The 122405-nt window shown below is 47.2% G+C and overlaps 1 protein-coding gene across 3 annotated transcripts; it reads right to left on the minus strand.

The window, feature by feature from the left end:
- Window positions 1–3768: 3768 nt before the first annotated feature.
- Window positions 3769–95041, minus strand: mlh1 (mutL homolog 1, colon cancer, nonpolyposis type 2 (E. coli)). Of its 3 annotated transcripts, XM_085993811.1 has the most exons (19): window positions 94738–95039; window positions 88098–88188; window positions 78285–78383; window positions 67005–67078; window positions 65462–65534; window positions 62464–62555; window positions 61147–61189; window positions 57438–57526; window positions 53249–53361; window positions 40673–40766; window positions 40425–40578; window positions 30966–31327; window positions 15127–15275; window positions 14597–14705; window positions 12646–12709; window positions 12399–12563; window positions 8470–8562; window positions 6657–6779; window positions 3769–4293 (listed from the first exon to the last, which is right to left on the minus strand). In XM_085993811.1, exons 1-19 carry the CDS (start codon window positions 94848–94850, stop codon window positions 4129–4131), a joined length of 2265 nt encoding a protein of 754 aa, XP_085849937.1. In that variant the 5' UTR covers window positions 94851–95039; the 3' UTR covers window positions 3769–4128. The 3 variants fall into 3 exon arrangements, with proteins under 3 accessions (XP_085849937.1, XP_085849938.1, XP_085849939.1); XM_085993812.1 differs by lacking the exon at window positions 61147–61189 and having other exon boundaries at window positions 65476–65534; window positions 94738–95041; XM_085993813.1 differs by lacking the exons at window positions 61147–61189; window positions 88098–88188; window positions 94738–95039 and having other exon boundaries at window positions 78285–78308.
- Between the last annotated feature and the right edge of the window lie 27364 nt (window positions 95042–122405).

Below are 122405 nucleotides of genomic sequence, written 5' to 3' on the forward strand. Positions count from 1 at the left end.
TGATGGTTTTTAAAAAATTTATTTGACGTTTTAGTGATGTTTTGGGGCTTATAGTATTTATAGGTTTGACAGCTCTTCCTGTCAATTTTATGAATGGGCATTTCCCTGCTACCATTGGCTCTCCATGGCCCACGTGATCCCAGGGGACGCATCGAACTAACTGCGCCCCCTGGGATACGCAAGCACTGCGCGCCGGCAGCTGGAGGAGGCCCAGGATCGGAATCCCACGCGGGCCCACAGCTCAACGGCCGGCGCGCTAGGTAAGTGCAGGTCAGGGGCTTGCACCCGCGGGAAGCCCCCGACCCGAATTTCTGGGCCATTATGTTGGATATCCTGGGTAGGCATTCCTCCTGCCAGCACAGTTGCTAGTGTTATTTTCCTGTCAGTCTACATTTGATCTCTTTTGCTGCCTTTGCTATTAGTGCGAAAGCAGCATTAACAAATAACTATAATGGGTGTTGTCTGGCTGGGAATGACATTGAAGCAGAACAATGCAGTATTCTGTTCAGGTGGCTAAAGTACTGAGATTGTGGAGCTGCAAACTTGTCTCACTTGTCATTGATAAATGTTTAAGATAATGGATTATTCTACTGATTCACTGGAAACTAGTTTTATTCATGTTACCATGTGCTTGTTTGAAATTACTTTGTAAAAGGATGGCATCAACCTCTTGGAACAGATTCCAGCGGTTATAACAATTGCAAATGCTGATCGAGGTATCGTGTCTGTACATCTTTGCCAACTAGAGCACAGCTTCTCACTTGAGGGCATTAAAAGTCAACCACGTGTTTAAAATGTTAAGATTTGATATGGTAGATATGGAAAAACTATTTCCTTTGGTGGGAGAATCAAGAACATGGGACATGATCTTAAAATTAGAGCCAGGTCACTCAGGAGCAACATCAGGAACTTTTACACACACGGTGGTTGAAAAAAAATTGGAATTCTCTCCGCCGCCCCCAGGAAGTTGTGGATGTGGGGACAATTGGAGCTTTCAAAGACGGAGATAGATTTTTATTCAGTAAGGGTATCAAGGGAGATGGAGTAAAGGTGGGCTAATGGAGTTGAGGTGTAGATCAGCCATGATCTGACTGAACGGCGAGAGGCTAAATGGCCGACTCCTGTTCCTAATGTTCCCTAGAGTGTGGGACAGGAGTCACATGTAGGTATAGCAGGTGCATGGTCATCAGTGAACCAGTTGGCATTTTACAAGAACCCACCAACTTTGATGGTAATTTTTTATTTGGTGCCCGTCCACATATTGTCAGGTTTATTGCTATGCTGGGATTTTAACTTGTGACCTCTGCGTTACTAGTTCACTATCCAGCTACTAAGCTACAGAACCCAAATATATTTAAACTTCATACAAAATTCCAGGTGATCCCCACTGCCTGTGAGAAACTGCCACAGCAAGGGGAAATGGTACCTGCAGTTTCAGCACTGGTAGCAGTTGTTCTGAATTAAGGGCAAGTTGCAGGTGGAGCACTTCTCATTCTTTGTTGAACAGGGGGAGTCTGACAATGCTGGCAACTTGTTATTGATTTGAGAGTCAGGTGGAGCACAAAGCTAAGGAAAGTACATGCCTTCTGCAGGGCTGTTGGGTCCTGAAAAGGACTTGTCTTTCTATAGTGCCTTTCATGACCTCAAGATGTCCCAACAGCGAGGTCGGGAGGACCACAATGCAGCCTATGAAACCCAGGCAGAGAGGACCTGCGGGAAGGAGGGAGGAGGACAGTAGGAGTATGTTTGTGTGTGTGTGTGTGTGCTAGGCCGATGTAGCAGAGCCTGGTCTCCAATCGTCTTGGATCCCCTTGCCATTGGACCAAGACCTTGCTCTGTCAAGCCCGTGTGGTAGCTGGTGTGCAACGGCCACCCCACGTTAAAAGAATTCGCGCACAGGCATCTTCCACCCTTTAAAATTAAGTTCGGGACCTGGAACGTCAGGACCCTCATGGACAACCCCAACAGTGACAGACCGGAACGCCGTACTGCTATCGTTGCCCGGGAGCTCAGACGTTTCGACATTGACACCGCCGCCCTAAGCGAGACCCGGCAGGCAGGGGAAGGCCAGCTCAAGGAGCAAGGTGGTGGCTACACCACCTTCTGGAAAGGCAAACCTGAAGAAGAACGCTGCCTCCATGGGGTAGGCTTTGCCATAAAAAAATGAACTAGTTGGGCGTCTCAGAGACTCTCCTAGCGGTATAAACGAGCGCCTCATGACTCTTCGACTCACCCTAGCCCGGAACCAGTGCGCTATGGTCATCAGTGCGTACGCCCCAACACTGGAAATCACAGCCCAGAACCAGTGTGCTACGGTCATCAGTGCGTACGCCCCTACACTGGAAATCACAGACCGGAACCAGTGTGCTACGGTCATCAGTGCGTACGTCCCAACACTGGAAATCACAGACCGGAACCAGTGCGCTACGGTCATCAGTGCGTACGCCCCAACACTGGAAGCCACAGACCGGAACCAGTGCGCTACGGTCATCAGTGCGTACGCCCCAACACTGGAAGCCACAGACCGGAACCAGTGTGCTACGGTCATCAGTGCGTACGCCCCAACACTGGAAATCACAGACCGGAACCAGTGTGCTACGGTCATCAGTGCGTACGCCCCAACACTGGAAGCCACAGACCGGAACCAGTGTGCTACGGTCATCAGTGCGTACGCCCCAACACTGGAAGCCACAGACCGGAACCAGTGTGCTACGGTCATCAGTGCGTACGCCCCAACACTGGAAGCCACAGACGAGACCAAAGAGGAATTCTACTCCAGCCTCGAACAATAAGAGATGTCCCCAAGTGCTTCACACCCATCATTGTTGTAATGTAGGAAACGTGGCACCTAATTTGCACACAGCAAGCTCCCACAAAAGCAATGTGATAATGACCAGATAATCTGTTTTAGTGATGTTGTTGGATAAGTATTTGCCAGGAGATTGGGGTAACTCCTCTGCTCTTCTAAGTGCCGTGGCAGCTTTTCCATCCACCCGAGAGCAGATGGGGCCCTCGGTTTAACGTCTCATCTGAAAGAAGAGGACAGTACCAAATTTACTGTGCAAATTTTGACCTCTGATCATTGTCACTGTACAACATCCTTCATGTTGTATACCTGTCTTTTGTCTTGTCAGTACAGTGCTGACACAATGGGCCCAGGCAAGGAACACTTTGCACAAGCAGACTTAAGATTTATGAGCTATGTTGTATAGCATGTACAGTACACCATAATGCAATGAATGAAGTATTATCCCACAACCACACTCTCCAACAAAACAAGGTTCTTTGGCAATGGAGTCAAGCTGCAAGTGAATTGAAAACTGTGTGAAATAGTTAGTGCCGGCCTATGATGTGCAATTCATCCCTCACCTCGGCTCCAAGTTTTAAGAAAAAAGTGTTTTAAGAGCAAACCTGCGGTCCATAAGCAAAAGGCCTTTGGCTGAAACTTGCTGCCCGGAGGTGGCTACATTGGGAATTTGTGCATGGAGGACAGCATGCCTGAACTGTGGCCCAATTTTCCACCCATTGATTTAAACACAAGTACAAACTGCTAAAATGATCCCGGCAGCACTTTTGAATTCCTGGTGTTTTTTGGCACAGAAGTAACTCCCCGACAATACAGGCCAGGTTGGCGAAGGTTCAGACTCGAAGGGAAAATAATTGTACAAAACTAGGTGATTACAGCAGAACTTTAAATGATGTAAAATGGTGCAATTGTAGTAGGTCTTCCATGCTGCTAAGCTAAAGTTCTGAAGAAATACAGTCTCGTTCAAATTAACCAACTTTATGTACAACAGGGAAATGATTAGGATCTTCACAATACAAAGAGAACACATTCTCTGTACAAACGATTTAAAGGAAGATTTGCAAGGTGCTGCTGCCAATGTGGAGCTTTATTCGATGCGAGTCCTATCTCAGCTTGGCTCTTCTGTCGGAGTAAGGTTCCACCCTCGCAGCTGCTGCCCTTTTATGCGACGGCATTTTATACGTTTAACAATCAGTTCCCTGTGTTTCTTCCTTAAAATAAGAAAGTCATTTTTTGATATGAGGAATATTGCTTGTAGAACTGAGCTAACTAAATGTTGTCTGCGCAACACAGGCAGTTCGTAGTCCCATTTCAAGAATCAATTAACATCTCTCAAAGACTTTGTACAGATCAGGTAGGTTGGCAAGCTGCAGGATGGATCCATCCTCTGCAAAGTGCTTTGGAGGAAGGAGCAAAGTCCTGAAAGCTTTGGAAATCACATGTTCCACAGTCCACTTCCATGACTTGTCACTGCCAAGCTCCTCGCTCTGGGGGAGAAAAGAGACACCGTTTCACTAAAAGTAATCGTCAGTTTTAATGGATTAACATTAATACATCTCTGAACTTTAGAAACCTTTTACTGCTCTCCCTCCTTCCCAAAAAACGAACTTCTTGGGCTCCAGTCACCACCTGGTCCCTCACCCAAGTGGTCACTAACCATAACAATCAGTCAACAGGCTATTCTCCAAGGTGTGGGAGGGGGAATTACAGCCAAGCCCAATAGTGTCGTAACCTGAGTCAACACCCACCTCCAGCAGGGTGTCACTGGATAGTGAGCAGGAACTCTGGCTGATTTTCCCCTTCAGTAACCTCCTGCCCTAGCTAAATTAGTACCGCCTGGGTCTGGTTGGTCTCTGGGACTCAGATACTGGATAAAAGAGAAGCTCCGCTTGATTTATTAGCAAACCTGCTCAGTCTTACTCAAATAATGTATTCTGATTTAAAATAGTAAACTATTTTCAGCTTTAAATTTAATAGGATTGCAACCATGTCAGTCTTGTTCATTACTCTGAAAGTTTGCCCGATTTGAGAACAGCTGTATTTATTGTTATAACACTGAATTTTGTTCCTTTTATTTCTAACCATTAATGTCCCTCCTGAAGTAGTGCAGGAATCGACAATGTCAAAGAACAGCCAGAGCACTTCTGTTCTTTCAAGCCCATCCTCGTGATAGCAACTGAAGTCACTGATCAGAATGCTGCACTCTAGGATGGATGATAATCATTCAGACGGTAAAAATGTAATTAGCAGCAGTGAGAAGAAAGCCAACGGTTCTCATCAGATGTAACTTGTGAACCACTTTTCTCACCACACTTTACTGCAAATACACCTCGGCTCTCTGCTTTCTGTCAATTGTTCCCCACAATACACCCCTATTTTGAAGTACGTCTATCGAGAGAAACCCCCTTATTTCTCATGACTCTTTCATTTGAGTTACTTGTTTCAGTATTATTGCAAAGTTTAGAGATTGGAGAACATTAATACAGAAATGAGCGAGATCACTCCACCAAATATGGGTAATAATTGGCTATATTTACCAAGGAATTTTAGAAAAGTATGGAATTTATTTTGCTACCCTGGCTTGTTAGATATAATTTTTTTTACATTCAAAGTTAGAGAGAAGCTCAAAGTAACTCAAATCTGCCTAGGAATATAAAGCCTATACCGAGCTCTCCGTTTGACCCGAGACAATCTATTTGAGATTTTATATACATCTAAAAAAGTGAGTTTGACTGTCTCGTCACTTTTCTGTGATTAATCTGCCAGTCATAGATTACAATGTCGTCCTGTAGAACTAAAATACAATGCATATATTTGGTTTACAAAGCAATCTCAAACCTAAACCTGAGACTTAGTAATTAGGAATGCTGATACAGTGATGGATTTACCACTAATGCTGATACAGTGATGGATTTACCACTGCTTTTTAATAAACCTTAGGCTCTGGCCTTATTCCAGAGCCAGCTCCCCCCCCCCCCCCCGGGTTGGTACTGATCCTGGGGTTACGTGTACAGGTTGTCGGCCATCACACTTACACAGCCTCTGCAGCACGATGTCATCTGATCCAAAACTACCTCGGACGCAGCAGAAGCAAGAGGCAACAGAAAGAAAGCACCAGGCGGTGGGGTGTCCCTGGCCTCTGATCACTTTTGGACCCACTCCAGGGCTTCAGGTTGCTCCAAGCCCTACTCTAGGGCTTGGTGTGCTCCACAGAGTGGTTTACTTACCCATCCTTCGAGATAAGAGACTCCGTGTCAGCTGTGGCTCAGCGCGCAACACTCTCGTCTCTGAGTCAGAAGGTTGTGGGTTCAAGTCCCACTCCAGAGACTTGAGCACATAAAGCTAGGCTGACACTCCAGTGCAGTGCTGAGGGAGTGCTGCACGGTCGGAGGTGCCGTCTTTCGGATGGGACGTTAAACCGAGGCCCTGTCTGCTCTCTCAGGTGGACGTAAAAGATCCCACGGCACTTCGAAGAAGAGCAGGGGAGTTATCCCTGGTGTCCGGAGCCATTATTTATCCCTCAACCAACACCACTAAAACAGATTATCTGGTCATTATCACATTGCTGTTTGTGGGAGCTTGCTGTGCGCAAAATTGGCTGCCGTGTTTCCCACATTACAACAATGACTACACTTCAAAAAGTACTTCATTGGCTGTAAAGCTCTTTGAGACGTCTGGTGGTCGTGAAAGGCGCTATGGAAATGCAAGTCTTTACTCCCCTCAGTCCTGACATAAGACATTAAGTCAACGGACACTTGAGTTACAGTCAGTACTGAGGGGAGTAGAGCCTCCTGTTAAGAAGGATTTGACCTTACTTTAGAACAATAAATCCAGTTGATCGCACTTGTACCTGCTGACCCGGATTCGGTGACACCTGGGATTCCTCCAGTGTATACTCTTTTCTGATGGAGTAAAACATACCACATTCCTTGCTCAGTTTTTCAAAACACTCCTTCTCCTCATCCCAGTTCACCTGCACAATAAGAAGAAAAGATTACAGCTGTGCCCTCTGATGTAAAAAAAACTACTGAGTACTTGGTGTGAGTATAAAACAAGGCTTTAATCAACTGTTTCACAACCATGAGATTCTAGTTACATCACTAGTTCCTGGTTACAGAAACATCCTGAGCAAGCTGGGCCCACGCCCGAGTTTTTATACTCCTTGGACGGCGCCACCAGCTGGCCGCCCAGTGTTACTTCATGAGTCATGATAAGATTCATGACCCCCTCATAAAAAGGCACTGGGCACAAATGGAAAGTATAAGTGGATTAGACCAAACAATAACTACACACATATCATGCATTGCTATCTGGTGTTGTATACAACAATTCAGCACAACTATTAACTGTAACAAGTAGTTACTGGTTAATGTTGAATGTAAAGGTTACATATTATTCACTATCGCTACACGTGACACAGCGAGATTTGGCCGACCGGGGAGTGGGCCGACTTGTCAGGAACGGGACCGAACCGAGGGAAGCTGATACACCAGTCGGAAGGCCAAGATGGGAACTGCACAGACTTGCGGACTGAACCTGGAGACAGTCCTCCAAAGCCACATTGGCCGACCTCAAATGAATTGTGTGGGGTGGGGGGAGGGGCATGCCTTTCCACTAGTTCCGCCACTAATTGCTACAGACTATTTTCCAGATCCATTTTTTAAAAAGAGGCTTAATTTACATGGACTGCCGTGAAATCAACCAGAGCCAATGGGCCAGTTATTTATCTTGGCCTCTAGCAAGCTTTAGTTTCATATTGCCAGTCCTGTGTCATCAAACTTTCAACATCAATAAAGTGGGAACATCTTGGCTCTGGAGATGGTGCAGAGGAGGGAAAATAAATTGATATCCGGGACCTGCAAAGCGGGCCTTAAGGAAACTGGGAATGTTCGCATCGGAGAAAAGCAAACTGAGGGACGATCCAGATGTACAGATAAACTGAATTCTGAAACTATCTGGCATGATCAAGGGATATGGGAAGAAGGCGGGGACAGGGTACTGAATTTGGATGATCAGCCATGATCTCATTGAATGGCGGAGCAGGCTCGAGGGGCCGAATGGCCTACTCCTGCTCCTATCTTCTGTGTTTCTATGATCACAGATTCTAACCAGGATGAACGAACTCAAGGTCTCAAGGGGGACTGTTTAAATTTAAGTGACTGACATACAGGGTGGTGAATGTGTGCAGTGGTTTGCCGAGGAACAGAGCAGAGATGGAGACTGTTGGAAAATTCAAGGGAGCTGGATAATTCTTTTAATGAAAGTAACACTCGAGAGATTAGAACGGTACATTTTCCAAGTCCTCCACTGAAGCGAGGGACCGAGCTCCCTGCCTGTGATTTGCCAATTGGTTCTCGGAGGACCTGGTGTGGCCAAGGACTCAGAGTCATAGAGTTATACAGCACAGAAAGAGGCCCTTCGGCCCATCGTGTCCGCGCCGGCCATCAAGCCCTATCTATTCCAATCCCATTTTCCAGCACTTGGTCCGTAGCCTTGTATGCTATGGCGTTTCAAGTGTTCATCTATAGACATGGACTGCAGCGGTTCAACTCAAAGTCTACTCCTTGGTATTGCATGCTTTGAACCTCAGAGCCGGGTACATAGGCTGAAATGGTCTTTAGCAGTTCTACATTCTTATTTTCCAGATACAGCAGGGTACCCACCTCAGTCGCCAGACGCAGGATGAACATTGGCAGCCCCTCCAGAGCGGGAACGTAGTTTTCCAAGAGCAGAGGTAATCCAGTTAGGTTTCCCTCCTATGAATGACCACAGTAAATACAGGGTACGGTAACATCATGGTTGTGTTACTGGACTAGTAATCCAGAGGCCTGGACTAATAATCCCAGGCAGTTGGGGAATTTAAATTCAGTTAATTAAATAAATCTGGAATAACAAAGCTAGTGTCAGTAATGGTGACCATGAAACTACCGGATTGTTGTAAAAACCCATCTGGTTCACTAATGTCCTTTAGGGAAGGAAATCTGCCGCCCTTACCTGGTCTGGCCTATATGTGACTCCAGACCCACAGCAACGTGGTTGACTCTTAACCGCCCTCCGAAATGGCCGAGCAAGCCACTCAGTTGGAACAAACTGCTACATAGAAGTATATAAAGAATAAAACAGGACAGACCACCCCCCCGCCATCAACCTAGGCACTGGACACGATGTCACACCCAGCCCAGTCGACCCTGCGAAGTCCTCCTCACCAACATCTGGGGACTTGTGTCAAAATTGGGAGAGCTGTCCCACAGACTAGTCAAGCAACAGCCTGACACAGTCAGAGTCACAGAATAATACCTTTCAGCCAATGTCCCGGACTCCTCCCTCACCATCCCTGGGTATGTCCTGTCCCACCGGCAGGACAGACCCACCAGGGTGGTGGTACAGTGGTATACAGTCAGGAGGGAGTGGCCCTGGGAGTCCCCAACATTAACTCTGGACCCCATGAAGACGTGGCATCAGGTCAAGCATGGGCAAGGAACCTCCTGCTGATTACCACCTACCGCCCTCCCTCAGCTGATGAATCAGTACTCCGCTATGTTGAACATGGAAGAAGCACTGAGAGTAGCAAGGGCACAGAACGTACTCTGGGTGGGGGACTTCAATGTCCATCACCAAGAGTGGCTCGGTAGCACCACTACTGACCGAGCTGGCCGAGTCCTGAAGGACATAGCTGCCAGTCTGGGCCTGCGGCAGGTGGTGAGAGAACCAACACGAGGGAAAAACCTACTTGACCTCGTCCTCACCAATCTACCTGTCACAGATGCATCTGTCGATGACAGCATTGGTAGCAGTGACCACCGCACAGTCATTGTGGAGACGAAGTCCCGTCTTTACACTGAGGACACCCTTCATCGTGTTGTGTGGCACTACCACCGTGCTAAATGGGATAGATTCAGAACAGATCTGGCAACTCAAAACTGGGCATCCATGAGGTGCTGTGAGCCATCAGCAGCAGCAGAATTGTATTCCATCACAATCTGTAACCTCAGAGCCTGGCATATCCCTCACTCTACCATTACCATCAAGCCAGGGGACCAACCTTGGTTCAATAAGGAGTGTAGAAGAGCATGCCAGGAGCAGCACCAGGCGTACCTAAAAATGAGGTGCCAACCTGGGGAAGCTGCAACACAGGACTACATGCATGTTAAAAAGTGGAAGCAGCATGCTATAGACAGAACTTAGCGATCCCACAATCAACGGATCAGATCAAAGCTCTGCAGTCCTGCCACATCCAATCGTGAATGGTGGTGGACCATTAAACAACTAACGGGAGGAGGAAGCTCCATGAACATCCCCATCCTCAATGGTGGTGGAGCCCAGCACGTGAGTGCAAATGACAAGGCTGAAGCGTTTGCAACCATCTTCAGCCAGAAGTGCCGAGTGAATGATCCATATCGGCCTCCTCCTGAGGGCCCCACTATCACAGAAGCCAGACTTCACCCAACTCGATTCATTCCACGTGATATCAAGAAATGGCTGAGCGCACTGGATAGAACAAAGGCTATGGGCCCTGACAACATCCCGGCTGTCGTGCTGAAGACTTGTGCTCTAGAACTAGCCATGCCTCTAGCCAAGCTGTTCCAGTACAGCTACAACACTGGCATCTATCCGACACTGTGGAAAATTTCCAGGTGTGTCTTGTCCACAAAAAGCAGGACTAATCCAATCCGGCCAATTACCGCCCCATCAGTCTACTCTCAATCATCAGCAAAGTGATGGAAAGTGTCATCGACAGTGCTATCAAGCGGCATTTACTCACCAATAACCTGCTCACTGACGCCCAGTTTGGGTTCTGCCAGGACCACCCAGCTCTAGACCTCATTACAGCCTTGGTCCAAACATGGACAAAAGAGCTGATTTCCAGAGGTGAGGTGAGAGTGACTGCCCTTGACATCAAGGCAGCTTTTGACTGAGTGTGGCATCAAGGAGCCCCAGTAAAACTGAAGTCAATGAGAATCGGGGGGGAAAACTCTCCACTGGCTGGAGTCAGACCTAGCACAAAGGAAGATGGTTGTGGTGGTTGGTGGTCAATCATCACAGGCCCAGGACATCACTGCAGGAGTTCCTCAGGGCAGTGTCCTAGGCCCAATCATCTTCAGCTGCTTCATCAATGACCTTCCCTCCAACATAAGGTCAGAAGTGAGGATGTTCACTGAGCAAAGAAAGTTGAGCGGGCGATTTGAGAGAGGTGTCCAAGATTATGACGGGTTTGGATTGGCTAGACGGGGAAAGGCTGTTCCCACTAATTGATGGTACAAGGACTAGGGGGACACAGATTTAAGATATTGGGCAAGATACAGGGGGATGTGAGGAAAAATCTTTTTACACAGCGAGTGGTGAGGACCTGGAACTTGAGGGAAATAAACTTGCAGGGCTATGGGGATAGAGCGGGGGAATGGGACTGACTGGATTGCTCTACAGAGAGCCAGCACGGACTCAATGGGCCGAATGGCTTCCTTCTGTGCCATTATGACTCTATGACTGCACAGTGTTCAGTTCCATTTGCAACTCCTCAGGTAATGAAGCAGTCCATGCCCGAATGCAACAAGACCTGGATGACATTCAGGTTTGGGCTGATAAGTGGCAGGTAACATTCGCACCACAGAAGTGCCAGGCAATGACTATCTCCATCAAGCGAGAGTCTAGCCACCTCCCCATGACATTCAACGGCATGACCATCGCCGAATCCCCCACCATCAACATCCTGGGGGGTTACCATTGACCAGAAACTTAACTGGACCAGCCACATAAATACTGTGGCTACAAGAGCAGGCCAGAGGCTGGGTATTCTGCGGCGAGTGTCTCACCTCCTGACTCCCCAAAGCCTTTCCACCATCTACAAGGCACAAGTCAGGAGTGTGATGGAATACTCTCCACTTGCCTGGATGAGTGCAGCTCCAACAACACTCAAGAAGCTCGACACCATTCAGGACAAAGCAGCCCGTTTGATTGACACCCCATCCACCGCCTTAAACATTCACTCCCTCCACCACCGGCGCACCGTGGCTGCAGTGTGTACCATCTACAAGATGCACTGCAGCAACTCGCCAAGGCTTCTTCGACAGCACCTCCCAAACCCGCGACCTCTTCCACCTAGAAGGACAAGGGCAGCAGGCGCAAGGGAACACCACCACCTCCAAGTTCCCCTCCAAGTCACACCCCATCCTGACTTGGAAATATATCGGCCGATCCTTCATCGTCGCTGGGTCAAAATCCTGGAACTCCCTCCCTAACAGCACTGTGGGAGTACCTTCACCACACGGACTGCAGCGGTTCAAGGCGGCGGCTCACCACCACCTTCTCAAGGGGCAACTAGGGATGGGCAATAAATGCTGGCATTGCCAGCGATGCCCAGATCCCATAAGCGAATAACAAAAATGATTGAGAATGGGTTTGTGTTAAGGCAGCATATAGCACGTCACATGGAAAATAAGTGAGATTTGCTGCTGCCAGGTGGCCAGTTATATAACTGCAACGACTGGCTCTTTACTGCAGTTTTTCTGTATCCATCTTCAGTGTGAAATGGGCAAACTGTTGTGAACTGCTTGAGACTCCAACGTATTTTAGTCACCTTAACTTGTGTACTAACCTCATCAATCCCCAGGGAAAAATAATCTTGCAGCATTTCAGATTTTGTCTTCAAAAAATCTACAATATACTCCGCCAATCCCTCTTTGGGACCATCATCTTCCGTCCAGCCGCTTTCTGCACTATCCAATGCCAGCATAGCCAGTTCATACAAGGGGGCAGGGTTCTGAACACAAGGAAAAGAACATACTCAGCGTCTTGTGCTAGCGACCAACTTACCAAGACAAAGAGTAACGTCACACACTTACCGACAGCCTCAACACTCCAAAATTGCCAAAGTCACAGATCAAGATCTGGTGAAACAATTCTTGACTGAAAGAAAAGCACAAATTGTGGTCAGAAAACTGTGCACACGCAAGATGGCGTTTCAGAAAAGCGGCACTGCGAGAGATCAGTCGGTTCAAACACAATTAATACCGATATCAGCCATCTTAAATTTTGTGACCGACTCCCTTTTTTCAAAAAAATTGCAATTAAAATTTATCAGTAAATTTTCAGAAATCCTGCTCCCATCGCAGATTGAGAAGGTTCAGAGGTCAGCCCTCCCTATTTCCCGATCATTATAATTAATTGTAATGACTGAAAAATTATAGTTATATCAATGACATGAACATCGGGAGCCCTGTGCTCGAATCTCCGCTCTGTGCAGCCTTTGACTGAGACTCCATGGCTGGAGCAAAAATTTCCCCGACTGTATAAACTGCTGAAAATCACTCTTTGTGGAATCCCAGAGCATAACTTTCTCGGTCTTTCCTTCCTCCCACAAAACCCAAGCTTGGCGTCATCTAATCACAACCTCCTGATTTATCTCGTCTCCCCTTTTACTAAAACTGAGATGAGGAGAAACTTCTTCACTCAGAGGGTGGTAGGTTTGTGGAATTTGCTGCCCCAGAAAGCTGTGGAAGCTACATCATTAAATAAATTTAAAACAGAAATAGATAGTTTCCTAGAAGTAAAGGGAATAAAGGGTTACGGGGAGCGGGCAGGAAATTGGACATGAGTCTGGGTTCGGAATGGTCATGGCCCTGTGGGTAGTGGAGCGGGCCCAGGGGCCGTGTAGCCTTGTTCTGCTCCTACTGTGTTCTAATTCTGTTAGATTTCAGGAGATGGTTTTATTCCTGTTCCTGGCTGGGGTGGAGATCGCCTTTACAGAAGGTAAGTACTGTAGAAAATATAGGGACAGAGTGATCTCCTGGAAGAATTTCGATCGCCTAGATGGGTCGGAGAGGAATTTCCCAGATTTTTTTCTCCCAAATTGGCCATTGGGTCTTTATCTGGTTTTTCGCCTCTCCCGGGAGATCACACGGGTTCGGGTGGATGCAGAGTGATAGAAGATTTGAGGTTAGGATCAGATCAGCCATGATCTTATTGAATGGTGGAGCAGGCTCGAGGGGCCGATTGGCCTACTCCTGCTCCTATTTCTTATGTTCTTATGTTCTTATGTTCTATTTGGCCTTGGTGGTGCGATGCCTCGAATATGGGCCATTGGCCCTTCAGCTACAGTCACAATAATAAAAAGACATTTTCCCCGGAGGTGGTTCTTATCCCAGAGAATCGTGGACCTCTGGAACAGGCTGCCGTCTCGTGCAGTGAACGCCGACTCGCTGAATTCCTTCAAGCGAGAGCTGGACCTGTTTCTGGCTGGGGCGGAGATCACCTCGTACAGAAGGGTAGGTACTGCAGGGAATTTAGGGCCAGAGTGATCTCCTGGACTAGTTTGATCGCCTAAAGGGGTCAGAGAGGAATGTCCCAGATTCCCAAGCCTCCCCACCACCCCCCTCCCCAAATTGACCTCTGTTTTTAACCTGGTTTGTGTGGACTGGGGAGTGTGTATATATTGTGACGCACGAGCCATCACAGTTGTGTGGGACGGGTTGGATGGACCAGTGGGTCTTTTCCTGTCTGTCATTGTTTGTATATTACATTCAAATCGACAGTTGCCAAATCTACAAAATGATGCAATTTTGCATATTGTGAAGTTCTTTGTAAGCGTACATGCTTGTTCAATTTGTTCTCCTGTCCACACGAATACCAAATAATCTCCAGGACATTTCCAGCAATAAAATGTCCTCGTTTTACTGTAACCTCTTTTTTGCACAGTTCGACTTGAGAAATGGATTGTCATTACTGATGTACAAAGCCAACAGACGCTCATTCACTCAATAGAGATCGTGCTGTTTAAGAGCACGAAGGCGTTACCTGAGCTTCGTGGTGTTGATCAGGTAAAGTTTAGTCTGGTACTGCACCAGTGCCCACTGAGGGTTCACACAACCTATGAACGAATGATTCTGCAACATATCTTGTAGGCCTTAGAAACAAATAAAATGAAGAGACTCAGAATGTGTGTCCTGACCACAATGAAGTAATCTTACTGCATCAACATGAACAAGAGCAAAACCGACGGAGTTTCACATATATTTGGAGTTTTGTAGATGCTTTGGCCCAATTTTGCATATTCCCCCACCCACAGGGGAGTCGAGGGTTATGGGGAGCGGGCAGGGAAGTAGAGTTGAGGCCAAGATCGGATCAGCCATGATCTTATTGAATGGCGGAGCAGGCTCGAGGGGCCGAATGACTGACTCCTGCTCCTACGTCTTATGTTCTGATGTTCACACAACACTGAATAATGAGCACCCGGCTAATGTGTCTGTAAGCGACTCACATCAACTCCGTTTCTCCCCTACCCCTTCTCCTCCGGCCGCGACTCGTCCAATAGCCGGTGTCTGTACCTGCGTGGCTTTCGCTGCTGATGTCTTCCCGCAGGGCAAGTATACTGCTTAGGTTAATAATTCGTCTCTTTGGGAGATGGGCAGCTGTCATGTCACGGCTGGTGTGCACCTCCTTTACCTCACCTGGTGAATCCACTCTTGACCGTTTTCTAACAGTAAACAAAATGATACAAATGTCAAGTTGCATTATGTTAGATTGATACACACAGGAGTACATCGGATATACAGCACAGAAACAGGCCATTCGGCCCAACCAGTCCATGCCGGTATTTATGCTCCACTCGAGCCTCCTCCCGTCTTTCCTCATCTAACTATCAGCGTAACCCTCTATTCCCTTCTCCCTCATATGCTTGTCCAGCCTCCCCTTAAATGCATCTACACTATTCGCTTCAACCACTCCCTGTGGCAGCGAGTTCCACATTCTCACCACTCTCTGGGTAAAGAAGTTTCTTCTGAATTCCCTATTGGATTTCTTGGTGACTATCTTCTATTGATGGCCTCTAGTTTTGCTCTTCCCCACAAGTGGAAACATTCTCTCTGTATCCACTCTATCAAAACCTTTCATAATTTTAAAAACCTCTATTAGGTCACCCCTCAGCCTTCTTTTTTCAAGCAAAAAGAGACCCAGCCTGTTCATCCTTTCCTGATATGTATACCCTCGCATTTCTGGTATCATCCTTGTAAATCTTCTCTGCACCCTCTCCAGTGCCTCTATATCTTTTTTATAATATGGTGACCAGAACTGTACGCAGTACTCCAAGTGTGGAGGTTCAGTACAACTTCAGCATAACTTCCCTACTTTTCAATTCTATCCCTCTAGAAATAAACCCGAGTGCTTGGTTTGCTTTTTTTATGGCCTTGTTTACCTGTGTCGCAACTTTTAGTGATTTGTGTATTTGTACTCCGAGATCCCTTTGTTCCTCTACCCCACCTAGACTCGCACCCTCCAAGTGATAAGTGACCTCCCTATTCTTCCTACCAAAGTGTAATACCTCACATTTATCTGTGTTGAATTTCATTTGCCAATTATATGCCCATTCTGTGAGTTTATTAATGTCCTCCTGTAATTTGTTGCAGTCCTCCTCAGTGTTGACTTTCCCCCCAATTTGGTGTCATCCGCAAATTTAGAAATTGTGTTTTTGATTCCAAAGTCTAAATCGTTAATGTAAATTGTGAACAACAGTGGTCCCAGCACTGATCCTTGTGGAACACCACTACCCACCTTCTGCCACTGTGAATAGTTACCCTTTACTCCTACTCTCTGCTTTCTGTCCTGAAGCCAGCCAGCAATCCATTCTGCTAAATAACAACAGAAAATGCTGGAAAAACTCAGCAGGTCAGGCAACATCCGTGGAGAGAAATTTGAGTTGACGTTTCGGGTTTGACCCTTCTTCAAAACTGGAGAGAAAAGGAACTAGATCGAAGGCAGGGCTGCGATCGGACAAAAGAATAAAAGAACCAAAAGAAGTAAAAGAGATTAGAAGCTAGACGAGATGGTAATAGGCTGGGATTAGGTGTAAAGTGTACTGGCAGGGCAAAAGATAGCTGCCAGGTGTGAGAGAGAAACAAAAGGAAAGGGGGGGGGAGGAAAGGAGTGGAAAAATATAAGTAAAAATGAAATAGGGGCCGAGGTTATGATCTGAAATTGTTGAACTCGATATTGAGACCGGAAGGCTGCAGAGTGCCTAATCGGAAGATGAGGTGCTGTTCCTCGAGTTTACGTTGAGCTTCCGTGGAACAATACAAGAGACCAAGGATGGTGAGGTCCGAGTGGGAATGGAGCGGTGAATTGAAATGACAGGCGACCGGAAGCTCGGGGTCACCCTTACGGACTGAACGGAGGTGTTCCGCAAAGCGGTCACCCAATCTGCGTTTGGTCTCCCCAATGTAGAGGAGACCGCATCGTGAGCAGCGAATACAGTATACTAGATTGCGAGAAGTACAAGTAAATCGCTGTTTCACCTGGAAGGGGTGTTTGGGGCCCTGGACAGTGGGGAGGTATAGGGGCAGGTGTTACATCTCCTCCGCTTGCGCGGGAAGGTGCCAGGCGAAGAGGAAGGGCTGTTTGGGGTGATAGAGGAGTGGACTAGGGTGTCTCGGAGGGAGCGGTCCCTGCGGAATGCTGAAAGGGGAGGGGAGGGGAAGATACGTTTGGTGGTGGGATCACTTTGGAGGTAGCGGAAATGCCAGAGGATGATCCGTTGAATGTGGAGGCTGGTGGGGTGAAAGGTGAGGACAAGGGGAACCCTATCGTGGTTCCGGGAGGGAGGGGCAGGGGTGAGGGCAGAGGTGCGGGAGATAGAACTGACACGGTCGAGGGCAGTGTCCACCACGGTAGAGGGGAATCCTCGGTTGCGGAAAAAGGAAGACATGTCTGAAGCACTGGTGTGGAAGGTGGCATCGTCGGAGCAGATACGGCGGAGGCGGAGAAACTGGGAGAATGGAATAGAGTCCTTACAGGAAGCGGGGTGGGAGGAAGTGTAGTCCAGGTAGCTGTGGGAGTCAGTGGGCTTGTAGTAAATATTGGTCGATAACCTATCCCCAGAGATGGAGACGGAGAAGTCGAGGAAGGGAAGGGAAGAGTCAGAGATGGACCATGTGAAGGTGAGGGCAGGGTGGAAATTGGAGGCAAAGTGAATGAAATTGTCAAGTTCGGGGCGAGAGCAGGAAACGGCACCGATACAGTCATCAATGTATCGGAAAAAGAGGTGAGGGAGGGGACCCGAGTAGGACTGGAACAAAGATTGTTCCACATAGCCCACGAAAAGGCAGGCATAGCTAGGACCCATGCGGGTACCCATGGCAACGCCTTTGATTTGGAGGAAATGAGTGGAGTTAAAGGAGAAGTTGTTCAATGTGAGAACAAGTTCAGCCAGGCGGAGGAGGGTCGTGGTGGATGGGGACTGGTCGGGCCTCTGTTCAAGGAAGAAGCGGAGTGCCCTCAGGCCATCCGGGTGGGGGATGGAGGTGTAGAGGGATTGTACGTCCATGGTGAAAAGGAAGCGGTTGGGGCCAGGAAGCTGGAAACTGTTAAAGTGGCGGAGGGCGTCCGAAGAGTCGCGGATGTAGGTGGGAAGAGACTGGACAAGGGGAGAAAAGATAGAGTCAAGATAGGAAGAGATAAGTTCCGTAGGGCAAGAACAGGCTGAAACGATGGGTCTACCAGGGCAGTCCTGTTTGTGGATCTTGGGAAGGAGGTAGAAGCGGGCTGTGCGGGGTTGGGGAACTGTGAGGTTGGTGGCCGCGGGGGGAAGATCTCCAGAGGAGATGAGGTCAGTGACAGTCTTGGAAACGGTGGTTTGATGTTCGGTAGTGGGGTCATGGTCCAGGTGGAGGTAGGAGGAGGTGTCGGAGAGTTGGCGTTCAGCTTCCGCTAGGTAGAGGTCAGTACGCCAAACAACAACAGCACCACCCTTGTCAGCGGGTTTAATGACAATGTCGGGGTTGGATCTGAGAGAATGGAGTGCTGCAAGTTCAGAGGGAGGTAGGTTGGAGTGAGTGAGTGAGTGAGGGGAGCAGAGAAATGGATTCTGCTACTTGTCCCCTGACTCCGCATTCTCTGACCTTGTTCATCAGTCTATTATGGGGAATTTTATCGAAGGCCTTTTGAAAATCTAGATAAATTACAGCTACTGCATCACCATTGTCTACTCTCTCTGTTACTGCTTCAAAAAATTCAGTGAGGTTGGTCAAGCAGGACTTTCCCTTTTGAAATCCATGCTGTCTATTCATTAATATATTTTTGGTTTCTAGATGTTCTAATTTGTAGACTGGGTGTAAAGATAAACCCAGCAACTACAGGCCAGTCAGTTTGACCTTGGTAGTGGGGAAACTTTTAGAAACAGTAATCAGGGACAAAATTAACAGTTACTTGGACAAGTGTGGATTAATTAAGGAAAGCCAGTACGGATTTGTTAAAGGCAAATCTTGTTTAACTAACTTGGCTGAGTGTTTTGATGAGGTAAAAGAGAGGGTTGATGAGGGCAATGCGGTTGATGTGGTGTACATGGATTTCCAAAAGGCGTTTGACAAAGTGCCACAAGTTCGGGGGAGAGCAGCAGCGGAGGAGGAGCCCGGCTTAAAAACTGGCGCGAAGGCAGAGGCCCGACCAGTTCGGGGGAGAGCAGCAGCGGAGGAGGAGCCCGGCTTAAAAACCGGCGCGAAGGCAGAGGCCCGACCAGTTCGGGGGAGAGCAGCAGCGGAGGAGGAGCCCGGCTTAAAAACCGGCGCAAAGGCAGAGGCCCGACCAGTTCGGGGGAGAGCAGCAGCGGAGGAGGAGCCCGGCTTAAAAACCGGCGCGAAGGCAGAGGCCCGACCAGTTCGGGGGAGAGCAGCAGCGGAGGAGGAGCCCGGCTTAAAAACCGGCGCGAAGGCAGAGGCCCGACCAGTTCGGGGGAGAGCAGCAGCGGAGGAGGAGGAGCCCGGCTTAAAAACCGGCGCGAAGGCAGAGGCCCGACCAGTTCGGGGGAGAGCAGCAGCGGAGGAGGAGCCCGGCTTAAAAATCGGCGCGAAGGCAGAGGCCCGACCAGTTCGGGGGAGAGCAGCAGCGGAGGAGGAGCCCGGCTTAAAAACCGGCGCGAAGGCAGAGGCCCGACCAGTTCGGGGGAGAGCAGCAGCGGAGGAGGAGCCCGGCTTAAAAACCGGCGCGAAGGCAGAGGCCCGACCAGTTCGGGGGAGAGCAGCAGCGGAGGAGGAGCCCGGCTTAAAAACCGGCGCGAAGGCAGAGGCCCGACCAGTTCGGGGGAGAGCAGCAGCGGAGGAGGAGCCCGGCTTAAAAACCGGCGCGAAGGCAGAGGCCCGACCAGTTCGGGGGAGAGCAGCAGCGGAGGAGGAGCCCGGCTTAAAAACCGGCGCGAAGGCAGAGGCCCGACCAGTTCGGGGGAGAGCAGCAGCGGAGGAGGAGCCCGGCTTAAAAACCGGCGCGAAGGCAGAGGCCCGACCAAATCAACAGCAGAGGAGAGAGGTAAAAAGTAATCAGAGTGTGACGTCACCAGGGAGCAGGTAAGTGATTGGTTGGTGAGTATTTCTCTCTTTTCAATACAAGCTTGACTTCTGTGGTGTTAAATTTCTAGGGTCTCTGGTGTAGTGGGGACAGTTGGTAAATAAAGCGCCCTAGAGTATACCTGTAACTGGGGTATTGAATAAATTTTTTAATTAATTAAAGGAGTAAGTCATGGCAGGAGAGTTCAGACCCGTGTTCTGCTCCACTTGCTCCATGTGGGAAGTCAGGGACGCTGCCAGTGTCCCTGACGACCATGTGTGCGGGAAATGCATCCAGCTGCAGCTACTTGTAGACCGCATTACGGCGCTCGAGCTGCGGGTGGATGAATTTTGGAGCATGCGCGATGCTGAGAGGCTCGTGGATAGCACGTTTAGCGAGTTGTTCACGCCTCAGGGTAGGGCTGCACAGGGGGTGACCATCAGGCGGAGCAACAAAGGCAGGCAGGTAGTGCAGGGAACCCCTGCGGACATCCCCCTTTCAAACAAGTATACCAAGTTGGATACTGTTGAGGGGAATGACTTACCAGGGGAAGGCAGCAGCAGCCAGCTTCCTGGCACCAGGGAAGCTTCTGCTGCTCAGGAAGGGAGGAAAAAGAGTGGGAGAGCAATAGTGGTAGGGGATTCTATCGTAAGGGGAACAGATAGGCATTTCTGTGGCCGCAAACGTGACTCCAGGATGGTTTGTTGCCTCCCTGGGGCCAGGGTCAGGGGTGTCACCGAGCGGCTGCAGGGCATTCTTAAGGGGGAGGGTGAGCAGGCAGAGGTCGTGGTCCACATTGGGACCAACGACATAGGAAGGAAGGGAGATGAGGTCCTGCATCAAGAATTTAGGGAGCTAGGTAACAGATTAAAGAGCAGGACCTCAAAGGTTGTAATCTCTGGATTACTCCCAGTGCCACGTGCTAGTAAGTATAGGAATGGGAGGATAGAGCAGATGAATGCGTGGCTAAGGAGTTGGTGTAGCGGGGAGGGTTTTACTTTCCTGGATCACTGGGCCTGCTTCTGGGAAAGGTGGGACTTGTACAAGTCGGACGGGTTGCACCTGAACCAGAGCGGGACAAATATCCTTGCGGGGAGGTTTGCTAGCACTGTTGGGGGGGGTTTAAACTAACTTGGCAGGGGGATGGGATACAGAGGGGAGCTGAAATAGGGGGGGATGTGCTGCCAATTATAGAGAAAAAAACAAGTCAGCTTGGTAGACAGGGCAAATATATAAGGGCAAGGCTGGATGGCATCTATTTTAATGCAAGGAGTCTTGCAAATAAGGTGGATGAACTGAAGGTGTTGATAAACACATGGGAGTATGATATTGTTGCTATCATGGAGACATGGTTGAGGGAGGGGCAAGACTGGCAGCTCAATATTCCGGGGTACAGAATCTTCAGGCGAGACAGAGGGGGAGGTATAAGAGGAGGGGGTGTCGCAATATTAATTAAGGAGTCAATTACTGCAGTAAGGAGGGATGATATATTAGCAGGGTCCTCTAATGAGGCCATATGGATGGAGCTTAAAAACAAAAAGGGGGCAAGCACTTTGCTGGGAGCGTACTATAGGCCTCCAAACAGTCAGGGGGAGATAGAGGAACAGATATGTAGGCAAATCTCAGAGAAATGTGCAAATAATAGGGTAATAATAATGGGGGATTTCAACTTCCCCAATATTAACTGGGATAGTCAGAGTGTGAAAGGCTCAGAGGGTGTAGAATTCTTAAAGTGCATCCAGGAGAGCTTTTTGAGCCAGCATGTAGAAAGTCCTACAAGAGAGGGGGCGGTACTGGACCTAATTCTAGGGAATGTGGCCGGCCAAGTGGAAAAAGTGCTAGTAGGTGAGCACTTTGGTGATAGTGACCATAATATGGTAAGATTTAAGGTGGTCATGGAAAAGGACAGGGATGGGCCGGAAATAAAGGTTCTAAATTGGGGGAAGGCCGATTTTAATAGGATAAGGCAGGATCTGGCCAAAATGGACTGGGATCAGCTACTTGTAGGAAAATCCGCATCGGAGCAATGGGAGGCTTTCAGAAGGGAGATTGAGATCATACAATGGCAACATGTTCCCGTAAAGGTCAAGAGTGGTTCCAAAAACCACAGGGAACCGTGGATGTCAGGGGATATACGAGAATGGATTAGGAAAAAAAGGAGGGCTTTTGGTAGATACAAAAGGCTAAAGACGGAGGAAGCCCTAGAGGAGTACAAAAAGTGCAGGGGGATACTTAAAAAAGAAATTAGGAGATCAAGGAGGGGCCATGAAATAACACTGGCGAGCAAAATAAAGGAAAATCCGAAGATGTTTTATAAGTATATTAAGGGTAAGAGGATAACTAGGGAAAAAATAGGGCCCATTAGGGACAAAAGTGGCAATCTGTGTGTGGAGCCGGAAGATGTAGGAGGGGTTCTAAATGAATTTTTTGCATCTGTTTTCACTATGGAGAAGGACGATGTAGACATAGAAATAGGGCGGGGGGACTGTGATATGCTCGAACATATTAACATCGAGAGGGAGGAGGTATTGGCGGTTTTAGCTGGCCTAAAAATGGATAAATCCCCAGGCCCGGATGAAATGTATCCCAGGCTGCTGTGTGAGGCAAAGGAGGAGATTGCGGGGGCTCGAACACATATATTCAGGACCTCTCTGGCCACAGGGGATGTGCCAGAGGACTGGAGAACCGCTAATGTAGTACCATTATTCAAGAAGGGTAGTAGGGAAAAACCGGGGAACTACAGGCCAGTGAGCCTAACATCAGTGGTAGGAAAATTATTGGAAAAAATCCTGAGGGACAAAATTTGTCTCCACTTGGAGAGGCAAGGATTAATCAGGGATAGTCAACATGGCTTTGTCAAGGGAAGATCATGTCTGACTAATTTGATTGAATTTTTTGAGGGGGTGACTAGGTGTGTGGATGAGGGTAACGCAGTGGATGTGGTATACATGGATTTCAGTAAGGCCTTCGATAAAGTGCCGCACAGGAGACTGGTCAAGAAGGTAAGAGCCCATGGAATCCAGGGTGCCTTGGCACATTGGATACAAAACTGGCTTAGTGGCAGAAGGCAGAGGGTGATGGTCGAAGGTTGTTTTTGTGACTGGAAGCCTGTGGCCAGTGGGGTACCACAGGGATCGGTGCTGGGTCCCTTGCTGTTTGTGGTCTACATTAATGACTTGGATATGAATGTAAAGGGTATGATCAGTAAGTTCGCGGATGATACAAAAATTGGTAGGGTGGTAAATAGCGAGGAGGGTAGCCTCAGTCTGCAGGACGATATAGATGGGTTGGTCAGATGGGCGGAACAGGGGCAAATGGAATTTAACCCGGAAAAGTGCGAGGTGATGCACTTTGGGGGGACTAACAAGGCAAAGGAATACACAATGAATGGAAAGACCCTAGGCAAGACGGAGGGTCAGAGGGATCTGGGTGTGCAAGTACACAGATCCCTGAAGGCGGCGGAACAGGTGGATAAGGTGGTAAAAAAGGCATATGGGATACTTGCCTTCATTAGCCGAGGCATTGAATATAAGAGCAAGGAGGTTATGATGGAGCTGTATAAAACACTGGTTAGGCCACAGCTGGAATACTGTGTGCAGTTCTGGTCGCCACACTACAGGAAGGATGTGATCACGTTAGAGAGGGTGCAGAGGAGGTTCACCAGGATGTTACCAGGGCTGGAGCGCTTCAGCTATGAAGAGAGACTGGGCAGATTGGGTTTGTTTTCCTTGGAGCAGAGGAGGCTGAGGGGGGACATGATTGAGGTGTACAAAATTATGAGGGGCATAGATAGGATGGATGCTGAGGAGCTTTTTCCCTTAGTAGAGGGGTCAATAACTAGGGGGCATAGATTCAAGGTAAAGGGCGGGAGGTTTAGAGGGGATTTGAGAAAGAACTTTTTCACCCAGAGGGTGGTTGGAGTCTGGAACTCACTGCCTGAAAGGGTTGTGGAGGCAGAAACCCTCACAACATTTAAGAAGCATTTGGATGTGCACTTGAAATGCCATAGCATACAAGGCTACGGGCCAAATGCTGGAATATGGGATTAGATTAGACAGGGCTTGATGGCCGGCGCGGACACGATGGGCCGAAGGGCCTCTAGCCGTGCTGTATTACTCTATGACTCTATAATAGGCTTGCCAGCTAAGTTGAAGCCCATGAAATAAAAGGGATAGTGGCAGCATGGATATGAAATTGGCTTAGTTACAGGAAACAGAGAGTAGTGGTGAACGGTTGTTTTTCGGACTGGAGGAAGGTATACAGTGGTGTTCCCCAGGGGTCGGTTCTAGGACCACTGCTTTTCTTGATATACATTAATGACTTGGATGTGGGTGTACAGGGCACAATTTCAAAATTTGCAGATGACACAAAACTTGAAAGTATAGTGAACAGTGAGGAGGAGAGTGATAGACTTCAGGAAGACACAGACAGGCTGGTGAAATGGGTGGACAGGTGGCAGATGAAATTTAACACAGAAAAGTGTGAAGTGATATATTTTGGTAGAAAGAATGAGGAGAGGAGATATAAACTAAAGGGTACAATCCTGAAGGGGGTGCACGAACAGAGAGACCGGGGGGGTATGTGTGCACAAATCGTTGAAGGTGGCAGGGCAGGTTGAGAAAGCGGTTAAAAAAGCTTACGGGATCCTGGGCTTCATGAAAAGGTAAAGAGTACAAAAGTGTGGAAATTACGATGAACCTGTCTAAAACACTGGTACTGTGTCCAATTCTGGGCACCACACTTTAGAAAGGATGTGAAGGCCTTAGAGGCGGTGCAGAAAAGATTTACGAGAATGATTCCAGGAATGAGGGACTTCAGTTACGTGGATAGACTGGAGAAGCTGGGGTTGTTCTCCTTGGAGCAGAGAAGCTTGAGAGGAGATTTGATCGAGGTGTTCAAAATCATGAGAGGTCTGGACAGAATAGATAGAGAGAAACTGTTCCCATTGGCGGAAGGGTCGAGAACCAGAGGACACAGATTTAAGGTGATTGGCAGAAGAACCAAAGGCGACATGAGGAAAAACTTTTTTACGCAGCGAGTGGTTAGGATCTGGAATGCACTGCCTGAAAGGGTGGTGGAGGCAGACTCAATCGTGGCTTTCAAAAGGGAGTTGGTAAGTATCTGAAGGAAAGAAATTTGCAGGGCTACGGGGAAAGGGCGGGGGAGTGGGACTCGCTGAGGTGCTCTTGCAGAGAGCTGGCACGGGAAGGTGTGGTGCCCAGAACTGCTCCCAGTGCTCCAGGTGTGGTCTAACCAGGGCTTTGTACAGCTGCAGCATAACTTCTACCCCCTTGTATTCTAGTCCTCGAGATCTCAAGGCCAGCATTCCATTAGCCTTGTTGATTACTTTCTGTACCTGTCCATGACATTTTAATGATCTATGTACCTGGACCCCCACCTCTCTTTGGACCTCCACTGTTTTTAGTTTTTCACCATTTAGAAAGTACACTGTTCTATTGTTTTTAGGTCCAAAGTGGATGACCTCACATTTGCCTACATTGAAATCCATTTGCCGCAGTTTTGCCCATTCACTTAATCTATCGATATCTCTTTATAATTTTATGCTTTCATCTAAACTGCTTACAATGCTGCCTATCTTTGTATCATAAGCAAATTTGAATATATGACTCTTTATGCCATCATCTAAGTTGTTAATAAATACGTTGAATAGTTGAGGCCCCAACATAGATCCCTGCGGGACACCGTTCCTGTATCGCCGTTCCTTCACTGTCGCTGGACCAAAATCCTGGAACTCCCTTCCTAACAGCATTGTGGGTGTACCTACACCATATGGACTGCAGCGGTTCAAGAAGGCGGCTCACCACCATCTTCTCAAGGGCAATTAGGGATGGGCACTAAATGCAGGCCTAGCCAGCGACGCCCACATCCCATCAACGAATAAAAAAAAAACTAGTCACATCCTGCCAATTAGAGCACCTGCCCATTATCCCTACTCTCTGTCTCCTGTCGCTCAGCCAATTTCCTAACCAGGTCAATAATTTGCTTTCAATTCCATTACTTCAGTCACCTCTTTAAAAAATTCAATCAGGTTCGTCAGGTATGACCTACCCTTTACAAATCTATGCTGGCTCTCTCTGATCAGCTGAAAGTTTTCAAGGTGTTCAGTCACCCTATCCTTAATTGTAGACTCTAGCAATTTCCCGACAACAGATGTTAGGCTAACTGGTCTATAATTCCCTGGTTTCCCTCTCTCGCCATTCTTAAAATGCGGAGTGACATGCACAATTTTCCAATCTAAAGGAACGGTTCCTGAATGGAGAGAACTTTGGAAGATTATAATTAGGGCATCTGCAATGAGCTCACCAACTTCCTTTAAAACCCTGGGATGGAAACCATCTGGTCCTGCGGATTTGTCACTCTTTAGTGCCATTACTGTTATTCTACTTACATTCATTTTATTGAGTCCCTGTCCCTGATTCAGTATTAGTTTCCTTGGGATTTCTGGCATGCTATCCTCTTCCTCTACTGTAAATACTGATGCAAAGTAATTATTCAACATGTCTGCCATTTTCTTATCATTGCTAATATCACCACTTTCAGTTTTCAAGGGGCCCACATTGCTCCTGATCACCCTCTTTTTCCTAATATAATTGTACATTATTTTTGTTGATTTTGATATCCCTTGCAAGTTTCTTTTCATACTCCCTTTTTGTAGATCTTATCAGTTTTGTTATCCTTTGCTGGACTTTGTATCTTTTCCATTCGCCAGGATCTGTGCTATTTGTTGCATTTTTGTATGCTTTTTCTTTTAGTTTTATGCTGTCCCTCACCTCTTTAGTTGGCCATGGCTGTTTTTTTTTTGGCAAGTGGAACTCTTGCCCCTCAAGGGTATAAACTGGTTCTGTACTGATCTTCTTTCATTTTACCCATTAACAGATTTGCCCAGTTTACTGTGGACAGTCTCTGCCTCATCCCGTTGAAGTCGGCCTGACCTAAATCTAGTAGCTGTTTCGCGTTTCTCCCTTTCAAACACTACGTTGAACTCGATCATGTTACGTTTGCGATTAGATAAATATTCACACTCAGTTAGGCTGTTAACTAAATCTGGCTCATTACTCATTACTAAATCTAATATGTCTTGCCCCCTTGTTGCCTCTAGGACATATTGTTGTAGAAAACTATCCCGGACACACTCAAGAAAGTCACTACCTTTCTGACATGTGCTAGTCTGCTTATCCCAATCGATATGAAAGTTAAAATCCCCCATTAAAATCACTCTGCCTTTGCTACATGCTTGTCTAATCTCTGCATTTATACAATCTGGCACTTCACATCTGCTACCAGGGGGCCTATACACAACTCTCACTACAGTCTTAAATCCTTTCCTATTTCTTAATTCTACCCATAAAGTCTCCGCTGCCTGCTTACCTCTCGTTATATCCTCTCTTATCATTGAAGTGATTTCATCCTTAATCATTAAGGCTACCCCACTCCCCCTCTTATCCTTTTCCCTATCTTTCCTGTAGACTTTATAACCCAGTATATTTAGTTCCCAGTCCTGACCATCTTGCAGCCATGTCTCAGTAATGGCCACCACGTCATACCGTCCAAGTTGCATTTGAACTTTGCCTCCCCCACCACCCCCCCGCTAACATTTTCAAACTAAATATTAAACAAAAGGCACTCTGCAGTGTGAAACTGTTAAGTCACTTGTGTACAGATGGCAAGATATTCTGAGACCCTACACCAATGGTGGGACCTCGCCTGCAGCAGGCGACTAATGGAAAAAATAATCACAAGCACCGCACCTGCTGAATGTGAGGCCCTTCCAGTGGTATAGGGCAGTGGAAAATTGTGTCCATAGGCTCAAACCACAACTTAGCCCCTCCAAGTCTGGCACCTTACGTACACTCTCCATAGTTCACTCTCAACCAGTCTCTATCTCCAAGGAATTTAACGCAAGAATGGTCAGAAATTCAGGGGCTTTCTGCCTCCACAGTTATCATTTAAGAACATAAGAAATAGGAGCAGGAGTAGGCCATTCGGCCCCTCGAGCCTGCTCCGCCATTCAATAAGATCATGGCTGATCTTCTACCTCATCTCCACTTTCCCGCCCGATCCCCATATTCCTTGATTCCCTTAATATCCAAAAACCTATCGATCTCTGTCTTGAATATACTCAAAGACTGAGCCTCCACAGCCCTCTGGGGTAGAGAATTCCAAAGATTCACCACCCTCTGAGTGAAGAAATTCCTCCTCATCTCAGTCCTAAATGGCCGACCCCTTATTCTGAGACTGTGACCCCTGGTTCTAGACTCCCCAACCAGGGGGAATATCCTCCCTGCATCTACCCTGTCAAGCCCGGTAAGAATTTTGACTGTTTCAATGAGATCATCTCTCATTCTTCTAAACTCGAGAGAATATAGGCCTAGTCTACTCAATCTATCCTCATAGGACAATCCCCCCATCCCAGAAATCAGTCTGGTGAACCTTTGTTGCACTCTCTGTACGGCAAGTATATCATAGAAACATAGAAGATAGGAGCAGGAGTAGGCCATTCGGCCCCTCGAGCCTGCTCCGCCATTCGATGAGATCATGGCTGATCATCCAAACTCAGTACCCTGTTCCTGCCTTCTCCCCATATCCCTTGATACATTTAGCTCTAAGAAATATATCTAACTCCTTCTTGAATATATTTAAAGACTTAGCCTCAACCGCCTTCTGTGGTAGAGAATTCCACAGGTTCACCACTCTCTAGGTGAAGAAATTCTTCCTCATCTCTGTCCTAAATGGCTTACCCCTTATCCTTAGACTATGACCCCTGGTTCTGGACTCTCCGACCATCGGGAACATTCTTCCTGCATCTAGTTTGTCCAGACCTGTCAGAATTTTATAAGTTTCGATGAGATCCCCTCTCATTCTTCTAAACTCCAGCGAGTATAAGCCCAATCGACCCAATCTCTCCTCATACGTCATTCCTGCCATCCCAGGGATCAGCCGTGTGAATCTTCGCTGAACTCCTTCCATGGCAAGAACATCCTTCCTCAGATAAGGCGACCAAAACTGCACACGTACTCAAGGTGTGGTCTCACCAAGGCCCTGTACAACTGCAGCAGGACATCCTTGCTCCTGTACTCAAACCCTTTCGCTATTAAGGCCAACATACCATTTGCCTTCTTCACCGCCTGCTGCACCTGCATGCTTACCTTCAGCAACTGGTGCACAAGGACACCCAGGTCTCGTTGCACTTCCCCTTCTCCCAATCTATTGCCATTTAGATAATAATCTGCCTTCCTGTTTTTGACACCAAAGTGGATAACCTCGCATTTATCCACGTTATATTGCATCTGCCATGCTTCTGCCCAATCACCCAACCTGTCCAAATCATCCTGGAGTTTCTCGGTATCCTCCTCGCAGCACACACGCCCACCCAGCTTTGTGTCGTCTGCAAACTTGGAGATATTACATCTAGTTCCCTTATCTAGATCATTAATGTATATTGTGAATAGCTGGGGTCCAAGGACCGATCCCTGCAGTACCCCACTAGTCACTGCCTGCCACTCGGAAAAAGACCCGTTAATTCCTACTCTCTGCTTTCTGTCCGCCAACCAGTTCTCTATCCAAGTCAATACCTTGCCCCCAATCCCATGTGCCTTAACTTTACACGCTAATCTCTTATGCGGGACCTTATCGAAAGCCTTTTGAAAGTCCAAATACACCACATCTACTGGTTCTCCCTTATCTATTTTCCCAGTTACATCCTCAAAAAATTCCAGTAGATTAGTCAAGCACGATTTACCTTTTGTAAATCCATGTTGACTTTGTCCGATCCTGTCGCTGTTTTTCAAGTGCTCAGCTATTACATCCTTTATAATGGACTCTAGCATTTTCCCCACTACCGATGTCAGGCTTACCGGTCTGTAATTCCCCGCTTTCTCTCTACCACCCTTTTTGAATAGTGGGGTAACATTAGCTATCCTCCAATCCATGGGTACAGTTCCAGATTCCAGCGAATTTTGGAAGATGATCAGCAATGCATCTACTATTTCTAGGGCCACCTCCTTAAGTACCCTAGGATGTAGATTATCAGGCCCTGGGGATTTATCGGCCTTCAATCCCGTCAATTTCCCTAACACCATTTTCCTACAAATACTGATTTCTTTCAGTTCCTCCCTCTCATCAGACCCTATGTTCTCCAACATCTCTGGGAGGTTATTTGTGTCCTCCTTTGTGAAGACAGAACCAAAATATGCATTTAATTGGTCTGCCATTTCTTTGTTCCCCATTATAATTTCCCCTGCTTCTGACTGCAAGGGACCTACACTTGATTTCACGAATCTTTTTCTCTTCACATATCTATAAAAGCTCTTACAGTCAGTTTTTATGTTCCCTGCAAGCTTACTTTCATATTCTATTTTCCCCTTCTTAATTAATCCCTTTGTCCTCCTTTGTTGAATCCTAAACTGCTCCCAGTCCTCAGGGTTACTGCTTTTTCTGGCCAATTTATATGCCCTCTCCTTGGATCTTATGCTATCCCTAATTTCCCTTGTTAGCCACGGTTGAGTCACCCTTTTTGTTTTATTCTTATCCCAAACTGGGATGAACAACTTCTGTAGTTCATCCATGCTGTCTTTGAATGTTTGCCATTGCCTATCCACCGTCAACCCTTTGAGTGACATTCCCCAATCAATCCTACCCAATTCGCGCCTCATACCATCGTAGTTTCCTTTATTTAAATTCAGGACCCGAGTCTCCGAGTCAACTACTTCACTCTCCATCCTAATGAAGAATTCGATCATATTATGATCGCTCTGACCCAAGGGGTCTCGTACAACAAGATTGCTAATTAATCCTCTCTCGTTACATAATACCCAGTCTAAGTCTAACTTTGTTTTACCTGGAAGGGGCACTGGATGAGTCATCGATACAAGGATCTGAGGGTTTCTCCACAGTCTCGGTCAAGCTCCCAACCTCAGTTGAACTCCCAGGCCCTTCCGCAGCTAGTAAGGCAAAGTCACTTAAGTCCTCCATCTCGGAATCCTGACACCCGGTCCCTCCAGCAGCAGAAGGATTGGCGGGCAGCCCCGCCTGTGGCCTGTTGAATGGCTGAAGGAAGGCGTCCATCTTCTGTTCCCTGGAGTCTGTCCGCACCATCTGGTGAGCAGATGGTCTGTCGCCCGAACCCTGGGCTGCAGAGGATGATGTTGCTGAAGATTTGATGAAGTCACTGGAGGACATGGCTGGGCCTGGCAGTAAAGTCTAAGAGGATTTAAGGATAAATTCCTGTTATATACTCGCATGTACAGAATTAGAAATACTTCCGCATCTACTTTATTGCTGGTGCCCAGTGAAAGTGACCACATAACACATTTAAATGAGCTTTTTCATATAAAACTCTCAAAATACAGAACAGAGCTCTCCGTGCTGGGTTATTATTTCGATTCACCACTTCTCAAACAACACAGAAATAATGCAGCCTATGATTTCTGATAACTTTATTTTTTAAAATCAGTATTAACATATTTATTTTAAACAGGTGAACCATGATCTGAAAATCTAGGCTCGCACTTTTAGTCAACATTTATATTAATTGTATTACTCAATCTGGAATGAGTCGAACTCACTATGCGCTAAGGATTTTAATATCTGTAACCCCTTTCACAAGGCAGGCCCACCTCAGGCCACAGACCTCACTGCCCTGACCCCAGCACCAGCTCAGTCAGTCTCTGACTTTACTGTCAGCTGTGGCTCAGTGGGCAGCACACTCGCCTCGGAGTCAGAAGGTTGTGGGTTCACAGTCCCACTCCAGGGACTTGAGCACATAAAGCTAGGCTGACACTCCAGTGCAGTGCTGAGGGAGTGCCGCACTGTCGGAGGTGCCGTCTTTCAGATGAGACATTAAACCGAGGCCCCGTCTGCTCTCTCAGGTGGACGTAAAAGATCCCTCGGCACTATTTCGAAGAACAGGGGAGTTCTCCCCGGTGTCCTGGCCAATATTTATCCCTCAACCAACATAACAAAAACAGCTTATCTGGTCATTATCACATTGCTGTTTGTGGGAGCTTGCTGTGCGCAAATTGGCTGCCACATTTCCCACATTACAACAGCGACTCCACTTCAAAAAGTACTTCATTGACTGTAAAGCGCTTTGAGACGTCCAGTGGTTGTGAAAGGTGCTATATCAATGCAAGTCTTTCTTTCTTCTCACTGGCCCCAATCTCTCCCTTGTTCCCTCCAAGCCCCAAATATGCACAGAATCTCTGCTCCCTCCCCTCTGGTTCCAGAAAGGCACTGGCCGGCTCGTTCGCACTCTCCTGGACTCAAACAAGCCCTCTCATTCCTCCTTGGTCCAATGTCCCAAACAGGACCACTCCACGCTCCACTACTCCTGACTCAAACTTCACCATTCCAATCAGCCTTTCCGCCCCAGTCTCCACTCTCTCCCAGCTCCAGTCTCCACTCTCTCCCAGCTCCAGTCTCCACACTCTCCCAGCTCCAGTCCTCCAACTCTCTCCCCGCTCCAGTCCTCCAATTCTCTCCCAGCTCCAGTCTCCACTCTCTCCCAGCTCCAGTCTCCACTCTCTCCCAGCTCCAGTCTCCACTCTCTCCCAGCTCCAGTCTCCACTCTCTCCCAGCTCCAGTCTCCACTCTCTCCCAGCTCCAGTCTCCACTCTCTCCCAGCCCCAGTCCTCCAATTCTCTCCCAGCTCCAGTCTCCACTCTCTCCTCTCAATTCAATTCAATTCAAATCGCTTTATTGGCATGATAAGGTACATCTTATGTTGCCAAAGCATCAAAATACATTTATGGTTGAACACATAAACGCAGATCTATTCATACAGTGTATAAACAGATATATCCCTGAGTGTACAAATATACATTCGTATAATTTATATAGACTTTTTTCTTAGGTTTACTGGTTGTCCCTCTGTTTATGGCAAGCTGTAACATAGTGTGCCGCTAGTGTTACACAGTTTATCTCTTCCCCTAGTAGGTATGGGAGTTTTTGGTCGTCATTCAAATTTCTGAATTCAGGGCATATTTGTGAGAATTTTTGGTAGAAATTCTCCCTGATGCCCTGATATTTTCCACAAGCTCCAGTCTCCACTCTCTCCCAGCTCCAGTCTCCACTCTCTCCCAGCTCGTCTCCACTCTCTCCCAGCTCCAGTCTCCACTCTCTCCCAGCTCCAGTCTCCACTCTCTCCCAGCTCCAGTCTCCACTCTCTCCCAGCTCGTCTCCACTCTCTCCCAGCTCCAGTCTCCACTCTCTCCCAGCTCCAGTCTCCACTCTCTCCCAGCTCCAGTCTCCACTCTCTCCCAGCTCGTCTCCACTCTCTCCCAGCTCCAGTCTCCACTCTCTCCCAGCTCCAGTCTCCACTCTCTCCCAGCTCGTCTCCACTCTCTCCCAGCTCCAGTCTCCACACTCTCCCAGCTCCAGTCTCCACTCTCTCCCAGCTCCAGTCTCCACTCTCTCCCAGCTCCAGTCTCTCCCAGCTCCAGTCTCCACTCTCTCCCAGCTCCAGTCTCCACTCTCTCCCAGCTCCAGTCTCCACTCTCTCCCAGCTCCAGTCTCCACTCTCTCTCCCAGCTCCAGTCTCCACTCTCTCCCAGCTCCAGTCTCCACTCTCTCCCAGCTCCAGTCTCCACTCTCTCCCAGCTCCAGTCTCCACTCTCTCCCAGCTCCAGTCTCCACTCTCTCCCAGCTCCAGTCCTCCAACTCCCTCCTGCAAATGTGAAACTAGGATAGGCTCCCTGTTCCCAGAAAGATACAAGGGCCGAGAAATTGTTTTATGAGAAATAGTTTGATGCAAACAAGAGAGATAGAGGGGACATGGAAAGTTTTTAATGAGGCAAAGAGAGGGAGAAAGAGTAGACTAGAAACAGAGAAACAGACAACAAAACAAATTAAATGTGGGCAGTGATGGAACAACAGGGAAACAAAATAGTCCATCAGCAATTATAGAAAACTCCAGGCCCTGAAGGTATGGATGATAGTGAGCTGGACCAGGTGATGTGGAGAGTGAGTTGGACCAGGTGATGTGGAGAGTGTGAGCTGGACCAGGTGATGTGGAGAGTGTGAGCTGGACCGGGTGATGTGGAGAGTGTGAGCTGGACCAGGTGATGTGGAGAGTGTGAGCTGGACCAGGTGATGTGGAGAGTGTGAGCTGGACCAGGTGATGTGGAGAGTGAGCTGGACCAGGTGATGTGGAGAGTGTGAGCTGGACCAGGTGATGTGGAGAGTGTGAGCTGGACCAGGTGATGTGGAGAGTGTGAGCTGGACCAGGTGATGTGGAGAGTGTGAGCTGGACCAGGTGATGTGGAGAGTGTGAGCTGGACCAGGGGATGTGGAGAGTGAGCTGGACCAGGTGATGTGGAGTGTGAGAGCTGGACCAGGTGATGTGGAGTGTGAGCTGGACCAGGTGATGTGGAGAGTGTGAGCTGGACCAGGTGATGTGGAGTGTGAGAGCTGGACCGGGTGATGTGGAGAGTGTGAGCTGGACCAGGTGATGTGGAGAGTGAGCTGGACCAGGTGATGTGGAGAGTGTGAGCTGGACCAGGTGATGTGGAGTGTGAGAGCTGGACCGGGTGATGTGGAGAGTGTGAGCTGGACCAGGTGATGTGGAGAGTGTGAGCTGGACCAGGTGATGTGGAGAGTGAGCTGGACCAGGTGATGTGGAGAGTGTGAGCTGGACCAGGTGATGTGGAGAGTGTGAGCTGGACCAGGTGATGTGGAGAGTGAGCTGGACCAGGTGATGTGGAGAGTGTGAGCTGGACCAGGTGATGTGGAGAGTGTGAGCTGGACCAGGTGATGTGGAGAGTGAGCTGGACCAGGTGATGTGGAGAGTGTGAGCTGGACCAGGTGATGTGGAGAGTGTGAGCTGGACCAGGTGATGTGGAGTGTGAGCTGGACCAGGTGATGTGGAGAGTGAGCTGGACCAGGTGATGTGGAGAGTGTGAGCTGGACCAGGTGATGTGGAGAGTGAGCTGGACCAGGTGATGTGGAGAGTGTGAGCTGGACCAGGTGATGTGGAGAGTGAGAGCTGGACCAGGTGATGTGGAGAGTGTGAGCTGGACCAGGTGATGTGGAGAGTGAGCTGGACCAGGTGATGTGGAGAGTGTGAGCTGGACCAGGTGATGTGGAGAGTGAGCTGGACCAGGTGATGTGGAGAGTGTGAGCTGGACCAGGTGATGTGGAGAGTGTGAGCTGGACCAGGTGATGTGGAGAGTGAGCTGGACCAGGTGATGTGGAGAGTGTGAGATGGACCAGGTGATGTGGAGAGTGAGCTGGACCAGGTGATGTGGAGAGTGTGAGCTGGACCAGGTGATGTGGAGAGTGTGAGCTGGACCAGGTGATGTGGAGTGTGAGAGCTGGACCAGGTGATGTGGAGAGTGTGAGCTGGACCAGGTGATGTGGAGAGTGTGAGATGGACCAGGTGATGTGGAGAGTGAGCTGGACCAGGTGATGTGGAGAGTGTCAGCTGGACCAGGTGATGTGGAGAGTGTGAGCTGGACCAGGTGATGTGGAGAGTGAGCTGGACCAGGTGATGTGGAGAGTGTGAGCTGGACCAGGTGATGTGGAGAGTGTGAGCTGGACCAGGTGATGTGGAGTGTGAGAGCTGGACCGGGTGATGTGGAGAGTGTGAGCTGGACCAGGTGATGTGGAGAGTGTGAGCTGGACCAGGTGATGTGGAGAGTGAGCTGGACCAGGTGATGTGGAGTGTGAGAGCTGGACCAGGTGATGTGGAGAGTGTGAGCTGGACCAGGTGATGTGGAGAGTGTCAGCTGGACCAGGTGATGTGGAGAGTGTGAGCTGGACCAGGTGATGTGGAGAGTGTGAGCTGGACCAGGTGATGTGGAGAGTGTGAGCTGGACCAGGTGATGTGGAGTGTGAGCTGGACCAGGTGATGTGGAGAGTGTGAGCTGGACCAGGTGATGTGGAGAGTGTGAGCTGGACCAGGTGATGTGGAGAGTGTGAGCTGGACCAGGTGATGTGGAGTGTGAGCTGGACCAGGTGATGTGGAGAGTGAGCTGGACCAGGTGATGTGGAGAGTGTGAGCTGGACCAGGTGATGTGGAGAGTGAGCTGGACCAGGTGATGTGGAGAGTGTGAGCTGGACCAGGTGATGTGGAGAGTGAGAGCTGGACCAGGTGATGTGGAGAGTGTGAGCTGGACCAGGTGATGTGGAGAGTGAGCTGGACCAGGTGATGTGGAGAGTGTGAGCTGGACCAGGTGATGTGGAGAGTGAGCTGGACCAGGTGATGTGGAGAGTGAGCTGGACCAGGTGATGTGGAGAGTGTGAGCTGGACCAGGTGGTGTGGAGAGTGAGAGCTGGACCAGGTGATGTGGAGAGTGTGAGCTGGACCAGGTGATGTGGAGTGTGAGAGCTGGACCAGGTGATGTGGAGAGTGAGATGGACCAGGGGATGTGGAGAGTGAGATGGACCAGGTGATGTGGAGACTGAGATGGACCAGGTGATGTGGAGACTGAGCTGGACCAGGTGATGCGGAGAGTGAGCTGCAATATTTTTCTTTTTAATTTGAAGGTGTACAGATCTAAGAACTGTGAGAGAAACACAGGCTCCAAATGAGGGAAACAGAAAATCCAGTTAATTCCATGTGTACGAGTTGCAAGCGAGTTGGATTTCCTTATGAGCTAATAATCTAGATATTTACTGTTCCACTGTGTATTGCTCCCCCTGTAATAAACTGAAGTGGCACGCTGTCATCAATGGGGATTACCAGTGCCTATTCCCTTCTACCAACTGGTAAGCATAGAACATAGAAAAATAGGAGCAGTAGGCCATTCGGCCCTTTGAGCCTGCCCCACCATTCAATATGATCATGGCTGATCCTCTATCTCAATACCATATTCCCGCTCTCTCCCCATACCCCTTGATGCCTTTTGTGTATAGAAATCTATCTACAGGAAACTCTTTGGTATCCGGCACCGACGGGACCGGCGTGTTGCCGGTTGATCAAAAATTCCGGATGACGGAGAGGGTTATCTACCGAGGCTATTTTTAAAAAAGAAAAAGGGAAAAAAATCAAGAAATGTGCAGTATACAGTAATTGGGTACTCCCCTACAGAATGTTGTGTTAAATGGATGGTGGAAGATGCTTGATTAAGTACAGTACTGCCAGTTGAGGGTAATGCAATGCAATGACTACCAGCAGCGTGGGAGACACACAGTACCCCTGTAAAATGGCGGATCGGAAGAGACTACCGGCAGCGCAGGAGAGTCAGACTCCTGTTATTGAGGTGTTCCGACTCCCGACAGCGCCAAGAAGTCGAGTAGTGGAAGTTTGGAGAACTACCCCCACTGACTAACTCGGCCACCGTGGGAGACTCGGACTCGGCAACATTGCCGGTTATTGAGGTGTTGTTTTCGGAGCGAGAATTTTGCCGGTTAATAGAGAATACCGGATATTTAGGTGCCGTTTAAACAAGAGTTTCCTGTATTTCCTTCTTAAATATATTGAGTGATTTGGCCTCCACAGCCTTCTGTGGTAGAGAATCCCACAGGTTCACTGCCCTCTGAGTGAAGAAATTTCTCCTCCTCTCAGTCCTAAATGTCCTACCCCGTATCCTGAGACTGTGACCCCCCAGACAGGGGAAACATCCTCCCTGCATCCAGTCTGTCGAGCCCTGTCAGAATTTTATACGTTTAAAAAGCAGTTAAAAAAAAAATTGGCTTTGGAGATTGACTTGTAAGGAGCTGCTGTAAACCGGGATTACACGTTGTGCCAGAATAACAGTTTTTAGAAAAGGAAGAAATTTGCATTCATCATTTCCCCACAGGTGCCTCAAAGTGCTTTGCAGCCAATGGCCCACGATCTGAGATGCAGGCACTGGGTTACAGTATATGGGTAAATGCAGCGGACACATTTCCCTTTGTGAATTTGGGCAAAGACAATGGATTAAAAGTAGCCCATCTGTAGCTGTTCTTCGAGGGGACGATTACTGTCAGTAAGGTCATTGCTGGAGCAGCCAATTTCTGGTGGGGACTGAATGTTCTTTCAATGTTTACCAAAATTGCAGCAGGATTCACAGTAATTAAAAGTAGATAAACAACTTATGGGGATGATTTCCTCTTGTTGCTCGAGGGTAAATTTCACTCACTCCTGGTGTCGAGCTCCTTCGCTTGGCAGCCAATCGTGCGCAGAGGCCAGAGCGCCCAAATTGTGGCCGTCCCAGTTTTCCGTTCATTAAAATCAATCATTGGAAAATCGACGTTGCCACAAATCAGGCACCTCTGCACCCAAACTCCTGAAACACGCGATGGGAAATGGAAAGATGCATCTTCCAGTAGGGAAAAAAGGGAGTGCATCGAAGGTTCCATAGCTGACTAGGAAGATTAGATTAAATTTGAATCCGAATGAAGCAGCATTTACCAATTGCAGGGGGCAGACAATAAAAATAAAATCATGGAATCATTGACTGGTTACAGCACAGAAGGAGGCCATTCGGCCCGTCGAGCCCGTGCCGGCTCTCTGCAACAGCACTTCAGCCAGTCCCACTCCCCCACCCTTTCCCAGTAGCCCTGATTTTATTTTTCCTTCAGGTACTTATCCAATTCCCTTTAGAAAGCCACGATTGAGTCCGCCTCCACCACCCTTTCAGGCAGTGAATTCCAGATCCTCACCACTCGCTGCGTAAACAAGTTTTTCCTCATGTCGCCTTTGGTTCTTCTGCCAATCACCTTAAATCTGTGTCCTCTGGTTCTCGACCCTTCCGCCAATGGGAACAGTTACTCTCTCTCTACTCTGTCCAGACCTTTCATGATTTTGAACACCTTGATCAAATCTCCTCTCAACTCTAAGGCGAACAACCCCAGCTTCTCCAGTCTATCGACGTAACTGAAGTCCCTCATCCCTGGAACCATTCTTGTAAATCTCTTCTGCACCCTCTCTAAGGCCTTCACATCCTTCCTAAAGTGCGGTGCCCAGAATTGGGCACAATACTCCAGTTGTGCCGAACCAGTGTTTTATAAAAGTGGTTCATAACTTCCTTGCTTTTGTACTCTATGCCTCTATTTATGAAGCCCAGGATCCCGTAAGCTTTTTTAACGCTTTCTCAACCAGCCCTGCCACCTTCAGCGATTTGTGCACATATACCCCCAGGTCTCTCTGTTCCCTTTAGGATTGTACCCTTTAGTTTATATTGCCTCTCCTCCTTCTTCCTACCAAAATGCCTCACTTCACACTTTTCTGCGTTAAATTTCATCTGCCGCGTGTCTGCCCATTCCACCAGCCTGTCTATGTCCTCTAGAAGTCTATCACTCTCCTCCTCACTGTTCACTATACTTTCAAGTTTTGTGTCAGCTGCAAATTTAGAAATTGTGCCCTGTACACCTACGTACAAGTCATTAATAAAAATCAAGAAAAGCAGTGCCCAGCAAATATAGAGATTAGAGGAAAACTACACAACTTGAGCACAGAAAGGCTACGAGGGAGTAGAAGAGAAAAATGAACAAAGAACACATAAAACAATAATTACTTGTATGAGGCGGGGATAGTGAGGGTAGGGTTAGAGCCACTGAGAGGCAAAGGAACAGCAGAAACGTGACTGTTCTTGAGGCACAGTCCATTCATTCATAGAAACATAGCCTGCTCCGCCATTCAATGAGATCATGGCTGATCATCCAAATTCAGTACCCTGTCCCTGCCTTCTCCCCATATCCCTTGATCCCTTTAGCCTTAAGAAATATATCCAACTCCTTCTTGAATATATTTAATGAATTGGCCTCAACTGCCTCCTGTGGTAGAGAATTCCACAGGTTCACCACTCTCTGGGTGAAGAAATTCCTCCTCATCTCTGTCCTAAATGGCTTACCCCTTATCTTTAGACTGTGACCCCTGGTTCTGGACTCCCCGACCATCGGGAACATCCTTCCTGCATCTAGTCTGTCCAGTCCTGTCAGAATTTTATAAGTTTCAATGAGATCCCCTCTCATTCTTCTAGACTCCAGCGAATATAAGCTCAATCGACCCAATCTCTCCTCATACGTCATTCCCGCCATCCCATTCTATTAAAAGGGAGTTAAATAGTTGCTTGACAAAGAGGAACATTACAGCGACACGGGGAGCGAGCGAGGAGAGCGAGACAAGGCCCAGGGGCTCACGTGAGGAAAAACAGCAGCGCAGACTGAATAGGCCAAACAGCCCATTTCTGTGCTGGAACATTCTACAAGTCGAACAGCACAAACAAACATGGGGAGATTTTGAATGATCAGTAGTTCTAATTAAATCATACACCTGTTCAGAGAGAACAATTTTATGATCTCGCTAGACATACAGATCTGAGAAAACCTGGCCGTGTTTTATTTGAAGCGCTGGTTGGAAGCAGCAAAAACTGACCTGAGTGAAATAGGTTCTGGAGGAGTTGGCGCCGAGCAGCTTGCTCTCGACATGTTGCTGCACGCTCTCGATGATACTGTCCTCGTGCAGAAAGTGTACTTCGTGTTTGGTGGGATGGACATTCACGTCTACATTCTGTGGCAATATTTCAAGGCTTAAAGAAAAAAAAAAGACCGGTCCTGAACACTGTGAAGAGAGCGAGAATAACTGGACAGAAAGTCCGTCTCGGTCTAGTCTAGCACACTTACCTCAGGTACAGGAAGGGGTGTGTATTTTTGGGAAGGTAGGCCGCGTAGACAGTTTCAATCGCTTTCCGTAAAGCACTCGATTCCACCAAGCGATCTTCAAAATAAAAAGAAAAAAATCAATGCCAAGTTAGCGAACAATTCCTTCAGGTACGTTTGAATATTTAAACTGTAGGGCAGAACTACATTCAATTGCAGTAGGGACATGCAGGATTCTCCACACCATCAAACTGCAGGTCGGTCTGGTGTTCAGGGACAGAAGTCAGCCTTGAACAGGCACCAATCACAGCAAGTGGCTCTCTCTTCTTGGAGATGGGTAGGAGAGAAAAGAAGTCTGGGTAAAACTGAAAGGCCAGTCTAAACTAGTTAGACATGAACTCTGTGATCACCATCCGCCGGATAGATAATTTTACTAAATTGTGCTCCAGACAGAGAGCCTGGAGTGGTTTCTAATGAATGGAATAAGGTGGGATTCATGCACCCAAATTCACGATATACGCTCCCAGCGAGTGAGGCTCTCTGCTTGAAGCACCAATTGGTAAAATAACACCTTCCATCTGAGATACACATAAAAACATAAGAATTAGGAGCAGGAGTAGGCTATATGGCCCCTCCAGCCTGCTCCGCCATTCAATGAGATCATGGCTGATCATCCAAATTCAGTATAATAACTGACCCTCCGAGACACCCTAGTCCACTCCTCTATCACCCCCAGCACCCCTTCCCCTGGCACCTTCCCGTGCAAGTGCAGGAGATGTAACACCTGCCCTTATACCTTCCCACTGTCCAGGGCCCCAAACACTCCTTCCAGGTGAAACAGTGATTTACTTGTACTTCTTGCAATCTAGTATACTGTATTCGCTGCTCACGATGTGGTCTCCTCTACATTGGGGAGACCAAACGCAGATTGGGTGACTGCTTTGCGGAACACCTCCGTTCAGTCCGTAAGGGGGACCCCGAGCTTCCGGTCGCCTGTCACTTTAATTCACCGCTCCACTCCCACTCGGACCTCACCGTCCTTGGCCTCTTGCATTGTTCCACGGAAGCTCAACGTAAACTCGAGGAACAGCACCTCATCTTCCGATTAGGCACTTTACAGCCTTCCGGACTCAATATCGAGTTCAACAATTTCAGATCATAACCTCGGCCCCCATTACATTTTTACTTATATTTTTTATCCACCCCTTTGTTTTGGTTTCTCCCCCCCCACATGGCAGCTGTCTCCCACATGGCAGCTGTCTCCCATTCTGCCAGCGCATTTCACACCTAATCTAGAGCCGTCTTTTGTCTCCACTAGTCCTATCACCATCTCGTCTGGTTTTGAATGCCTCTTAATGTCTCTTCTCTTTTGTTCTCTCCCAGCCCGGCCTTTTAATCTATTTCATTCCCTGTGCCTCTTTAGTCTTGACAAAGGGTTCACCCGAAACATTGACTCTTCTCTCCACGGATGTTGCCGGGCCTGCTGAGTTTTTCCAGCATTTTCTGTTGTTATTTCGGATTTCCAGCATCTGCAGTATTTTGCTATCATCCAAATTCAGTGCCCTGTCCCTGCTTTCTCTCCATATCTCTTGATCCCTTTAGCCTTAAGAAATATATCCAACTCCTTCTTGAATATATTTAATGAATTGGCCTCTACTGCCTTCTGTGGTAGAGAATTCCACAGGTTCACCACTCTCTGGGTGAAGAAATTCCTCCTCATCTCTGTCCTAAATGGCTTACCCCTTATCCTTAGACTGTGACCCCTGGTTCTGGACTCCCCGACCATCGGGAACATCCTTCCCATCTAGTCTGTCCAGTCCTGTTAGAATTTTATAAGTTTCGATGAGATCCCCTCTCATTCTTCTAAACTCCAGCGAATATAAGCCCAATCGACCCAATCTCTCCTCATACGTCATTCCTGCCATCCCAGGTATCAGTCTGGTGAATCTTCGCTGCACTCCCTCCATGGCAAGAACATCCTTCCTCAGATAAGACCATGGCTGATCATCAACCTCAACTCCACTTTCCCACCTGATCTCCATATCCCTCGATTCCCCGAGAGTCCAAAAATCTATCGATCTCAGCCTTGAATATACTCAACTATTCAGCATTCACAGCCCTCTGGGGTAAAAAATTGCAAAGATTCACAACCCTCTGAGTGAAGAAATTCCTCCTCATCTCAGTCTTAAATGGCGACCCCTTATCCTGAGACTGTGACCCCTAGTTCTAGACCCTCCAGCCAGGGGAAACAAGCGCTCGGCATCTACCCTGTCAATCCCTTCAGAATCTTGTATGTTTCAATGAGATCACCTCTCATTCTTCTAAACTGCAGAGAGTATCGGCCCATTCTACACAATCTCTCCTCATAGGACAGCCCTCTCATCCCAGGAATCAATCTAGTGAACCTTCGTTGCACCGCCTCCAAGGCAAGTATATCCTTCCTTAGATAAGGAGACCAAAACTGTGCCCAGTACTCCAGGTGTGGTCTCACCAAGGCCCTGTACAATTGGAGCAAGACTTCCTTACTCTTATACTCCAACCCCCTTGCATTAAAGGCCAACAGGCCATTTGCCTTCCTAATTGGTTGCTGTACCGCATAAGAGACTAGCGTGCAAAGTTAAAGCACCTGGGATTGGGGGTAAGGTATTGACTTGGATAGAGAACTGGTTGGCAGACAGGAAGCAAAGAGTTGGAATAAACGGGTCTTTTTCCGAGTGGCGGGCAGTGACTAGTGGGGTACCGCTGGGATCGGTCCTTGGACCCCAGCTATTCACAATATATATTAATGATCGAGACGAGGGAACTAGATGTAATATCTCCAAGTTTGCAGACGACACAAAGCTGGGTGGGCGTGTGTGCTGTGAGGAGGATGCAGAGAAACTCCAGTACGATTTGGACAGGTTGGGTGATTGGGCAGATGCAGTATAATGTGGATAAATGCGAGGTTATTCACTTTGGTGGCAAAAACAGGAAGGCAGATTATTATCTGAATGGCAATAGATTGAGAGAAGGGGAAGTGCAACAAGACCTGGGTGTCCTTGTGCACCAGTCGCTGAAAGTAAGCATGCAGGTGCAGCAGGCGGTTAAGAAGGCAAATGGTATGTTGGCCTTCATAGCGAGAGGATTCGAGTACAGGAGCAAGGATGTCTTGCTGCAGTTGTACAGGGCCTTGGTGAGACCACACCGTGAGTATTGTGTGCAGTTTTGGTCGTCTTATCAGAAGAAGGATAAGAACATAAGAAGTAGGAGCAGGAGTAGGCCATATGGCCCCTCGGGTCTGCTCCGCCATTCAACAGGATCATGGCTGATCCGAACCTAGACTCATGTCCACTTCCCTGCCCGCTCCCCGTAACCCCTAGTTCCTTTATCAGCTAGGAAACTGTCTATCTCCGTTTTAAATTTATTTAATGTCGCAGCTTCCACAGCTCTCTGAGGTAGCAAATTCCATAGATTTACTACCCTCTGAGTGACGAAGTTTCTCCTCAGCTCAGTTTTGAAACGACAGCCCCTTATTCTAAGATTATGCCCCCTAGTTCTAGTCTCACCCATCAGTGGAAACATCCTCCCCGCATCCACCCGATCAAGCCCCCTCACAATCTTATATGTTTCGATAAGATCGCCTCTCATTCTTCTGAATTCCAATGAGTAGGGGCCCAACCTACTCAACCTTTCCTCATACGTCAACCCCCTCATCTCCGGAATCAACCGAGTGAACCTTCTCTGAACCGCCTCGAGAGCAAGTATATCTTTTCTTAAATATGGAAACCAAAACTGTATGCAATATTCCAGGTGTGGCCTCACCAGTACCCTGTATAACTGAAGCAAGACTTCTCTGCTTTTATACTCCATCCCCTTTGCAATAAAAGCCAAGATTCCATTGGCCTTCCTGATCACCTGCTGTACCTGCATACTAACCTTCTGTGTTTTATGCACCAGGACCCCCAGATCCCTTTGTACTGTAGCACTTTGCAGTTTCTCTCCATTTAGATAATAACTTGCTCTTTGATTTTTTCTGCCAAAGTGCATAACCTCACACTTTCCAACATTATATTCCATCTGCCAAATTTCTGCCCACTCACTTAGCTTGTCTATGTCCTTTTGCAGGTTTTTTATGTCCTCCTCACTCACTGCTTTCCCTCCCATCTTTGTATCGTCGGCAAACTTGGATACGTTGCACTCGGTCCCCTCCTCCAAATCATTAATATAGATTGTAAAGAGTTGGGGTCCCAGCACTGACCCCTGCGGAACACCACTAGTCACTGATTGCCAACCTGAGAATGAACCATTTATCCCAACTCTCTGTTCTTGCCATGGAGGGAGTGCAGCTAAGATTCACCAGACTGATACCTGGGATGGCAGGAATGACGTATGAAGGGAGATTGGGTCGATTAGGCTTATATTCGCTAGAGTTTAGAAGAATGAGAGGGGATCTCATTGAAACTTATAAAATTCTAACAGGACTAGACAGACTAGATGCAGGAAGGCTGTTCCCGATGGCGGGGGAGTCCAGAACCAGGGGTCACAGTCTAAGGATAAGGGGTAAGCCATTTAGGACAGAGATGAGGAGGAATTTCTTCACCCAGAGAGTGGTGAACCTGTGGAATTCTCTACCACAGAAGGCAGTTGAGGCCAATTCATTAAATATATTCAAGAAGGAGTTAGATATATTTCTTAAGGCTAAAGGGATCAAGGGATATGGGGAGAAGGCAGGAACAGGGTACTGAGTTTGGATGATCAGCCATGATCTCATTAAATGGCGGAGCAGGCTCGAGGGGCCGAATGGCCTACTCCTCTCTTCTATGTTTCCATGTTTCTATGTACCTGCATGCTAACTCTCTGTGTTTCCTGTACGAGGACACCTAAATCTCTCTGAACATCAACATTTAATCGTTTCTCACCATTTAAAAAATATTGTTTTTCTGTTCTTCCTTCCAAAGTGAATAACCTCACATTTCCCACATTATAATCCATCTGCCACCTTATTGCCCACTCACTTAACCTATCCACATCCCTTTGCAGCCTCTTTGTCCTGCTCACAGATTACTGTCCCACCTAGCTTTGTATCGTCAGCAAACTTGGATACATTACACTCGGTCCCTTCATCTAAGTCATTAATATAGATTGTCAATAACTGAGGCCCAAGCACTGATCCTTGCGGCACCCCACTAGTTACAGCCTGCCAACCGGAAAATGACCTGTTTATCCCAACTCTCTGCTTTCTGTCTGTTAGCCAATCCTCTATCCTTGCTAATATATTACCCCCAACCCCATGAGCCCTTATCTTGCGTAGCAACTTTTTATGTGGCACCTTATCAAATGCCTTTTGGAATTCAAAATATACTACATCCACTGGTTCCCCTTTATCTACCCCTGCTAGTTACATCCTCAAAGAACTCTAATAAATTTGTTAAACACAATTTCCCTTTCATAAAGCCCGCTGACTCTGCCTATTTTCTAAGTGACCTGTTGCCACTTCCTTAATAATGGGATTCCAGCATTTTCCCAATGACTGATGTCAGGCTGACTGGCCCGTAGTTCCTCGCTTTCTCTCTCGCCATCTTTTCTTGAATAGCGGGGTTATACGTAGCTGAAGAGGGGCACGGAAGGGAAGTCCTAAAATATACGGGCCGAGAAATTGGGTTGGGGTGCCAAAGTGGCGCAAAAGTCGCCTAGCACAGGATTTAGCGCAGCGTTTGAGGCTTCAGCGATCGTCAGATATTCAGTTTCATTGCCCCTCGAGGGGCACGGGGCGAGGCTCGAGGTGCTCCGCGTCCCTCTTAGGGCGCTGAAACTGAATATTGCAGCACAACGTGCCGCAGCGCCACACGCTGCAGCATGGCACGCTGCGGTACTGCAGGCCTTCCTCCCACTGTTAAGGGGGAGGTACCTGCAACAGCGTGATCCCCGCTCGCGAGTGCCGGCAAACGAGCCCGGCACCAAGGAGAAGTGCCGGGCTCTTGGGAAACAGCTGTCAATGCCGCGGGGGGGGGGGGGGGGGTTAGGAGGCCGGGGACGGAGGTGCTGGCAGGCGGCCGCCAAAAAAGCGGCCGCCCCGCACCTTCACCTTAACTTGCGCCGCTGCCGGCACAGTAAGGCCCCGTGAACTGGGCATAGGTAGCGAACGCCGCAACTGCGCCGTTTGCTACCAAATATCGCGAACGGGACGCTGCGCACACCGATGACGTCATCGGTGGCGGCGCAGCGCAAAAGGCTAACGCCACCATTATCGCCCCAACTCAATATTGTGGGAGGCGCAGCCAGTGGCGCTACAGCCACTGCCTGCCTCTTTAGGCGCTAACAAGTGGCGCTACTCACCCATTTTCTCCCCCCCAGTGTTATAAATCTCATCATCAAGAAACTACTTATGAAATAATGCTGGACGGCCAGCTGGTGGCGCCATCCAAGGAGTATAAATACTCAGGCATCGGCCCCAACTTCCCAGGGACATTTTGTAAGACAAGGAACTAGTGAAGTACAACTAGACCTCCATGTTCTGAAACAAGTTGATTAAAGCCTTGCTTTATACTCAAACCAAGTGTGTAGTGAGTTTTATTACATCATACAGCTTAAAAACTGATCAGGTGAGTGAGGACCTGTGGACCCTGCTACTTCTAGAAATGTGTTCATACAATGTTCTCAGTGAATGTCTTGTCAATCCACAGGGAAACTGGAGGCAATAATTCGTAGGGAGGAGCCAGGGATAACGGAAAAAACATGGCTTAATAAAGAACTGGCCTGGCAGTTAAATATTGCAGGATATAACATATTTAGAAAGGATAGAATAGGGAAGGAAGGGCTGGAGTAGCTGTACTAATTAAGAGATAACATAATGGCAGTGGAAAAAAGGGACATAACTAACATTAAGATAGAAACAGAATCCATATGAAACAAACGATAAGAAAGGATCGATCATGTTCGTAGGGTTTTTCTACAGACCACCTAATAGTGGAAGGGAAGTGGGGGAAGAAATATGTAGGCAGATCTATGAAATGAGTAAAAGACATAGAATAATAATCATGGGAGATTTCAACCACCCCCAAATAAACTGGCAAGAGGTAGTGAAAGGGGGAAAGGGAATGGAGTTTTTACAGTGTGTTCAGGACTCCTTTCTTACCCAGTATGTAAGAAGCCCAACAAGAGAGGATCACTGGAAACACTTAGCAGGCCAGGCAGCATCCGTGGAGAGAGAAACAGAGTTAACGTTTCAGGTCTGGGACCCTGTTCTGATGAAGGGTCACAGACCTGAAACGTTAACTCTGTTTCTCTCTCCACGGATGCTGCCTGGCCTGCTGAGTGTTTCCAGCATTTTCTGTTGTTACTTCAGATTTCCAGCATCCGTAGTATTTTGCTGTTGTAAAAGAGGATCACTATTGGATCTAGTAATGGGAACTGATCCCGAATAGATCAGAGAAGTACGTGCAGGGGAACATGTGGCAACTGCAATTATAACGTATAAGATTTAAAACAATGTTTTACTTGTGTTTTTCTCAGTCAAAGACCAAAGAAATCGACTGGAAAAAAGCTCATTTGGAGGGGATGAGAATGGAACTAGAGAAGGTAAACTGGAAAAAAAAATTGATAAAACAGCAAAGGGTAATATTTAAAACGGTGATCAATAGCGTTCAGGAGAAATTTATTCCACTAAAAAAAACAAGAACAAACTAGCCCATAATGAGACACCGTGGATGAATAAAGAGATAAGGGTAAAATTGAAACTAAGAAAAAGGCATGCACTAAGTACACATGGTGTGGAGATGCCGGAGTTGGACTGCAATCTGCAATATTTGACCCCTTGTGACCCATCTCATTGTTCTTTGATGTAATGTTTTCCTGACTGACCTGTTTGGGCACCATTCACACCTTTGATTGCTGTGATTATCTCTCTGCCGAGGTGTGATAAATGGCAGTTGGAAAGGTTACCTGTAAACATCTGACATTATTCTCTGACTATATAAGCTGTGTTTTTATGCATTTCTCCACTTCATCTGATGAAGGAGCAGCGCTCCGAAAGCTTGTGATTTCAAATAAAGCTGTTGGACTATAACCTGGTGTTGTGTGACTTCTTACACTAAGTACACAGACAGTAAAGAGGCTGACAAAAGAGAATATGAAGAGGTTAGGAAATAAGTAAAAAAAAAAATAGGAAAGCAAACAGGAACTAGGAAATAAAATGAAACTGTAAAGTATTCTACAAACACACAAATAACAAAAGAATTTCCTGGAGTGCACCTTCCAGGCGGTGATCACCCCGCAGATACAGACAGTTCAGGAGGATAGTAAGTGCGTGGCCATCCGATGGGATAGGAAGAGGCAGGCAGATGGCAGGAATCCTCCCGGAGCGTGGCACTCTCAAACCGTTTTCAGCATTGAATACCAGTGAAGGTGCCGACACCTTGGGGGAGTGCAGTCTAGAACACATCCATGGCACTGTGGGGCAAATAACTGCACAGGGGGGACACAACAAAGTGTGGAATAACAGCGGTCATAGGGAATTCAATAATCAGGGGGAGAGACAGGCGTTTCTGGAACCACCAGTGAGTTCCACATGGTGCGTTGCCTCCCTGGTACCAGGGTAAAGGAAGGGGAACAGCCAGAGATCTGGTGGTCCATGTAGGAACCAATGACATATGAAGGAAAAGGGTTGCGGTCCTGCAGTAGAGTTTCAGGAGCTCGGAAGTTAAAAAAGGCAGGACCTCAAAAGGTAGTAATCCCAGTGCCACACGCAGGACAGGAAAGGAATAGTAGGATAAAACAGATTAACACGTGGCTGGAGACATGATGGAGGAGGGAGCGCTTCAGATTCATGGGGCATCGAGATCAGTTCTGGCGCAGGAGGGACCTGTTCAAGCTGGACGGGTTGCACCTCAACAGAGTCGGGACCAATGTCGTCACGGGATGGTTAACTAGTACTGTGGGGGAGGGTTTAAACTAATTTGGCAGAGGATGGGCACCAGGCCAAAACATTAGAGAGGACTGGGAGAGGCAAATAGCACTAGAATAAAGAATAGTTCAGAAATAGGAGGGATCAGACGAGGGGCAAATGCGAAGCAGCCTAAGATGGGTTTGGAGTACATGCACATAAATGCAAGGAGCGTGGTAAATAAGGTTGGTGAGCTGCAGGTGCAAGACGTCACATGGAACTATGATATAGTGACAGTAACAGAGACGTGGCTCAAAGAAGGGGAGGATTGGGAACTTAAAATATTCCTGGCTACAAGTTAATCAGGGAAGATAGGGAAGGAATAAAAGCCGGCGGGGGGGGGGGGTGCAAAATGGGTGGCAACGTTGATCAAAGAAACTATTGTAGTGCTGGCGAGGGATGATGTAGTTGAAGGGCCAAGGACAGAATCTATTTGGTTAGAATTAAGGAATAACAGAGGAGCTGTTACGCTGCTGGGTGTATACTATAGGCCACCAAATTGTGGGAAGGAGATAGAGGAGCAAATTTGCAGGCAAATTACAGAAAGATGCAAGAACTACAGAGTAGTGAGAATGTGGGACTTCAGTTATCCTAATATAGACTGGGATAGTAACAGTATAAAGGGCAGTGCTGGAACTAGTTCTGGGGAATTAAGTGGGGCAAGTGGAGCATGTTTCAGTGGGATAACATTTGGGGAGTAGAGATCATAATATCAGGTTTAGAATATTTATGGAAAAGGACAAGGTGCAATCAAACGTAAAAATATTTAACTGGAGGAGGGCTAACTTCAGTGAGTTGGAAAAGGATCTGGCCCAGGTAGATTGGAATCAAAAATTGGTAGGCAAAACAGTAACTGAACAATGGGAGGCCTTCAAAGCGGAGATGGTTCAGGTACAGAGTAGACTAATTCCTATGAGGAGTCAAGGAAGGGCATCCAAAGCTAGAGATCCCTGGATGACTGAAGATATAGAGGTTGAAATGAGACAGAAAAAGGAGGCTGATGACAATTGAAAGGTTCACAATACAGTAGAGAACCAAGCTGAATATAGAAAGTACAAAGGAGATCCAAAAAAGGGAATAAGAGGGACAAAGAGAGAGGATGGCCTAGAGCTTCAATTCGGCCGGAAACCGGCTGCTGCCATCACGGGCCGATGTTAACGGCTGCCCACAAAGAGCGCAGGCAGCACAGATATGTTGGTGCTGCCTGCCGATTTAAATTAGCGCAGCGCAAAACCTGCTGTCTAGCGCGCTGTTTCGGACAGTTATCTCAGCAGGAAGCCCAGTGTACCGTGGCTCCGACTTACACCCTGTCCGACTTACACCCCGTCCGACTTACGAGGCAGCATTGTCTTAAAGCTAGCCTTTCATTTTAGAAAGCAGTGTCGATCCCTTAAAGGGGAACTGCCTTCTAAAATGAAAAAAATTAAAATCGTTTAAAAATAGGCAGTCTTTAGCGCTTAAAGCTCAACTGCCTTCTGAAAAAAAATATATAAACGTTAAAAATAATTCCGAAATGGCAGTCTTCCGTTGAACTGCTTTCCGCACGTAGAAAAATGGTAAAAGTGCTTCAGCACAAACACAACTGGCACAAGCCAGGGAAGTGGCACCCAGGGTCACGCATGCAGCTTTGTGGAGGGCGTCAACACCGCAAGAGAGGTCCTCTACCCACAGGGGCCAGCAGGAGGCCCTCCAGAAAGAATGATGTGGGACCAGATCACCGAAGCCATCACTGTCAGCAGTGTCGCCCCCCCAGGACCTGGCTCCAGTGCCCAAAGAAGCTTCATGACTTCAGACAAGTGGTCAAGGTCAGTGAATGCATCTTCAAAAGTTGTCTCCTACCAACTGCACCACTAGCCTCACACACGGCTCTTTGCACGACCCAACCCCCCACATCACTCACCGACCAACAATCTGTACCAAACACGAGGCACACCTCACATTCCTAGCTTCACCTCACCCCCTTAGAGGAGACGGTGCTGGCCATTCTTGGCAGCAGCATGGCTGAGCCCTTGGCCAGCAGCAGGGCTGAAAGAATACAAGGCGCTGGTATCCTCATACGTTATCCTCCTTCTCACATCCCACTTCCCCCTCACCCACATAATCTTCTAATTTACAAGCTGCGAATGGTGTAAGCATGCAGCGCTTGCTTTACTGCCCTCCCCTCACCCCAGCTCTACCCTTGTGGTTTCCTCATTTCACACAACCAAGAAATCCAGCCTGCCCAGTCAATGGTTGACAGAAGGAGGAGAGGGCGAGGGAGGAGAGGGCGAGGGAGGAGAAGGACAAGAGGGAGGAGAAACACCGTCACACAATTTCACACTCTCAGACACCAGCTCCTCAAGGTCGTCCAGCAGAGGCCATCATGTCTCCCCCAGTGAAAGTCAGCAGCCTTCCACCAGCCATGCTGCAGCCATTGGGGTAGCACTGCGTGACATCACTAGGATAGGCAAAGGCACATAATCATACATCATATTTCCTTTCACGTGCCCCTTAACAGTACTGCATGCATGGAACGCTGGTGCCACCAGTGTTGCTGTGGGAGGAGTTTAAATTTTAAATGCACGTTTTTCCTAGTGCAATCAATCAGAGTGACCATTGTTGCAGGTTCAAATTTCCAAAACATCAGCCAGTGTCGCTAGTCACCCCAGTGTCCCCGGGCGCTGCAGCAATACCCCCGCCATCACTACCAAACAGGGTGGGTGGGTGGGGGGGCACCCAGTTCCCACACTAATTACTTAAATCACTCTGATCCCAGAACACTGGCCTGGGTCAGGGATGGGTGGAAGTCCCAACCCATCAAAGACCCACCATTACTTAAGTAAAGTGTCAGCTGTGTCTCAGTGGGCAGCACCCTCACCTCAGAGTCAGAAGGTTGTGGGTTCAAGTCCCACTCCAGAGACTTGAGCACAGAAAGCTAGGCTGACACTCCCAATGAAGTGCTGAGGGAGCGTTGCACTGTCGGAGGTGCCATCTTTCGGATGAGATGTTAAACCGAGGCCCCGTCTGCTCTCTCAGGTGGACATAAAAGATCCCGTGGCACTATTTCGAAGAAGAGCAGGGGAGTTCTCCCCAGTGTCCTGGTCAATATTTATCCCTCAATCAACATAACAAAAACAGATTATCTGGTCATTATCACATTGCTGTTTGTGGGAGCTTGCTGTGCGCAAATTGGCTGCCACGTTTCCCACATTACAACAGTGACTACACTCCAAAAGTACTTCATTGGCTGTAAAGTGCTTTGAGATGTCCGGTGGTCGTGAAAGGTGCTGTATGAATGCAAGTCTTTCTGTAAAGAGGGTAATCCTGGCCTCAGTACCTCGGTAGAGGTAAGTCACAAAATTGAGAGTTTCCTCTCCCGGTAGAGAGTCTCATCCTGATTGGAGCAGGGCTCAGACAATCAGGCGAGGAGGTCAGCGCCCCCGAACTTTCTGACTATTAACAGGCAGAAAATTGGGAGTCCCACACATAGTGCGCTCCGAGCTCCCTGTCCAATTCTCTGATCACATGCGACTCCAGCAAGACATCGTGCTGGGAACAAGCCTCACAATTTCAAGCTTGTGGTAAACAAGGACACCGTCGGATATGAATCAAAAGGATGGGAGCAATGGGTTAGTAAAGCGGATTGGAGCCCAGTTAGAAAAATAAACCATTTCTAGTAACCAGTTAAAAAGTTCACTTACGATTGATGAAAAGTAAAAAGATACACTTTTTCACTGAATAATTTGCATTGGATATATAACCTTTCATTTTGAAAGCAAATTTTGGGTCTTCAAGACACACTTCAATTAATTCCCTGCAGTGGAAACAAACAAAAATACAGCATGAAATTCACAAGTCTTTTCAAGGGTTTCTCAGTGTTCCCTGATCTGGATAATGAATCTCAAAGTGGCTTGTGACTCTGCATCACTGACGGAGTAATATTCTCAGCCAGCCTGAGGAGCAAGTGTGCATAGAAACATAGAAAAATAGGAGCAGGAGTAGGCCATTTGGCCCTTCGAGCCTGCTCCGCCATTCAATATGATCATGGCTGATCCTCTATCTCAATACCATATTCCCAAGCTCTCCCCATACCCCTTGATGCCTTTTGTGTCTAGAAATCTATCTATCTCCTTCTTAATTATATTCAGTGACTTGGCCTCCACAGCCTTCTGTGGTAGAGAATTCCACAGGTTCACCACCCTCTGAGTGAAGAAATTTCTCCTCCATCTCAGTCCTAAATGTCCTACCCCGTATCCTGAGACTGTGACCTCTCGTTCTAGACCCCCCAGCCAGGGGAAACATCCTCCCTGCATCCAGTCTGTCTAGCCCTGTCAGGATTTTATACGTTTCAATGAGATCCCCTCTCATTCTTCTAAACTCTAGTGAATACAGGCCTAGTCGACCCAATCTCTCCTCATACGACAGTCCTGCCATCCCAGGAATCAGTCTGGTGAACCTTCGTTGCACTCCCTCTATGGCAAGTATATCCTTTCTTAGGTAAGGAGACCAAAACTGCACACAGTACTCCAGGTGTGGTCTCACCAAGGCCCTGTATAACTGTAGTAAGACATCCTTGCTCCTGTACTCAAATCCTCTTGCAATGAAGGCCAACATACCATTTGCCTTCCTAACTGCTTGCTGCACCTGCATGTTTGCTTTCAGTGACTGGTGTACAAGGACACCCAGGTCCCTCTGTATATCAACATTTCCCAATCTATCACAATTTAAATAATACTCTGCCTTTCTGTTTTTTCCACCGAAGTGGATAACTTCACATTTATCCACGTTATACTGCATCTGCCATGTATTTGCCCACTCATTCAACTTGTCTAAATCGTCTTGAAGCCTCTTTGCATCCCCCTACAACTCACAAACCCACCTAGTTTTGTGTCGTCAGCAAACTTGGAAATATTACATTTGGTTACCTCATCCAAATCATGGCAAACATTCAAAGGCCACATGGATGAACTACAGAATTTGTTCATCCCAGTTTGGCATAAAAATAAAACGAAAAGGGTGACTCAACCGTGGCTAACAAAGGAAATTAGGGATAGCATAAGATCCAAGGAGAGGACATATAAATTGGCCAGAAAAAGCAGTAAACCTGAGGATTGGGAGCAGTTTAGGATTCAACAAAGGAGGACAAAGGGATTAATTAAGAAAGGGAAAATAGAATATGAGAGTAAGCTTGCAGGGAACCAATTAAATACATATTTTGGTTCTGTCTTCACAAAGGAGGACACAAATAACCTCCCAGAGATGTCGGGGAACATAGGGTCTGATGAAAGGGAGGAACTGAAAGAAATCAGTATTTGTAGGGAAATGGTGTTAGGGAAATTGATGGGATTGAAGGCCGATAAATCCCCAGGGCCTGATAATCTACATCCTAGGGTACTTAAGGAAGTGGCCCTAGAAATAGTAGATGCATTACTGATCATCTTCCAACATTCGATGGAATCTGGAACAGTACCCATGGATTGGAGGGTAGCTAATGTTACCCCACTATTCAAAAAAGGTGGTAGAGAGAAAACGGGGAATTACAGACCGTTAAGCCGGACATCGGTAGTGGGGAAAATGCTAGAGTCCATTATAAAAGATGCAATAGCAGAGCACTTGAAAAACAGTGACAGGATCGGACAAAGTCAACATGGATTTACAAAAGGTAAATCGTGCTTGACTAATCTCCTGGAATTTTTTGAGGATGTAACAGGTAGAATAGACAAGGGAGAACAGTCGACGATGTCCCACACCTTTGCTCTGATCAAAGAAGCCTTGCTGCCTGGATCTCTGGGACTATGGCTTGGCAGGCTGCGAGGCTGGGCAGAGCCTCAACACTACAGTTCCCACCACATATAGCGGGTGCGTTTGTGCAAACGCGATTTGCCCACTATGCACGGTGGCCGGTAAAACCGTAACAGGTTGAAGCAGCTTGCTCTGCGCAAACTGACTGCCGCGTTTCCCCGCATTACAACAGCGACTACACTTTCAAAAGTACCTCATTGGCCTGTAAAGCGCTTTGGAACGTCCGGAGGTTGTGACAGGCACTATAGAAATGCAAGTTCTGTCTCTAATTCAATGCAATAACTTCCGTAGTTGTTAACAGTGCAAACAGTGAAGTGTAGCTGACTGAAGTCTCCACTTTTTGACTGCGGTGAACAGTGTGAAAAGTTGATGGGAGACTTCAGGCAGCTTCAACCAGCTGATGAAAGCTGCACGAAGACTTGATTTTGCCTGAATTCAATGGATATTTTAGATCGGCAGGTGCTGAACTGCAAGTAAAAGCCAGCGCACTTAATATGTTTTAAATAACGTCTTTTAATTGACTCCTACGGTAATGGTGACTGGTTAGCGCGGTTTGCCCGATGTAGGTGGCTGTCCGGGATAAGCACCGACTGTGTACGTGGTGGGGACTGCGGTAAACTGAGGAAAGGCTCACTGCCGTCAAGTCCCCTGTGCCAGCCTCGATGGGCTGTGAAGCACCAAAGTTCACGGCCGCGGTCACTCGAAGGACCACACATGGGGCTGTGCCCACGGCGGATTGCCCTCCAGCTTCAGTGCCACAAGTAAGGTGACCACAGGCGTTGCAGTCACATCTAGGTAGCGTAAGACGAAATGCTAAGTGCGCTCCCGTGGCAGTCCCGTGTCAGGGACCATCGTGGTTCTATGTGGGCTGTGCTCCCCTTCAGATCAGTACTTAGTGCAAGAAATGCAAACACTGGCAGTGCCGGGCACTCTGTAAAACGTTAGAATTTGCTGCACTGCTGTTATTTTAACACTAGTTGGAAGTAAGGGCAGAGTGTGCCAGTGCAGCCTTCGGTCGCCTGAGGAAGAGAGTGTTTGAAGACCAGGGCCTCAAACCCGGCACCAAGCTCATGGTCTGCAGAGCAGCAGTGATACCCACCCTGCTGTGTGCCTCAGAGACATGGACCATGTACAGCGGGCACCTCAAAGCACTGGAGGGGTACCACCAATGCTGCCTCCGCAAGATCCTGCAAATCCATTGGCAGGATAGGCGCACCAACGTCAGTGTTCTTGCTCAGGCTAACATCCCCAGCATCGAAGCTTTGACCACGCTCGATCAGCTCCGATGGACGGGTCACATTGTCCGCATGCCTGATACGAGACTCCCAAAACAAGCGCTCTACTCGGAGCTCCGGCACGGCAAGAGAGCCCCAGGTGGGCAGAGGAAGTGCTTCAAGGGCACCCTCAAAGCCTCCTTGAAAAAGTACAACATCTCCACCGACACCTGGGAATCCCTGGCCCAAGTCCGCACAAAGTGGAGGAGAAGCATCCGGGAAGGCGCCGAACTCCTCGAATCTCTTCGCCGGGAGCAAGCGGAAGCCAAGCGCAGGCAGCGCAAGGAGCGCACGTCAACCCAAGCACCCCACCCACCCGCCCCTTCAACCACCGTCTGCCCCACCTGTGACAGAGACTGTAGGTCCCGCATTGGACTCATCAGTCACCTGTGAACTCATTTTTAGTGTGGAAGCAAGTCATCCTCGGTTCCGAGGGACTGCCTGAGAAGAAGAGAGAAGGGCAGAGAGCAACTGGAGTATTTAAATAGAGGCCAGCGGAGGGCAGCACTGGCAGAAGCACCAACCTACAACAGGCCTTAAAAGATCTGAAACCAGCAAAAAGAGAGAAATTTTCACTACAGATTCCAGCTCTAGTTTGGAGCCAACCGAGAAATCCAACTCTTATCTTCAGCAGAGGCTGCAGCTTCCTCGGTATTTGAGGTTCTCCGCCAGGTTTTGGCTATTGAGTTAGGACTTATGGTGGTGGGCACTCGTCGAGAAACAAACCCAGTGTGTAACTGCAGATATCGTGTATCCCCCGTTTTAAACAGGTAGCTGCCCAAGATATAAAACACACCTTCGGAACAGGCCATACCTGCTGACGGCATTCCCAAAGATTGTTCGAATATTGTCCAGGGTTGAGGCATTGGGCAGCGTTCGCACATCGGCAACAGTTTCACCTTGCTAGAAATAACACACCAAACACACACAAATAATTATTAACACTTTGCACAATAGCAACAAGCAAAAAGTACCCATCTTACCCCCCTCTTTCCCACAATGAAATGATTGTAAAAGCTTCGATCCAGCTATCTCAATATCACAAGGAGTGGTTGAGGCAAATAGAATAGATGCATTTAAGGGGAAGGTAGATAAAGACATGAGATAGAAAGGGTGAGAAGGATTTGTTGATAGGATTATATGAAGATGGGTGGGAGGAGGCTCGTGTGGAGCATAAACACCGGCATGGACCCTTTGGGCCGAATGGCCTGTTTCTGTGCTGTAGACCTCAATGTAAATCGATTAACCCATCATTTACCAAGTGTTGTGTCCAGCATACATTTCCTGTAATTGTCACACTTACTTCCGGTAAACATTTCCCCCAATCGCACTTTTGTTGGTCGCAGCCCTTCTAAAACTGCACATCCTCCAAATCCTCATGAGCAACCCCACAGGAGCGCTGCTGGTATAAGAGGCAGGGTAAACTTCCTGATTCAGCAAGTGCCTGCCTCCTTCCGCCCGTTTTCCAGATATAGCGCAGGCCAGGTGTAGAGTTCAATCATCCTGTCCCTGTTCTACCAACACGCCTTAATCCTCAAGCTCAGGAGAACATCCCCTACGGCACTATTAGGATTTTTCCCATTTCCCCCCATGCTGGATAACCTCTGCATGAAGTTGCTCATTTGTAGACTGCGCTATTGGCCCACGCCCACTAGAATAGAACATAAGACTAGGAGCAGGAGTCGGTCATTCGGCCCCTCGAGCCTGCTCCGCCATTCAATAAGATCATGGCTGATCTGCTCTTGGCCTCAACTCCACTTCCCTGCCCGCTCCCCATAACCCTCGACTCCCTTATCGTTCAAAAATCTGTCTCTCTCCACCTTAAATATATTCAATCACCCAGCCTCCACAGCTCTCTGGGGAAGAGAATTCCAAAGATTCACCACCCTCAGAGCGAAGAAATTCCTCCTCATTTCCGTTTTAAAAGGGTGCCCCCTTATTCTGAAAGTATGCCCCCTAGTTCTAGATTCCCCCAATCTATACTGTGGACTCAAACTCATTTCGCTTAAGATTGAGGAGACCATAAACCCGTCATTCTGGACTACATTCAAACCTGGGGAGCCAGAATTGACAGCGGTGCCGTCCAATCCCCATTCAGAAGCTGCTTTGTACATTGGCACTTGCCTAGTTCAGATCCCGAGAGAGCAGCAAACCAGCTCTGACTCCCCATCTTTACCAAATAACAACAGAAAACACTGGAAACACTCAGCAGGCCAGGCAGCATCCGTGGAGAGAGAAACAGAGTTAACGTTTCAGGTCTGGGACCCTTCATCAGAACTGGAAAAAGCTGGAGATGGAACAGATATTAAGCAGGTGCGGAGACGAGAGGGCATTGAAGGAACATACTGTGCTTTTGAAAGAGGCAGGAAAGATAAAATGTTGCAAATGGGGATGGCAAAATCATACAGCATGAAAAATGGGGGGCAGGGGTTATTGCCTGAAATTGTTGAACTCGATATTGAGTCCAGAAGGCTGTAAAGTGCCTAATCGAAAGAGGAGGTGCTGTTCCTCGAGCTTACATTGAGCTACATTGGAACAGTGTAAGAGGCCGAGGACGGTGAGGTCAGAGTGGGAGTGAAGCGGTGAATTAAAGTGACAGGCGACCGGAAGCTCAGGGTCACCCTTACAGACTGAACGGAGGTGTTCCACAAAGCGGTCACCCAATCTGTGTTTGGTCTCCCCAATGTAGAGGAGACCGCATCGTGAGCAGCGAATACAGTATACTAAATTGCAAGAAGTACAAGTAAATCGCTGTTTCACCTGGAAGGAGTGTTTGGGGCCCTGGGCAGTGGGAAGGTAAAAAGGCAGGTGTTGCATCTCCTGCGCTTGCACGGGAAGGTGCCATTTTTACCAGCTCTCTTACCCCCAACAGCGGAATCTGAGCCCTCAGTAGACTGAGCTCGCTAACTATGAAATGGGTTGGAATTACCCGTTTGCATTTCAGGTATGAACCATTCCAGTTACCAGGAAGATGAACTTTATCCCTTTTTTTTCTTTCCAAGGATTTGTGCCTTTTTTTTCTACTCTTATGATTTTTCTTCCCTCCCCAACTGCAGGCTGTCTGGACTCAGTAGTATGCTAATTAGAAAGCAAATCTGGCAATGGGTGGCGGTGCAGACTGGCCACGTGCAGTCCTTTGCTGACAGTGCTGTCAAAAGGACAGAGTCACAGTGCAGGACAATAAATCCAGGGATCACTAATGGTGAGGAGAACACTGGCCTACTGACACACTGAAGCTGCCAGTCTCTCAGTGTCAATCACACAGGCTACACCCTTTTGTACTTCCCAGAAGTAAATGCTCACTCACGGGACAGCAAAGCTACAAACTAGTCACCAGACTCCGCTGTCGTTATCTCGGTACAGTTAATAACTTGCTTGGAATATCTCGTGGGATGGACTTTACAAACTAGCACTCCCAGGGCAGAATTTTGCAAGATGGGAACCCAGACCGTTCACCTGGAAAGTCAGCAGGACAGATTCACAGGGCTGGATTTTCACTGAGGAGTCGGGTAGGAGGCAGGGCTACAACTTTCGGGGTTGTAGTCCCGCCTCCATCGAGTTCTAGCCAACCCATGTGATTTTCACTTGATTGACCTTGTTGAGCCCGCCCAGTGGGATCAGCAGGCCAATTAAGGGCCACCCGGCAACAGGTGACATCACAGATTGATATTTCATCTGTCAAGACCTTTTGACAGATGAAATATCAGCGTTCGACAGCTGTTTGAAGCTGTCAAACACTGACAATCTGTACACTAAGTTAATTCCTTCCTCTCAGGATGATTTAGAGATCTCTCCAGAACAGAAAGCTGAATGCTGCAACTTTTGACAGATCGCGGCCATTTTGCTTTCTGTGCCGGTGAGATGAGGGACTCCCGAGACCTGAAGGAAGGAAGGCTGTAAAGGTAAGTAAAGGTAATTAAAACTTCTTTAAATACTTTAAACACACCAAACACACTTACCTCTTCACTCATGCACCCATCACTCACCTGAACACCGGACATCTTGACCATTCCAAGCCCTTCAGCCCGACGGCCCGCCTCGCTAACTTGGCGTGGTTTGGAGCCGTTGGGAATCCCACACTTCAGGGATAAAAATAGGGATTAGGCTAAAAACTGCCTGTTAACTACCTGTTAACAAGCAGTTAATTGGCACTAATTCCCTTCCCGCCTCGGGGAGGTGGGTCCCAGTGCCGGTTGGGGACCCGCCTCCTTTGAAACTGGCATGGAGGCGGGTTGGGGGCGGGATGGGTTCATGCCCCCCGATTTTGGGGTTTTAACCCCCCACGCCTCCAATCCCGCCTCCACCGCCCAATGAAAATCCTGCCCATAGAGTCCACGTTTTTGGACGGAATATGTCCAAATTCTCGACTTGCAGTCTGTCGCTCAGCACCTGGAGCGGGAATTCATAAAGTCCAACCCGGTGTTTCCAGCAGGACTCCCCTTTAGGTGGGAGAGCTCCTCCAGACTCGCAAAAGAAATGTTTCAGGAAGAGGAAGAGATCCAGTCAAGCCATTCAGTACCCACCTTCTTCACCGCGAAGCTCACTCCTGCATTGTGAATGGCATACCTGCGAGGAGAGATTGTGGAACATGGTGACCAAATATAACCATGGGCATCGGTAATTAGAAAATTCTGCAAAGGAACAGTTACTTGGCGCTCCTATTAGTTACGATAACCAGCTCGCGCCATCTGGTGGAAATACAGGGAGCTCCTCGGCCAAGAACAGATTGTGCAGACAGTGTTATTTATCCCAACCTGGATATACGTCAACAGATACGACCGTTAGAACAAGTGCAACAGTTGGATTTCCACCTTGACTCTCCTTAAGGTGTTACATGGGTGCACAAGTGGAGATTAGATTGTAACCCGGAGAGAGTGAGGCCCCGATATTGACGGGGACAGGTTTTGTAAGCGGGGGGCGGGGAGGAGGAGTTTTGGTCGGGCCTGCATGCTGGGGAGTTTTAAACCCGGAGGTGGGAGTGGGGGGTTGGAAGTGGGTTGGGGTCGGGTTTGAGATTTTACATTTTTTTTTTTTATAAACACCTCACCCGACCCCAATCCACCCATTTTTGGAGGTTACAATCGCCCCGAGTTTCAACCTTTGTCGACGACAAACTTTAAGTAATAAGTAATATATTTTTAAAAATCACAAGTTGAGACGACCAGGTAATGTCTGCTGAATGATGAAGTTTCCCCCCTTTATTCTCCAAGCAGTTTGTTCAAGTACTTCCATTCAAACATACAGAATAAACGTCAATTTCTTCAGTGTTAGTAAATGACCCTCTCATCCAGCACCTATAAACTGCACTCACCCATGAGCTGCTCAGTTAACGGATACAAGGATTGACATGAGTCAGTCATTCATGAAAGAAAGACTTATGAAATAATAGAGCGGCCTACGGGTGGCGCTGTCCAGGGAGTATAAATACTCGGGCATGGGCCCAGCTTGCGCAGGACATTCTTAACAGGAACTAGTGAAGGACACAACTAGACCTCCATGTTGTAAAACAGTTGATTAAAGCCGTGTTTAATACTCAGACCAAGTGCCTAGTAGTTTTCTTACATCAAGTATTATCTTACTGTTTCACTGCAGAATGTTCCAACACAGACAAAGACCATTCAGCCCATCTAGTTTGTCTCAGTGTTTTTCGCCATAAGTCTACTTAGTCTAATCCCACTCTGGGACTCCCTCCCCATGCTCTTCGATATTCCTCTTTTTTCAAGCAACCAATTCCCTTTTAAAAGAATGGATGAGCTCAGTTTCAACCACAGAACAGGTGATACTAACAAAAAAAGAGTCGCAGCAGAAGATTAATAGATTTTAAAAAAAATTGTATCTACCTGCTCATAACTTCTACGATTCTGGAATACTCTTCGCTTGGATTTTTCAGAGCCTTCCTCCGTGTGGCAATATTGTAGAATAGATCTTCCACCTGAAAGCAGATGCCAACATCAGGAACACTGCACTAAACAATCCAAGGGCCAAGCAGAACAAGGGCTACTGCAGCAGCCACACTCCGAGACACAACAGCTCGTTTTTCTTTTGTTGGATATGATTCTACGAGATATATGGCTGGGTCTGTTTTCCTTGGAACAGAGGAGGCTGAGGGGAGACCTTATTGAGGTGTATAAAATTATGAGGGGCATAGATAGAGTGGATAGAAAGGGCCCATTTCCCTTAGCAGAGGGGTCAAAAACCAGGGGGCACAGATTTAAAGTAATTGGTGGAAGGTTTAGAGGGGATTTGAGGGGAAATGTCTTCACCCAGAGGGTTGTGGGGGTCTGGAACTCACTGCCTGAAAGGGTGGTAGAGGCAGGAACCCTAACCACATTTAAAAAGTACTTGGATGTACACTTGGGATGCTCTAACCTGCAGGGCTACGGACCAAGAGCTGGGAAGTGGGATTAGGCTGGATAGCTCTTTGTTGCCGGGGCGGACACGATGGGCCAAAATGGCCTCCTTCCGTGCTGTAACTTTCTGTGATTCTATAAGACGTATGGCTAGGTATTCGGCGGAGAGTGTCTTACTTCCTGACTTCCCAAAGCCTTTCCGCCATCTACAAGGCACAAGTAAGGAGAGAGATGGAATACCCTCCACTTGCCTGGGTGAGTGCAGCTCTAACAACACTCAAGAAGCTCGACACCATCCAGGACAAAGCAGCCCGCTCGATTGGCACCCCATCCACCACCTTAAACATTCACTCCCTCCACCACCGGCGTACCGTGGCTGCAGTGTGCACCATCTACAAGATGCACTGCAGTAACTCGCCAAGGCTTCTTCGGCAGCACCTCCCAAACTGGCGACCTCTACCACCTAGAAGGACAAGGGCAGCAGGCGCATGGGAACACCACCACCTCCAAGTTCCCCTCCAAGTCACACACCATCCTGACTTGGAAATATATCGGACGTTCCTTCATCGTCGCTGGGTCAAAATCCTGGAACTCCCTCCCAAACAGCACTGTGAGTACACCTTCACCACACGGACTGCAGCGGTTCAAGGCGGTTCACCACCACCTTCTCAAGGGCAACTAGGGATGGGCAATAAATGCTGGCCTTGCCAGCGACGCCCACATCCCATAAACGAATAAAAAAAAATATGGGTCAAAGGTGGGGAAATGGATTTGAGGACCAGTTTAGCCCTGATCTAATTGAATGGTGTTACAGGCTCAGGGGGCTGAATGGCCTACTCCCAAGGAGCTAAATGGTCTACTCCTTCTCTTATTAATTCCACCCCTAACATAAAACATGGTGTGGAGATGCCGGAGTTGGACTGGGGTGGACAAATGTAAGAAATCACACAACACCAGGTTATAGTCCAACAGCTTTATTTGAAATCACAAGCTTTCGGAGCGCTGCTCCTTCATCAGGTGAAGTGGAGAGATGCATAAAGACACAGCTTATATAGTCAGAGAATAATGTCATGTTTACAGGTTTACACCATTCACACCTTTGATTGCTGTGATTATCTCTCTGCCGAGGTGTGATAAATGGCAGTTAGAAAGATTACCTGTAAACATCTGACATTATTCTCTGACTATATAAGCTGTGTTTTTATGCATCTCTCCACTTCACCTGACGAAGGAGCAGCGCTCCGAAAGCTTGTGATTTCAAATAAAGCTGTTGGACTATAACCTGGTGTTGTGTGATATCTAATATAAAACAGACAAAGACATCACATGGAGATTTCAAGCACACCACGTTTCCCTGCACTGCAGCAGTGACTACACTTCAAAAGGTATTCCATTGATTGTAAAGCACTTTGGGACATCCTGAAGCTACGAAAGGCACTATATAAATGCAAGTTCTTTCTTATTTAACATCAGTCTCCCTACAGATCCCTCGGAGGCTGCTCAGTAAGACAGGGACTATCCCTCTGTACATGTGCAACCAGGAGGGGTCCCTGTCAAACAATTGCAAAACAAAAAAATCCCTGAGCTAGAGGGGCGAGGGAGTTTGTTTATTGCCATTTTTAACATAGATCGTATTTAAAAATGGCTGGAAATGGGAAGTGAGCAGGCTGTAACCGCCGCAGAATCAGTTCTGTGCGCCTGCGATGGGTATTATTTGCCCAGCCAGCAAGTTTACCGGGCCAGAACAGGAGGCAGTAATCTGAAGACAGATGCATTGGCAGTCAACGGCACTGCATCAAGGTTAAAGGAGTATACAGACCTGCCCTGAACGTGGAACAGCAGAACTTTATCTTGTTTACCAAGGCTCTAAACACAAGTGATATAATCTGGCGTCAGGTAGAGTATAAAGGGCTCTAAATTCTCCTGAGTGATAGCGAATCAGCAGCCGGCTTTGCACTCCGGACCATTTTCTTTTGCAATGCAAAAAAATAAAAGCTCTGGCTACAACTGGAGAGATAAGAGTGGAAAAGCAAGCAAGAGAAATCCCGCTCAGCTGGACAACAGAAAAGATGTTGGACATGGATGGTGTGGTCCACTGTGTCAAAGGCCGCAGAGATGACGAGGAAGGCTGGAAGGGAAAATGCAGCGCGGTCAAAGTCACAGAGGATGTAATTTGTGACTGAGTACTGCTGGCTCAGTGCTGTGGTAGGGTCGGAAACCTGACCGGAGAAATTCAAACAGGCTGTTGCAGGAAAAATGGGTATGGATTTGGGAGGCAACAAGAGGACTTTGGAAAGGAAAGGGATGTTGAAGGTGTGGGCAGAGGTTTGCAAGGACAGAAGGGTCAAGCTGGGCTATGAAGGTAGTTTTGAAAGGGAGGGGTACTGTACCCGAGAAGAAACAACAGTAAGTACACTGAATACTAAAACAAACAAGACAAACAAGAAAAAAAACAAACTAAAGGTTAAAATATTGAAGAGGAACTTACTGTGATCTGTGTACCTTGGTTTCCAGCACATGGTCTTGGAGGGGCTTTTAATCTCCCATCGCAGTAGCTACCTCTAAAGAACAGAGAAGATAATGTAAGGTTTTATATATTTTTAAAACGCCTGTGATCGAACTACTATCCCCACCCCTCGTCACTGCCTCAAGCTAAAGAGCGGCTGAGGAATTCTAGGGCAGATTTTATCAATCTGTGCTCCCCGCATCGAGCTGCACCAGCTGGGGGCACCTATCAGGGATTCAGGTGTGCAGGTCCGCGCCCCCCCCCCAATGATATGTGCTGCTGTTGTGCAAAGCTCCAGATCTGGAGGGCTAATTCTAAAATCTACCCTATTGTCTCTTCACTGTCTAATGAGGCAACGAGGACACAACCACAAATAGTTCACTCCCAACAACCGAGAGCTAAAAAATAAAGGTGGCTGTATGGTATAACTTTAAAAGAAGGAAGATTTAAGGGCAAATGACAAGGATAACAATTATGCCATGTAGTTCTTCTCCTTTTGGAAATATAGGAATTTTCAGTTCTAAGAACATAAGACTTGGTAGGAGCAGGAGTCGGCCATTCGGCCCCTCGAGCCTGCTCCGCCATTCAATAAGATCATGGCTGATCTGATCTTGGCTTCAACTCCACTTCCCTGCCCGCTCCCCATAACCCTCGACTCCCTTATCGTTCAAAAATCTGTCTATCTCCACCTTAAATATATTCAATGACTCCGCCTCCACAGCTCTCTGGGGAAGAGAATTCCACAGATTCCCGACCCTCAGAGAAGAAATTCCTCCTCATTTCCGATTTAAATGGGTGCCCCCTTATTCTGAAGTTATGCCCCCTAGTTCTAGATTCCCCCACGAGGGGAAACATCCTCGCTGCGTCTACCCTGTCGAGCCCCCTCAGAATCTTATATGTTTCAATAAGATCCCCTCTCATTCTTCTAAACTCCAATGAGTATAGGCCCAACCTGCTCAACCTTTCTTCATAAGACAACCCCCTCATCCCAGGAATCAACCTCGTGAACCTTCTCTGAACTGCCTCCAATGCAAGTATATCCTTCCTTAAATAAGGAGACCAAAACTGTACGCAGTACTCCAGGTGTGGTCTCACCAACGCCCTGTACAGTTGTAACAGGACTTCCCTGCTTTTATACTCCATTCCCTTTGCAATAAAGGCCAACACTCCATTTCCCTTCCTAATTACTTGCAGTACCTGATGTAATCTCTCCCCATTTAAATAATAATTTGCTTTTTTATTCTTCCTACCAAAGTGAATAACCTCTATGTCAAGCCCTGTTGATCAACCTGCAGCTGCAGGAGAGGGCCCTGTGAGAAGGTCATCACCACATTCTCATCCTCAGGTGGGGTGGGGCTCAAGGTGTTGCAAAGAACAAATGCGCAGATCTCGGTGCCCTGGGATCACCTACAGGGGAATTGCGGGCGCGCTCCCAGTGATCGCCTGGTTATTAATGGTGGGACTGCTCTGAAGGACGCTCATTTGTAAACCGCACCCCAAAAAGTGAGAGTGATAAAATATTTACCTGAATGCACATTTCCCATCAGCAGTTTTGGTCGTTACGGTAACATGTGCCACGTGGCTTATGCTGGCAAGAGCCTAAAAATGAGGAAGTAGAGCATTCTCATAAGGTAACGCGATTCATGCTTAATATTTGTACCAACAGGCCAATCCACTGTACTATCAGCTCAAAAGGTTTTAAAAGTTCAACGGCTAGTATTAGGTACCCTAGAAATTTTTCAATAGACTAACTGCCCATGGTAACGATAGCAAAATACTGCGGATGCTGGAAATCCGAAACAACAACAGAAAACGCTGGAAAAACTCAGCAGGCCAGGCAACATCCGTAGAGAGAAATAGAGTTAACGTTTCAGGCCGAAACCCTTCTTCAGAACGGAGAAAAAAAAGGCAGGAAATGAAACAGATTAAAAGGCAGTTTGGGGGATGGGAAATGGGGGAGGGGATGAAAGAAGAGACATTTAGAGATACTCAAGGTGAGACGAGATGGTAATAGGACAGGTAAAGAAACAGACAGTGGCTCTGGATGAAGTGTGAAATGCACTGGCAGAGTGAGAGACTAACTGCCCATGGTGTTCCTCACAGTCAATTGATGAACAAAAGGTTGCTTTTCCCCCATATACGCAAGATAGCAAAAGAGTAGAGACTTCAAAAACTTGCTCCATAGAGCCATCTAGTGGCCAGAGCCCACAAATACACTGTGACAGTTGACATAGAAAAATTGAATGGGAATTGTTGATATAGCAATTTGCAATAGTAAATATGGATACAAAAAGGTGACCAAAAAAATCTTGACAACAGGTGGAAAGATTTGGGGACAGGACTTGCAAAATTAACAGTGGTAGTTGGTATGGGTTCATGCACTTCTTTCACCCCAAGACTATTGTACATAAAGCTGTATATAATCTCATTGAAACTTATAAAATTCTAACAGGACTGGACAGACTAGATGCAGGAAGGATGTTCCCGATGGCCGGGGAGTCCAGAACCAGGGGTCACAGTCTAAGGATAAGGGGTAAGCCATTTAGGACTGAGATGAGGAGGAATTTCTTCACCCAGAGAGTGGTGAACCTGTGGAATTCTCTACCACAGAAGGCAGTTGAGGCCAATTCATTAAATATATTCAAGAAGGAGTTAGATATATTTCTTAAGGCTAAAGGGATCAAGGGATATGGGGAGAAGGCAGGGACCGGGTACTGAATTTGGATGATCAGCCATGATCTCATTGAATGGTGGAGCAGGCTTGAGGGGCCGAATGGCCTACTCCTGCTCCTATCTTCTATGTTTCTATGCTTTTATGTTGCTCTTTGGCCACTAGCTCCTGTACCATGGGTCTTACACAGCCAGTGGACCCATTCCCACAAACCTCCTGATATTTAAGCACGCACACTGCCACACTCTGTAATGACGTAACATCATGACGTCGCTACTCCACGCATGCCTGCCAGCTAAAATGTCGCAGCCAGCCTGTGCGTGCATGGAACGTTAGGCCCCCCACAGTGCAGCTTGTTTACCAGAAGACGTGCTGGATATTAGAAAGGTAAATGCAGGAAAGCAGTGGAGTTAACTCGCTCTCCCGAGACCCGGGCTGCGATGTAAACGCAATGCAAGGATGCAGAGTACCACTTTCAGAAAGGAGGGTGAACATGACCTTTTCTTAAATGTGGCATTAATCGAATCACCAAGTATTGCAGATGATAGAATCATAGAATGATACAGCACAGAAGGAGGCCATTTGGCCCATGTGCTGGCTCTTTGTTAGAACTTTCCAATTAATCCCACTCCCCCGCTCGTTCCCCACAGCCCTGTAAATTTTCTTCCTTCTGAAGTCTTTATCCAATTCCCTTTTGAAGGCTGCTATTGAATCTGTACCCACCGCCCTATCAGGCAGCGCATTCCAGATCCTAACCATTCGCTGCGTAAAATAGTTTCCCCTCATGTCGCCTCTGGTGCTTTTGCCAATCACTTTCAATCTGTGCCCTCTGGTTACCGACCCTTCTGCCCCCAGGAACAGTTCCTTTTATTTACTCTATCAAACCCCATTCATGACTTTGAACAGATAAATCAAGTACTGTAATAGACTAAAGATACTTAAGTTCTGTGGCAGATTAAATGCCACAGCAGGTTTTTTATTACATTTAACTCATTTTGATGCCAACCACTTAATTATACAGGAAACTCTCGTTTAAACGGCACCTAAATATCCGGAATTCTCTATTAACCGGCAAAATTCTCGCTCCGAAAACAACACCTCAATAACCGGCAATGTTGCCGAGTCCGAGTCTCCCGCAGTGGCCGAGTTAGTCAGTGGAGGTAGTTCTCCAAACTGCCACTACTCGGCTTCTTGGCGCTGTTGGAAGTCAGAACACCTCAATAACAGGAGTAACATAGAAACATAGAAGATAGGAGCAGGAGTAGGCCATTCGGCCCCTCGAGCCTGCTCCGCCATTCAATGAGATCATGGCTGATCATCCAAACTCAGTATAACAACAGAAAATGCTGGAAAAACTCAGCAGGCCAGGCAACATATCCATGGAAAGTCTGACTCTTTGTTTGTTAAAAATAGCCTCGGTAGATAACCCTCTCCATTATCCGGAATTTTTAATCAACCGGCACCATCCCAGTCCCATCGGTCCCGGATACCAAAGAGTTTCCTGTCCTACTTTCCTTTTCAGGTTAAGAGTGTTAACATTCGAGACTGGACCCTTAGCTACTTTCGTCCCCTTCTTCAAATAGAAGAATTGCAGGCCTCGACTTGACCCAGTTACTACCAGTGACTGCCAACACTTGACCTAGACCAGGGGGCAGAACAAAGAGATCGAGAAAAAAAAAATTGGGCCAAGGGTTTAGAAGTAGCTGCAAAGGCCTGCTAAAAATGGGCCGAGGGTCTGCCCGGCTCCCTCCACCTGGTGAGCTGGGCTAACTCAGCATCAGCCTGAGAATTCTTCGGCCCATCAGATCGATAATACCGAGATGAAGGCTGCTGTTGTTCAGCTGACATCGTGAAGTCTGTAAAACAGCTGGTTCTTTCTCAGAGAAGTGATACCAGAGGGAGGGCCCAGAGGAATAACTTACAGCAAACACTGCGAAAGGAAAAAATAACGTGCATTTTTATAATGTTTTATCGTATCTTCAGGATGTCCCAAAGTGCTTCACAACCACTGAATTAATTCTGATGTGCCAATTTTCAGGACCAAGTTAGTCTGTTTTTGGTGGCACTGGTTGAGGGAATGATGCTGGCCAGCACACCGAGAAAACTCATCTCTGAATAATGCCATGGGACCTTTTACATCCACCAGAGCAGGCAGGCGGTGTCTCAGTTTAACATGTCAACCTCTGACAAGGCAGAGTTTAGAAGAATGACAGGGGATCTCATTGAAATTTATAAAATTCTAACAGGACTGGACAGACTAGATGCAGTAAGGATGTTCCCGATGGCGGGGGAGTCCAGAACCAGGGGTCACAGTCTAAGGATAAGGGGTAAGCCATTAAGGACTGAGATGAGGAGGAATTTCTTCACCCAGAGAGTGGTGAACCTGTGGAATTCTCTACCACAGAAGGCAGTAGAGGCCAATTCATTAAATATATTCAAGAAGGAGTTGGATATATTTCTTAAGGCTAAAGGGATCAAGGGATATGGGGAGAAAGCAGGGACAGGGTACTGAGTTTGGATGATCAGCCATGATCTCATTAAATGGCGGAGCGGGCTCGGGGGGCCGAATGGCCTACTCCTGCTCCTATCTTCTATGTTTCTATGTTAGAAACCTATACTTAAGGTGGCCACACACACACACAAATTATAGCCAAATGCAGAAGTAACGCTTCCTCCAAATTACTCTTCCCTTCAAAACAACATTTCCTCAAAAATAAGAAAACATTTATAAAATGCCAGACAGCAGACCCTGCACAGCTAGATCAAGGATAAATTCTTCCTGTCGCTAGCTGTACAATTCCAAAGGTGTTTGACAAAAAAATTGGCTCGCTGTTCAAACGTGAACTAAATTTACATGGTTTATAAACACAGACCCAATAAGTTAGGTGGACAAGTGGCAATGCTGGCAAGGGTGGCTATAACGTCAAAATAGTAGATGGGTGGATACAACAGTGGAAGGGCAGCCATAATGTCAAAATGGTGGATATAACCACGGATAATGTCAAAATGGTGGATATAACCACGGATAGTGTCAAAATGGTGGAAATAACCACGGATAATGTCAAAATGGTGGATATAACCACGGATAATGTCAAAATGGTGGATATAACCACGGATAATGTCAAAATGGTGGATATAACCACGGATAATGTCAAAATGGTGGATATAACCACGGATAATGTCAAAATGGTGGATATAACCACGGATAATGTCAAAATGGTGGATATAACCACGGATAATGTCAAAATGGTGGAAATAACCACGGATAATGTCAAAATGGTGGATATAAACATGGATAATGTCAAAATGGTGGATATAACCACGGATAGTGTCAAAATGGTGGATATTGTAGTGTATGTACCCGTCTATCTTTAAGGGAACTATTGAATGTAACCGTTCACCTTTAAGGGAACTACTTTAGGTGTGGCACTATTTGTTTGGCTTCTGTATACTGTAATACCGATAGTGACCACACCAGTATATAAGTGTTGTAGCAGGATTGCTGGGGCAGATTCGCCCGGACCTTCGAATAGTAAAGACCTGTTTTGTTTGTTACTTCTGAAGTCTGTGTATTTATTAACTGCACAACCCACAGACTTTACAGTGGCGACGAGTCCGATCGTACCCTGCGGCAAGATTACCAAAGCAAGAAGAGCGTCGAAGAGAGGCAACCGCCCTCGTCGTGCTGCTGGAAGAAAACACGAGGCTGCAGCAGGAGAAAGGTGGAAGACTTTAGCAACAAAAGCTTCCGTCTGCAACAGGCACTGACTACCCTTCTACCACGGTGCGGAGTGAGCCGATCAGCAGGGAACAAGGCGGCCGAAGAGACTGTGAGTAGGGGAAGGTGTAGAGAATATCAAGGGCAGAGCACTCGACCTCGGTCGAGGGGGAGCTGTGCCGGCCAAAAGTCGGGTCCAACGGCGTCGGGTGACAGCCGGACCGTGATCGGCGGGAAAAATCCGGGCAGCGACCGCAGCCACGAAGCGCTGAGCCTGCGAGTAGGCGCAGGAGGAGAAACCCAGCCGCAGCCGGGGAGGGAAACACCGGTCTGCGAGAGGGCTGGGGAGGCGAACGGGAACCGTGCGGGTGAGAGCCGGGTGCGGAGAGAGAGACTGCGAGGAGCCAGTCCAGCGGCTGAGCTGTTCTCCACCAACGGGGTACTCAGAGCCGGCAAAACCGAACGTGCGGGAGTGGGTGAGAGACACAGCCGAAAACGGGATGAGAGACTGCGCGAGAGCCAGTCCAACGGCTGAACTGTTCTCCACCAACGGGGTACCCAGGGCCGGTAGCACCGAACGTGCGGGTGAGAGAGCGACAGAGCCGGGTACGGAGAGAGAGACTGCGCGAGAGCCAGTCCAGCGGCTGAACTGTCCTCCGTTAACGGGGTGTACCCAGCGCCGGTAGAGCCGTGCGGGCGGGAGGAAAAGACATAGCCGAGTAAGGGGAGCTGTGCGGAAGCCAGCCAGCGGCTGAACCTGTCCGCTGTGGGGGAAGCGTACCCCTTCCACCGGGAAGAAACGCGGGAAGCCGCCATTAGGCGGAGAAGACGCCAGAAGCAGGAAACCGCCATTGAAGTGGGCGGGGCGAGAAAGGAAGAGCGGGAAACCGCCATTTTCGCGGGAAAACCGCCATCTTGATTGACATACCGCCATTGAAGTGGGCGGGGAGAGAAGGAAAGAGCGGGAAACCGCCGATTTCGCGGGAAAACCGCCATCTTAGAAACAAACAAATAAATAAGAATACTTAAAGAAATACTGGTGCTGCTCCCAAGGGAAGAAAAATGCCTAAGCGAGGGAATATTAACGACTTTAATTCTGAAATAGAAGACTGGGCCACGTACGTGGAACGCATAGAGATCTATTGCGAAGCCAACAAAATAGAGGAAGACGACAAGGCGATAACATTGCTAAACTCGATGGGGGCAAAAACATACGGGCTCTTGAAGCATCTAATAGCACCAAATAAACCAGCGGATCAGACCTTCGAAGAGATTGTGGCTGTGCTGAAGGACCACTTGAACCCCACACCGCTGATGCTGGCTGAACGATTCAAATTCTACGCAAGAACGCAGAAGAAAGACGAAAGCAATGCGGAATACTTGGTCGAACTGCGTAGGCTAGCGAAATACTGCCAGTTCGGAGGGAATCTGACAGAAGCGCTGCGGGACAAGTTCGTATGCGGATTGTCCAAAGAAGGGACGCAGAAGCGACTACTGGAAGAGAACGACCTCACACTGGACAGGGCTGTCCTTATAGCTGCATCGCACGAAGCCGCAGCGAAAGGAACGGCGGAAATGCAACTAAAGGCGGCGGCACTCGGGGTGGACCAAATTACTTCAAGCACAACAAAATGCTACCGTTGTGGGAAGGCAACGCATGACCAGACTCAATGCTGGTTTAAGAACCAAGAGTGTAGGAAATGTGGCAAACTGGGTCACATCGCGAAGGTATGCCGGTCCGGGAAAAAGACCAATAATCAAAGGAAGCCACCACAAGAAAAGTACAAGAAGGTACACAAGGTGGCTGAGAAGAGTTCAGACGAACAGAATTCAGACTCAGACCCAAACAACCAGGAGCTGGGTAGGCTGAGAATCCACAATGTGGGTAAAGAAACGGATCTACAGGCCATCTGGGTCATACTAAAAATAGCTGGAGTCCAAGTAAGAATAGAGCTGGACACTGGATCAGCTCTATCAGTCATCAACCGAAGGGACTACCACCGGCTATTCTCTCACATACCTTTAAGAAATACCAAGTTCGTATTACAGACATACACGGGGCATAACGTATACCCCGTGGGGAAAATAAGAGTCAAGGTGAGAGATAGGGGTAAAGAACACCCAAGAATGAACTTGTACGTATTACCTGAGGGAGGACCACCACTTCTAGGACGGGAGTGGATTAAGAAAATAGACATGGAATGGCATTACCTAAAAGCCATAATGAGGGAGGACTCGGTGCAAGCTATTAGCTCAGATTCTGAAATGGATGATGATAAGACCAAGTCGAATATGGAAGACAAGGCTAAAAGGGACTTGCCGACGATGGGAAAGAAAACGAAGACATGCAGAAGGACTTATGGTACCAAGAAGAATAAAGCTGCAGAGCAGAACTCCAGGTTGACAGAGAATTCTGAGCCTGTTCAAGCAAAGGATTCATCCATGACGGAAGGACACCGAGCTCGGACGCAAACTTATGTCAAAGTACGACAACAATTAGAACAGTTGAGTGACCGTCTCGTACAAGAGATGAAAAATATGGAAAGGTTCTGGGACACCGAATGGGAGAACCTGGAAAGACTACAGAGACAGCTAGCTCAAGCAGAGAGCGACCATAGAGCCATCGTGGTGAAATACCAATCACATTCCCCTGATGCTGTTCAGGAACTAGAATATTTACAGAATGAACCAAAGGAAGAGGAATCTTCAGGGAGCCAGGATTTTATTCCAGTTCTTCTCTACGACTCCTTACAAGCAGAGTGTGAGAAGTTGAAAGAACAGTATGAACAGGCCCAGGCTACAATTCTGGAGGGGGTTAACTCGGCAGCCTCCGAAAAGCTAGTTTCAGTAGAAGCATATGAACAACTAAAGGTTGAACATGAGCAAGAAGTCCAAAGGCTGCAGGAAATTCTTGATGAGCTCAAGGCCAAGACAGACTCATCGGTAGGAGCTCCATCCATAGATGAGAATTAGAGGTGAAATTCATGGCAGAGCATGAAAGACAGGATGTCCAAGAACTTATAAAAACATTGAAGGACACCCAAGACAAATATGAGGCAGAAATGACCGAGGTTCAACAACTTGAAGAACAGATTCAACTGGGAATCCTTTCAGTGGAAGAACAGGACACTGTAAGAATGGTCCCTGAACATGAACTAGAGAGCATCAGGGCGCAACTTTTCCGAGCGCTGAAAGCCAAAGTTCAAGAGGAACGTAAGGTGGAAGTATTGGAGAAAGAGGTGGAGGAAATGGAGAAGACTCTGATCCACCGTGTTCCCAGGGAAGAGTTAACGGTCAGCCAACTCCTTCATATGCTGAAGGACAAGACTCTGCAAGGGGAACAATCTGAACACGAGCTTCAATCTTCAGGGGGAACGAGTTCGGAGCTCTCAAAGGTCACGGAGATAGCTGAGGTGGCAACACAAATTTTACAAGGATGCCAAAAGTACGTTGAATCACGTCAAGGTGAACAGAAGAATGTGGAAACCGTTACTTCAGTAGAAGGGTTAAATAGCCTGATAACGCAATTACCGATGGAAGGGAAGGTATTGAACTCACAAATGAGGTCCGTCGTGAAGGAATGGCAGATAACCCAGGAAGAGCGGGATGAATATGAATGCATGAAGAAGGCTTTTCAAGAAAGATGTTTAGGGAAGGAACCACCGTCAGCTAACGTCCAGACGGGTGAGGAGGAAGAAGAAGTCTCTCTCGCTGGCCTAACTCAGGACGAACCCGAATATTACCATGACCTGTTGAGTGACACTGAATATTACGAGGATGTGGTCTGCCCAGCTTGTGATGAAAACTCTCAAAGTGCTGAAATCCGGAGGAAGCACTTAAGGTCTAAGGAACATAGAGAGTTGGTGGCGCTACAGCTGGCAGCCGAGAAAGGAGCTCCGAGAGTTTCAAAAAGGCAGAAAAGAAAAAGAAGAAGCAGAAGATAATAACTGTCTAAAATATTAGCACTTCTACCATTCCAGGCGGGACATTACGAAAGGAGCTAAATTAGTTGAAAAACTGGAAAATGTCAAGACAGCCAGTTGGTTGTAAAAGTCCGCACTGCTGGTTCAACAGGACGAAGGTTCAAGCTGTTACGTCAAGAAAAAGGCTATGGAGGAGTCACGCTAGCCAGGTAATCCGGCTACACCAAAGAAATGTTGTTCGGAACGAGTCAAGATCAGAGACTGAATCTATGAACTGTTTCCGCAGAGACTGAACCTGTGAACTGTTTCCACCGAGATTATATTTGTAAATTGTTTTATATGACATTGACTCCACCGAGATTATATCTGTAATTTGTTTCATAGGAAGTTGAAGATATGTATGTTTAACGGGGACTCTGTAAGTAATAAGCTAAAAAGGGAGGATTGTAGTGTATGTACCCGTCTATCTTTACGGGAACTATTGAATGTAACCGTTCACCTTTAAGGGAACTACTTTAGGTGTGGCACTATTTGTTTGGCTTCTGTATACTGTAATACCGATAGTGACCACACCAGTATATAAGTGTTGTAGCAGGATTGCTGGGGCAGATTCGCCCGGACCTTCGAATAGTAAAGACCTGTTTTGTTTGTTACTTCTGAAGTCTGTGTATTTATTAACTGCACAACCCACAGACTTTACAGATATAACCACGGATAATGTCAAAATGGTGGATATAACCACGGATAATGTCAAAATGGTGGATATAAACATGGATAATGTCAAAATGGTGGATATAAACACGGATAATGTCAAAATGGTGGATATAACCACGGATAATGTCAAAATGGTGGATATAACCACGGATAATGTCAAAATGGTGGATATAACCACGGATAATGTCAAAATGGTGGATATAACCACGGATAATGTCAAAATGGTGGATATAACCACGGATAATGTCAAAATGGTGGAAATAACCACGGATAATGTCAAAATGGTGGATATAACCACGGATAATGTCAAAATGGTGGATATAACCACGGATAATGTCAAAATGGTGGATATAACCACGGATAATGTCAAAATGGTGGATATAAACACGGATAATGTCAAAATGGTGGATATAACCACGGATAATGTCAAAATGGTGGATATAAACACGGATAATGTCAAAATGGTGGCTATAACCACGGATAATGTCAAAATGGTGGATATAACCACGGATAATGTCAAAATGGTGGATATAACCACGGATAATGTCAAAATGGTGGATATAACCACGGATAATGTCAAAATGGTGGATATAACCACGGATAATGTCAAAATGGTGGATATAACCACGGATAATGTCAAAATGGTGGATATAACCACGGATAATGTCAAAATGGTGGATATAACCACGGATAATGTCAAAATGGTGGATATAAACATGGATAATGTCAAAATGGTGGATATAACCACGGATAATGTCAAAATGGTGGATATAACCACGGATAATGTCAAAATGGTGGATATAACCACGGATAATGTCAAAATGGTGGATATAACCATGGATAATGTCAAAATAGTGGATATAACCATGGATAATGTCAAAATGGTGGATATAACCATGGATAATGTCAAAATGGTGGATATAACCACGGATAATGTCAAAATAGTGGATATAACCATGGATAATGTCAAAATAGTGGATATAGCCACGGATAATGTCAAAATGGTGGATATAACTGCAAAAGACAAGGTGGCAGAAGCCATTTGGAAAGAAATTATTGAAGAGAAAAAGTAACAAAGTAATAATTGCCAACTGTTGGAAATCAAAATGCAACATTCGTGGTGGATTTCAACATCTCAGAGGTAAAATGGAGACATTAAAAATGATCTCAGTGGTAGTATGTAATTGCTTAACATAAAGCCATTGGTTCAATCACAAGGTTGTGACTGGGCGGGGGCGAGGGGATTTCACTGATTGGAGAAACCTGTATTAAATAAATCTTGATTGCAAGATTAGGGAACGTAACGAAATAGTCAAGCCTCGCCCTGGGCTGGAGGTCCGCAGGAATTCCAACTCCCCCACCTCGTCCCCAAGTGGGGGCTTTGTCTAATAGACTACTTTTCAAATTGCTCAGTGCTAATTCAATTAACTGTTTTAAACGAAATTGGATGAAAATCTGGCTAAAAACGAGATATCGAGTTTGACAGAATAAATTTTGGCACAGTTGATTAAATAGTTTATGGAGCACTAAGAGGCACTTTGTATGGAACACTGCATACATGTGAAGCTTTGGCTTCTTCAGAGTTTGGTCTCAGCAAAGTTAAGAATGTTAAGAGGAGGCCATGAAAGTGCAGGTTGTCCATGGGACATTGGGGAATGAATTTGATGGTCCGGGTGGCCTTCTCCATTCCACACTTTACTTGTTCTTGCTCTACATTACAACAATAATAGTTTTCAAATTTATAATAATAATAGAAGAATGATCAAGTTCCACACATACCTCGCCTCTAAATCCGTAAGTAGCAATGCTAGTGAGATCTTCAAATTTCTGTAGCTTGCTTGTAGTAAATCTTTCACAAAGTATTTCCAAATCTTCCTTCTATTTATGAATGAAAGACAAGTTGGGAAGGGGAAAATCAATGAAAAACACATTGGCCCAGAAATTCGGGTCGGGGGCTTCCCGCGGGTGCAAGCCCCCGACCTGCACTTACCTTGCGCGCCGGCAGTTGAGCTGTAGGGCCCCGTGGAATTCCGCTCTGGGGCCTGGCCCAGCTGCCGGCGCACAGTGCTTGTGTGTCCCAGGGGCGTAGTTAGTGCGATGCATCCCCTGGGATCACGTGAGCCATGGGCAGCCAATCGGAGCAGGGAATGCTCCATTCATAAGATTGACAGGAAGAGCTGTCAAAACTTATGAATACTACGGCCCCAAAATAGCAGTAAACCTTCAAATAATTTTTTTTTTTTAAATCACACTTTTTAAATAAACTATAAATTACATTAAATAACTATTTTAAACAATAATTTAAATTTTTGAAAAAAGTAATTTTATATTCTAACGGGGCTAAAAATAAACTTACCTTGCTTTAAAGTATTTAAAAATAATAAACCTGTGGAAAAAATGTTTTAATTTTAATTAATTGACCACTTACCTTGTAAAAAGCAGGCCTTGCGCCTGCTTTTTACATTTCTAAATACTGCAGGCTTACGATCCCAGGAAAACCTGCAAAAAAAACCTAAGTTCAAAGCGCACGCGCAGCCTCTCCTGCGCGCGCGTTCGACCTCTGAACCCCTTCGTTCAGAGGATCGGAAGTGCCGGTTTCCCACGCATGCGCAGTGCATGCAGGAAACCGGCACTTCCATTGGGCCTACGGGTGAGTACCCCGTGCGTACTCACCCGTGGAGAGCCGAATTTCTGGGCCATTGTGTTGACATCTGGAAAAACTGTTTAGTAAACTGTACTAGACAAAACTGAGAGAGACTTCTGGGCCAACCAGGTAGCTCTACAAGGTGTCACAAGACTATGCTATCAACATGGCAAGAACCACCTCGCAACCATCTTATATTCAGCTGCCTTGGCTCCACTTTCAAACTCCCTCCCCTAAACCTTTCTGCCTCTCTCGCAAACTTTAAAAATCTTCTCATCGCTCTGACCAACCTTTCCGTCACTCCTCCTGATCTCCCCCTTCCGAGCCCGGAGACCGTCTCCTTGCATCTATCTGTGAGCAGCTTTGCTTGTTCCTTTACACTAAAGGTCCTCTATGTTGTGCGTTCCATCTTTTTACAAACGATTCCCTTCTTTCCGTCACTGTGCCAGGGCAACCTTCCAGCCCAAGAGGGCAGACTAAGATATAAGGCAGAATAAAACAGCCCAGAGGAATTGAGCCACTGACTTTCTTTCTGTCCTTTTCGGAACCCATTTGGAATGCATTCTACAACTCCTCGTGGTTGAGATTAGAAATCGCTGTACAAAGGACTATGGGTGCGATCCTGTTCTATTCTGTCGCACAGCATGCCGTTTGCCTTTTTAAAGCTACAATAATCAACTTTTTAAAATTGTAAAACACTCCCCCAAATGATTGTAAATTGATTTCTTTTTGCCCATTTACAAATCACCTGTTAATTACTAATATAACACCATGTAAACTTGGTTCCATTTGTTTACCTTTATAGCTACTGACAATGGATGTGAACACCAGCATCAGCAATTAACAGTCTTAGAAAAATGCTCAAACTAAGCTTATACCAGGACCATTGCACCAGTGATGGCGCTCAGTGGTATCGGAAATTTATCCTTAATACTGTCATAGAGTCAGTCATAGGGGGAAAAATGTAGTCGATTTGCGCCCCGTTAGCGCTCTAAGAGGGCGCAAAGCAACCAGCGCCTGGGCGCGGCGCCGCCAACGCCTCCCGCGAAATTCAGCGGGAGGTTAGCAGCAGCGGTAATCATTAGCACCGTCATCGCCATGCGCAGCGCCCCGGCTGCGATCTTCGGTAGCGCCCCCTGACTTACCGCCGGACGCCATGTCGGCCAGGGTCAGGGGGGGGGGGCCGACCTGCGGCCGGGGCGGCGCTAGGTAAAGGGGAGGTGCCGGGCGGCCATTTTTGTTGCCGGCCACCTGCCAGTACCTGCCCCCATTGTTGTCCCCGGCCCCCGTGAAGCCTCCCCCCCCCCGCGGGGTGCCGGCTGCTCTCCGTGAGCCCGGCACTCCTCTTGAGCGTCGGGCTTTTGTGCCAGCACTCCCGATCCCTGGCGGCCCAGCTGGGCCCCGGGTCGCGCTGCGCTAGGCCTCTCCCCTTTAATAAGGGGAGGAAGACCTGCAGTACCACGGCTCCCCAAGAGGGAGGCGGGGCGCTTCCAGTGAATTTTGGGTGTGGGGGGTGCTAATTTTTTTTTGAGGGGGGGGGGCGAAGTTAGTGCCCTAAAGGGGGCGTGACCCAATTTTCCCCCCATAGAGTCATAATGGCACAGAAGGAGGCCATTCGGCCCATCGAGTCCGTGCCGGCTCTCTGTAGAGCAATCCAGTCAGTCCCATTCCCCCGCTCTATCCCCGTAGCCCTGCAAGTTTATTTCCCTCAAGTGCCGATCCAGTCTCCCCTTGAAAACATTGAGGGGTCGATTTTCAGTGTGCCGTGAGGCGGGCTTTTAGGTGTGCGGGGGGCCAAAATCCCGAATTTGGGGGTCCCGACACCATCCCGCCCAAAACCTGCCTCCATGCCAGTTTCAAAGGAGGCGGGTACCCGCCCCGCACTGGGACCCGCCTATCCGTGGCGGGAAGGGATTAGTGCCAATTAACTGCCTGTTAACAGGCAGTTTTTAGCCTAATCCCTATTTTGAAGGTTGTTGTGTGGGATTCCCGGCGGCTCCAAACCACGCCAAGTTAGAGGAGTCGGGCCGTCGGGTTGAAGGACTTGGAGGGGTCGAGATGTCGGTGTTCAGGTGAGTGATGGGTGCATGAGTGCAAAGGTAAGTGTGTTTGGTGTGTCTAAAGTGTGTAAAGAAGTTTAAATTACCTGTACTTACCTTTTCAGCCTTCCTTCCTCTAGGTTTCGGGAGTCCCTCATCTCACCGGCACAGAAAGCAGAATGGCAGCGATCTGTCAAAAGTGACAGCCTGCAGCTTTCTGTGCAGGAGAGATTTCTAACTGAGTCTGCGTACAAGGACTCAGGTTAGAAGTAAGACTGTCAGTGTTTGACAGCTTCAAACAGCTGTGAAACACTGATATTTCATCTGTCAACACGTCTTGACAGATGAAATTTCAGTCTGTGACGTCACCTGTTGCCGGGTGGCCCTTAATTGGCCTGCTGAGCCCGCTGGGCGGGCTCAACAAGGTCAATCAAGTGAAAATCGCGCGGATTGGCCACATCTCGATGGAGGCGGGACTAAAACCTGAAAGTTGTAGTCCCGCCTCCTTCCCGACTTCTGAATGAAAATCCAGCCCCGAGTGTCTCCGCTTCCATCAGCAGCGAGTTCCAGGTCCTCACCACTCACTGCATGAAAAAGTTTTTTCTCACATCCCCCCTGTATCTCTTGCCCCAAACCTTAAATCTGTGTCCCCTAGTCCTTGTACCATCAACTAGTGGGAACAGCCTTTCCCTGTCTAGCCTATCCAAACCCGTCATAATCTTGTACACCTCTATCAAATCACCCCGCAACCTCCTTTGCTCTAATGAAAACAAATCCAGCTTCTCCAACCTGTCTTTGTAGCTAAGATCCCCCATCCCTGGAACCATTCTAGTAAATCTCCTCTGCACCCTCTCAAGGGCCTTCACATCCTTCCTAAAGCGTGGTGACCAGAACTGGACACAATACTCCAGTTGTGGCCAAACCAGCGCTTTATAAAGGTTCAGCATAACTTCTCTACTTTTGTACTCAATACCTCTATTTATGAAATAACAACAGAAAATGCTGGAAAAACTCAGCAGGTCAGGCAGCATCTGTGGAGAGAGAAACAGAGTTAACGGTTCAGGTCGATGACCCTCTGTCAGAACGGGGAAAAAAGCAGGAAATGGAAAAAAAGCAGGAATTCTACTTATGAAGCTGTCCTATACAACAGCCATCTGGATGGCTAAAACTGTGCAGCCGTCCCCATTTACTTCCTCAGTAGCTTCTGGGGCAAATTAGGGACCAGGCTGGACGAGGGAAGTGGGGGGGGGGGGGGGAAACTGGCAGTTTACAAAAAGAGAGAAAACCTGAAGTGAACATAAAAGAGTGAAAACAGGAAATGAATGATTACAAAAAATAAAGCAATCAAGAGCTGGAAAATACAAGAAAAGGAAATGAAAAAAGTAATATTTGGGGGCCAAAAGATTAGAAAAAAAATGTAGTCAGTGATGTAGGTTTTAATAGATATTGGTCCTGCAATAGTTTAAGATTATAGTCTTGTTGCTTATTAATACTTGTTTTTATATATGTAGACAATCATAACTGGCTTAGCAGAAGGGTAGACGGGAAATAACTGAACGAAGGTACATTGAAATATTGCAGCAGGATCTTGGAAAAGAAAGACTTGCATTTCTATAGCGCCTTTCACGACCACCAGACGTCTCAAAGCGCTTTACAGCCAATGAAGTATTTTTTGAAGTGTAGTCACTGCTGTAATGTGGGAAACACGGCAGCCAATTTGCATACAGCAAACAGCAATGTGATAACGGCCAGGTAATCTGTTTTTTTTAGTGATGTTGATTGAGGGATAAGTATTGACCAGGACACCGGGGATAACTCCCCTGCTCTTCTTCGAAATAGTGCCATGGGATCTTTTACGTCCACCTGAGAGAGCAGACGGGGCCTCGGTTTAACGGCACCTCCGACAGTGCAGCACTCCCTCAGCACTGCACTGGGAGTGTCAGCCTAGATTTATGTGCTCAAGTCTCTGGAGTGGGATTTGAACCCACAACCTTCTGACTCAGAAGGCTGGGTAGCAAGAACTAGACTGATAATGACATCAAAACTAGATAGATAGGGAAGGCGCCAGCGTGTCAACCAAGCTTCTTGAAGTATTTTAACTGCTGTAGAAAAATACAAAAAAAAAGGGAAGGACTGGGTACGGTCAGGTGACACGAGAGACCCTATGGAGAAAGGAAGGTTGAGTGTCAACCAGTGATAGGTCCAGGGATGGTCCAGGGAAGGTCCAGGGAAGGTCCAAGGATGGTCCAGGGATGGTCCGGGGAAGGTCCAGGGATGGTCCAGGGAAGCTCCATCGGTATGAATTGAAAGTAACAGTACAAGAAAGGAACCCGAGCAGTGTGTAAATGTAGAAGATTGTGGAGTCGAGTTCGGTAAATTCGGGGAGACACTCGGAGGCGGAGACGGGCCTGGGGCACGAGTCAGAGAGTGCAGAGAACTCTTTCTTTCACCCAAGATATAACGGGGTAGTATAACTATTCATTATACCTTGTAAACTGCTGCTTAAGTAAAAGGTATTGCTGCCAATACGGGTCAACATTGAATCATATGGAATAATGGAGGTACCGAAAAGGGGGGATTCTCACAATAGTAAGCCAGTAAATATTTCTGTCCTGCCCTTGTGTAGATTTGATAGGCACATAATTGATTATAATGGAGGCATCAGGAAACCATTGTTTTTATGGTTGCAGAAGTGACAAAGTTATATTGCTTCAAGACGCAGGTCAAGGGCCGTGCTGGTAAGCTAGGTTTGGTGGGGGAGAGGTGGCAAATATTTGCCTGAACCTGGAACGTGCAGTCAACAGTTATACTATCTCCTGAAGCCAACATGTATTTTAAATGGGAAATGTTTAGAAACATAGAAAACTAGGAGCAGGAGTCGGCCATTCGGCCCTTCGAGCCTGCTCCGCCATTCAATATGATCATGGCTGATCCTCTATCTCAATACCATATTCCCGCTCTCTCCCCATACCCCTTGATGCCTTTTGTGTCTAGAAATCTATCTATCTCCTTCTTAAATATATTCAGTGACTTGGCCTCCACAGCCTTCTGTGGTGGAGAATTCCACAGGTTCACCACCCTCTGAGTGAAGAAACTTCTCCTCATCTCAGTCCTAAATGTCCTACCCCGTATCCTGAGACCCCTCATTCTAGACCCCACAGCCAGGGGAAACATCCTCCTTGCATCCAGTCTGTCTAGCCCTGTCAGAATTTTATACGCTTCAATGAGATCCCCTCTCATTCTTCTAAACTCTAGTGAATACAGGCCTAGTCGACCCAATCTCTCCTCATACGACAGTCCTGCCATCCCAGGATCAGTCTGATGAACCTTCGCTGCACTCCCTCTATGGCAAGTATATCCTTTCTTAGGTAAGGAGACCAAAACTGCACACAGTACTCCAGGTGTGGTCTCACCAAGGCCCTGTATAACTGTTTGCCGGGTTTGAGGTCCTGGTCTTCAAACACTCTCTTCCTCAGGCGACCGAAGGCTGCACTGGCACACCGAAGGTGGTGCTGGACTTCGCCAGTGTTTGAAGACCAGGGCCTCAAACCCGGCACTAAGCTCATGGTCTACAGGGCAGCAGTGATACCCGCCCTGCTGTATGCCTCAGAGACATGGACCATGTACAGCAGGCACCTCAAAGCACTGGAGAGGTACCACCAACGCTGCCTCCGCAAGATCCTGCAAATCCATTGGCAGGATAGGCCAGTGTTCTTGCTCAGGCCAACATCCCCAGCATCGAAGCTCTGACCACGCTCAATCAGCTCCGATGGACGGGTCACATTGCCCGATGCGAGACTCCCAAAACAAACGCTCTACTCGGAGCTCCGGCATGGCAAGAGAGCCCCAGGTGGGCAGAGGAAACGCTTCAAGGACACCTTCAAAGTCTCCTTGAAAAAGTGTAACATCCCCACCGACACCTGGGAATCCCTGGCCCAAGACCGCACAAAGTGGAGGAGAAGCATCCGGGAGGGCGCCGAACACCTCGAGTCTCTTCGCCGGGAGCAAGCGGAAGCCAAGCGCAAGTCAACCCAAGCACCCCACCCACCCGCCCCTTCAGCCACCGTCTGCCCCACCTGTGACAAAGACTGTAGGTCCCGCATTGGACTCATCAGTCACCTGAGAACTCATTTATAATGTGGAAGCAAGTCATCCTCAATTCCGAGGGACTGCCTAAGAAGTATAGGACTGGACAGACTAGATGCAGGAAGGATGTTCCCGATGGTCGGGGAGTCCAGAACCAGGGGTCACAGTCTAAGGATAAGGGGTAGGCCATTTAGGACAGAAATGAGGAGGAATTTCTTCACCCAGAGAGTGGTGAACCTGTGGAATTCTCTACCACAGAAGGCAGTAGAGGCCAATACATTAAATATATTCAAGAAGGAGTTGGATATATTTCTTAAGGCTAAACGGATCAAGGGGTATGGGGAGAAAGCAGGGACCGGGTACTGAATTTGGATGATCAGCCATGATCGCATTGAATGGCGGAGCAGGCTTGAGGGGCCGAATGGCCTACTCCTGCTCCTATCTTCTATGTTAACTGTAGTAAGACATCCTTGCTCCTGTACTCAAATCCTCTTGCAATGAAGGCCAACATACCATTTGCCTTCCTAACTGCTTGCTGCACCTGCCTGCATGTTTGCTTTCAGTGACTGGTGTACAAGGACACCCAGGTCCCTCTGTACATCAGCATTTCCCAATCTAGCACCATTTAAATAATATTCTACCTTTCTGTTTTTCCTACCGAATTGGATAACTTCACATTTATCCACGTTATATACTGCATCTGCCATGTATTTGCCCACTCACTCAACTTGTCTAAATCGCTTTGAAGCCTCTTTGCATCCTCCTCACAACCCCACCTAGTTTCACGCCGTCAGCAAACTTGGAAATATTACATTTGGTTCCCTCATCCAAATCATTAATATATATTGGCCCAGAAATTCAGGTCGGGGGCTTCCCGCGGGAGCAAGCCCCCGACCTGCACTTACCTAGCGCGCCAGCCATTGAGCTGTGGGGCCCGCATGGAATTCCGATCCTGGGCCTGGTCCAGCTGCCGGCGCGCAGTGCTTGCGTATCCCAGGGGCGCAGTTAGTTCAGTGCGTCCCCTGGGATCACGTGGGCCACGGAGAGCCAATGGTAGCAGGGAATGCTCCATTCATAAGTTTGACAGGAAGGGCTGTCAAAACTTATAAATACTACGGCCTCAAAACATCACTAAATCTTCAAATAATTTTTTTTTTTAAATCACATTTTTAAAATAAACTATAAATTACATGAAATAACTATTTTAAACAATAATTTAAATTTTTGAAAAAAATAATTTTATTTTCTAACGGGGCTAAAAATAAACTTACCTTTCTTTAAAGTATTTAAAAATAATAAACCTGTGGAAAAAATGTTTTAATTTTAATTAATTCACCACTTACCTTGGAAAAAGCAGGCCTTACGACTGCTTTTTAAATGTCTAACTTCTGGAGACTTACCCTCCCGGGAAAACCTGCAAAAAAAATGTAAGTTCCATGCGCACGCGCTGCCTCTCCCGCGCACGCGTTCGAACTCTGAACCCCTTCTTTCAGGGGAACGGAAGTGCCGGTTTCCCGCGCATGCAGGAAACCGGCACTTCCATTGGGCTTACGGGTGAGTACCCCATGCGTACTCACCCGTGGAGACCCGAATTTCTGGGCCATTGTGAATAGCTGGGGTCCAAGCACTGATCCCTGCGGTACCCCACTAGTCACCGCCTGCCACCCCGAAAAAGACCCATTTATTCCTACTGTTTCCTGTCTGTTAACCAATTTTCAATCCATGCCAGTATATTACCCCAATCCCATGTGCTTTAATTTTGCACACTAACCTCTTATGTGGGACTTTATCAAAGGCTTTCTGAAAATCCAAATACACCACATCCACTGGTTCTCCCTTATCTATTCTACCAGTTACCCCCTCAACAAACTCCAGTAGGTTTGTCAAACACGATTTCCCTTTCATAAATCCATGCTGACTTCGCCTAATCCTGTTGAAATGTTCTAAGTGTCCTGTTATCACATCCTTTATAATACTCTAGCATTTTCCCTACTACTGATGTTAGGCTAACCACTCTGTAGTTCCCTGTTTTCTCTCTCCCTCCTTTTTTAAATAGTGGGGTTACATTTGCCACCCTCCAATCTGCAGGAACTGTTCCATAATCTTGACAAAATATAGAGGCAAAACTGGAGAAAAGAGCACAGCAATGATTGTTCCATTACTTATGGAAATCAGTCACTGGAGACCTTCTCACAATGTGATAGCCAGTTAACCCAAGGGTGTCCAAACCACAGGCCATGGACCAGGTGTGGACATTGAGCACTGGCAATCTAGCCCCTGAAGCGCAAACAACGGAAGTCCTATGCACTTATGTCTTATTCGCTGGTTAATGCTGTCTGAATTTGGTGGGCCTGGATGTTCGGTAAAGGCTAGTCTTAGCTCTGCTGCCTCACGGTATTAGCAACTTGAGAAACACGGAGCAAGGATTTAAACTTTCTACACGGCCCATGGACACAAAAGGGTTTGGACACCCCGTGTTTGCCAATCAGTTTGAAGTGTATCGCATCTTCTTGCTGAAGTACTATTACTTCAGGGAGTCTCAGGTCACTTCATGAACCATCTAATGTCCAACCAGAAACTAACTGCTATTACAGTAATTACGCTGATTAGAGTGGGTGGGGTGAGGCAGCTGTCACGCTGTTCTAATTAGTACTGCAATCAATGCTGCGTCCCCACCCTGACCTGGGTCCTTGTGTTGCTTTCAAGATACACATTGCCGCTAGTATACAGCCCTGGCATCTTTATGTAAGGCTTGTGAAATGTCATGCCAGCAGCCCATAAACAGTTGCAAGATTCTTTGGCCTACTTGTTAAGAGTTCTTACCCGGACACCGGTCCCATTATCCTGGATCTGAATCAACTTCAGCCCACCATCCTTTACAGTGACTTGAATATTTGTAGATTTAGCATCCAAACTGTCAACAGAAAATGACCCTGTTATCACATCGCACTGAAGATAATTAGTTAATTCAAGACCAAAGTAATTTTGTAGAATACATCTGAAGACTCAGAAAATACAAGCGAGTTACTGAACCGTTTACCAGACTAAGACAAAAGTCGCGACTATCACTGATGCAAGGTACAAGTAAGCAAATATCTCAGATTGACTCCCCCTACTTATGAGAGAACTGGTTTTGTAATTATCCTAGGGTTCCTGACGCTGTGGAATCTACCCCATTTATATCGTGGAGCAAATCTCACAGCAGTGGCAGCGTTCACAAGCTTGTGCGGTTGTTTGCTCTACCTCACTACCGCTTCTCTCGACCCCTCCACGGTCTCTGAATTGTCAGACTGCTTGTCCGACATCCAGTTCTGGATGAGCAGAAATTTTCTCCAGTTAAATATTGGGAAGACCGAAGCCATTGTTTTGATCCCCGCCACAAACTCCATTCCCGAGCCACCGACTCCACCCTCTCCCTAACATCTGTCTGAGGCTGAACCACACTGTTCGCAACCTTGCTGTCATATTTGACCCTGAAATGAGCTTCCGACCACATATCCGCAGTATAACTAAGACCACCTATTTCCACCTCCGTAACATCGCCTGTCTCCACCCTTGCCTCAGCTCATCCGCTGCTGAAACCCTCATCCGTTCCTTTGTTACCGCTAGACTTGACTATTCCAACGCACTCCTGGCTGGCCTCCCACATTCCACCTTACGTAAACTTGAGGTCATCCAAAACTCGGCTGCCCGTGTCCCAACTCTCACCGAGTCCCGTTCACCCATCACCCCTGTGCTCGCTGACCTACATTGGCTCCCGGTTAAGCAACGCCTCGGTTTCAAAATTCTCAACCTTGTTTTCAAATCCCTCCATGGCCTCGCCCCTCCCTATCTCTGTAATCTCCTCCAGCCCCACGAGATATCTACGCTCCTCTAATTCTGACCTCTTGAGCATCCCTGATTATAATCGCTCCACCATTGGTGGCCGTGCCTTCTGTTGCCTAGGCCCTAAGCTCTGGAATTCCCTGCCTAAACCTCTCTGCCTCGCTACCTCTTTTTCCTCCTTTAAGATGCTCCTTAAAACCTACCTCTTTGACCAAGCTTTTGGTCACCTGCCCTAATTTCTCCTTATGTGGCTCGGTGTCAAATTTTTTTGTCTTTTAATACTCCTGTGAAGTGCCTTGGGACATTTTATTATGATAAAAGACGCTATATAAATACAAGTTGTGGTTGCTGCTGTTTAAAATCCCTATTTCCAACTCCATCTCTAGTGTTTCGAATGGCTCATGACAAAAATGGTCACTTTTGTCTGGGATGGATTCTTTCTTGCTGTTCGCAGTAACCAGTGTTATCCCTGTGTGTGCTGTGAACAGTTGCTGCAGGCTGCAGACAATACACATCTGGCTGATGTATAGATACCTCAGGAAAAGGCAGAGCGGCAGGTTAGTACAGGAAGACCTTGATAGGGTTGATTGCTGCCAAAATCCTTGGACGGAGAACTAACAACTCATTCAAGGTGTTTGGAACACATCAGTCATGTCATTTAATTCCAACACAAACATCCTGTGGGGTTGTTTACAATCTTCTTCTTAGGCAGTTCCTTGGAACCGAGGATGACTTGCTTCCACATTAAAAATGAGTTCTCAGGTGACTGATGAGTCCAATGCGGGACCTACAGTCTCTGTCACAGGTGGGGCAGACGGTGGTTGAAGGGGCGGGTGGGTGGGGTGCTTGGGTTGACGTGCGCTCCTTGCGCTTGGCTTCCGCTTGCTCCCGGCGAAGAGACTCGAGGCGATCGGCGCCTTCCCGGATGCTTCTCCTCCACTTTGTGCGGTTTTGGGCCAGGAATTCCCAGGTGTCGGTGGGGATGTTACACTTTTTCAAGGAGGCTTTGAGGGTGTCCTTGAAGCGTTTCCTCTGCCCACCTGGGGCTCTCTTGCCATGCTGGGGCGCCGAGTAGAGCGCTTGTTTTGGGAGTCTCGTATCGGGCATGTGGACAATGTGACCCGTCCATCGGAACTGATTGAACGTGGTCAAAACTTCGATGCTGGGGATGTTGGCCTGAGCGAGAACACTGACGTTGGTGCGCCTATCCTGCCAACGGATTTGCAGGATTTGCGGAGGCGGCGTTGGTGGTACCTCTCCAGTGCTTTGAGGTGCCCGCTGTACATGGTCCATGTCTCTGAGGCATACAGGAGGGCGGGTATCACTGCTGCTCTGTAGACCATGAGCTTAGTGCCGGGTTTGAGGTCCTGGTCTTCAAACACTCTCTTCCTCAGGCGACCAAAGGCTGCACTGGCACACTGAAGGCGGCGTTGGACTTCGTCATCGATGTCTGCCCTTGTTGACAGTAGGCTCCCGAGGTATGGAAAGTGGTCCACGTTGACCAAGGCCTTATCGTGGATTTTGATAATCGGGGGGGGGGGCAGTACTGTGTGGCGGGGCAGGTTGGTAGAGGACCTTTGTCTTACGGATGTTTACTGTAAGGCCCATGCTCTCGTACGCTTCGGTGTTGATGATGGTTTGGAGTTCGACCTCCGAGTGAGCGCAGACGCAAGCATCGTCTGCATACTGTAATTCGACGACAGAGGATGGGACGACCTTGGATCTGGACTGGAGGCGACGGAGGTTGAACAGTTTCCCGTTTGTTCTGTTAGCTCCACTCCAGCGGGGAGCTTACGGAGGGTGAGATGGAGCATTGCAGCAAGGAAGATTGAGAAGAGCGTTGGTGCGATGACACAGCCTTGCTTGACCCCGGTTCGTACGTGAATTGGGTCTGTGGTAGGACCGTTGGTCAGGATCACGGCTTGCATGTCGTCGTGAAGCAGGCGGAGGATGGTGACAAACTTTTGAGGGCAGCCGAATTTGAGGACACTCCATAATCCCTCATGGTTGACGGTGTCAAAGGCCTCTTGTAGTTGACGTGCGGTGAAGATCATGTCCATTGTGCCCCATTGCGACTCTGGAAGGAGCTCTTTAGCCACTGGGAGGAGGCGATTGAGGAGGATTCTTGTGGTGAAGATGCCTATTTGTTTGGGCAAACAGCATCTTCAATATTGTAAATGGCTCACCAGCGAACCCAGTAATAAAAGCTGCAACATCAGGATCCTCTTGTTTTGGGGGCATCTTCAGAGTTTGTCTTTGGGACTTGACAAATCGAGAATCTACTAAATGAAACTTTTAGCCAGTCACAGGAAGAATTCACACTTCCTTTTTGTGGGAGGGATTATGCAAGTGAATGAATAGCTCCACTGAATATATGAGTGGGGAAACCTGCTCTGGTTACTAGATGTAGTTAAATCAAAAAAACATTATTTTTGAATACATTTAGAACATTGATCTCACTAATTATGGTCAGGAGGCTCTGTGGGGATTGCAGCATACAGATAAAACCCAAACACCTGTGACTTGGGAACGATCAGTGTCTTCCTCACGAGTGTGGCGACAGCTCTATTACAGATTCCCATTGAGTATTTGATTTGGACTCGCTACACTAACAAAAATTACACAGGATTACATCGGATATACGGCACAGAAACAGGCCATTCGGCCCAACCAGTCCATGCCGGCGTTTATGCTCCACTCGAGCCTCCTCCCGTCTTTCCTCATCTAACTCTATCAGCGTAACCCTCTATTCCCTTCTCCCTCATATGCTTGTCCAGCCTCCCCTTAAATGCATCTATATTTTTTGCTTCAACCACTCCCTGTGGTAGCGAGTTCCACATTCTCACCACTCTCTGGGTAAAGAAGTTTCTTCTGAATTCCCTATTGGATTTCTTGGTGACTATCTTATATTGATAGCCTCTAGTTATGCTCTTCCCCACAAGTGGAAACACTCTCTCTGTATCCACTCTATCAAAACCTTTCATAATTTTAAAGACCTCTATTAGGTCACCCCTCAGCCTTCTTTCAAGTGAAAAGAGACCCAGCCTGTTCATCCTTTCCTGATACGTACACCCTCGCATTTCTGGTATCATCCTTGTAAATCTTCTCTGCACCCTCTCCAGTGCCTCTATATCCTTTTTATAATATGGCGACCAGAACTGTACGCAGTACTCTTAAGTGCGGTCTAACCAAGGTTCAATACAGGTTTAGCATAACTTCACTACTTTTCAATTCTATCCCTCTAGAAATAAACCCGAGTGCTTGGTTTGCTTTTTTTATGGCCTTGCTAACCTGTCGCAACTTTTAGTGATTTGTGTATTTGTACTCCCAGATCCCTTTGTTCGTCTACCCCACCTAGACTCGCACCCTCCAAGTGATGTGACCTCCCTATTCTTCCTACCAAAATGTAACACCTCATATTTATCTGTGTTGAACTTCATTTGCCAACTATATGCCCATTCTGCAAGTTTATTAATGTCCTCCTGTAATTTGTTGCAGTCCTCCTCAGTATTGACTATCCCCCCAATTTGGTGTCATCCGCAAATTTAGAAATTGTGTTTTGATTCCAAAGTCTAAATTGTTAATGTAAATTGTGAACAGCAGTGGTCCCAGCACTGATCCTTGTGGAACACCACTACCCACCTTCTGCCACTGTGAATAGCTACCCTTTACTCCCACTCTCTGCTTCCTGTCCTGAAGCTAGCCAGCAATCCATTCTGCTGCTTATCCCCTGACTCCGCATTCTCTGACCTTGTTCATCAGTCTATTATGGGGTACCTTATCGAAGGCCTTTTGAAAATCTAGATAAATTAGCTACTGCATTACCATTGTCCACTCTCTCTGTTACCTCTTCAAAAAATTCAACAAGATTGGTCAAGGAAAACTCCCTTTTGAAATCCATGCTGACTATTCATTATTATATTTTTGGTTTCTAGATGTTCTTCTATTTTCTCCTTTAGTAGGAATTCCATTATTTTTCCTACCACCGATCCCTGGAGAACTTGCTCAGTATTACTGGTAAATAACACTTCTATTGTCAATTTGTATGTGGACAGATGAAGATGAAGTTTAATACAATCGCAAAATACTGCGGATGCTGGAAATCTGAAATAATAACAGAAAATGCTGGAAATACTCAGCAAGTCAGGCAGCATCTGCGGAGAGAGAAAAACAAAGTTTACATTTCAGGTCTGAGACCCTTTTTCAGAACTAGAAAAAGTTTGAGATGCAACAGATTTTTAAGCAAGTGTAGGGGCAGGGAAAGGGAGGAGGGGAGGAAAGAACAAAAGGGAAGGTCCCCAAACACCCCTTCCAGGTGAAACAGCGATTTACTTGTACTTCTTGCAATCTAGTATACTGTATTCGCTGCTCACGATGCGGTCTCCTCTACATTGGGGAGACCAAATGCAGATTGGGTGACCGCTTTGCGGAACACCTCCGTTCAGTCCATAAGGGTGACCCCGAGCTTCCGGTCGCCTGTCACTTTAATTCTCCGCTCCACTCCCACTCGGACCTCACCGTCCTCGGCCTCTTGCATTGTTCCACGGAAGCTCAGCGTAAACTCGAGGAACAGCACCTCATCTTCCGATTAGGCACTTTACAGCCTTCTGGACTCAAAATCAAGTTCAATTTCAGATCATAACCTCGGCCCCTATTTTTTTATTTAAATGTTTTTTCTCTCACATGCAGCTGTTGATCATTCTGCCATTGCCATTTACACTTCATCTGGACTCATCTTTTGTTTCTTAACTTGTCCCATTACCACCTCCTCTTGCCTTGCACCATCTCTTAATGTCTCTTAATCTCTCCTGCCTTCCATCCTATCACAGACCTTCCCTTTTGTTCTTTCCTCCCCTCCCCCCTCTCCCTGCCCCACACTTGCTTAAAAATCTGTTACTTCTCCAACTTTTTCCAGTTCTGGCGAAGGGTCTCAAAGCTGAAACGTTAACTGTTTTGCTCTCTCCACGGATGCTGCCTGACCCGCTGAGTGTTTGCAGCATTTTCTGTTGTTAAGATGAAGTTTAATACTGACACAAATAGATTTACAAAATAGGCACACCCACACACAAATAAATGGCCCAAATTGCAAACAGTTTCACAGTCCACAGGTTTAATCTCAGAATGAAAACATCCAATTTCTGTGTTTGGTGTTTTAACCCATTCAGCAATGACACTCACAAGAGGAGGCAGGTCTGTTGCAATATCTCCCTCAGGGAGGAGGCTGCTGAAAGTAATAAGCATGTGAATGGGTGGAACTTCAGCCCTGTCCCTTTGCTCTGTGCAGTGTCAGTGGGAACTTCAGCCCTGTCCCTTTGCTCTGTGCAGAGTGTCAGTGGGAACTTCAGCCCTGTCCCTTTGCTCTGTGCAGAGTGTCAGTGGGAACTTCAGCCCTGTCCCTTTGCTCTGTGCAGAGTGTCAGTGGGAACTTCAGCCCTGTCCCTTTGCTCTGTGCAGAGTGTCAGTGGGAACTTCAGCCCTGTCCCTTTGCTCTGTGCAGAGTGTCAGTGGGAACTTCAGCCCTGTCCCTTTGCTCTGTGCAGAGTTGCAATGGGAACTTCAGCCCTGTGCACAGTGTCAGTGAGCACCGCCGGGGGTGTGGGGAGGGAAGGACACTCGCTCGCTCCCAGTCAGGACCCACCTGTTCTCCACCATTTCTTTAATGGCATTCGCAGGCCGCTGGATCACCTCGCCGGCCGCGATCCTGTTCACTACCGCCTCCTCCAGCCTGTGGATCACCCCGGGAGCCGCCATGGCAATGCAGCACCGACTCACCGCCGGCAACAACAAAAAACCCGGCCAAATGCACGCACGTTGCACACTCACGGTGCACGTACGTAGTCACGTTGCACGCACGAATGATCGTTGCACACTCACGTTGCACGCACGCACTCACGTTGCACACTCACGAATGATCGTTGCACACTCGGTGCACGCACGCAGTCACGTTGCACACTCACGGTGCACGCAGTCACTCACTCACGTTGCATTGCACACTCACGGTGCACCTCACACCCAGGAGGAAATCCCACCCTCGGGCGGCCGGACCGCGCGGCTCTCAATGGATCGGCCCAGCTGTCAATCACCGGGCCCGGGCCGCGCCGGCCAGCCGCTGCTGCAGCTCTGAGGCTTTGAAGCGGACCCCGGATCCCCGGGACTCTGCACTGCCCCTGATCTCCGGGACTCTCTGCACCGACCCCAGACTCTGCACCGGGCACCGGATCCCCGGGACTCTGCACTGCCCCTGATCTCCGGGACTCTCTGCACCGACCCCAGACTCTGCACCGGGCACCGGATCCCCGGGACTCTGCACCGGATCCCCGGGACTCTGCACCGCCCCTGATCCCCGGGACTCTCTGCACCGACCCCAGACTCTGCACCGGATCCCCGGGACTCTCTGCACCGACCCCGGGACTCCCTGCACCGGATCCCCGGGACTCTCTGCACCGACCCCGGGACTCTGCACCGGGCACCGGATCCCCGGGACTCTGCACCGCCCCTGATCCCCGGGACTCTCTGCACCGACCCCAGACACTCTGCACCGACCCCAGACTCTGCACCGGGCACCGGATCCCCGGGACTCTCTGCACCGACCCCAGGGACTCTCTGCACCGACCCCAGACTCCCTGCACCGGATCCCCGGGACTCCCTGCACCGGATCCCCGGGACTCCCTGCACCGGATCCCCGGGACTCTCTGCACCGACCCCGGTCTGTCTGCACCGCGGCCGCGCTGACTCTCGGCGGAACAGGCTGGTGGCAGAAGAAGCCGAGCCAAAGGATTGTGTCTCCCACACACAGAACGCTGGGTATGGTAACAGGAACATCTCTTTTTGCAACCCATTATTATTATTGACAGTGCAAAAACAATCCTCAACTTGAGAATGTTCCTGCTGCAAAAATAATGCTTCCCCAGTGTCAAGATCACCATGTCGCAAAAAAACTGAAAGGGCAAGGAGAAACAAACCGAGAATTGTCACATTTTGATTTAAAATCCTATGGAAGTCCAAATTGCATTTATTTAGCGCCTTTCACGACCCCAGGAGGTCCCAAAGCGCTTTACAGCCAATGAAGTACAAATAAGTTTTCAAATTAGTGATACCATGATCTGCAGAAATGGTACTTTTTGCAGTTTATCTGGGAAAGATACTACAGTCCAGTTCACCTGGAATCAGCATTTTCCTTTTAGTTTTATGTACACGGGAGGATAATACCGCCCAGTGTTCTGACACTGGTATATTTTCTGGTAGACTGGCATGTGGGACCGTTGTGTATTGTTAAAAGGCGAAGGAAGGTGTAGCAGGAATCCTTGGACTCTTTATACTGTTATTAGCTACTTCTACAAGTTTTAAGTTTCAGTTGTAACACCGATCCTTGATTTGGGTCTCTTTCTGCTGGACTGCCCACTGACACGAGTTACATAGAAACATAGAAGATAGGAGCAGGAGTAGGCCATTCGGCCCCTCGAGCCTGCTCCGCCATTCAATGAGATCATGGCTGATCATTCAAACTCAGTACCCTGTCCCTGCTTTCTCCCCATATCCCTTGATCCCTTTAGCCTTAAGAAATATATCCAACTTCTTGAATATATTTAATGAATTGGCCTCCACCGCCCTCTGTGGCAGAGAATTCCACAGGTTCACCACTCTCTGGGTGAAGAAATTCCTTCTCATCTCTGTCCTAAATGGCTTACCCCTTATCCTTAGACTGTGACCCCTGGTTCTGGACTCCCCCGCCATCGGGAACATCCTTCCTGCATCTAGTCTGTCTAGTCCTGTTAGAATTTTATAAGTTTCAATGAGTTTCATGCTGCAGCGCTGTTTGGTGCCATTTACCCAACCTGTAGGGGGTTTCTCGGAGCCAAGTGGCTGCAGAAGTTGGCCTGCTCTGAAGTTGCACACCCTGTCGCGTGCGATGGGGCTGTGCGGGCACACGTGGCCAGTGTTGGCAATGAACATCTGGAGCTGTGTAAGCAGGTACCATATCCAGAAAGACTATCATTTTTATTTCATAAGAAGAGGGAGTACTTTGAACAAGCACTCTCCCCTGCACTGCCATTCCCCAAATGTTGTTAGAAGCAATTGCTTAGATGTATATATCATGCAACCAAGCCAGGTGCTAGAGTTTAGGAGGGATGATTTGAAGGCATGAAATATCAGATTGGTTTTGAGATTTTTAAAGTAGAGGTGGAGGGGGCCTCTGCACTGAGGGAGTGCTGCACTGTCGGAGGTGCTGTCTGAGGGAGTGCTGCACTGTCGGAGGTGCTGTTTTTCGCATGAGACATTAAACCGAGGTCCAGTCTGCCTGCTCGGGGGGTGAACGTAAAAGATCCCATGGCACTATTCGAAGAAGGGCAGCCGTGATCTCCCCGGTGTCCTGGGCCAATATTTGTCCCTCAACCAACATCGCTAAAACAGATTATCTGGTTATTATCTCTTTGTTGTTTGTGGGAGCTTGCTGTGCGTAAATTGGCTGCTGCGTTTCCTACATTACAACAGTGACTATATTTCAAAAGTGCTTCATTGGCTGTAAAGCGCTTTGGGACGTCCTGACGTTGGGAAAGCCGCTGTATAAATACAAGTGTTTCTTTCAGTAGGGAGTTCCAGAGAGACGGCCGAAGGCTCTGCGGGGTAGGAGCGAGGATGGGTCTGGAGGTTGCGGGGTAGGAGTGAGGATGGGTCTGGACGTTGCAGGGTAGGAGTGAGGATGGGTCTGGACGTTGCAGGGTAGGAGTGAGGATGGGTCTGGACGTTGCAGGGTAGGAGTGAGGATGGGTATGGAGGTTGCAGGGTAGGAGTGAGGATGGGTCTGGAGGTTGCAGGGTAGGAGTGAGGATGGGTCTGGAGGTTGCAGGGTAGGAGTGAGGATGGGTCTGGAGGTTGCAGGGGGTAGGAGTGAGGATGGGTCTGGAGGTTGCGGGGTAGGAGTGAGGATGGTCTGGAGGTTGCAGGGTAGGAGTGAGGATGGGTCAGGAGGTTGCAGGGTAGGAGTGAGGATGGGTCTGGAGGTTGCAGGGGTAGGAGCGAGGATGGGTCTGGAGGTTGCAGGGTAGGAGTGAGGATGGGTTTGGAGGTTGCACAGGAAGGTGCCAGGCGAAGGGGAAGGGCTGTTTGGGGTGATAGAGGAGTGGACTAGGGTGTCTCGGAGGGAGCGGTCCCTACGGAATGCTGAAAGGGGAGGGGAAGATACGTTTGGTGGTGCCCTTCGCCTGGCACCTTCCCGTGCAAGCGGAGGAGATGTAACACCTGCCCCTGTACCTCCTCCCTTCCCACTGTCCAGGGCCCCAAACACCCCTTCGCTGTTTCACCTGGATTTACTTGTACTTCTCGCAATCTAGTATACTGTATTCGCTGCCCACGATGCGGTCTCCTCTACATTGGGGAGACCAAACGCAGATTGGGTGACCGCTTTGCGGAACACCTCCGTTCAGTCCGTAAGGGTGACCCCGAGCTTCCGGTCGCCTGTCACTTTAATTCACCGCTCCATTCCCACTCGGACCTCACCGTCCTTGGCCTCTTGCATTGTTCCACGGAAGTTCAACGTAAACTCGAGGAACAGCACCTCATCTTCCGATTAGGCACTTTACAATATCGAGTTCAACAATTTCAGATCATAACCTCGGCCCCTATTACACATTTTTTCTTGTAATTTTTCCACTCCTTTCCCCCCCCCCCTTTTGTTTCTCTCTCACACCTGGCAGCTATCTCTTGCCCTGCCAGTACACTTCACACCTAATCTCAGCCTATTACCATCTCGTCTAGCTCTTTTACTTCTTTTGTTTCTTTCACTTCTTTTGTCCGATCGCAGCCCTGCCTTCGATCTATTTTCTTTTCTTTCCAGTTTTGAAGAAGGGTTTGACCCGAAACGTCAACTCAAATTTCTCTCCACGGATGTTGCCTGACCTGCTGAGTTTTTCCAGCATTTTCTGTTGTTATTTTGGATTTCCAACATCTGCAGTATTTTGCTATCCCATAGACTTGAAAACAAGGGTTTTAAATTTGATACATTGGCGGGAGGGAGCAGAGGGCCGGTGTCGGTCAGATCGGATGTGGTTGGTGGGACAGGATGTACGCTGTATATTGGACAAGATGACCTTTATGGAAGGTGGACAAAGGAAAGCATTGGAGTAATTGAATTGGGAGGTGTCAAGCATGGATGAAGACTTGAAGCGCTAAGGTAAAGGCGGAGATGGGCAGTGGTGCGGACTTGACGGAAAGGATACGGGCGTTTGAGGGTCAGACAGGAGGGCAGGATTGACCACGGTTTTGTTGAACATGAGTGAGGGAGCGGGGGGCAGAGTTAATGTAAAGGGAGCGGAGTTCGTGGTGAACATAGGAAAGTATGGCTTCAGTCTTCCTGATAAGTTGAAGGAAGCTGTAACTTGTCTGGAACCTGACATTCGACAGTCTCAGTATGGACGTGGTTGTGAGCTTGAGAAAAGTGGGTGATATTACCATATAGTGGAAGATGACCTCATGTCGTCACTGAGGGCCAGTATATAGATGAGGAAAAGGAGTGAGCCAAGTATAGATTCTTGGAGGACTCCTGAGGTGACAGAGAGAGGAAGGAGATTCCATTTTTCAAAGTGCCCTGGGTGCATCCAGAAGAGTGGGAGTGAAACCACACGGGGGCAGTCTCACAGCGATGAGCAACACAGAAGAAGCAGTGGCAGAGGACAGTATGGTCAGCTGTCAAGCCCTGCAGAGGAGGATGCCATTCATGACTTTGATCCAGGCCAGCCTCAGTTTTGTGACGTGACCGGAATCTGGACTAGAAGGATTTGAACAGGGAGTTCCTGGCGAAATGGACACAGAGCTGGAATGTGATGAAGTGCTCTAGGACTTCAAAGAGGAAGGACGTTTAGTTGTGAACTGATACTGGGAGAGGATGGGATGGGTCAAGGATCAGTTTTTGATTGAGAGTGTTGGTCTCTGTTGTGAAGTGGAGGGGGATGGTACCCGTGGAAAGGGAAGTGTTAACCATGTCCGCTAGCATAGGGGCCAAGAGTTAGTGCTAAAATATTTATTAACAGTATGAAAATACAGTGCCATGTAAGTATTTCCCTTGCACTTTCCTTCCACTTTAACAATACACAATGGTCCTGGATGCCTGTCTGCTAAAAATGTCCTACTGGTGTTATTACAGTGTGCTGTGTATCCTCGTGTGTATTAAACCAAAAGGACAATTCTGATTTTAGGTGAACTAGACTGGAGCATCTTCCAGCACAGATAATGTGTAACAGGTAAATTGTAAAAATGTCACCTCTGCAGATGTGGCTTGAGCCTGTGACCTTCTGACTCAACTGAGTGTGCTAGCAAGTGAAGTAAAGTTTATTCTGTGAGTGGAGTCTTGAATTGCAAGCACAGAAATCACAAATCAAAGAAGTTGGGTGAGTGGGCAAATACATGGCAGATGCAGTATAACGTGGATAAACGTGAAGTTATCCACTTCAGTAGGAAAAACAGAAAGGTAGAGTATTATTTAAATGGTGATAGATTGGGAAATGTTGATGTACAAAGGGACCTGGGTGTCCTTGTACACCAGTCACTGAAAGCAAACATGCAGGTGCAGCAAGCAGTTAGGAAGGCAAATGGTGTGTTGGCCTTCATTGCAAGAGGATTTGAGTACAGGAGCAAGGATGTCTTACTACAGTTATACAGGGCCTTGGTGAGACCACACCTGGAGTACTGTGTGCAGTTTTGGTCTCCTTACCTAAGAAATTATATACTTGCCATAGAGGGAGTGCAGCGAAGGTTCACCAGACTGATTCCTGGGATGGCAGGACTGTCTTATGAGGAGAGATTGGGTCGACTAGGCCTGTATTCACTAGAGTTTAGAAGAATGAGAGGGGATCTCATTGAAACGTATACAATTCTGACAGGGCTAGACAGACTGGATGCAGGGAGGATGTTTCCCCTGGCTGGGGTTGTCTAGAACGAGGAGTCACAGTCTCAGGATACGAGGTAGGACATTTAGGACTGAGATGAGGGGAAATTCCTTCACTCAGAGGGTGGTGAACCTGTGGAATTTTCTACCACAGAAGGCTGTGGAGGTCATGTCACTGAATATATTTAAGAAGGAGATAGATAAATTTCTAGACATAAGGGGCATCAAGGGGTATGGGGAGAGAGCGGGAATATGGTATTGAGATCAGCCATGATCATATTGAATGGCGGAGCAGGCTCGAAGGGCTGACTCCTGCGCCTATTTTTCTATGTTTCTAAGCTCCATCATAAGTGAGTCTGTTGAGCTTGTTTTGTACGAAAGCTGCAATTTTATTTGGACTTCTTGAGCCACTGAAACAAGTGGCCTGCAGTGGACTTCCTCGAGTTGCTTTAGTGCACCGTGTGGGGCAGACTTGGCCCAGGTGACATCTGGTGACTTTCTACATTTGGCTCGTGTAGTGCCTTTGGCTCTTGCTGTCTACGTACATTAGACATTAGTCTATTAGAAATTTGCCGTTTTTAAAAAAAAAAATAACCTGCGACCCTGAAAAATGGAGGTTTCTTAGTGATACAAATTGCCTGCCCTTACTTGGAGAGTGGCGAGAATGTGGAACTCGCTACCACAGGGAGTGGTTGAGGCGAATAGCAGAGATGCATTTAAGGGGAAGCTAGATACATAGACGAGGGAGAAAGGAATAGCAGGATAAGGTGATCGGGTTAGGTGAAGTAATGTGGGCAGAGGCTCGTGTGACCCCTAGACGCCATAGAGCTGTTGGACTGAATGGCCTGTTGTACTGTAAAATTCTATATATTAAGTGCAGTAAGCTTCAACCCTTAACAACTTTATGTGCATTATTTGACTTAATGTTTCAATCTCAATTTTGCATTTTGTGTTTGGAACAGTATAGTAATCTGTTATAATTGTGCACTCTAATGAAGAGATTATTCCCTCATGTTGGATCTCTCGCCACCGGCTGCAAGCTCAGTCTGGCAGCTATGTCCTTCATGACTTGGCCAGCTCAGTACTGGTGTGGGTGTGAGGTGAGGTGTAGTCACCTGGTGTGTGTGTGGGTGAGGTGAGGTGCAATCACCTGGTGTGTGTGTGGGTGAGGTGAGGTGTATTCACCTGGTGTGTGGGGGTGAGGTGAGGTGTATTCACCTGGTGTGTGGGTGAGGTGAGGTGTATTCACCTGGTGTGTGGGTGAGGTGAGGTGTATTCACCTGGTGTGTGGGTGAGGTGAGGTGTATTCACCTGGTGTGTGGGTGAGGTGAGGTGTATTCACCTGGTGTGTGGGTGAGGTGAGGTGTATTCACCTGGTGTGTGGGTGAGGTGAGGTGTATTCACCTGGTGTGTGGGTGAGGTGAGGTGTATTCACCTGGTGTGTGTGTGGGTGAGGTGAGGCGTAATCACTTCATTATAGCCTTGGTCCAAACATAGACACAAGAGCTGAGGTGAGGTGAGTGACTGCCCTTGACATCAAAGCAGCATTTGACCGAGTGTGGCACAAAGGAGCCCTAGTAAAATTGAAGTCAGTGGAGATTGGGGAAAACTCTCCACTGGCTGGAGTCATATCTAGCACAAAGGAAGATGGTTGTGGTTGTTGGAGGCCAAACAACTCCACCCCAGGACATCACTGCAGGAATTCCTCAAGGCAGTGTCCTCGGCCCAACCATCTTCAGCTGCTTCATCAATAACCTTCCTGCCATCATAAAGTCAGAAGTGGGGATGTTCTCTGATGATTGCAGTGTTCAGTTCCATTCGCAATTCCTCAATATTGTCAATGAAAATAAGGAAATGGTGGACATGTTGAATAATTACTTCGTGTCAGTATTTACAGTAGAGGAAGAGGATAGCATGCTGGAAATCCCAAAGGAAACTAATATTGAATCAGGGACAGGGCCTCAATAAAATTAACGTAAGCTAAATAACAGTAATGAAGAAAATAATGGCACTAAAGAGTGACAAATCCCCAGGACCAGATGGTTTCCATCCCAGGGTTTTAAAGGAAGTAAGTGAGCACATTGCAGATGCCCTAACTATAATCTTCCAAAGTTCTCTCCATTCAGGAAACGTTCCTTTTAGATTGGAAAATTGCGCGTGTCACTCCGCTATTTAAGAATGGCGAGAGAGGGAAACCAGTTAGCCTAACGGCTGTTGTCGGGAAATTGCTAGAGTTTATAATTAAGGATAGGGTGACTGAACACCTTGAACATTTTCAGCCAATCAGGGAGAGCCAGCTCGGATTTGTAAAGGGTAGGTCATGCCTGACAAACCTGATTGAATTTTTTGAAGTGGTGACTGAGGTAGTGGACAGGGGAATGTCTATAGATATTATTTATATGGACTTCTGAAGGCATTTAATAAAGTCCCACATAAGAGACTGTTAACTAAAGTTGAATTGAAGGCAAATTATTGACCTGGTTCGGAAATTGGCTGAGCGACAGGAGACGGAGAGTAGGGATAATGGACAGGTATCTAATTGGCAGGATGTGACTAGTGGTGTCCCGCAAAGATCTGTGTTGAGACCTCAACTATTCAACGTATTTTATTAATGACTTAGAGGGTGGGATAGAAAGCCACATATCCAAATTTGCCGATGACAAGATAGGCAGCATTGTAAACAGTGGAGATGGAAGCAAAAAAATTACAAAGATATTAATACAATAGATTAAGTGAATAGTCAAAACGGTGGCAAATGGATTTCAATGTAGGCAAATGTGAGGTCGTCCACTTTGGACTTTAGAAAGAAAGAATAGAGTACAGTACTTTCTAAATGGTGAAAAGCTAGAAAAAGTGGAGATCCAAAGATACTTGGGGGTCCATTTACATAGATCATGAAAATGTCATGGACAGGTACAGAAAATAATCAAAAAGGCTAATGGAATGCTGGCCTTTATATCCAGAGGACTGGACATTAAGGGGATAGAAGTTCTATAAAGAGCCCTGGTTAGACCACACCTGGAGTACTGTGAGCAGTTCTGGGCACCACATGTTTAGAAAGGTATATTGGAGTACAGTGTAGATATACCAGAATGATACCTGGACACCAAGGGTTACACAATAGGGTTGTATTTCCTGGAATTTAGAAGTTTAAGGGGTGATTTGATCAAAGTTTTCAAGATATTAAGGGGAACTGATGGGGGAGATAGAGAGAAATTATTTCTTCTGGTTGGGGAGTCTAGGACTAGGGGGCAAAGTTGAAAAATTGGAGCCAGGCCTTTCAGGAGTGAAGTTAGGAAACACTTCTACACACAAAGGGTAGAAGTTTAGAACTCTCTTCCGCACCCAAGTTGTTTGGAATCAGAGTTGGTAGATGTAGTGCCTGACTGCTTCTTGACCCAGTGTGTCAAGGATCCACGAGAGGCGATTCTCATCATGATCTGGTATTCGTAAATGACCCAAACCAAATGGAAGTTGTACCCCTGGGAGGCAGCGACCACAGAATGATGAATTTTAACATGATCTGGGAGTCAGAAACACCCAAGACTAGGAGCATAATTTTAAAAGGGTTAAATTCCTAGAATGAAATGAGGGCAGTACAGGAAACTTTGTGATATCCGGGACCGGCGTGTTGCCGATCTTTCAAAACTGCCGGACATACAAAGTTAATGTTGAAGCATACGGAGGTTTTCATCTCCGTATCTGACAACAAACACTGTTGCTTAGCAACAGCTTCTAAAGAGTCGGCTGCAGCTGCAAGCGTCTCTAGCTGAAGCTGTTGCTATAGCTACAGACCTTGCAGTGCCTGACTGGGGAAAAAAAAAGAACGAGATCTAAAAAAAACTTATAGAAAACGGCTCCTGATTTTTGCCGTTAGATCGAGTATTCCAGACATACAACCTCCGGATAAACCAAAGTTTCCTGTAATTGAAGCAAAAAGATTGGGGAAGTTCAACTTTTCAGTGGAAGGCACATGGAAAACACCTCTAACGGTATAATGGTGAGCATGCAGGATAAATATATTCCCTAAACTGGCAAGCTCAGACTAAACAAATGTGACCCTAAATGGATCAGCAAACAACTTACAGGAAACTTTCGATTTACCGGCACCTAAATAACTGGAAATCTCGGTTAACCGGCAAAATTCAGGAGTAGGTTCATACTTCATATTACTTGCCTTCCTCGATCTGTTGCTGTGCAAGGGTGTGGCTGCAGTTGTTGCTAAGCTACAGAGATGCTTGGAACTTGTGCCCATTGTTCTGAACCTGTTGCTAAGCAACAGGGTTTGTTGCTTTATACGGAGCTCTCAGCTCTCCGTATCTTTTACTATAGCGCTCGGTTATCCGGAATTTTTGATGAACCGGCACCACGTCGGTGCCGGATAAAAAAAAGTTTCCTGTAGTGAGTTAAAATGCCGAGTACAAGGTGTCCTGGGGCCAATATTTATCCCTCAATCAACATCACTAAAAAAAATCTGATTAACTGGTCATTATCTCGTTGCTGTTTGTGGGACCTTGCTGTGCACACATTGGCTGATGCGTTTCCTACATTACAAAAAAGACTACACTTCAAAAGTATTTAATTGGTTGTAAAACACTTTGCAACATCCTATGGTTGTAAAAGGCGCTATATAAATGCAAGTTATTTTTCTTTTACAGGCCTTGCAGGGAGAAAGGGCATAGGGATGAATTTTTTTAAAATTTGCTTATGGGATCTGGGTGTCGCTGGCAAGGCCAGCATTTATTACCCATCCCTAATTGCCCTCGAGAAGGTGGCGGTGAGCCGCCCTCTTGAACCGCTGCAGTCCGTGTGGTGAAGGTGCTCCCACAGTGCTGTTAGGGAGGGAGTTACAGGACTTTGACCCAGCGACAATGAGGGAACGGCCGATATACTTCTAAGTCAGGATGGTGTGTGACTTGTAGGGGAACTTGGAGGTGGTGGTGTTCCCTTGCATCTGCTGCCCTTGTCCTTCTAGGTGGTAGAGGTCGTGGGTTTGGAAGGTGCTGCCGAAGAAGCCTTGGCGAGTTGCTGCAGTGCATCTTGTAGACAGTACACACTGCAGACACGGTGCACCAGTGGTGGAGGGAGTGAATGTTTAAGGTGGTGGATGGGGTGCCAATCAAGCGGGTGCTTTGTCCTGGATGGTGTCGAGCTTCTTGAGTGTTGTTGGAGCTGCACTCATCCCGGCAAGTTGAGAGTATTCCATATTGTGAAGATAGACAAATTTTTGCAAGATAAGGGAGTGAAGGGTTATGGGGAGCGGGCTGGGAAGTGGCTTTGAGCCCAAGATCGGCCATGATCTTATTGAATGGCGGAGCAGGCTCGAGGGGCCAAGTGGCCTATTCCTGCTCCTATTTCTTGTGTTCTTATCGCACTCCTTACTTGGGCCTTGTAGATGGTGGCAAGGCAGTGAAAGAATACAAGAAATTGCAGAAACATGTTAAAAAGGTGGGTAAGTGAGGCAGAGAGAGACCTGAAAAACAACATAGCAGCTGAGACTAAGCATAACAGCAAAAATAAATTATTTCAGTGTCACAACGTAAAGATGAAACTAGACTTGAAACTGAGAACGAGCGCAAAATGGTAAATATTCTGAATGACTATTTCCTCCCAAGTATTCACAAGGGATGACACTAGTAACATATCCTCTCAAAAGAAAAATATCCCAATTAAAATCAGTGACTGATTAAAAAATGAGGTGGAAGTCCTCGACAGGCTATTGGGCTCAAAACAAATAAATCCCCAGGGATAGGTGTTTATCTCTGAGTTCTCAGAGACACGGGAAGCGATTTGTGAAGCACTGACAATCATTGTGACAGAGTCATTGGACACTTGGGAGGTACCAGAAGATTGGAAACAAGCTAATGTGGTGCCCATATTCAACAAGGGTGACAAAACAGGCACACACAACTAGAGACCCGTCAGTTGTAAAATAATGGAATTTGTTATTGGGAATAAACTTGCATCGAATGTACAGCACAGAAACAGGCCATTCAGCCCAACAGGTCTCTACCGGTGTTTTAAGTGCCACACGAACCTCCTCTCGCCTTACTTCACCTCGCCCTATCAACATCTCCTTCTATTCCTTTCTCCCTCATGCACTTACCTAGTTTTCCCTTAAGTCTTCTTCTTAGGCAGTCCCTCGGAACCGAGGATGACTTGCTTCCACATTAAAAATGAGTTCGCAGGTGACTGATGAGTCCAATGCGGGACCTACAGTCTCTGTCACAGGTGGGGCAGACGGTGGTTGAAGGGGCGGGTGGGTGGGGTGCTTGGGTTGACGTGCGCTGTTTGCGCTTGGCTTCCGCTTGCTCCCGGCGAAGAGACTCGAGGTGTTCGGCACCTTCCCGGATGCTTCTCCTCCACTTGGTGCGGTCTTGGGCCAGGGATTCCCAGGTGTCGGTGGGGATGTTACACTTTTTCAAGGAGGCTTTGAGGGTGTCCTTGAAGCGTTTCCTCTGCCCACCTGGGGCTCTCTTGCCCTGCTGGAGCTCCGAGTGGAGCGCTTGTTTTGGGAGTCTCGTATCGGGCATGCGGACAATGTGACCCGTCCATCGGAGCTGATCGAGCGTGGTCAAAGCTTCGATGCTGGGGATGTTGACCTGAGCGAGAACACTGACGTTGGTGCGCCTAACCTGCCAAAGGATTTGCAGGATCTTGTGGCAGCAGCGTTGGTGGTACCTCTCCAGTGCTTTGAGGTGCCATGCTGTACATGCTGTCCCTTAAGTGCATCTATGACGACCATACAGCAATAAACTAGTTAACAGTATTTAGCATTGCTTCAGAAGGCATGATCCTGCCTGACCAACCCTCTCGACTTCTTTGAGAAAGTGATAACGCAAATGGATTGTGGGAGGCCCTATGACACAGTGTACCTCGACTTTTAAAAAGCTTTTGACAAAAGTTCCCCAAAAAAGGTGCACAGAAAACTCAAAGTTGTGGGGTTTCAGTGTAAATCCTGGGAATGGATAAGAAACTGCTCGAAGGGTGAGAAACCACTAATATACTCGTTAAAGCACTCATGTGGGAGTGAGAAGAAGTACTGAGTGGGATACATACCTCTGGGCTCAGTACAGGCATCCACGAGTACTTCAAATTAAACTGCGGGAGTAGAACAAGGGGACACACCCGTTCACACTAGAGAAGGGTACTGTTAGGACAGATATCAGAAAATTCTCCTTCCCCACAGTGTGGAAGAAACTTCCAGATAGAGTTGTGGAGGCAAAAACCATGAAATCTGGTCCTGTGTAATGAGACAGGATTAATAAAAAATGTCCTAGTAAATAATCCCCTTGGAATGAGTGACCATAACGTGGTTGAATTCCAAATTCAGTTGGAGGGTGAGAGAGTTGGATCTCAAACCAGCGTACTAAGCTTAAATAAAGGAGACTATGAAGGTATGAGAGCAGAGTTGACTAAAGTGGACTGGGAAAATAGATTAAGGTGTAAGACGGTACATGAGCAGTGGTGTACATTCAAGGAGATAATTTCACAACTTTCAAGAAAAATATATTCCACTGAGGAAAAAGGGGCGTAAAAGAAAAGACAGCCATCCGTGGCTAAGTATAAAGTAATAAAGGATAGTATCCGACTGAAAACAAGGGCATATAAAGTAGCCAAATCTAGTGGGAGGATAGAAGATTGGGAAGCATTTAAAAACCAGCAAAGAATAACTAAAGGATTAATTAAGAAAGGGAAGATAGATTATGAAAGTAAACTAGCAAAAAATATAAAAACAGATAGTAAGAGTTTCTACAGTTATATAAAAAGAAAAAGGGTGGCTAAAGTGAATGTTGGTCCCTTAGAGGACGAGACCGGGAAATTAGTAGTGGGGAACATGGAGATGGCAAAAACGCTGAACAAATATTTTGTATCAGTCTTTACAGTAGGGGACACTAAAAATATCCCAACACTGGACAAACAGGGGGCCATGGCGGGGGGAGGAGCTAAACACGATTAAAATCACTAAAGAGATGGTACTCGGTAAGATAATGGGACTTAAGGCGGATAAATCCCCTGGACCTGATGGCTTACATCCTAGGGTCTTGAGAGAAGTAGCGGTAGGGATTGTGGATGCACTGGTGGTAATTTTCCAAAACTCCCTGGATTCAGGAAAGGTCCCAGCAGATTGGAAAACTGCTAATGTAACGCCCTTGTTTAAAAAGGGAGGTAGACAAAAGGCTGGAAACTATAGACCAGTTAGCCGAACATCTGTGGTTGGTAAAATGTTGGAGTCCATTATTAAGGAAGCAGTAACAGGACATTTGGATAAGCATAATTTAATCGGACAGAGTCAGCATGGTTTTATGAAGGGGAAGTCATGTTTGACAAACTTGCTCGAATTCTTTGAGGATGTAACAAACGGTGGATAAAGGGGAACCAGTGGATGTAGTGTATTTGGACTTCCAAAAGGCATTTGACAAGGTGCCACACAAAAGATTACTACGCAAGATAAAAAATCACGGGATTGGGAGTAATATACTGGCATGGGTGGAAGATTGGCTATCTAACAGAAAACAGAGAGTTGGGATAAATGGTTCATTCTCAGGTTGGCAATCAGTAACTAGTGGTGTTCCGCAGGGGTCAGTGCTGGGACCCCAACTCTTTACAATCTATATTAATGATTTGGAGGAGGGGACCAAGTGCAACATATCCAAGTTTGCCGACGATACAAAGATGGGAGGGAAAGCATTGAGTGAGGAGGACATAAAAAACCTGCAAAAGGACATAGACAGGCTAAGTGAGTGGGCAGAAATTTGGCAGATGGAACATAATGTTGGAAAGTGTGAGGTTATGCACTTTGGCAGAAAAAATCAAAGAGCAAGTTATTATCTAAATGGAGATACACTGCAAAGTGCTACAGTACAAAGGGATCTGGGGGCCCTGGTGCATGAAACACAGAAGGTTAGTATGCAGGTACAGCAGGTGATCAGGAAGTCCAATGGAATCTTGGCTTTTATTGCAAGGGGGATGGAGTATAAAAGCAGGGAAGTCTTGCTGCAGTTATACAGGGTACTGGTGAGGCCACACCTGGAATATTGCATGCAGTTTTGGTTTCTATATTTAAGAAAAGATATACTTGCTCTCGAGGTAGTTCAGAGAAGGTTCACTCGGTTGATTCCGGAGATGAGGGGGTTGACTTATGAGGAAAGGTTGAGTAGGTTGGGCCTCTACTCATTGGAATTCAGTAGAATGAGAGGCAATCTTATCGAAACATATAAGATTGTGAATGGGCTTGATCGGGTGGATGCGGGGAGGATGTTTCCACTGATGGGTGAGACTAGAACTAGGGGGCATAATCTTAGAATAAGGGGCTGCCCTTTCAAAACTGAGATGAGAAACTTCTTCACTCAGAGGGTAGTGAATCTATGGAATTTGCTACCTCAGAGCTGTGGAAGCTGCGACATTAAATAAATTTAAAATGGAGATAGACAGTTTCCTAGCTGATAAGGGAATTAGGGGTTACGGGGAGCGGGCAGGGAAGTGGACGTGAGTCTAGGTTCGGATCAGCCATGATCCTATTGAATGGCGGAGCAGGCCCGAGGGGCCGTATGGCCTACTGCTCCTACTTCTTATTTTATGTTCTGAAATAATTAAGGAAAAATTGGTACAATGTGGAGGTGGAGGAAGGGGGGTTGGGGAGGTGGTATTTCTCTGGATGGCTGGCTCAAATGGGCTGAATGGCCTTCCTCATCCATAATTATCTTTAACATTCATGTGCAACCTAAAGATTTACTTATCGAGACTGTGAAACACTCTAAACCTGCTGCTTCCTTTTCTCACTTTTACCTGCACTTCTGCAATATTTGTGGCATCTCTCCAACCTCTAGTCTGTCCACTTACATTTCCAATCGTCATGTTGCCCTCTTTCTCCGACTGAAACTTAAGTTTCACTTTGGTCTCCTCATTCCAATTTACCTCTTTCACTTTCCACTTGACTTCAGATCCAGATGTGGTGGTGATGTATTTTGAGCTACATTAGATTATTGATCTTTTTATATTTTTGTTCTCGAGATGTGTGTGACCCTGGCAAGCTCACATTTATTCCCCGTCCCTAACTGCCCTGAGAAGGTGGGCTTTCATCTTTGAACCAACGGTAGTAGCTGGGGAATTCCATGATCTTATTGAAACAGGTAAGATAACTGCGAAGAAGGGTCCGACCCGAAACGTCAACTCAAATTTCTCTCCACGGATGTTGCCTGACCTGCTGAGTTTTTCCAGCATTTTCTGTTGTTATTTCGGATTTCCAACATCTGCAGTATTTTGCTATCGTGCAAGATACTGAGGGGGCTCGACAGGGCAGGTGCAGAGAGGATGTTTCCCCTCGTGGGGAAATCTAGAACTCGGGGGCACAGTTTCAGAATAAAGGGTCGCCCTTTTAGAATTGAGATGAGGAGGAATTTCTTCTCAGAGGGTCGTAAATCTGTGGAATTCTCTGCCCCAGAGAGCTGTGGAGGCTGGGTCATTAAATACATTTAAGGTGGAGATAGACAGATTTTTGCAAGATAAGGGAGTGAAGGGTTATGGGGAGCGGGCTGGGAAGTGGCTTTGAGCCCAAGATCAGCCATGATCTTACTGAATGGCGGAGCAGGCTCGAGGGGCCAAGTGGCCTATTCCTGCTCCTATTTCTTATATTCTTATTTACCGAGGGACAGTGAAGGAACGCTGATACAGTGAAGGAACGCTGATACAGTGAAGGAACGCTGATACATGTCCAAGTCAGGATGGCGTGTGACGTGGAAGTGATGGGTGTCGCCTTATTATTGCAGTAGTGGCAGCACCCGAGGGGTTGAAAGCCTCAGTTCACCTGGAAATGGCCAGGCGATAAACAGCTAAACCTGGATGAGCTGTCTGTATGAGGCATTCGGATGTAAATTAGTAATCCTGTAACTCGTTCCTCAAGAGTTTAATATGTTAATTGTTTAACTGACCCAAGCTACCCCATTCAATTCCCAAACATCCTGCGTAATTGACCAAAAATGGCAGCTGAGCAACTGTTTTTTGTTCTGTCAGATCTTTGCAGGAAGTAGGTTGGTCAAGGTGACAAAGAATCAGGCAGCCTGGTAGTAGTGAATCTTGGTTCAGAACTGTGTGAAGACATGGGCCAGGTCTGTGGGTAGGGGCAGCAACAGTGATTCCTTGATAACAGCAGAAAATGCTGGAAAAACTCAGCAGGCCAGGCAACATCCGTGGAGAGAAGAGTCAATGTTTCGGGTCAAAACCCTTTATCAAGACTGAAGAAGCACAGAAAATGAAATAGATTAAAAGGCCAGTATGGGGGCTGGGAGAGAACAAAAGAGAAGTGAAGAGACATTAAGAGGTATTCAAAACGAGACGAGATGGTGATAGGACTAGTGGAGACAAAAGAAGGCTCTAGATTAGGTATGAAATGCGCTGGCAGAATGGGAGACAGCTGCCATGTGGGAGAGAGAAAGAAAAAGTGATTCCTTGTTGTCCCTTTCGATGGACAACTCTGTCTCAGGGTTCCAGTCACAGGTTTATATTGGGCTACCTTGCTTAGATCAGCGATCTACATTTTACACCCAGCAGAGGCTGATTCGCTCTGGTAGTGATTCTTACCCACGAACTGTGTAATGAATTTCAAGGATGTGGCGAGGTACTCGGAGAAGCGCCTGTATTGTTTTAATGATAAGTGAAGTATAGATAAATCTGTATTGCATTGTTCTATGCTGAATACCATTCATTCATTCTTTGAAGAAGTAGCAGAAAGAATAGACAAGGGTAATGTAGTAGATGTAATATACTTGGATTTTCAAAAGCCTTCGATAAGGTACCACATAGTGGACTCGAGACTTAAGATCATGTGGAGTCAGGGCACAGGTAGCAGAACGGATAGCAAACTGGCTACAAGACAGAAAACCGAGAGTATAGGTGGGGAGTGGTGTTCCACGAGGATAGTTATTGGGACCACTGCTGTTCACTATTTACATAAACGATTAGGGCTCTGCAGTCGGAAGTACGATTTCAAAATTTGTGGATGACCCCAAATTTAGGGGCTGTACGGAGGAAGACTGACAAAATACAAGAAGGCGTTAATAAACGTTCAGAATGGGCGTGTAAATGGCAAATGAATTTTAATATCGATGAGTGCAAGGTGGTGCATTTTGGTAGGAGGAATAAGGAGGCCACCTACTCCTTGGAAAATAAGAGTCTAAATGGCATAAAGGTGCAAAGGGATCTCTGGGTACAGATTCACAAATCACTAAAAGTAGCAATGCAAGTCAGAGAGTCATAACGGCACAGAAGGAGGCCATTCGGCCCATCGAGTCCGTGTCGGCTCTCTGTAGAGCAATCCAGTCAGTCCCATTCCCCCGCTCTATCCCTGTAGCCCTGCAAGTTTATTTCCCTCAAGTGCCTATCCAGTCTCCCCTTGAAAACATCGAGTGTCTCCGCTTCCACCACTTCCGTCAGCAGCGAATTCCAGGTCCTCACCACTCGCTGCTTGAAAAAGTTTTCCCTCCCATGCCCCCCTGTATCTCTTGCCCAAAACCTTAAATCTGTGTCCCCTAGTCCTCATACCATCAACTAGTGGGAACAGCCTTTTCCCGTCTAGCCTATCCAAACCCGTCATAATCTTTTACACCTCTATCAAATCACCCCTCAACCTCCTTTGCTCTAAATGAAAACAAATCCAGCTTCTCCAACCTGTCCTTGTAGCTAAGATCCCCCCATCCCTGGAACCATTCTGGTAAATCCTCCTCTGCACCCTCTCAAGGGCCTTCACATCCTTCCTAAAGTGTGGTGACCAGAACTGGATGCAATACTCCAGTTGTGGCCTAACCAGCGCTTTATAAAGGTTCAGCATAACGAAGGCCATTAAAAATGCAAACATAGCACAGCTTCATTTCATGAGGAATCGAGTTGAAAAGCAGGGAAGTTATGTTAAGCTTCTATAGAACCTTGCTTAGACCACACTTGCAGTACTGTGCACAGTTCTGGTCTCCACATTATAAAAAGGGACATAGTAGCATTGATGAAGGTGCAAAAAAGATTTACAAGGATGATACCAGAACTGAGAGATTATAACTATCGGGAAAGATTGAATAGCTGAGGCTCTTTTCTGCAGAAACGAGTGTAAGGTGGTGCATTATTGTAGAAATGAGGCTGAGGGATGACCTAATAGAGGTCTTTAAAGATTATGAAGGAGTTTGATAGGGTAGATGTAGAGACGATGTGGGGGAGCCCAAAACTAGGAAATAAATATAAAATAGCCACTACTAAATCCAATAAAAAATTCAGGAGAAACTTCTTTACCCAGAGAGTGGTGAGAATGTGGAACTCGCTACCTCAGGGAGTGGCTGAAGCGAATAGTATCGATGCATTTAAAGAACAGCTCGATAAGTACATGAGGGAGAAAGGAACAGAAGGACATGCAGATAGCGGGTGGGGGGAGGCTCGAGTGGCGCATATATACCAGCACAGACCAGTTGGACTGAATGACCAGTTTCTGTGCTGTAAATTCTAGGCAATTTACAGGAAACTTTTTTTTATCTGGCACCGCCGGGACCGGCATGGTGCCGGTTGATCAAAAAGTCCGGATTACAGAGAGGTATACTTACTAAGGTGCGAGAGCCCCGTACACGGCCACAGATCCAGGCGTCCCTGTTGCATGGCAACAGTTGCAGGAACCCTGGTTACACGGCCACAGATCCAGGAACCCCGGTTACACGGCCACTAATATGAAGTAAAACTTACCTGAACCTACTCCCGAATTTTGCCGGTTAAGAGAGATTTCCGGTTATTTAGGTGCCGGTAAAAAGAGAGTTTCCTGTACTTTCTCCTTTTTATATAAATGGCATGTTTGTGCGTGTTACAGCAGAGCCGTGGTCTGTTTGAGTGTATATTCAATCCAGCTGTAGAAAACGAGCAGGATCGCATGGTACATCACTAACCGGGAGTACAGGGATCAGCCGTGGCTCGGTGGGCAGCACCCTCGCCTCCGAGTCAGAAGGTTGTGGGTTCAAGTCCCACTCCAGAGACTCGAGCAGAAAATCTAGGCTGACACTCCCAGTGCAGTACTGAGGGAGTGCTGCACTGTCGGAGGTGCCGTCTTTCAGATGAGACGTTAAACCGCGGCCCCGTCTGTCCTCCCTTTCCCTTTCTTCCCTCTTTCCCATCTGTGGCAAGGTTTCTGTATTTGATCCCTGAGTCTAACTATCTAGACATTCGGCAATTCTGTCTCTCGGTCGGTCGGTCTCTCGGTCGGTCTCTCGGTCGGTCGGTCGGCCTCTCGGTCGGTCGGTCGGTCTCTCGCTCGGTCGGTCTCTCTCTCTCTCTCTCGGTCGGTCTCTCTCTCTCGGTCTCTCAGTCGCTCTCTCTCTCGGCCTCTCAAATTCAAATTCAAATTGCTTTATTGGCATGATAAGGTACATCTTATGTTGCCAAAGCACCGAAAAAACATTTATGGTTGAACACATAAACGCAGATCTATCCATACAGTGTTTCAACAGATATATCCCTGTGTGTATAAATATACACCCATATAATATGCATATAATCTTTTCTTAGGTTTAATGGTTGTCCCTCTGCTTATGGCAAGCTGTAACATAGTTTGCCGCTAAAGTTACGCAATTTCCCTGTTCCCCTAATAGGTATGGGAGTTTTTGGTCGTCATTCAAATTTTTGAATTCAGGGCATATTTTTATGAATTTGGGGTAGAAATTCCCCCTTATGCCCTGATAGTTTCCACAAGCTGTGAGGAAGTGCATCTCCGTTTCCACCACTCCCTGACTGCAGTGAGAGCATATCCTGTCCTCTCTTGGCAGCCAGGTCTGCCTGTGTCTGCCTTTTTCGATGGCCAGGCTATGCTCACTAAGTCTGTACATTGTCAAGGTTTTTCTCAATTTGCTATCTTTTACCGTGGTCAGGTATTCAGCCATGTTGTATTGTCTATTTAGGGCCAAGTAGCAATCGAGTTTGTTTTGGGTTTTTGTTGTTTCTGTCCAGTAGGTCAGATATTTTTCCTTTTGTTTAGTGACAATTGTGTTGGGTCGAATTCTCTGTGCTACGATGTCACTGTCCTGGAGCTGGTTATTATTAGTAGTGTTAGTAGTTTCTTCACTGAGTCCCAGGACTAGTTGACTGAGGGGACTCTTCTTTATGATCCTCTCTTGGCATTTCAGGGCTTCGTAATGATAGCAGGTGGGGGTTGCTCATTTTTAGGTGTTTCCAAAATTTGGTGGCACTTTGTTGGATATTAATTAGTAGTGGATATTGGCCTCGTTCTGCCCTGCATGCATTGTTTACGAATTCTGCATGTAGGATCTCAGTTGGGTGTTTGTCCCATTTTGCAAATTCTTGTTGTGTTAGCGGTCCCCACACCTCACTGCCATAGAGTGCAATTGGTTCAATTACTGATTTGAAAATTTTGAGCCAAATGCTAATTGGGATTTCTATTTGGATTGATTTTTTAATGGCATAGAAAGCCCTTCTTGCTTTCTCTTTCAGTTCATTCACAGTCAGTTTGAAATTTCCCGTAGAACTGATTTTTAAGCCCAAGTATGTGTAGTTAGTGGTTTGTTCAATTTTGGTTGTTCCAAGTGTGAAATTTATTTTGGGTCCCTGATGTCTGGATCTTTGCTGGAACACAAGGACTTTGGTTTTTTGGGGATTTATTGCCATGGCCCAAGTCTGGCAGTATGACTCCAGCAGATCCAGGTTCTGCTGTAGACCCTCCTTAGTTGGTGACAGCAGAACCAGGTCGTCTGCATAGAGGAGGAATTTAACCTTGGATTCATATAGGGTGAGGCTGGGTGCTGTAGATTGTTCAAGTAGTTTTGCCAATTCATTTATGTAAATATTAAAGAGTGTCGGTGAGATTGGCGAGCCCTGCATCACCCCCCGCCCCTGTGGGAAGTATTTTGTTTGTTTGTCTCCAATTTTAACTGCACATTTGTTGTTTGTATACATTGATTTAATTACATCATATGTTTTTCCCTCTACCCCGCTTTCGATAAGTTTCAGGAATAAACCGTCATGCCAGATGGAGTCGAAAGCCTTCTGGAAATCTATAAAGCATGCGTAGATTTTGCTTTTGTTTTGATGAACGTGTTTGTCAATTAGGGTCTGTAGGGTGAAGATATGATCTGATGTTCTATAGTTTGGCAGGAATCCAATTTGGCTTTTACTCAAGACATTGTGCTCCTCAAGGAAGTTTATAAGTCTTTTGTTTATGATGCTACAGAATACCTTCCCCAGGTTACTGTTTACACAGATGCCTCGATAGTTATTTGGGTCGACTTTGTCCCCACTTTTGTATATGGGCGTTATGAGTCCTTTGTTCCAGATATCAGGGAAGTAACCGACACTCAGAACCAAGTTGAAGAGTTTTAGGATAGCCAGTTTCATTTTATCGTCTGTGTGTTTAATCATCTCGCTTAGTATGCCGTCTGCCCCGCAAGCTTTTCCTGGTCGCAGGTCTTTGAGTTTTTCAAAAAGTTCTTTTTCTGTTATTATGGAGTCTAGCGGGTTTTGGTTATCTTTTATGGCCATTTCAAGCTTTTCCAGTTTTTTGCATATTTGGTGTTGCTCTGGCCTTAGTGTGTTTTTCTGGTATAATTTTTCAAAGTGGTTTTCCCATGTGTCCATTTTGAATGGCCAATTCGTCGTGTTGTTTTTTGTGTAATGTATTCCAGTTGTCCCAGAAACAATTGGTCTCTCTCTCTCTCAGTCTCTCTCTCTCTCTTGTAAGGGGTTTTCTTGCTAGGTCTCTCTCTCTTTGGTGAGACCTCTCTCTTTTGCACAGTAATTTACCGAGTGGTTCGACCCACTCACCCCTTAGGTTCTGTACACTGGACTTTGAGGCAGGAACTACAGTGCAGAGAATACTCTGTAGACCAAGTTTAATGAAACAAAGTGAAATTTTATTGCATAAAGGAAAAATTGAATGTAAGCCACTAAGGTACATGGGAGGGAAAAACAAATCATAATACAGTACTAACCAATATATCCACAGGCATATTATACTTTACAAGGTTCACCATGAAATAGGGAAACACACGGAACATCGAGGGACAACAACTCATTGATAATTATCCCCTAAAATGCCCACCCCCTAAACCTAGCTAAATTAGATTATGAGGGGCCCGAAACATGCTCACCAGTCCCAGTTAGAAAAATAGAGGTTTTGAAGTCTGCGTTTTGGTCCTCTCAGGCGTCCTGTCTCCACGTGGTCAGCGGAACGCAGCGGGCTGCGACACTTTTTTCTCCCTCGAGGTGATGGACACGGACAGGCTGGATGTTAGCAGGCCTGGACGTCGGCGTGGAGAGAGACCAACTGTTTGACCATTTTCATATAGGTTTCCTCTTGGAGGGTCGCCATCTTTTCGTCTCGTCAAATGGCCCGGGGTTTGTCGATGATCTCCAGATAGCTACCCCGGGTCTGGGCGCTGACTCGATCTTCCCTCTCGAACCTCTCTCTCCAACATCCGAACTCGAACCTCTGAGCCGATCCTCTCCCGATAGCTACCCCGGGTCTCCAGTTATACTTCTCATGGGGGCCCTTATCTTCCCCCATATCAAGGTTAGTCTTTGTTTAACTTTTGGCGGGCTTGTAGCACAGAGGGGTAGTCATTGTGTTTAAAGTACTTTCGGGATGGCCGGTAACTGCCATCTCTGGTCTGGAATGACCTTGTATTGTCTTTAATGGGTCTTGATGATCCCCTTTGAATTTGAAGCTGTTTCCTTTTGTCTGGGTAAACATTTTGATGGCCTTTATCTACAGGCCGATCTGATTGGATCTGCATCCAATCCATATGTATGGGGTTCTGTCTGGTTTTGCATTCTCCGAAATTGCATTCCAGAACTTACTGTGGGCTGAATCCACAAAAGCTGTCTGGGGACTGCAGGAACCATTTAAAAATGTCCCAAAGAGCTGGTCATGGGGTCTGGTGGCCATTTTGTGTGCCCCTTTTTCTGGGCTTTTAAAACAGAATTTAAAATTAAGGCCTTTTCTGCCAATAGACCCTTATAGGACAATGTTCAATTTTGCGAATCCTACTCTCTCGGTCTCTCTCGGTCCCTCTCTCCTGGTCTCTCTCTCTCTCTCTCTCTCTCGGTCCCCCCCTCTCTCTCAATTCAATTCAAATGCTTTATTGGCATGAAAGTTTACAGAGAACCATATTGCCAAAGCTTACACAACAAAAAAGTACAGTTTTCCAACATTCTGTAGGTGTCAAACAATTTTGACCCTTGTTGGGTACATACAATATTACTTTTAAACAATATTAATTTAAACAGTCTTTCTACATCATTGGGTACATTCAATATTAATTTTAAACAGTCCTCAGGTTGTGACATGTTGTTACATATTTGGCACCAAGGTATGGTCTGTCTCCTTCTCCCAGGACTAATCTTAATTTTGACAGGTCATCCAAATCCTTGAAATCTGGGGTTGTTTGGCTGAGCTTGTTAAATAATATGTTTCTTGATGTGTTGAATTTTTCGCATTTTAGGAGGAAATGCATTTCTGTTTCAACCTCGCCGGTCAGACATTGATCGCATATTCTATTCTCTCTGGGCTGCCAGGATTTCTTGTATCTCCCTTTTTCAATTGCCAGTTGGTGGTCGCTTAGTCTGTACCTGGTGAGGGTCTGTCTCTGTTTTGTGTCTCTGATGGTCGAGAGATAGTCTGCCAGTTTATATTCTCTTTTTAGGGCCCGGTAACATTCTAATCTGCTTTGGCTTTTGGTTATTTTGTTCCAATGTTCCAGGTAGGTTTCTTTGCATTGTTTAATGATTTGGTTCACTGTGTTGGTCTGGGACTGGTCAGGGTCCGGCTGAGTAGGAGTACTTAGTTTCAGTCGCAGCTGACTCAGGGGACTCTTTTCTGGGTTTAGTTCTTGGGTCTGGAAGGCTTTAAAATGAAGGGTGTCTGGGGAGCTAGTTTTGAGGTGATTTAGGAATTTTAGTGCTCGTTTTTGGATGTTTATTATCAGTGGGTATCTGCCTAGTTCGGCTCTGCATGCATTTGTTGGTGTTTTCCTTTGGGTGCGAAGGATGCTTCGGCAAAATTCTGCATGTAGGGCTTCTATTGTGTGTTTTTCCCATTTTTTGTAGCTATGGTGATTTAGCGGGCCCCATACTTCACTACCGTACAGCGCAATGGGCAGGATTATGCTGTCAAATATTTTGAGCCAGATTTTGATTGGGATTTGGATGTTGTAGAATTTTCTTTTTATTGCATATAGGGCTCTTCGGGCTTTTTCTTTTAGTGCATTCACTGCTATGCTGAAGCTCCCTGATGCTGTAATGGTTAGACCAAGGTAAGTGTAGCTCATAGTGTGTCCTATGATGGTATCACTGAGAGTAAACTGGTATTTGTTTTCCTGACACCTGGGCCTTTTTTGAAAAATCATGATGTTGGTTTTCTTTAGATTTACTGTTAGAGCCCAGTTTTGGCAGTATTTGTCGAGTAGGTCTAGTTGTTGCTGTAATCCCTGTTCTGTGGGAGACAGCAGAACCAGGTCGTCCGCATAGAACAGGGATTTCACTTCTCCATCCAGGAGACAGAGACCTGGTGACTCGCTTTGCTCCAGCATGTCTGCTAATTCATTTATGTATATGTTGAACAGGGTCGGGCTCAAATTGCAGCCCTGCCGGACGCCTCTTCTCTCTCTCTCTCTCTCTCTCTCTCTCTCTCTCTCTCTCTCTCTCTCGGTCCCCCCTCTCTCGGTCCCCCCTCTCTCGGTCCCCCCTCTCTCGGTCCCTCTCTCTCTCGGTCTCTCTCTCTCTCGGTCTCTCTCTCTCTCGGTCCCTCTCTCTCTCTCGGTCCCTCTCTCTCTCTCGGTCCCTCTCTCTCTCTCGGTCCCTCTCTCTCTCTCTGTCTCTCTCTCTGTCTCTCTGTGTCTCTGTCTCTCTGTGTCTCTGTCTCTCTGTCTCTGTCTCTGCCTCGGTCTCTCTCAATTCAATTCAATTCAATTCAAATGCTTTATTGGCATGAAAGTTTACAGGGAACCATATTGCCAAAGCTTACATAACAAAAAGTACAGTTTTCCAGCATTCTGTAGGTGTCAAACAATTCTGACCTTCGTTGGGTACATACAATAATACTTTTAAACAATATTAATTTAAACAGTCTTTGTACATCAGTGGGTACATTCAGTATTAATTTTAAACAGTCCTCAGGTTGTGACATGTTGTTACATATTTGGCACCAAGGTATGGTCTGTCTCCTTCTCCCAGGACTAATCTTAATTTTGACAGGTCATCCAATTCCTTGAAATCTGGGGTTGTTTGGCTGAGCTTGTCAAATAATATGTTTCTTGATGTGTTGAATTTTTCGCATTTTAGGAGGAAATGCATCTCTGTCTCAACCTCGCCGGCCAGACATTGATCACATATTCTATTCTCTCTAGGCTGCCAGGATTTCTTGTATCTTCCTTTTTCAATTGCCAGTTGGTGGTCGCTTAGCCTGTACCTGGTGAGGGTCTGTCTCTGTTTTGTGTCTCTGATGGTCGAGAGATAGTCTGCCAGTTTATATTCTCTTTTTAGGGCCCGGTAACATTCTAATCTGCTTTGGCTTTTGGTTATTTTGTTCCAATGTTCCAGGTAGGTTTCTTTGCTTTGTTTAATGATTTGGTCCACTCGGATTGGTGTTTGGACGGCAGTGTTGGTCTGGGACTGGTCAGGGTCCGGCTGAGTAGGAGTACTTAGTTTCAGTAGCAGCTGACTCAGGGGACTCTTTTCTGGGTTTAGTTCTTGGGTCTGGAAGGCTTTAAAATGAAGGGTGTCTGGGGAGCTAGATTTGAGGTGATTTGGGAAGTTTAGTGCTCATTTTTGGATGTTTATTATCAGTGGGTATCTGCCTAGTTCGGCTCTGCATGCATTTGTTGGTGTTTTCCTTTGGGTGCGATGGATGCTTCGGCAAAATTCTGCATGTAGGGCTTCTATTGTGTGTTTTTCCCATTTAGTGTAGCTATGGTGATTGAGCGGGCCCCATACTTCACTACCGTACTCTCTCTCTCTCTCTCTCTCTCGGTCCCTCTCTCTCTCGGTCTCTCTCTCTCTCTCGGTCTCTCTCTCTCTCTCGGTCACCCCCCTCTCTCTCTCGGTCTCTCTCGGTCCCCCCCTCTCTCTCTCTCGGTCCCCCTCTCTCTCTCTCTCTCTCGGTCTCTCTCTCTCTCTCTCTCGGTCCCTCTCTCTCTCGGTCTCTCTCGGTCCCCCCCTCTCTCTCTCGGTCTCTCTCTCTCTCGGTCTCTCTCTCTCTCGGTCTCTCTCTCTCTCGGTCTCTCTCTCTCTCGGTCTCTCTCTCTCGGTCTCTCTCTCTCTCTCTCTCTCGGTCTCTCTCTCTCGGTCCCCCCCTCTCTCTCTCTCGGTCTCTCTCTCTCGGTCTCTCTCTCTCTCGGTCCCCCCCCCTCTCTCTCTCTCGGTCTCTCTCTCGGTCCCCCCCCCCCCTCTCTCTCTCG

The sequence above is a fragment of the Somniosus microcephalus genome, chromosome 7, assembly GCF_052327205.1.
Source record: "Somniosus microcephalus isolate GS21.2 chromosome 7, FLI_Smic_1.0, whole genome shotgun sequence".
In the NCBI taxonomy this organism is placed as follows: domain Eukaryota; kingdom Metazoa; phylum Chordata; class Chondrichthyes; order Squaliformes; family Somniosidae; genus Somniosus; species Somniosus microcephalus.

Coding starts and splice junctions, on each gene's coding strand:
- mlh1 (XM_085993811.1), bottom strand. CDS start 94,850: ATGGCGGCTCCCGGGGTGATCCACAGGCTGGAGGAGGCGGTAGTGAAC. Junction 40,579..40,672: donor CACCCCTTCCTGTACCTGAG/GTAAGTGTGCTA, acceptor TTTTTCTTTAAG/CCTTGAAATATTGCCACAGA. Junction 12,710..14,596: donor ATCAACACCACGAAGCTCAG/GTAACGCCTTCG, acceptor CTTTTCTTTCAG/TCAAGAATTGTTTCACCAGA.